This window comes from Onychostruthus taczanowskii, unplaced genomic scaffold (assembly GCF_017590055.1).
Source record: "Onychostruthus taczanowskii isolate IOZ18803 unplaced genomic scaffold, ASM1759005v1 scaffold217, whole genome shotgun sequence".
NCBI classification, from domain to species: Eukaryota; Metazoa; Chordata; class Aves; order Passeriformes; family Passeridae; genus Onychostruthus; species Onychostruthus taczanowskii.
The window spans coordinates 9,946-115,651 of NW_024499429.1; the positions used below are offsets into that span (position 1 = coordinate 9,946).

At 58.3% G+C, this 105,706-nt stretch overlaps 6 protein-coding genes across 11 annotated transcripts in view; 3 read left to right on the plus strand and 3 right to left on the minus strand.

The window, feature by feature from the left end:
- The first annotated feature begins 18,261 nt into the window (after positions 1-18,261).
- KANSL3 (KAT8 regulatory NSL complex subunit 3) lies at positions 18,262-38,471 on the plus strand. 6 transcript variants are annotated; one of them, XM_041404627.1, is made up of 21 exons: positions 18,262-18,535; positions 19,599-19,769; positions 20,601-20,691; positions 21,183-21,368; positions 21,478-21,609; positions 22,220-22,336; positions 22,621-22,722; positions 22,841-22,912; positions 23,964-24,038; positions 24,659-24,816; positions 25,282-25,345; positions 25,779-25,979; positions 26,391-26,547; positions 28,132-28,209; positions 30,935-31,120; positions 32,752-32,830; positions 33,743-33,891; positions 34,306-34,418; positions 35,062-35,281; positions 35,458-35,582; positions 38,200-38,471. In XM_041404627.1, the coding sequence occupies exons 1-21, from the start codon at positions 18,303-18,305 to the stop codon at positions 38,200-38,202; spliced, it is 2,712 nt and encodes a 903-aa protein (XP_041260561.1). In that variant the 5' UTR covers positions 18,262-18,302; the 3' UTR covers positions 38,203-38,471. The 6 variants fall into 6 exon arrangements, with proteins under 6 accessions (XP_041260561.1, XP_041260562.1, XP_041260566.1 ...); XM_041404628.1 differs by having other exon boundaries at positions 26,394-26,547; XM_041404632.1 differs by lacking the exon at positions 30,935-31,120.
- A 1,124-nt stretch (positions 38,472-39,595) lies between these two features.
- ARID5A (AT-rich interaction domain 5A) lies at positions 39,596-43,847 on the minus strand. The gene is made up of 7 exons (XM_041404634.1): positions 43,703-43,847; positions 43,374-43,472; positions 42,021-42,204; positions 41,862-41,914; positions 41,336-41,433; positions 41,109-41,244; positions 39,596-40,965 (listed from the first exon to the last, which is right to left on the minus strand). The coding sequence occupies exons 2-7, from the start codon at positions 43,434-43,436 to the stop codon at positions 39,757-39,759; spliced, it is 1,743 nt and encodes a 580-aa protein (XP_041260568.1). The 5' UTR covers positions 43,437-43,472; positions 43,703-43,847; the 3' UTR covers positions 39,596-39,756.
- A 4,448-nt stretch (positions 43,848-48,295) lies between these two features.
- On the minus strand, positions 48,296-57,001 carry NCAPH (non-SMC condensin I complex subunit H). The gene is made up of 17 exons (XM_041404637.1): positions 56,806-57,001; positions 55,944-56,034; positions 55,698-55,790; positions 54,393-54,531; positions 53,855-53,973; positions 53,165-53,354; positions 52,452-52,543; positions 52,163-52,335; positions 51,797-51,945; positions 51,508-51,614; positions 51,174-51,296; positions 50,893-51,000; positions 50,432-50,590; positions 49,957-50,055; positions 49,660-49,742; positions 49,187-49,262; positions 48,296-48,678 (listed from the first exon to the last, which is right to left on the minus strand). Exons 3-17 carry the CDS (start codon positions 55,743-55,745, stop codon positions 48,619-48,621), a joined length of 1,725 nt encoding a protein of 574 aa, XP_041260571.1. The 5' UTR covers positions 55,746-55,790; positions 55,944-56,034; positions 56,806-57,001; the 3' UTR covers positions 48,296-48,618.
- A 7,820-nt stretch (positions 57,002-64,821) lies between these two features.
- LOC121336008 (substance-P receptor-like) lies at positions 64,822-72,289 on the minus strand. The gene is given in 5 exon segments (XM_041404644.1): positions 64,822-65,122; positions 65,124-65,369; positions 67,719-67,913; positions 70,799-71,219; positions 72,185-72,289. Coding segments are annotated over 4 exon segments (1,134 nt in total). The 5' UTR covers positions 71,191-71,219; positions 72,185-72,289.
- Positions 72,290-73,583: 1,294 nt separating this feature from the next.
- Positions 73,584-95,018, plus strand: LOC121336010 (tetraspanin-15-like). Its single transcript, XM_041404646.1, has 11 exons — positions 73,584-73,687; positions 75,868-76,053; positions 78,588-78,662; positions 78,908-79,003; positions 80,332-80,445; positions 82,833-82,886; positions 83,444-83,560; positions 87,607-87,793; positions 93,489-93,581; positions 93,844-94,032; positions 95,002-95,018. The coding sequence occupies exons 1-11, from the start codon at positions 73,607-73,609 to the stop codon at positions 95,016-95,018; spliced, it is 1,209 nt and encodes a 402-aa protein (XP_041260580.1). The 5' UTR covers positions 73,584-73,606.
- A 4,332-nt stretch (positions 95,019-99,350) lies between these two features.
- The window catches only part of SLC4A5 (solute carrier family 4 member 5), a 24,326-nt gene continuing 17,970 nt past the window's right edge, over positions 99,351-105,706 (plus strand). Inside the window, exons 1-3 of the mRNA XM_041404643.1 lie at positions 99,351-99,418; positions 102,096-102,256; positions 103,459-103,614. Coding sequence (XP_041260577.1) covers positions 99,366-99,418; positions 102,096-102,256; positions 103,459-103,614 — 370 coding nt within the window. The 5' untranslated portion in view covers positions 99,351-99,365. The remainder of the gene's footprint in view (positions 99,419-102,095; positions 102,257-103,458; positions 103,615-105,706) is intronic.

The following is a 105,706-nucleotide window of genomic DNA, read 5'->3' on the forward strand; positions in this document are numbered from 1 at the left end:
CCCCCATGTCCCTCCCCAGCCCCCCGTGCCCCCGTGTCCCCCCGTGCTCCATGTCCCCTCCTGTGTCCCCTCCCGGTGTCCCCGTGCCACGCACGTGTGGTACAGGCTGGGCAGCCCGCAGTGGGCACGGCAGTGGGACAGCAGCCTGTCCTCCAGGTCGATGGTGGTGCTGCCGATCTCCTGGTCCGGCGGCACCTTGTCGTGGTCCATGATTGTCACCCGCAGGTCCTTCTCCAGAGGGATGGTGGCCGTCAGCTCGAACATCCTGGTGACAGCAGTGCCATCAGCCCGGGGCTGGCATGGGGACAGGGGGAGCTGGGGGCATGGGACATGGCAGGACAGGGAGTGGGACAGGGAGGGACACAGGGAATGGGACAGGTGGTGGCACAGGGAATGGGACAGCTGGGGACACAGGGACACAGCAGGACAGGGAATGGCACCGGTGGTGACACAGGTAATGGCACAGGGATCTGGTGGCACAACAGCACAGGGAATGGCGACCTGGTGAGCGCCCCAGTGGCCCCCGGAGGTGACAGTGCCAGGGCCACCGGTCCCGAGGGTGACAGTGCCAGGGCCACCCGGGCGCACCTGCCAAAGACGGGCTCCAGGGTGTTGGGCACGTACTGGTCCCGCTGTCCCAGCGTCTTCTTGCCCAGCGCCACCCGCACGTAGGGATCGCTCTGGGGCACGGAGGGGACACGGCGGTGACACCGCGGCCGCCCCGCCCCGGCCCGCCCGGCCCCGCGGGGGTCCCCGCCGTCCTCACCAGCCCGGTGACATCGCGGGGGGACAGGTCGAAGGCTCGCACCACGTAGACGCGCACCAGGCACTGCTGCGGCTGGCGGGGCGGCAGCCGCTGGAAGCAGCGCGGAGCCGGGGCCGCTCCGGCCTCCTCGGGCACGGGGTAGATGCGGAACAGCCCCTGAGAGACCCCTCGGTGCCATCCGGGGGTCCCCCGGGTGCTGTCGGGGTCCCACGGGGGGGGGTTCACCCACCTTGAAGCTGCCCACGGGCTCGGCGGCACGGCCGGGTTTGGAGAGGGGGAAGGTCTGGCAGAAATCCTGCAGCCCCTCGAACTCGGGCACCGCCTCCAGCTCGCAGCCGTAGATCTGCGGGGCAGGGCCGGCCTCGGGTCAGCCCCCGGCCCGGCCCCGTCTGGGGCTGCTCCCCACCGCGGGCCCGGCCCCTTCTTCCTCCTTGTCCCCATTCCCTCCTCATCCTCATCCCTGTCCCTTTCACGGCTTCGTCATCCCTGTCCCTCCCAGCTCCATCCCCGTCCTTGTCCCACTCAGCTTCATCCCCACCTTTGTCCCCTCCCCAGATTCATCATCATCATTGTCCCCACCTTCATCATTATCCCTGTCCCCTCCCCAGCTTCATCCCCGTCCTTGTCCCACTCAGCTTCATCCCCATCTTTGTCCCCTCCCCAGCTTCATTCCTGTCCCCATTTCCTCCTCATCCATGTCCCTCCCCAGCATCATCATCCTTGTCCCCCTCAGCTTCATCCCCAGCTGTCCCTGTCCCCAGCTGTCCCCAGCCCTGTCCCAGTGCATGTCCCAGGCTCTGGCTCACCTTCAGTCTGTCCCCGTTGGTTTTCCATGGGGATTTGGGGTCCTTGTCCTCCATGGACGCATAGAATTTGCTCCACCAGTCCCTCTCCTCTTCCTCTTCCTCCTCCTCGTCCTCGTCCTCGTCCTCATCCTCATCCTCGTCCTCCTCCTCATCTTCCTCCTCCTCTTCCTCCTCCTCATCTTCCTCGTCCTGGTGGGGAGCAGAAGCAGGTGGGCACAGGTGGCCCTGGTGGCCCTGGTGGCCGCCCCATTCCTGTGCCCACCTCGTCCTCAGCCCGCTTGTTCCTGAGGTAGCCGAGCAGGTCCTGCAGGGAACAAAGGGCTCTTGGGGAAACTGAGGCACAGGGCCGGGCGGTGCCAGCGCCCAGCGGTGCCAGGGCTGGTGCCAGGTGACCAGGGGGCCTCACCTGAGCCATCCTGGCCGGGGCTGTGGCCAGGAACAGGGACCACCAGCGTCTGCAGGGGCTGCAGGAGACCCGCACGGAAAGGAGCTGCTCTGAGGGACACAGGGACAGCAGGGATGAGGGAGGGGACAGCAGGGACGGGCTGGGGACAGCTGGGACGGGCTGGGGACACTGAGAACGGGGCTGGGGACACCTGGCATGGGCAGGGATGGGACAGGTGGCACCAGGGACGGGCAGGGATGGGCCGGGCAGTACCTGGCACTGACACAGCCGTGTGACAGCCTTTGCCGGGCCCGCCGGAGCCCAGCAGCTGCTCCTGTTGGGGCGGGGGGCAGCGGTACCGGCCCAGCTCCCTGACGCTGGCCTGGCCCAGCAGCAGCCGCCGCTCGGTGCCCGCGCCGTGCCAGAGCCGCAGGCGGATGGGCGGCACGAAGCGCTGCTCCTCGGGCAGCGCCTGCGGGGACAGCGGGGACAGCGCGGTCACCCGCGGCCGCACCCGCGGGCCGCTGCCCTCCCCGTCCCGCCCTCACCAGCGTGAGCAGGAAGGCGTTGCTGGGGAAGTTGGGGTTGGTGGCCATGTCCTCGATCGGGGGGGTCCACAGGCTCTGCTCCCCCCACTGCAGCTCCAGCCGCGGCTCCCGCACGGCCCCGCGCAGCCCCCGCAGCCCCCAGGCCAGCACCTGGCGGGACACGCGGCTCCTGTCACCCGCGGGGCTGCTCCCGGTGGCAGCCTGGAGGTCCTTGTCCCCATCCGTGTCCCTGTCCCCACCCCTGTGCTGGCTTTGCCTCTGCCCCCTGTGCCCGCGCTCATCTTCGCTCCTCTTCTTGTCCCTGCCCTGTCGCCATCCCCTGTCCCTGTCCCCATCCCCAGGAGCTTCAGCTCTGCCCACAGCCCGTGCCGCGCCCAGGCTCCATCTCCAGTCTTGTCGCCATCCCACCTTTGTCCCTGTCCCATCCCTGTCCCCATCCCTGTCCCCATCCCACCTTTGTCCCTGTCCCCATCGCTGTCCCCAATTCTCCTTTATCCCTGTCTCCATCCCTGTCCCCATCCCAGCCCCGCCTCCATCCCATTCCTTGCTCCCCCCATGTCCCCACGCTGTCCCCGCGCTGTCCCCTCCCCGCAGGTGGCTCCCACCTCCAGTGCCACCCTCTGCAGGCGCGGCCGCAGCTCCGGGGGGATGCCGAACCCGAGCCCGTCCTTCCTCAGGGGCGGGGGGCCGAGCGGAGCCGGGGACCCGTCCTGCCGTGGGGGGGACACTGCGACAATGCCACCCCGGCCCTGGGTGCCCTCTGTGACACCCCTGTGTCGCCCCTGTCACCGCCTCACCTCGGGCTCGTGCAGGAGCTCGAAGGCCGCCAGCAGCTCCCCGGCCGGGCCCCGCGGCCCCCGCAGCGGGTGGGGCTGGAGCCGGGGCGGCTCCCGGAGCGCCGCGTCCAGCCAGACCCGCGGGGTGCACACGCACCGGCCCAGCAGCGCCGCCGAGCCCTGCGGGGACAGCCTGAGCACCGGCTGGCCCAGCCGGGGGTGTTCCTGCCCCTCCATCCCTGCCCCTGCTGTGCTTCCATCCCTGACACCCTGTCCTTCCATCTCTGATCCCGTCCTTCCATCCCTGATCCCTGCCCCTCCATCCCTGCCCCTGCTGTGCTTCCATCCCTGACACCCTCATCCTTCCATCCCTGATCCCTGTCTCTCCATCTCTGATCCCTGTCCCTCCATCCCTGACACCCTCATCCTTTCATCTCTGACCCCGTCCTTCCATTCCTGCCCCTGCTGTGCTTCCATCCCTGACACCCTCATCCTTCCATCCCTGATCCCTGTCTCTCCATCTCTGATCCCTGTCCCTCCATCCCTGACCCTGCTGTCCTTCCATCCCTGACACCCTCATCCTTCCATCCCTGATCCCTGTCCCTCCATCCCTGAGCCTGCTGTGCTTCCATCCCTGACACCCCCATCCGTCCATCTCTGACCCCGTCCTTCCATCCCTGAGCCCTTTCCCTCCATCCCTCCTGCCAGCCCTCCATCCCTGTCCCATCCATCCATCCATCCATCCATCCATCCATCCATCCATCCATCCATCCATCCATCCATCCATCCATCCATCCATCCATCCATCCATCCATCCATCCATCCATCCATCCATCCATCCATCCATCCATCCATCCATCCATCCATCCATCCATCCATCCATCCATCCATCCATCCATCCATCCATCCATCCATCCTCCCTCCTTTCCCTCCCTCCCGCCGTGCCCGGTGTGTCCCGCACCTGTCCCTGCTGCTCGCACACCTCCACCACCACGGCGGGGGGGTCCTCCGGGACGCCTCGGGGGTCGCCGAACAGCGGCACCCGGCTGAAGAGCAGCGTCTGCTCCCACTGCGGGTCCAGCGCCCCGCGCACCGCCCGCGTGCGCTGGCTCAGGGACACGAACGACACCTGCGCGGTGGCATCTGGGGACAGCGACACGGTCAGCGCCCCGGGCTGCCGGCGGGGCGGCGCTCGGGGGGCGGGGGGGTCCCACCTATGGAGATCCTGGAGCCGCCGGGCGCCAGATCCAGCGCCTGGAAGATGTAACAGCGGAGCTGGAAGCGGCCGGGCCCTGGGGACAGACGGGGGTCAGGAGGGGCTGGGAGCCCCCGGCCCCTCCCCACACCTCCCGCTCCCTCCCGGCCCCTCCCCGTCCCTCCCGGTCCCTCCCAGACCACTCCCGGTCCCTCCCGGTCCCTCCCAGACCACTCCCGGTCCCTCCCGGTCCCTCCCAGACCACTCCCGGTCCCTCCCGGTCCCTCCCAGAGCACTCCCGGTCCCTCCCGGTCCCTCCCAGAGCACTCCCGGTCCCTCCCGGTCCCTCCCAGACCACTCCCGGTCCCTCCCGGTCCCCGCCGGCCCCCGGGCTCACGCTGGAAGGTGCAGAGGATGAAGGGGGGCGGCTGCTGCAGGGCCACCGCTGCACTGTCCTGGCCCGGCTCCTCGGTGCCCTGGGAGGGGACAGGGCTGGGCTGGGGGGACGCTGCTGTCCCCCTGTCCTGTGTCCCATCATGGCCTCGCTCCACAGGGCTCCATCCCTCGCTCTTCCCTCCCTTCCATCTCCCCTCCCTCTCCACACCTCCCGTCCCCCCGGTCCCTCCGGTTCCCCCGGCCCCGCTCCTACCGGGGCTCCCTGGAGCAGGAAGAGCGGTGCCACGGCCGCGGGCTCGGCGGGCACCAGGCTGCGCTGCCAGCGCCGCCGGCGGCACCGGGGACCCGCCGGGACCTTGGGCTGGAAGGTGCAGCCCCAGAAGCACTCGGGCTGCCAGGCCTCGTCCTCCCACAGCTCCTCGGGGTCCTGGAGGGGCACGGCGTGGGGACAGCGTGACACGGGGACTGCCACCCTCATCCCCATCACCCCCTTCCCCGTCATCATCGCCCCATCACCCCAACCCACCAACCCCATCCCTGCCACCCCATCCTTGTCACCCCCATCCTGCCACCTCCACCCCCACCGCCCCGTCCCTGTCCCCGCGTGTGTCACCAGGGTGCTGCGGGTGTCCGTGTCCTGCTCCTGTGTCCAGCTGTCGCTGTCCCTGTGGCGGACCCGGAGCCAGCGCCGGCGCCGCAGGGTGTGGCACTGCTGTCCCTTGCTGTGCCACGCTGCCGGGGGGCTGCCATCCTCCGTGCCCACCCCGTACTGCCAACCTGCATGCACGGGTCAGCTCCTTCCCTGCCACCCTGTCCCTGTCACCCCGTCCCTGCCACGCCATCTCTGCCGCCCCCATCCTGCCACACTCACCTCTGTCACCCCCGTCCCTGTCCCCACCGTCCCCCCCATCCTGCTGTGCCCACCGGGGTCCCCCCACTCACCGTCCTCATCCTCGGTCCCCTCCATGTCCACGTGCCAGTCACTGGTGACACGCCAGCCCTGGGGACACGCCACCTCCTCCTTCGGCGGCACCGCCACTCCTTTCTGCAAAACCGGGCGGGCGCTGAGCCGCGACACTCCGGTGCCACCCGCGCTGTCCCCGCGCTGTCCCCCACTCACGGCGTCCGTGCTGGCCGTGCCGGCCCAGCCCCCGCTGGGGTCGCGGCTCTGGTTCTCGTAGAGCTCCTCCAGCACCGCGCTCCCCGCGCCCCGCACCGGCACCCTGGGGACAGCGGGGACACGGCTGGTGTCACCGCGCTCCCCGCACCGCCACCCTGGGGACAGCGGGGACACGGCTGGTGTCACCGCGCTCCCCGCACCGCCACCCTGGGGACAGCGGGGACACGGCTGGTGTCACCGCGCTCCCCGCAGGGACAGGGCTGCCTGGCTGTCCCCTCGGCTCACCGCCGCGGCCGCTCCACGCTCCAGGGCCCGTCCCAGCGCCAGCCCTTGGGGGGTCGCATCTCGTCCGGGGGGGGCGCGGCCCGGCCGGAGCTGTCGGAGAACTCGGGGCGCCCCAAAAGCCTCCGGGGCCCCCATTTCCCCAAGAGCCGCGTCTGGTTCTCGTACTGCCGGGACAGAGGGGCCAGCCTTAGGGGACACTGTGGGGTGCTGTCCCCTCCCGATGCTGTCCCATCCTGGTGCTGTCCTCTCCCGCTGTCCTGTACCAGGCACTGTCCCCTCCCCGCCGCCCCCTGTGCTGTCCCCACTGTCCCCTCGCTGTCCCCTGTGTTGTCCCCGTGCTGTCCCCACCGTCTCGCTGTAGAAGCGCAGGCTCCCCCCGAGCAGCGGGGCCAGCTCGCCGCTCTCGGCCACTCGCCCCAGCCACAGCCGGACCCGCACCTGCGCCTGGGTGTCCCCTGGGCAGCCCTGTGTGGCACAGAGTGCGGCACAGTGTCACCGAGGGGCGGGGACACGCGGGGGACAGAGAGGGGACACGGGAGGACACAGAGCAGGGACTTGGAGGAGATGAGGTGGGAATAGAGAGGGGACAGGGAGCAGGGACAGAGGGGACATAGAGCAGTGAGGAAGGGGACATGGATGGGCATGGAGGGACACAAAGGGCTGTGGGGACACCAAGGGGACACGGAGGGACACCAGGGGACACCAAGGGGACACGGAGGGACAGCAGGGGAGCTCCCACCAGGAACAGGGTGAGGATCCTCCCGCAGAGGCGGCCGCAGGCGCCGGGGCCGCGCGGGGAGTGCAGGACATCGGTGGCGGCGACACGGGCCGAGGCCACCCGGAGCTGGCCCCGCAGCAGCCACAGCTGCACGTCGGGGACACCGACCTGGGGCTGCGGGGACACGGGGACAGGGGACAGAGGTGAGAGCGGCACGGGAACGGGGACGGGAACTGCCTCAAAGGGACACTCCCAGCCTCAGCATTGTGGGGTCTGGATTTGTCCCGTTTTGGGGTTTTGGGTGTCACCTCTACGGCCAGCGCGGCCACCTGCCGCAGCCAGCCCTGGGCCACTGTCGCCAGGGTGTCCCCGTGCCCGGCGTCGCCGCCGCCACCGGCCCCGGCCTCGTTCCGCAGCCGCCGCAGGAGGCGGCGCCGGCAGCTCCGGAGCTGCTGGTCCAGGGCGGTCAGAGCGGGCTGCGCCTCCAGGCACTGCAGGGCGGCCCTGCAGCGCCCAAAACAGCCCAAAATCACCCCAAAACCATCCCGGAATCACCCCAAAAACACCCCAGTCCAGGGCGGCCCTGCAGCGCCCAAAACAGCCCAAAATCACCCCAAAACCATCCCGGAATCACCCCAAAAGCTCTTCCCTCCCTTCCATCTCCCCTCCCTCTCCACACCTCCCGTCCCCCCGGTCCCTCCGGTTCCCCCGGCCCCGCTCCTACCGGGGCTCCCTGGAGCAGGAAGAGCGGTGCCACGGCCGCGGGCTCGGCGGGCACCAGGCTGCGCTGCCAGCGCCGCCGGCGGCACCGGGGACCCGCCGGGACCTTGGGCTGGAAGGTGCAGCCCCAGAAGCACTCGGGCTGCCAGGCCTCGTCCTCCCACAGCTCCTCGGGGTCCTGGAGGGGCACGGCGTGGGGACAGCGTGACACGGGGACTGCCACCCTCATCCCCATCACCCCCTTCCCCGTCATCATCGCCCCATCACCCCAACCCACCAACCCCATCCCTGCCACCCCATCCTTGTCACCCCCATCCTGCCACCTCCACCCCCACCGCCCCGTCCCTGTCCCCGCGTGTGTCACCAGGGTGCTGCGGGTGTCCGTGTCCTGCTCCTGTGTCCAGCTGTCGCTGTCCCTGTGGCGGACCCGGAGCCAGCGCCGGCGCCGCAGGGTGTGGCACTGCTGTCCCTTGCTGTGCCACGCTGCCGGGGGGCTGCCATCCTCCGTGCCCACCCCGTACTGCCAACCTGCATGCACGGGTCAGCTCCTTCCCTGCCACCCTGTCCCTGTCACCCCGTCCCTGCCACGCCATCTCTGCCGCCCCCATCCTGCCACACTCACCTCTGTCACCCCCGTCCCTGTCCCCACCGTCCCCCCCATCCTGCTGTGCCCACCGGGGTCCCCCCACTCACCGTCCTCATCCTCGGTCCCCTCCATGTCCACGTGCCAGTCACTGGTGACACGCCAGCCCTGGGGACACGCCACCTCCTCCTTCGGCGGCACCGCCACTCCTTTCTGCAAAACCGGGCGGGCGCTGAGCCGCGACACTCCGGTGCCACCCGCGCTGTCCCCGCGCTGTCCCCCACTCACGGCGTCCGTGCTGGCCGTGCCGGCCCAGCCCCCGCTGGGGTCGCGGCTCTGGTTCTCGTAGAGCTCCTCCAGCACCGCGCTCCCCGCGCCCCGCACCGGCACCCTGGGGACAGCGGGGACACGGCTGGTGTCACCGCGCTCCCCGCAGGGACAGGGCTGCCTGGCTGTCCCCTCGGCTCACCGCCGCGGCCGCTCCACGCTCCAGGGCCCGTCCCAGCGCCAGCCCTTGGGGGGTCGCATCTCGTCCGGGGGGGGCGCGGCCCGGCCGGAGCTGTCGGAGAACTCGGGGCGCCCCAAAAGCCTCCGGGGCCCCCATTTCCCCAAGAGCCGCGTCTGGTTCTCGTACTGCCGGGACAGAGGGGCCAGCCTTAGGGGACACTGTGGGGTGCTGTCCCCTCCCGATGCTGTCCCATCCTGGTGCTGTCCTCTCCCGCTGTCCTGTACCAGGCACTGTCCCCTCCCCGCCGCCCCCTGTGCTGTCCCCACTGTCCCCTCGCTGTCCCCTGTGTTGTCCCCGTGCTGTCCCCACCGTCTCGCTGTAGAAGCGCAGGCTCCCCCCGAGCAGCGGGGCCAGCTCGCCGCTCTCGGCCACTCGCCCCAGCCACAGCCGGACCCGCACCTGCGCCTGGGTGTCCCCTGGGCAGCCCTGTGTGGCACAGAGTGCGGCACAGTGTCACCGAGGGGCGGGGACACGCGGGGGACAGAGAGGGGACACGGGAGGACACAGAGCAGGGACTTGGAGGAGATGAGGTGGGAATAGAGAGGGGACAGGGAGCAGGGACAGAGGGGACATAGAGCAGTGAGGAAGGGCATGGAGGGACACAAAGGGCTGTTGGGACACCAAGGGGACACGGAGGGACACCAGGGGACACCAAGAGGACACGGAGGGACAGCAGGGGAGCTCCCACCAGGAACAGGGTGAGGATCCTCCCGCAGAGGCGGCCGCAGGCGCCGGGGCCGCGCGGGGAGTGCAGGACATCGGTGGCGGCGACACGGGCCGAGGCCACCCGGAGCTGGCCCCGCAGCAGCCACAGCTGCACGTCGGGGACACCGACCTGGGGCTGCGGGGACACGGGGACAGGGGACAGAGGTGAGAGCGGCACGGGAACGGGGACGGGAACTGCCTCAAAGGGACACTCCCAGCCTCAGCATTGTGGGGTCTGGATTTGTCCCGTTTTGGGGTTTTGGGTGTCACCTCTACGGCCAGCGCGGCCACCTGCCGCAGCCAGCCCTGGGCCACTGTCGCCAGGGTGTCCCCGTGCCCGGCGTCGCCGCCGCCACCGGCCCCGGCCTCGTTCCGCAGCCGCCGCAGGAGGCGGCGCCGGCAGCTCCGGAGCTGCTGGTCCAGGGCGGTCAGAGCGGGCTGCGCCTCCAGGCACTGCAGGGCGGCCCTGCAGCGCCCAAAACAGCCCAAAATCACCCCAAAACCATCCCGGAATCACCCCAAAACCATCCCGGAATCACCCCAAAAACACCCCAGTCCAGGGCGGCCCTGCAGCGCCCAAAACAGCCCAAAATCACCCCAAAAACATCCCAGAATCACCCCAAAAACATCCCAGTCCAGGGCGGCCCTGCAGCGCCCAAAACAGCCCAAAATCACCCCAAAAACATCCCAGAATCACCCCAAAAACATCCCAGTCCAGGGCGGCCCTACAGCGCCCAAAACAGCCCAAAATCACCCCAAAACCATCCCAGAATCACCCCAAAACCATCCCGGAATCACCCCAAAACCATCCCAGTCCAGGGCGGCCCTGCAGCACCCAAAACAGCCCAAAATCACCCCAAAACCATCCCGGAATCACCCCAAAACCATCCCAGGCCAGGGCGGCCCCGCAGCACCCAAAACAGCCCAAAATCACCCCAAAACCATCCCAGAATCACCCCAAAACCATCCCGGAATCACCCCAAAAACACCCCAGTCCAGGGCGGCCCTGCAGCGCCCAAAACAGCCCAAAATCACCCCAAAACCATCCCGGAATCACCCCAAAACCATCCCAGAATCACCCCAAAAACATCCCAGTCCAGGGCGGCCCTGCAGCGCCCAAAACAGCCCAAAATCACCCCAAAACCATCCCGGAATCACCACGAAGCAATCCTAAAATCACCCCAGCCCAGGGCATCCCTGCAGTGCCTCAAACACCCCAAAACCTTCAGGATTCCCCCAAAATCCCCAGTTTCACCCCTAAAATTCTTTGCCCCAACAATTCCTCGGTTTTTTCCCAAACGCTCCATCCTCCCACCAAAAACCCCAAAATCCCCACATCCTCCTCATCCCATTTCCACCCCCAATTCCCCTCCTGAATGTCCCTTGTCCCCCAAAATGACCCAAACCCCCAAACCCCCACTGCCAGCCCCGTTTTCCCCCCAGATTCGGGATCCCCTGGCCCCAAACCCCAATTTTGGGATTTGGGATCGCTCACTCGCAGTCCTGCTCCAGCTCCTGCAGCAGCTTTGTCCCGATGTCCCTGGCGGTGTCCCCAGGGTGTCCCCGCAGCTCGGCCAGGTTCCTCTCCTGGGAACGGCCCCAAAATGTCCCCACATGGATTTGGGGTCAATCCCACCCCAAACCGTTCCCACATGGGTTTGGGATCAATCCCAGCCAGATTTGGGATCATTCCCACCCGAATTTGGGGTCAGTCCCGCCCAGATTTGGGATAAATCCCACCTGGATTTGGGGTCAGCCCCACACAGATTTGGGATCATTCCCACCCAGATTTGGGGTCAGTCCCGCCCAGATTTGGGATAAATCCCACCTGGATTTGGGATCAGTCCCACACCGGATTTGGGGTCGTTCCCAGGCGGATTTGGGGACATTCCCACCCAGATTTGGGGTCAGTCCCGCCCGGATTTGGGGTCGTTCCCAGGCGGATTTGGGGTCATTCCCACCCAGATTTGGGGACATTCCCAGGCGGATTTGGGGTCAGTCCCACCCAGATTTGGGATCAGTCCCCACCTGGATTTGGGGACATTCCCGCCCAGATTTGGGGTCAGTCCCGCCCAGATTTGGGGTCAGTCCCGCCCGGATTTGGGGTCTCACCAGGCGCTGGCACAGGGCTCGCAGGAGGTTCAGGCTGTCCCAGCGGTGCCCGGCGTCCTCCCACAGCGAGGTGACAGCCACCACTGGTTTGTCCCTGAACCACGGCAGGTGGTGGTAGAGGTTCCCTAAATCCGGGAAAATCGGGAAAATCGGGAAAATCGGGGTCAGGACGGACCCGGCCGCGCTGCTGAGGGGCAGCTGGGGCTTCCCGGGAGGTGTCACAGGATTACCAGGGATTCCCAAAGTGTCCCCTGATCCGCAGGTGACATCACGAGGGTGACACCCAATCCATGTCCCCGACACCCCAAAAACGCCCCAAAGCCGCCCCAGGGCGTCCTTTTAGCACCCCAAAATCACCCCAAAATCACCCCAAAAGCACCCCAAGATCCCCTCAACCCAGGGCGTCCTGGCAGTGCCCCAAAACACCCCAAAGTAAACCAGAATCACCCCCAAAATCACCTCAAAATAACCCCAAAACCACCCTGCAATCAGCTCAAAACACCCTAAAACCCCCCCCAAACACCCCAAAACCACCCCCAAATAACCCCAAACCTCCCAATCCCTCCCGCACACGCGGATCAAACACTTCCATAACCACCCTAATCAAGCATTCCCAACAATGAATCACTCCCCCGCTGTCCCAGCGCCCCTTCCCACTCCCCAGGCGCCCGGGAGGTGACAATGCCACCCCGGGCGCTGTCCCCGCTCACCGTCGAAGGCGGGCGGGGCGGGCGCGGTGGCGGCCGCGGCTCGGCCGATGCCCAGCTCCAGGCTCAGCGCCTCGGGGCCGCCTGGCACCATGGTGGCCGAGTAAAAAACCCCGCAGAGCCCCAGCTGGCAGCGGGGCAGGCGGCTCTGCGGCGAGGAGAAACCCCAAAAGGGCTCAGCTGGCCCCGCGGGGCGCAGGTGGCACCGGCCCGCCGTGTCCCCCGTGTCCCCCGTGTCCCCACCTGCGCCCGCTCGGCGTCCACCGGGGCCACGGAGTCGCGGTGGCGCCCGGGGGGGGTCCCCAGGTGGGTGCAGAGCTCCAGCAGCAGGCGGCCCCGGTAGACCGGCCCCGAGTCCTGGGAAACGAGCCCCGGGGTGTGGGGTGGCCATGGGACACCCCAAATGTCCCCTTGTCCCCTAAAGTCCTGCCCCAATATTGCCGGTTTTCCCTCAAATGCCCCGTTCTCTGTTTCCTCCATCCCATTTCCACCGCATTCCCCCATCACATTTTCACCCCAGAAGTTTCACTGTCTCCTAAAGTTCTGCATTTGCCTCAACAATTAACCATTTTTCCTTCAAATGCCCCGTTCTCCATCTCCCCCACCCCATTTCCACCCCCTTCTCCATCTCCCCCACCCCATTTCCACCCCCTTCTCCATCTCCCCCCCCCCATTTCCACCCCATTCTCCGTTTCCCCCACCCCATTTCACCTCACAAGTCCCACTGCCCTTGAAAACATCCCAAATTCCCTTTCCCATTCCCCAAACCCTCTGACAAGCCCCACATTTCCTCCCGCATTGCCCCGTTCTCACCCCAAACATCCCACGGCCCTCAGAAATCCTTCCTTTGCCCCAACAACTCCTGATTTTCCCCAAAAATCCCCCATTGCCCCTCCAAAAACCCCACTGCCCCCAAAACCTGCTCTGTACCCTGGCAGCATCCGCCCGGGGGCCGTAGAAGGGCAGGAAGCTGGGCCCGAAGGAGGGGAAAAACCCGGGGGTCCCCTCTGGGGGAAGAGAAAAGGGGGTTCAGGGTGGCCTCTGGCTAATGGGGACCCCAAAACGGGACAGCCCCGCTCACCCTCGAGCTCGTCGGGGTCCCGGGAGATTTGGGACAGCCTCAGGGTGGCCCTGCCCACGGCTTTGCTCCGGCACGACCTGGAGGGAGCACGGTCAGGGGTCCTCCGAACGCGGGGAGGGGTCCCCAAACCCGCGGGGTGTCCCCCAAACCCTCGGGGTGTCCCCTGCTCACCCTCGCAGGATTTCCAGCAGGATTTCGTCACAGATGGGGGGCAGCTGCGGGGACAGAACAGCGCCGAGTGTGGCTGTGGAAATGGGGGCGTCCCCCTTTTTGGGGTGCCCCTGTTTAGGGCCGGGGGCTCTCCTCACCCGCAGGGGGAAGAACAAAACCTCGTTCCACTCGGGGCTGCCATCGGCGGGCACCCAGCTGGTGCAGAGCTGCGGCGGGGACACCCGTGAGCCCCCGAAAGGATCGGGCACCCCCAGAGCCCCCGGGCACCCCAAATTCCCCTCCCGGTGCTCACCGTCCTGCCCGCAAAGCCGACCCGCACCGACACCTTCGGCGAGCCCGCGGTGCCGCCCAGGCACGGCCGCGCCGGCTCCGCTGCGCGGGGATGGCGAGCAGCGACATTTTGGGGGGTCCCCAGATCCTTCCCCACCCCGAATCACCCCCGGTTCCCGCTCTCTGGTGAGCAGGGGGGTCCCCAAAGCCACCCTTTGCCCCAAATTCCCAGTGTTCCCACTCTGTGGTGAGCAGGGGGGTCCACAAATCCACCCTTTGCCCCAAATTCCCCCATGCCCACCTTGGGATGAGAAGGGGGGTCCCCAAACCCACCCCCACCCCAAATCCCCGGTGTCCCCGCCCTGTGGTGAGCAGGCGGTTCCCCAAATCTGGCCCCCCTCCAAACCCCCGTGTCCCCATCCCAAACCCCGGTGTCCCAAAGCCACACCCCGCTGTTCCCACCCCAATTACGATGTCCCCACCCCAATCCCGACGTTCCCACCCCAATCCCCGGTGTTCCCACCCCAATCCCGGTGTTCCCACCCCAATTCCCGATGTCCCCACCCCAATTCCCGATGTCCCTACCCCAATCCCTGGTGTTCCCACCCCAATCCCGGTATCCCCACGCCAATTCCCGATGTTCCCATCCCAATCCCCGGTGTTCCCACCCCAAACCCTTGTGTCCCCACGCCAATTCCCAGTGTCCCCATAAACCCCAGTGTCCGCACTCCAATTCCCACGTGTCCCCACGCCACACCCCGACGTTCCCACCCCAGTTCCCGTCGTCCCCACCCCAATCCCGGTGTCCCCATGGCACATCCCGACGTTCCCACCCCAATCCCCGGTGTCCCCACCCCAATCCCGGTGTTCCCACCCCAATCCCGACGTTCCTACCCCAATTCCCGATGTCCCCACCCCAATCCCCAGTGTTCCCACCCCAATTCCCGATGTTCCCACCCCAATTCCCTTGGTCCCCACCCCAATCCCGATGTTCCCACCCCAATCCCCGGTGTCCCCACCCCAATCCCCGATGTCCCCACGCCACACCGCGGTGTCCCCACCCCGCGGCAGGTGCTCGGCGCGGAACACGCGGATCTGCAGCGTGGTGGCGCAGGGCGGTGGCCGCAGCAGGTTGGCCTCCACATCCTCGTCCCCCGCCGGCACCTCCTGCTCCTGGGGCGCAGGGATGGAGGTGACAGCTCGGGGACCGCCCCCAGCAGGGATTTTGGGGCGCGGGGGAGGGCGGGGCGCTCACCTGGGCGCGCTCGCCGGCGCGGCGCACCACGAGGCTGACCTGCAGCAAGCCCTGCGAGCGGCCGTCGGGGTGCCGCGGGTGCTGCAGGCTCAGCCACTTGCCGCTCAGGCTGCGCCCTGCCCCGCCGGCGACACCGCGGGTCACCTCCTCGGTGGCACCCGGAGGCACGCCTGAAAGCTCCCCAAAACGCACGGGGCTCCCCCAAAATGAGGCTTCACCCCTGGCTGGTGCTGGTGTGAAATAGCGCTCAAAATGTGGCAGCCCAGTGGCACCACAGGGCGTGCCTAAACCGCCCCCCAAAATGCACGGTGTGCACCCCAAATTAAGTTTTACCCCTGGCCAGGGCCTGCCAGAAACACCCCACAAAAGGTGGCGCCCCAAAATGTGTCACCCAGTGTCACCCCAACCCTGTCATTACCTGGGGCAGAGTAGACGGTGCCGATGTCGAGCTGTGGGAACGGCAAAGGAGGTGAGAGTGCTCTGACAGCCCATTCCCAGCGCCCTGTACCCAAAATCCCAACCCCAAACCCCATTCCCAAACCCCAATCCCAATCCCCCATTCCCAAACCTCTTTCCCATTCCCAAACCCCAATCCCAATCCCCCATTCCCAAACCTCTTTCCCATTCCCAAACCCCGTTCCCAAAATCCCAATCCTAAACCCCATTCCCAAACCCCAATCCCAATCCCCCATTCCCAAACCTCTTTCCCATTCCCAAACCCCGTTCCCAAAATCCCAATCCTAAACCCCATTCCCAAACCCCAATCCCAATCCCCCATTCCCAAAAGAGTGCTCTGACAGCCCATTCCCAGCGCCCTGTACCCAAAATCCCAACCCCAAACCCCATTCCCAAACCCCAATCCCAATCCCCCATTCCCAAACCCCAATCCCAAAACCCCATTCCCAAACCTCTTTCCCAAACCCCAATCCCAATCCCCCATTCCCAAACCCCATTCCCAAACCCCGTTCCCAATCTCCCAATCCCAAACCCCATTCCCAAACCCCAATCCCCCTCCTCACCTCGAAGATGCCGATGACAGGTTTGGTGCAGATGTTTGGTGAACGGAGCACCTGGGACAGGGAAGGGGACACGGCTGTCCCTGTGTCCTTCTGTCCCTGTGTCCTTCTGTCCCTGTGTCCCTGTCCCCCCGGTGCCACCTCTCCCCCCACCTGGATCTGGATGGGCTGTGCCACCAGCTGCTCCGGCGTCAGGCGGAAATTCTGACAAAACACCTGAAACGCCGGGAAGGGAGAGTGAGGGCGGCCCGAGGGACAGTGGCGGTGCCCGTGTCCCCTGGGGTTGTGTCACCTCGTCGAAGTAGGGGTTGTTCCCGCTGCGGCTGCGGCTGCGGAAGGTCTGCTTGCCGATCTGCACCCTCACCACGGGTTTGATGTCATTGCCCGGCAGCTGGCGGCCCTTGATGACCCTCACCCGGACCTGCGGGGTGGCGCGGGCGTGGTGGCCTCGTGGGGACGCCACCCCCCGGGTGCCACCGTGCCCGTGGGTGCCGTACCTGGAAATCCTCTTTCCTGCCCGCGGGTGCCACCCCGGCTGGCTCCAGGGCCACCTGGTCCTGCTCGGTGGTGACAGGGACGTCCCCGGCGGCGCCGCGCGGGTCGTGGTAGCAGCAGAGGGTGGCGGTGCACTGCAAAGGGACAGCGACACGGGGACAGTGCCACCCCGGGCTGCTGCGGGGCGCTGCGGGGCAGGGCTCACCCCCGTGGGCCGCTCGCGGTGGTCCAGCAGCGGGATGTCCCTGACGGCCATCGGCAGGCTGGGGTTGGCCACCAGCTCGCCCAGCGACAGCGTGGTGGCACCCAGGTCCCTGTGGGAGCCGGGGACACGGTGAGGGTGGCCGCGGTGAGGGGGTGGCCGCAGGGTGTCCCCTCAGGGCTGGCACTCACCCCTGGGGCAGCAGGCAGTCCCCACGCTGCAGGCGCAGGGCCAGCGTGTCGGTGGCGCTCAGGGGACACGCGTCCAGCGGCCACACCAGCTCCTGAGGGGGGGTGACACGGCTCAGGGGGGTGGCCCGACGTCCCTGTGCCACCACGGGTCACCCCGGGGCCGCCTCACCTCATTCCAGGTGAGGCTGCGCTCCTCGGGCACCACCTGGGTTCTCCTGGGGACACCTGTGTGCGACAGGAGGGGTGGTGGCACCTCGGGATGGGGACATGGGGCACTGGACACTGCACGGGCAGCATGCCGGTGCCACCCGGTGCCACGGGGACAGCCCCTGCGGTGTCCCCAAGCCCTCGGTACCTCGGAAGCAGACGGACAGCAGGACACCGGGACCGAAGCCGGTGGCCCCGGGAATGTGGACGGCGACGACGTGGCACCGCAGCATGGCCACGGAGCGGGGACACAACTGTCACCAGGGGGTGCCACCAGCGGGCCACCCCCGAGGTTCGGACACCGGCGGCGGGTTTGTCACCTCGGGGGTGCCACCAGCGGGCCACCCCCGAGGTGCTGTCACCAGGGGGTGCCGCGGCAGTGCCGGCCCCAGGTGCCACCAGCCCCGTGGCCGGCAGCGCGGCCGTTGGCTCGCCGTGTCCGAGTGCCAACGGCGGCTGTCGCGGGCGGCGCCGTCACCGCCACCCGCGTCCCCGTGTCCCCACGCGGGACGCTGCGCGACCCCGCGGGAGCGCGCAGTGTCCTGCGCGGGGGCTGCTTGAGCCTGGGGTGTCCCTTCCCGCGGGGACATCCCTGGGGACATCCCAGGGACGTTCCCGGGTCCCTCCCCGCGAGGACATCCCTGGGGACATCCCAGCGACATTCCCGGGTCCCGCGGGTCCCTTCCCGCGGGGATATTCCTGAGGACATCCCAGAGACATTCCCGGGTCCCCGCGGGTCCCTCCGCACGGGGACATCCCTGGGGACATCTCAGAGACATTCCCGGGTCCCCGCGGGGACATTCCTGGGGACATCCCAGCGACATTCCCGGGTCCCTCCCCGCGAGGACATTCCTGGGGACATCCCAGGGACATTCCCTGGTCCCCGCGGGTCCCTTCCCACGGGGACATTCCGCTGTCCCGCGGGAGCGCGCCCGGCGCACGAACGCTGAGGGGAAGCGGGAGCGCGCCCCGCGCACGCGCGCTGAGGGGAGGCCGGAGAGGGCGGGAGCGCGCCCCGCGCACGCGCGCTGGGGGGCGGGCGGCGGCGCCGTGAGGGCAGGGCGAAGGGGGCGGGGCTCCCGCCATGTCGCAGCGGGCCGGCGACCGCGACCGGGACCGGGAGCGCGAGTTGCAGTGGTCGGCCCGCAGGATGGGCACCTCGCTGCTGCTGCAGCTGTCGGCGCACGAGCGGGAGCTGGACCTGGTGTGCCTCGACCACAGCTACGCCAAGCCCTGGAGCGCGCACCCCGACGCCAGCGCCGCCCGGCCCGCCCGGCTCCTCTTCCTCACGCCGCGGAGGCACCTCGGCAGCGCCCCGTGAGAGCCCCGAGGGGCGGAGGGGACGGCAGGGGCTCGGAGGGGGAAACTGGGGGGGTCCTGTGGGGCTGTGAGGGGAAAGGAGAGGGTCCTGTGGAGCTGAGGGGGAAGCTGGGGGGGTCCTGTGGGGCTGTGAGGGGAAAGGAGAGGGTCCTGTGGAGCTGAGGGGGAAGCTGGGGGGGGTCCTGTGGGGCTGAGGTGCCTGTGAGGGGAAAGGAGCAGGTCCTGTGGGGTTGTGAGGGAACCTTGTGTAGCTGAAGGGGAAATTGGGGGGGGTCCTGTGGGGCTGAGGTGCCTGTGAAGGGATAGGAGGGGGTCTTGTGAGGCTGAGGAAGAAATTTGGGGTCTCCTGTAGGGCTGAGGGGCTTTAAGGTGAAAGGAAGAGCTCCTGTGGGGTTGGGGGGAGCCGTTTGGGGTCTGCAGGGTCCTGAGGGGTGGGGAGGGGCAGGGCAGGGCTGTGAAGGAGGAGTTGGGAGGTTCTCTGGGGCTGGGGGTGGTCATAAACTGGGGGCCAGGGGCGTTCTGATGGGTTAGGGGGCGGTGAGGAGTCTCGATTTGGGGTGTCCAGGGGGGTCCAGGCACCATGGTTTGGGGGTCCATCATTTGTGGGCTCCAGCAGTCTCAGTCTGGGGCTCCAGGGGGTCTCTGTTTTGGGGCTCTAGGTTTGATGGTTCAGGATGCTTGGCTTGGGGCTTCAGGGAGATCGGTTTGGGGGTGCAGGATAGGTTTGGTTTGGGGGCCCAGAGGTCTCAGTTTGGGGTGTCCAAGGTGCTTGGTTTGGTGCTCCAGGGGCTGCCAGCTGGTGGCCCAGGAGTACCGAGATCCCTGGGTCAATCCCACCCTGTGTATCCCTGGGACCACTGCCCAAACCCCCTGGAACCCCAAACCTCCCTGGAGCTCCAAACCCCCCGGATCCCCCAAACCTCCCTGGAGCTCCAAACCCCCCGGATCCCCCAAACCTCCCTGGAGCTCCAAACCCCCCGAATCCCCCAAATCTCCCATCCCCAAGCGCGGCGGACCCCGGGGTGCCCCATCCTTGCCCTGACCCCCGTGTGGGTGGCAGGGAGGCCGACGTCCCCATCGACGTGGAGACGGTGACGCCCACGCCGGTGCCGCTGTACGACAACCAGAAGGCTCGGAGCGTGATGAACGAGTGCGAGCGGCACGTCATGTTCGCCCGCACCGACGCCGACGCGCCCCCGCCGCCCGACGACTGGGAGGAGCACGTCAACAGGTGGGGATAGGGGCTGGGAGTGGGAATGTGGGCTGGGAATGGCAGGGGATACGGGCTGGGAGTGGGAATGTGGGCTGGGAGTGGGAATGTGGGCTGGGAGTGGGAATGTGGGCTGGGAGTGGGAATGTGGGCTGGGAGTGGGAATGTGGGCTGGGAGTGGGAATGTGGGCTGGGAATGGGAATGTGGGCTGGGAGGGGCAGGGGATATGGGCTGGGAATGGGAATGTGGGCTGGGAATGGCAGGGGATATGGGCTGGGAATGGGAATGTGGGCTGGGAATGGGAATGTGGGCTGGGAATGGCAGGGGATATGGGCTGGGAGTGGGAATTTGGGCTGGGAGTGGGAATGTGGGCTGGGAGTGGCAGGGGATACGGGCTGGAAATGGGAATGTGGGCTGGGAGAAGCACATCAACAGGTGGGAATATAGGCTGGGAATGGGAATGTGGGCTGGGAGTGGGAATGTGGGCTGGGAGTGGGAATGTGGGCTGGGAGTGTCAGGGGATACGGGCTGGGAATGGGAATATAGGCTGGGAATGGCAGGGGATATGGGCTGGGAGTGGGAATATGAGCTGGGAGGAGCACATCAACAGGTGGGAACGCCAGGGAATTGGGCTGGCAATGGCAGGGAAGGCCAGGGAATCCAGGCTGGAAGTGCCAGGGAATGGGAATATGGGCTGGGAATTCCAGAGAAAGGGGATCCAAGCTGGGAATTCCAGGGAATGGGAGTCCAGGCTAGGCGGAGCACGTCAAGGGGGGGGTGGCAGTTGCAGAGCAGAGGGAGCAGGGATGGGTTGGTGGTTCTGTGGGTGACCCGTGTGTCTGTCCCCGCAGGACGGGCTGGACCATGGCCCAGAACAAGCTGTTCAACAAGATCCACAAGGCGCTGCAGTCGGACAGGCTGGCCCGCCTGGCCAACGAAGGGGTGAGAGGGGCTCCAGCCTTGCCACAAATCCTGGCGTGGTCAGCAGGGGAATTGTGGCCCTGGGGTAGCCTTGAGGAGCAGCTCCGGGCTCCCCTGGGCTGTGGTTTTTATGGGATTATAGGCAGGACCTACATGGATCATCAGGGCAATCCCTGGGAGCCCTGCAGAGACACCCCAAAATCCAAGGGCTCCTGGAGCTCCAGCAGCCTTGGGGCTGTGCCCATTCCCTGGGCAGTGCCCACACCCTCTGGGGCAGAACCTTTCCCAAAACCCAGCCTGAACCTGCCCTGGCCCAGCTCCAGCCATTCCCTGGGTCCTGTCACTGTCCCAGGGATCTGAGGGCTCCCCTCAGCCTCGTCCTCCTCAGACAGATGTTGTCCTCACTCCAGGTGTTTGGGCAGCCCACGCTGGCATTTCCCTAGGGATGGGGCTGCAGTGCCATGCTCCGTCTTCCTTCCCCTGAACTGTTTTTTGGGAATTCCTGCTTCCAGGCCTGCAACGAGCCCGTGCTGAGGAGGATCGCTGTGGATAAATGTGCCCGCAGGGTGCGCCAGGCCCTGGCCAGCGTCAACTGGGACACCAAACTCATCCAGTGGCTCCACACCACGCTGGTGGAGACCCTGAGCCTGCCCGTGCTGGCTGCATACCTGGATGCCCTGCAGACCCTGAAGGGAAAGGTGATGAAAGCAGAGGGAAGCTTGGCTGTCACAGCTGGCAGAGGGGAGAGGCTGAGATTGTCCCGTGGTTGGGGTGCTTTTCTCAGTCCCCCCTGGCCTGTGCTTGCAGATCCCCGCGCTGATCGACAGGATGCTGCTCTCCTCCACAGCCAAGACGGGAGCAGCAGGGGCTGAGGCGCTGTCCCTGCTGCTCAAGAGACCCTGGGACCCAGCAGTGGGTGTCCTGTCCCATAATAAACCAGTGAGTGCCCCAGGGCGTGTGGGGGTCCCATGGCAGCTTCAGTCTTCCCATGCTCTGCGTTTGTCCCCTCCCTGGGGTCTTCTACCCCTGATTTAGACCTGCTCCTTGAATGGAAGGGACTCACCAGGATCATCAGTCCAATCCCCAAGACACCTCAAAATCCCACCCTGCACAGACATCTCAAAAATCCCACCCTGGGCATCCCTAGGAGTTCTGCACAGACACCCCAAAATCCCCTCCTGGGAGCCCTGCAGAGACACCCCAAAATCCAAGGGCTCCTGGAGCTCCAGCAGCCTTGGGGCTGTGCCCATTCCCTGGGCAGTGCCCACACCCTCTGGGGCAGAACCTTTCCCAAAACCCAGCCTGAGCCTGCCCTGGCCCAGTTCCAGCCATTCTCTGGGTCCTGTCCCTGTCCCAGGGAGCAGAGGCCAGATCTGTCCCTCAGAAAGGACAGCTTCTGTTGGGGAAATTCTCTGGGTGTCCTGAGGGAGCTTTGGCTTGGGAAAACAGTTAAAGAGCTGTGCAAGATCCTTCCCTCTTCCCCGTGGGGCAGGGAGGCCTTTCCTGGGAACACTGCTGTCCCTGACACGGCTCCTGTTGGACCTTGCAGAGCAAACTGCCCGGATCCCCCCTGATCCTCATCGCTTCCTCCGGCCCCGCCAACTCCCTGTTCCCCACGTCCCGACGGCACCGCTTCTGGCAGTCCCAGCTCTCCTGCCTGGGAAAGGTCTGTGGGGCTGCCTCTGTGGGGCTGGATCTGTGGGGTTCCTCTGTGGGGCTGCCTCTGTGGGGTTCTTCTTTGGGGCCACCTCTGTGGGGTTGCCTCTGTGGTGCTGGATTTGTGGGGCTGGCTCTGTGGGGTTCCCAACGCTGTCCCCAGCCCTGCTGGCTGGTCCTGACGCTGTCCCCAGCCCTGCTGGCTGGTCCTGACGCTGTCCCCAGCCCTGCTGGCTGTTGCTGGTGTTGTCCCCAGCCCTGCTGGCTGTCCCTGATGTCCCCTTTCCCTCGCAGGTGATCCCCATCTCCACGTCCCTGCTGAACAATGGCAGCGGAGTGGGGGTGCTGCAGTGCCTGGAGCACATGATCGGTGCTGTCAGGGGCAAGGTGGCTGAGGTGAGGGACAGCAGGAGGTCCCCTGTGCCCCCTGCCCCATGCCCAGGGGAGCTGTGCCACCCTGGGCATTGTCCCAGTGTCTGTCCCAGTGCCTCCAGCTTTGTTTTGTGTCCCACAGATCCACAACCACTTCTCTCACAAGCAGATCATCCTGATCGGGTGGAACACGGGTGCCTTGGTGGCCTGTCACGTGAGTGTCCCAGTGCTCTGTGTCCTCAGGGGGCACAGGAAGGGTGTGGGTCTGTTAGAGCAGGGCCAGAGGAGGCCACGGAGCTGCTCCAGGGCTGGAGCCTCTGGAGCTGGGCTGGGAGAGCTGGGAATGTTCCCTTGGAGAAGGGAAGGATCCAGGGAGAGCTTCCAGCACATTCCAGGCCCTGAAGGGGCTCCAGGAGAGCTGGAAAGGGATTGGGGGCAGGGGATGGAGGGACAGGACACAGAGAATGGCTTCCCACTGGGAAAGGGGAGATGTAAGTAGGATATTGGGTAGGAATTCCTGGCTGGGAGGGGCTGGGCTGGAATTCCCAGAGGAGCTGTGACTGGAAGTGTCCCAGGCCAGGCTGGAGCAGCCTGGGACAGTGGAAGGGGTGGGATGGGCTCCAAGGTCCTTCCCAAACCATTCCAGGGTTCTGTGATTCTCCCAGAGCCCCTTGGCAGCCTCAGCTCAGAGCTGGATTTCAGTGACTCCTGGGGTTCTCTGTGTCCCTGTGCTCATTCCAGGGCCTGGCTTTGACCTCTGTATCGTGGGCCCTTTGCAATTTGAGTCATTCAATCACTGTGTTAATTACCAAGGTGTTGCTATTAAGGTCTTTCTGTGCCTGGCAGGAGCCTGGCAAAGCAGCCTTCATTCCTGGGATGTGCTGGGCTCTGGGAATTCTGACTTATGGGATATGTCCCTGCTGACTCTGGGAATTCTGACTGATGGGATGGTGTCCCTGCTGGCTCTGGGAATTCTGACTGATGGGATGGTGTCCCTGCTGACTCTGGGAATTCTGACTGATGGGATGGGTCCTGCTGGGCTCTGGGAATTCTGACTGATGGGATATGTCCCTGCTGGCTCTGGGAATTCTGACTGATGGGATGTGTCCCTGCTGGCTCTGGGAATTCTGACTGATGGGATGTGTCCCTACTGGCTCTGGGAATTCTGACTGATGGGATGGTGTCCCTGCTGGCTCTGGGAATTCTGACTGATGGGATGTGTCCCTCCTGACTCTGGGAATGCTGACTGCTGTCTCCCTGCCCAGGTTTCTGTGATGGAATATGTCACTGCTGTCGTGTGCCTTGGCTTCCCACTGCTCACCGTGGACGGCCCCAGGGGGGTAAGGACCAGATGGAGCTGCTTAAAGAGCTCTGCTTGTCTTTAAACCTCCTTGGGTTGTTTTGTGGAATGGTTCTTGGATAATTGGCTGATTTTTTGGGGGAATGTGGGTGTGACTGTTGTTTGGAGGAGCTCTTGCTCTCAAGGGAGGGTCTGTGGCAGCCCTGGTGGGATTCTTGATCTGTGGCTGGTGTGAGGAGTGCTCTTGGCTTGTCTCTGCTATGGTGTGGTTTTGGAGCTCCTTCCAGGGGGCCTGGATCCATCATTATCCATGGCCTGGATCTATCATTATCCCTGTCCTGAGTCCCTCCTTATCCCTGTCTTGACTCCCTTATCCATGTCCCATGTCCCTCATTTTCTGTGTCATTTCCATGGAGCCCAGATTTGTCCCCTTTGGGTGTCACTGGATAGGGACTGGTGATGGACACAGCCACGCTGGGAAGTGGCTCCTTCCAGGGGCAGTGGAATTCCATTGGAAAAGCATCTCCTGCTCCATTTTCTGGAGCACGCTGCAGCTCAAGCAGAATTTCCCTCTGGCCTCAGTAAATCCCGTTGGGCCTCACCCCTGGGAGCTCCTCAGCCCCATCCCGGGCTTGCAGCTCCATCCCAGCCCTGTTGCAGGATGTGGATGATCCCCTCCTGGAGATGAAGACCCCGGTGCTCTTCGTCATCGGGCAGAACTCCCTGCAGTGCAACGTGGAAGCCATGGAGGATTTCCGGGAGAAGATCCGGGCGGACAACAGCTTGGTGGTGGTGGGAGGAGCAGATGACAACCTCAGGTGAGGCTCTGCCAGCTGGCTCTCTCCTCCTGGGAATTCTGAGCAGCACCTGAGCGTGCTGGGGATGCCAACCCCAAATTGGTGTTGGAACAACGTGGGAATTGCATGGAAATACAGCAGGCTTGTGTGTGTTGGGAATAACTGCAGGAAAAACCTGTATGGGAATGGGCCTGACTTAGGGCTGAGCTGGGCTTGATTTCTGGCTGCACCCTGCAGCAAGACAGAGGTTTTGGAGCATCACAGGAGTCAGGAATCTCTAGCAGTGAAAATCCATAAAGGAGATGAAAGAGAAACCTTAAACTGACGCTGGGTGTGGAGGCAGAGCTCTGAAATGTCAGGTTGACTTTGCAAGATGCTTTGGGGAGTTGCAAAAAGGATCTTTGTCCTCATCAGGTGAAGAATGACGGGAGTGTGCTCATGGAAAAGTGTGGATTTCCACCTGTTGTGGTTCTTCTTTTCCCCTAGGATAAGCAAAGCCAAAAAGAAGTCAGAAGGCCTGACCCAGAGCATGGTGGACAGGTGCATCCAGGTATCCACAGGGATCAGGAAAAGGAAGGAGTCTGTGCTGGAGTGTCCCAGGTTACAGCAGGGATGGGTTGGTTTGGAGGGAATCTTCTCCTGAGGGGGGTTTGGAAGGGAGGGGTGAGATCCCTGGGGATGCCCCTTAACCTGAGCAGTTTTCTGAGTGTCCCAACACATCTGTTTTGGGGGCACAGCAGCATTTTGGGAGAAAACACTGTGATTTTTCCCCACAAGTCCTAAATCAGTGCTTTGTGAGCTTCACTGAGAAATCTGCATTCTCTCTGTGAGGTTTTGAGGATTTCCTGCAGATTACCAAACCCACAGAGCCTTGCCCGTGTATCCCCTTGGGAATGCTTCATTCCCTTGCTTCGAGCTGTGGAGATCCATTGCTCAGAGACCTGCTCAGCACTGAATCCCACTGTTTCTCCCAAAATTGCCAGGATGAGATTGCAGACTTCCTGACAGGGGTGCTGACCCGGGCCGAGAGCCACTCGGGCTCCGAGCCCCGCGACCTGGACGCCGAGAGGAAGAAGAAGCCCCGTGAGTGCAGCAGGAGGGATCTGTCCTTCGAGCTGCCCGAGAGGAGCAGCAGACCCACCTCCCCTGCAGCCAAAGTGCCAGCCTCACCCTCAGGCTCCGAGGTGGGGGCTCTTCCCAGCCTAATTCCAGCTGGGGGTGTGCAAAGAGGGGGTTTTGTGCCACCAAAATCTCCCAAATCTGTGCTGAGTGTTGGGAGAGGGAGGTGAGAGGGTACCCGGGGGGATGTGGCCTCAGGGGAGGTTTAGATGAGAGATTTGGGACAGTTGTCTCATGGGAAGGGTTGTAAGGCTTTGGAGCAGGCTTGTGGAGTCACCACCCCTGGAATGTTCAAAACACAGCTGGATGTGGCACTGGGGGACAGGGGCTGGTGGTGACCCTGCTGTTGACAATGGCGTTTGATCCTGAAGCTCTTTCCAGCCTTAAAAATCCCAGGATTCTCCCGGTGAGCAGAATGAGTGCTCAGGGCCAGGGCTGCCCCAGGCAGACGTGGGCTGAGTGTCCCTCTGTCCCAGCAGGACCTGTCCAGCGTGTCCAGCAGCCCCACGTCCAGCCCCAAGACCAAGGTGGCCGCCCTGGCCCTGCCCAAGCCCAGCCAGGTGGGCCCCACGCAGCTGCAGAGGAGGCAGGTGCCCAGGCCCGACGCTGTCCTGACCCACAAACAGGCACAAGGTAATTCCCTGCAGCTTCCCCACCCTTCCAGCAGCTGCAGTTTTGTGGTTTCTTTCTCTCTAGGTTTTTCTTTCCCCTGTCCTGTGTTGAATTTCAAGCTCCCTGTGGCAGCTTTCTCTGCAGCTCAGCGCCTGTCACTGCTTTGGAGGGTTGGAATTGGGTTGGAAATGGTGTTTCTGCAGCTTGTGGAGCCTTGCTGCTTTGGGACTGGGAAGGATTCACTCTCTAGCTGACCAAACCCCCTGGAGCCATGCTCTGATCCTTTTGGGACACCCTGGGCTGGTGTCTCCTTCAGGGCTGCCTGGGGAGGCCCTGAAGCTGCTCAGGAGATGGTTGAGGCTGTTGAGTTGAGGTGGAAACCGTGGGATTTGGGGAATTCCAGAACCATCCTGTGGAAAACTTGCTGTGGAGAAGGAGCCAGCTTGAGCTGTGGGGTTTTGTGTCCTATTAGAGGCTGGTTAAAAGCCTTCAGTCTTTGGGTGAACCTGGGGAGTTCAGGGAGTGCTTTTGTGGCTGAAGATCCCTCCTGGCAAATTCCAGCAGCACCTGGGGGTGGCTCTGCATCCTCCCTTCTCTCCTTGCTCAGGACAGACCTGGACAGGCTGGTGGGTGTCACCTGCAGCAGTGACCCTGCAGGTCCATCAGTGTCACCTGCAGCAGTGACCCTGCACACCCATCCTGGGATGGGCTCCAGGGAAAGCTGGAGCCTGGATCTGCCTTCATTCCTCAGCCCAGGGACTGAAGGGTTTTGTTCCTGAGGGAGGCAGGAGGAGGCTCTGTGGTGGAGCTGTGTCCTGGTGCCTGGTTTTGTTGGGAATGCTGAGGTGATTCCCAGTGCCTGGTTCTGTCAGGAACGCTGGGATTGATTCCCAGTGCCTGGTTCTGTCAGGAGTGTTGTGGTGATTCAGGAATGCTGTGGTGATTCCTGGTGCCTGGTTCTGTCAGGAATGCTGGGGTTAATTCCCAGTGCCTGGTTCTGTTGGAAATGCTGTCGTTATTCCCAGTGCCTGCTTTTCTCAGGAATGCTGAGGTGAATCCCAGTGCCTGCTTTTCTCAGGAATGCTGAGGTGAATCCCAGTGCCAGGTTCTGTCAGGAATGCTGAGGTGAATCCCAGTGCCAGGTTCTGTCAGGAATGCTGAGGTGAATCCCAGTGCCAGGTTCTGTCAGGAATGCTCAGGTGAATCCCAGTGCCAGGTTCTGTCAGGAATGCTGAGGTGATTCCCAGATGGAGGTGCTCAGGGCACTGCTGGCTCCCATCTCCCAGCTGCTCTCAGGCCCTTGGTCCAGCCCAGCTGAGCCCAGCCCAGCTGACCCCAGCCCAGCCCAGCTGAGCCCAGCCCAGCTGACCCCAGCCCAGCCCAGCTCAGCTCAGCCCTGCTCTCCTCCCAGCGCTGTCCCACTGGCTGTGGCAGGCTCTTTGTTGGGAATGAGCCATGCCAGGTTGTGCTTCCATGGCTGGATCTGTCCTGTCCAGAGCTCTGCCTGCTCCAAGGTCCCCTCTCAGTGTCACAGCGGTGTCCCCAGAGCCCCTGTCCCCTGCAGAGCCAGGCTGTGATTCTGTGATTCTCTCTGATTCATTTCAGCTCAGTTTGCTGCTTTTCTGAAACAAAACATGCTGGTGAGGAAAGCTCTTCCTCCTGGCACCTCCTCATGTCTCTTTGGTGAGTATCTCCTCACTCCTCGCTGGCTCTGCCTGTCTCCTCCTTCTCTCTGTCTCTGCTGCCTTCCTCCATCATCCTCCTCTTCCCCTTCCTCTGGGGCTGTGGCCCAGCGTGTCCCCAGTGTGTCCCCTTGTCCCCTGCTTTGTGCTACTCTGCTCTTTGGAGCTCCAGCCCAGGGCCCTCTTTGCCAGCAGAGATCTCAGGCTTAGCTGAGCTCCTCCTGCTCCCCATGGATAAATCTCAGGCTTTACTAAGCTCCTCCTGCCCCTCATGGATAAATCTCAGCTTTGCTGAGCTCCTCCTGCTCCCCATGGATAAATCTCAGCTTTGCTGAGCTCCTCCTGCTCCCCATGGATAAATCTCAGCTTAGCTGAGCTCCTCCTGCCCCTCGTGGATAAATCTCAGCTTTGCTGAGCTCCTCCTGCTCCCCATGGATAAATCTCAGCTTTGCTGAGCTGCTCCCCATGGATAAATCTCAGCTTTACTGAGCTCCTCCTGCCCCTCGTGGATAAATCTCAGCTTTGCTGAGCTCCTCCTGCTCCCCATGGATAAATCTCAGCTTAGCTGAGCTCCTCCTGCCCCTCGTGGATAAATCTCAGCTTTGCTGAGCTCCTCCTGCTCCCCATGGATAAATCTCAGCTTAGCTGAGCTCCTCCTGCTCCCCATGGATAAAAGCTGGAGTCTGGATTGCTCTGAGGGACTGGAGCTTGGTGTTTAACCCTTTCCTGTGCTGGGGGTGTGGGACACCAGTGTGACACACCTGGGGACGTGTGGGACAGCCAGGGGTGGACACAGAGCAGCATGGCTTGGCCTGAGGGATTAAAGAAGAGGAGAGAGGTCAGGGACAGGGATGGCCTTGGGAAGGTTGTGATGGATCAGGGATGGCTTTGGGAAGGTTGTGATGGATCAGGGATGGATTTGGGAAGGCCCTGATGGATCAGGGATGGCTGTGGGAAGGCCCTGATGGGTCAGGGATGGATTTGGGAAGGCCCTGATGGATCAGGGATGGATTTGGGAAGGTTCTGATGGATCAGGGACACGGGACAGTGATGGATCAGGGACACTGTGTGCACCAGGGGACACACAGGTGACAGCCTGAGCAGCCAGAGGTGACTGAGTGTGCCGTGCTCTGGGGGATGGAGGGAGCCCAGGCTGTGCCAGGACGTGTTTGCCACCCTCAGTGCCAGTGCCAGTGGCTCTGGGGTCAGCAGAGGGAGAAATTGATTTGGGAAGGTTCTGATGGATCAGAGACACGGGACAGTGATGGATCAGGGACACTGTGTGCACCAGGGGACACACAGGTGACAGCCTGAGCAGCCAGAGCTGACTGAGTGTGCCGTGCTCTGGGGGATGGAGGGAGCCCAGGCTGTGCCAGGACGTGTTTGCCACCCTCAGTGCCAGTGCCAGTGGCTCTGGGGTCAGCAGAGGGAGCAGAGTGGAGACCCGAGGCTCTGGGAGGCTGCAGGTGTCACTGGAGCTGTTGGTGTCACTTCTCCTCCGGGGTGGCCCCAGGGCTGAGGTGCCCCTGGGCACCCTGAATGTTCTCCTGAGCCTGGCACTGCCCCCAGCTGCTGCTTTTGGGGCTTCTTTTCTTCTCCAGGCTGATTGAAATATCCCTTGTTCCCTGGAGCCTCCTGTGAGCCTCCCCTGTGCCACCAGGACAGGGACACACCTGGAGGAGAGCCTGGCCCCAGCCTGGCCTGCCTGCTTGTGGCATCAAGGGCTAATTAAGAGCTCTGGGTTCATTAGTGCTGCCTGGGCTGTGAGACAGGACCTGGGTGGAGTCTCTGATTTGGGAATAGGATGGGAACACAGAGGGACACAGCTGTGCCCCAGGGGACACAGAGGGACACAGCTGTGCCCCAGGGGACACAGAGGGACACAGCTGTGCCCCAGGGGACACAGAGGGACCCAGCTGTGCCCCAGGGGACACAGAGGGGACACAGCTGGGTCTCAGGGGACACAGCTGTGCCCCAGGGGACACAGAGGGACACAGCTGGGTCCCTGCCTGCCCGTGCTCTGGGGGTCACCTGGTGCCTGTGCATGTGCCACTCGCTCCTGCCTGGCTGCTGGCCCTGGGCTGGGGCTGTGGGGCCTGCAGGGCTCCCCTGAATGCTCTGGATGGAACCTGGGAATGTTGGGAATTCTCAGTATTCCAGCCTGGGGCAGGGGGCTGTACCCCAGTGGTGGCAGATGTGGCTTGGCAGGGTATGTCTAGGGACTGCACTTGTGGGTCCTCTGTGCTTTTTGGGGTCACCCTGGCCTGGGAGCTTGTGTTTGGGTCAGGGAACTCTCAGCTCTGGGGTTTCTGCCCCAGTCCCTTGCAGTGTGGGGTTTTGGGGGCTTGGCTTTGCTGCAGCACCTCCTCTGCTTTGCTTGGTGCCTCTCAGAGCCTGCCCTGCTCCTGAAGGGAGCTGGGGGATCCTGTGCCTGTGCTGCAGCAGCAGCTGGGCTGAGCTCTGACCCTCTGTCCCTGCAAGCCCTCACCTTGTCCCCTCACCTGGCCAGCAGGGCTGCTGGAGGGGCTGACCCCAGGATTTTGGGGTGAAAATGCCCCTGTGGAGCTGTGGCAGCCGTGGAGAGCCAGGGCAGCCCTGGCAGCCCGTCCAGCTCTGGGGTCTCAGGGGGTTCCTGAGCACGGGAGCTGCGCAGGCTGGCACGGAGGGAGCTGTGCGTGGGCACGCTCCCCTTTGGGCCCTCCAAAAGCCCCTTCTGTGTCCCCCAGTTCCAGTGGCCTCCGAGCACTCGGAGGGGGCTGACAAAGATGATGTGAGAGTGCAGCTGAAGAGGCAGCAGAGCCCCAGCCCGACCCCGTGCACCAAAGCCTCCAAACGAGCCAAAATCAAGGTGACCATTGTCTCCCACGGAGATGCCACGGGCACCGGAGCAGCCCTCAGCACCCAGGCTGAAAGTGAGTTGGGACCTGGCTGTGGCACCTGGCAGGGCCTGGAGGGGAGGGAGCTGTGCTTCCTTAGGCCTGGCTTCCTTAGTCCTGGCTTCCTTAGTCCTGCTTTTTCCTTAGTCCTGCTTTTTGGAGGATTTAGCTGCAGGGAAAGGTGGAGACACACAGTGTGAGTGGCTGGAGGGGCTTAGCAGGAGCCATTTTTCCACGGCTTTGGAATTCCGCACTCCTGAGAAGCAGCCTGGAGCTGGGAGGGGATCCTGCACCTCCCTCTGGTCAGGCACCTTCCTCTGGAGGCCTGGAGCTGCTGCTGGGAGCAGGATGGACACTGGTGCTGCTGGGAGCAGGATGGACACTGGTGCTGCTGGGAGCAGGGTGCTGGTGCTACTGGTGCTGCTGGGAGTAGGATGGATGCTGGTCCTGGTAGGAGCAGGATGGATACTGGTGCTGCTGGGAGTAGGGTGCTGGTGGGCCTGCTGGTGCTACTGGGAGCAGGGTGCTTGTCCTGCTGGGAGCAGGGTTCTCAGGGTTGTGGTCCTGCTGGGAGCAGGGTGCTGGTGCTGCTGGGAGCAGGGTTCTCAGCAGGGTTCTGGTGCTCCTGGGCCTGCTGGGAGCAGGGTTCTGGTGCTGCTGGTCCTGCTGGGAGCAGGGTTCTGGTCCTGCTGGTCCTGCTGGGAGCAGGGTTCTGGTGCTGCTGGGAGCAGGGTTCTGGTCCTGCTGGGAGCAGGGTTCTGGTGCTACTGGTGCTGCTGGGAGCAGGGTTCTCAGCAGGGTTCTGGTCCTGCTGGTGCTGCTGGACCCCTCTCTCCACGTTCCTCCTGCCTGGACCCCGCTGCTCCTTGAGGGATCATGGTGAAGTTGCTCCCTCTGGAAGAGTTCTGTGCCCTCCAGATGCCCCACCCAGCCGAGCTGCCCGCTCTGCTGATCCCCCTGGGGCTGGAGTGTGCCAGGCACCCCTGGGATTCACATCCCAGCAAATCCCAGCTCCCATCCTGCCTCTGCACCTGGAAAATGCCCAGGAAGAGCTGGTGGGCTCCATCTTCCTGCCACAAGACACAAATCCATTTCCTTCTGGAAGGTTTCACTTGATCTTCTGGCAGCTTTGAAAACCTCTGCTTTCCAGAAGCATTTTTTTTTAATTATTATTTTTAATTTTCCAAACTTCTTTCCACAGAAAGGAAATGAGTTGCAGAAGTAAACATGAACCCAAACGAGAATTGCCTCTGTGCCAGGAGGAATGCACGAGGAAGGAATGCAGTTGTATCCCCCAGTGCTGCAATAAACAAATTCCGTGACCTGTCGCATCCCTGTGTATTTTGTAAAGTGTCTTGAAGCAAGAATCCTTACAAAGTCACCCAGATCCCAGCAATCCATCCATGGAACAGGAGGGGATCTCCCCTTTAGGAGAGAGATTTGCATTTGGTGGCAGGGGCCTGAGGTTCCTCTGGGGAATTTCGGGAGGATTCCCTCCCTCCTGCCTCTGTAATCCCATATTTTGTGTGTTCTAACTGGATTTTGCTCCTCCCAGTCTGGGATTCCTGCAGAAGATGCTCTGGGAGCTGGATGGGTGCTTGGAAAAAGGGGGATCCCAGAGGGTTTGTGGGGGACAGGAGCTGAGTGTTCTCCTTTTTGTTTTGCAGTTGTCTCCGGGAAGCCGCTGCCCCTGGGCCAGGCCGTGTCCAGCACCAAGGAGCTCTCAGGGCTGCTCTCCACCCCCAAGTGAGTGGGAATTTGGGAATTTTGGGGGTCTTTCCCTCCTGCACTTGGAGCTTTGCTTCCCCACTGGAGTTTTCTGGCGTGGGGGAGGCTCTGGGGCTCCTGGAAACTCCAGTGGGGCCTGGGAGTGGCAGGAGTGGAGGTGCTGTGGCTGTGTCTGCTGTGGTTTCCCAACCTCAGGTTTGTTTCTCTCTGTCTTTGTGGTGGCTTTGGCAGAAATTTTGTGTTTAATCCTTCCCTTCTGGCACCTTTGCAGTAAAAAGAACATTTTTGTTGCAGACAGGGTAAAGGGGCCTCAAATCAGCTCATAAAGGGTATGAACTGTGCACTGTTGAGGAGTAAATCTCACATTGACACTTTTTTTTTCATCCTAAAATGGAAACAGTTTCAAGATTTGGGGAACTGGGCTCTGACTGATCCCGTTCCCAGAGCAGCCATGGAGGTGTTGGACAGGGCTCAGAGTGACCTGGGACAGGGGGAGGTGTCCCTGCTGGTGGCACTGGGTGGGCTTTAAGGCCCTTTCCAACCCAAACCATCCCAGGATTCTGTAATAGGAGAGGAAGAAGAGCTTGTTTTAAAGAAATAAATAAAATTATTTTCTTTATAAAATTAAATTTTATATTTTAAATAAATCAAAAGTGGGGTTTAGGCAGGGACAGTGCCCTGCAGGCTCGGTGCCTTTGGGGCAGGGTGACCTGGGAGCTGAACACAGCCACCAAGCTCTCCCAGTTTGAAAATCCTTGGATTTGGCTGCTGCCCTGGAATCTTCTCTTGGAATTGATGATTTTTAGAGCTTTTCCCAGCCTTTCCAGCCCTGCTGTGCTTGCTCAGCTCCCTCCTCCCTCAACCCCGGCTGTGGAGGCAGTGCCAGCTCTCTGTCCCAGCCCTCATCGGGGTCTCTCCCTTCCCTTTTAGGCTGAGCTCAAGCGCGGAGGCCTCGCTGAGCCCGGCTCAGCCTGGGATCCCCAGCAGCTCCGCTCCCAGCGCGTTCCACGCCCTGCAGAGCCGGCTGGTGGCCAGCAGTGGCCACGGCCTGCCAGCCCCGCCGGGCCCCGCGCTGCCAGGTACCGGGGCAGAGCTCACGGGGCTTGGCTGAGCCGGGGCTGGGCGGGATTGTGGCGTTTGTGTGTCAAAGAGCAAAACCCCAAACGCTGCTGTGCTCCGCAGCCACCCCTCTGTGGCTGCAGCAGGGGATGGAGCCTGGCATGGGGGTTTGGGAAAGGGTCTGTCCCCAGAGGGGAGGAGGTCTGGGGTGGCATCTGGGAAAGTTTGGGGTGTCTGTGCAGGGTCCCAGGGCTGGATTGGATGATCCCAGTGGGTCCCTTCCCGCTCAGGACATTCCCAGATCCCATAAAGGAGCTGTGGGAGGACCCCCAGTGCCCTCAGGTTGGAGAACAGCTCTGCAGCCCCAGGCCAGCTCCAGAATTTGGTGCTGGTGACCCCTCCCAGGCTGACCTTGTCCTTCCCTGGGTTTTCAGGAGCAGCCTCTGCCAGCAGCCTGCTCCAGGGGCTGAGCTTCAGCCTGCAGGACATGGGCACCAAGGCCTCCAGCCTGGCCCCCAGCGCGGCCGCCGCCGGCTCACCTGTGCAGGTGAGCAGCCCCTGGAGACCCCACGGGGCAGGGGAGGCTTTGGGGGGCAGAGGGAGCCTGGGTGGGAGATCAGGGGTGCTCCTGAAAGGGCTCTGTGAGGAGCTGTGTCTGTGCAGGCAGCCCCCAGACTGCTGAGCTGGGAGGGATCAGTGGGAAAAGCCACACTGGCACCTCTCAGGGTCCCACATTGTCCCCCTCAGAGTTCCAGGAGGGATCAGTGATCATTCCCTGGGAAAAGCCACACTGACACCTCTCAGGGTCCCACATTGTCCCCCTCAGAGTTCCAGGAGGGATCAGTGATCATTCCCTGGGAAAAGCCACACTGGCAGCTCTCAGGGTCCCACTTTGTCCCCCTCAGAGTTCCAGGCTGGGAGGGACAAATCCACCAGGACCAGCCCTGCCCATGGCCAGGGAGAAGTGTGGAAACCCCAAAGGTTCTGCTGGAGAGGGGAGTGGCCATCCCGGCCTGGCCCGGCCCTGCAGGGCTGCCCCTGTCCTTGCAGAGCTCGGCTTAGCTCAGCGCTGCCCTGTCCTTGCAGAGCTCGGCTTAGCCCGGCCCTGCAGGAGCTCAGCACTGCTCTGTCCTTGCAGAGCTCGGCTTAGCCCGGCCCTGCAGGAGCTCAGCGCTGCCCTGTCCTTGCAGAGCTCGGCGCTGAAGGCCCCCGGGGCGCTGCAGAGCCTGGCTGCCATCAGCACGGACGCGGGCGCCGTGGTGCGCACCATCCCCGTGGCCACCTCGCTGGCCCTGGGGGCCTCGGCCAGCGGCAAGCCCACGGCCATCCACCAGCTGCTGAGCAACGGGGGGCTGGCCAAGCTGGCCAGCAGCCTGCCCGGGCTGGCCCACATCTCCAACCAGGCTGCAGGTGAGCAGGAGGGAGGCAGCCAGGGAGGGAGGGAGGTGCTGCCGGTGCCTGGAGCATTTTTCCCAAAGCTCCTCCTGCTCTGTGGGCTGCTGCTTCCCAAGAGGTCACTCTGAGCCCAGTTTGGAGGTGGCCTCCACCATCCCTGTGTCTCAGGGACATTTCTGTGTGCTCTGCAGGCCTCAAGGCTCCGGCCACCATCACGGTGACGCTGCGGGGACAGCCCGGCCGCGTGGGCACCCTGAGCCAGGCAGGGCTGGGCACAGCTCAGCCCCAGCTGGAGGAGCAGCCCCAGGGCCCTCAGGTAAGGGGGACACCTCTCCTTGCTCACCTGGGCAGCTCCTGGCCCTGCCAGGTGTGGCTGTTCCATGTCTGGGGTGTGAGGAGGGGGTGACAGGAGCCAGGGCATTGTCACTGTGTCTGTCCAGGTCTGATTGTCCTTGATCCCACGGAATCGTGGGATGGTTTGGGCTCAGAGGGACCTCAAATCCCACCCAGTGTCACCCCCACCACGGCAGGGACACCTCCCACTGTCCCAGGCTGGTTTGGCTCCTGCTGCCCCAGGCCTGACCCTGCACCCATCGTGTCCAGGAGTTTCCAGGCAGAGTCTCAGCTGAATCTCAGGATTTTGGGATTTTCTTCCCTTGAACTTTCATGGGTTTCTTGCACTCACTGAGCTCAGAGCTTGCATCCCAGAGCTGGTGCCCCTCAGGTCAGTGGGGAAAGGTCTGAAATTCTGTGTCAGAGGCAGCTTTGGTGCTTTTCAATGCCCCAAGAGCTGCTGTGCTGCCTTTGGTGTCCCTGTCACCTCGACACCCAGGAGCAGGGCTGGACCTGGTCTCCAGGCTGAGGCCATCCAGGAAGGGGTTAATTTTTTGGTTACAACGCTGAGCTTGTGTGTTCAAGGCAGGGCTCAAACCGTGCCAGGGCTGCTCCAAAGCAAACTGAAAGCAGCTCTGACAGGAAATGAGGTTTGTTCCTAATTTTAGCCCTGACATCAGTGGGGTTACGTAACCTTCCCCAAAGGCCTCAGCAGCAGCCAGAGCTGAGGTTCCCCTTGCAGTTCCAGCTGAGGGCTCTGCAGCAAGCTGGGGTTTCAATTTGGGGCTGAGCTGTGCTTTGGGGTGGGCACTTCCCTTTCCTTCCCCCTGGGCATCACAGGGATCTCCCCTGGGAGGAGTGTGAGGAGAAACCTGAGGGTTTGTGTGGCTGGGAGGTGAGAATCAAAGTAAAACTGGGTTTATCTTCTCACTAAACTTGGACCTTGTGGGGTGTCTGTCCCCTGCAGCGTGGGGACAGCCACCTCTGTGGTTCCCCTGGAGCTGGGGTTTGAGTGAGGATGGTGTGAGAAGAGTTCCCAGCCCTTGGAGGCAGGAATTCCTGTCCCATCCTGAACTCTCCCCTGCCAGGGACACAGATTTTAGTCACAGCCTGTGCAGTTAGGGCAGGCCTGAGCTGTGGGGTCTGTCCTTGCTGGTCTCAGCATCCTGGAAGGGACTTTGGAGCCCACCCAGTCCCACCATGGCAGGGACACCTTCCCCTGGTGTGCCCAGGGTGCTCCAAGCCCTGTCCAGCCTGGCCTTGGGCACTGCCAGGGAACCTCCAGGGCTGCCCTGAGGGGCCTGGCTGGGCAGGAACCCCGGGGCATGCTGCCCCAGGGAGGGACAAACTGCAGGGAGAGAGGAACTCCTGGAGCAGGGAAATGCTTCCTGGGGATCTGGGGGTGGAGCTGTGCCAGTGTGGGTGCTGGATCCTGGGGATCTGAGCAGGGAAATGCTGCCTGGGGATCTGGGAGTGGAGCTGTGCCAGTGTGGGTGCTGGATCCTGGGGATCTGAGCAGGGAAATGCTGCCTGGGGATCTGGGAGTGGAGCTGTGCCAGTGTGGGTGCTGGATCCTGGGGATCTGAGCAGGGAAATGCTGCCTGGGGATCTGGGAGTGGAGCTGTGCCAGTGTGGGTGCTGGATCCTGGGGATCTGAGCAGGGAAATGCTGCCTGGGGATCTGGGAGTGGAGCTGTGCCAGTGTGGGTGCTGGATCCTGGGGATCTGAGCAGGGAAATGCTGCCTGGGGATCTGGGAGTGGAGCTGTGCCAGTGTGGGTGCTGGATCCTGGGGATCTGAGCAGGGAAATGCTGCCTGGGGATCTGGGAGTGGAGCTGTGCCAGTGTGGGTGCTGGATCCTGGGGATCTGAGCAGGGAAATGCTGCCTGGGGATCTGGGAGTGGAGCTGTGCCAGTGTGGGTGCTGGATCCTGGGGATCTGAGCAGGGAAATGCTGCCTGGGGATCTGGGAGTGGAGCTGTGCCAGTGTGGGTGCTGGATCCTGGGGATCTGAGCAGGGAAATGCTGCCTGGGGATCTGGGAGTGGAGCTGTGCCAGTGTGGGTGCTGGATCCTGGGGATCTGAGCAGGGAAATGCTGCCTGGGGATCTGGGAGTGGAGCTGTGCCAGTGTGGGTGCTGGATCCTGGGGATCTGAGCAGGGAAATGCTGCCTGGGGATCTGGGAGTGGAGCTGTGCCAGTGTGGGTGCTGGATCCTGGGGATCTGAGCAGGGAAATGCTGCCTGGGGATCTGGGAGTGGAGCTGTGCCAGTGTGGGTGCTGGATCCTGGGGATCTGAGCAGGGAAATGCTGCCTGGGGATCTGGGAGTGGAGCTGTGCCAGTGTGGGTGCTGGATCCTGGGGATCTGAGCAGGGAAATGCTGCCTGGGGATCTGGGAGTGGAGCTGTGCCAGTGTGGGTGCTGGATCTGGGTGCCCTGGGCATGGAGCAGTCCCAGTTTGGGTGCTCTGGGAATGGAGCAGTCCCAGTTTGGGTGTTGTGCTTGCCCTCCTGGGCTGTGCCAGTGCTGGGGATGAACCAGGCTCAGGGGGGGAGTTGTGCAGGATGTCCCCAGAGCACTGACCCTGTCCCCTTGTCCACAGTGAGCACCACGGAGCCCCTGTGGTGTGGGAGGCCAGGCTGGCAGCACTGGCCTGGTGTGGCATTGCTGAGGATGCCCTGTGCCAGCCTGGGCACCCCAAGGTGGCACCTGTCCTGCAAGGCACCTCCAGGACACTTTGGGGACACTGTGGGGCTGGCCAGCAGCAACCACGCTGTCCTGGGGGCTGTGGGGACCCCCAGAATTCCTGGACGGTGGGAAAGGGGACGTGTTTTTCTGGGTTTGTTGCTGTTTAATAAAAAAATGCATTTTTTTAAATATTTTTTTTTAATTTGGTTGTGCTTTTGGGCTGAGTTTGTGGCTGTGGCCACTCCAGGGGTGGCTTTTGTTGAGGGTGGATTTTGTGAGCAGTGGAGGGATGGAGGGACAGAGGATCCAGAGGGGGCAGCTCCCTGAAATAATCAGAGAATCCTGGAATCTCCTGAGTGGCAAGGGACCCACTGGGATCATCAATCCAGCCCCTGGCCCTGCACAGACACCCCAAAATCTGAGCTTGGGCAGCCTCAGGGCCGTGCCCATTCCCTGGGCAGTGCCCAGCACGCTCTGAGGAACAACCTTTCCCAAAATCCAGCTTCCTCTCAATTTCTGTCCCCAAACTTGGCCTTTCCATGGATTCTGTGATCCTTCCACGCCGACTCACAGCTCCTGCTCCCCCCGAAGCTGTCACAGCCCTGGGGACAAGGAGGTGCCACTGTCCCCGTGCTGTCGCTGCGGGTGGGGAGCAGCTGCCAGGGGCAGAGCGAGGCCTGGAGCTCCCCCAGAGCCTTGGCATGGTCTGGAACGGCTCAGGTGGAGCTGCTGGGGGCAAAAAGCACCTGGAGGGAAAAAGGATTCTGGAGGCAAAAAGGGACCTGAGGGCAAAAAGCACCTGGAGGGAAAAAGGGACCTGAGGGCAAAAAGGACTTGGAGGCAAAAAAGGACCTGGAGGCAAAAAAGGACCAGAAGACAAAAAGGACCTGGACCTGGAGGCAAAAAAGGACCTGGGGGCAAAAAAGGACCTGGAGGCAAAAAAGGACCTGAGGGCAAAAAGGACCAGAAGACAAAAAGGACCTGGAGGCAAAAAAGGACCTGGAGCTGCTGCTGGGCTGGTTCCCAGCTGGACATGGGGCTGCTCCCTGGAATTGCTGAGATTCCCCCAAAAGTGAGGTGGAAAAGCTCCTCCTTCCCTCCCCACAGACGAGCTCTCAGCCCCACGGCTCTGGCTTCGGGGAGAGGATCCCCCCAAGCCCTGCCCTGGTCCCAGGAATCCAGGACCCCCCAAACTGCCAGCTGGGGAGCAGCCAGGCCCGTTTGTTCCCTTTCCACCCCTGATGGAGTGACCCAAACCCCAAATCCGGGTGTGGGGGCCCAGGGATGGGAACAGAGACCTCCAGCAGCGCTGTTGCTCCCTTTTTTATAGATTTGTGTGTGGATATATAGAAAACAGAGAGAACCCTGCCGCGGTCACCGCCGGCTACCAACACCTCTGAGCTGGGCAATGCAAACGGCCCAGTGCGGGTTGTCCCCTCGCTGTCCCCTCGCTGCCCCCGCCGTGGCAGCGCTAGGGCCTGGCGCGGTGCGGGAAGGCCGGGACGTGCGGGGAGCCGCAGGAGCGCTGCCCGTGCCACGGAGCCGCCGGGAACAGCCGGGGCCGCGGCGAGCTGCCGAAGGACGCGGGCAAGCGGCCGGCGCCGGTGGCCAGCGGGCGGCACAGCTCGGAGGCCACCACCAAAGGGCTGGGGAAGGCCGGGATCACCAAGGGGCTCACGGAGAGCGCCGGGGCCACCGGCACGCCCTGCGTTCTCAGGTGCTCCAGGGGGCTCCCGAAGCCGCCCGGGAAGTGCAGCGCGGCTCCGTTGAAAGCGTCCGGCGGCAGCGGCGCGCTGAAAGCCGGGGTGGCCACCACGGCCTTGGGTTTGGCCAGCACTTGGTGGCCACCCGGCGAGCGGCTCCGCCTGTCCCTGCCCTCCTTGGCCAAGGGGGACACGGCGCGTGACTTGGCACTGGGGCCGAAGGGCTCCTCGTCCTCCTCCTCCTCATCATCATCATCATCTTCCTCCTCCTCGTGGCGGCCGTGGGCGGCCCGGGACGCGGCGGGGCCGAAGGTGGCCCCGGGGGGCACCCAGCAAGCCTGGACAGCGGCGGCCCGGCCCTCCCACGGCCGCTCGGGCTCCTCGGGCCGCGCCGGGAAGGCGGAGGGCGGCTCCAAAAAATCCTTCAGGTTGGAGAAGTATCCCCAGAGCGGGGCACAGCCGCCGGGCTGCGGGCCCTCGCTGCGGTAGGCGTGGAAGTAGCCGGTGAAGACGGCGGGGGCCGCGCTCCCGTCCTGCGGGCAGCCCTGGATGTCTCTGCCCGCCGGGGATGCGCTGCGGGCCGGGCTCGCCACGCTCGGAGCTCTGTCCGGAGCTCCCCACGGCTCCGGGCTCCTCTGCTCAGCCGGCCCGGGCAGCCCGGGCGGCTCGGGGCCGCTGTCGCTCGGTGCCCGGCGGCTCTCGGGGCAGTGGCGCTTGTGGCAGTGCAAGGACTCGGCCTTGCTCACCTGCGCCAGCAGCTTCTTCTTGGCCAGCGGGGACATGATGGGGTGGTTCCCTTTGGAGTAGAAGCTGGAGAAGAGGCGCTTGTAGGTCTCGCTGTGGCTCCTGCAGGGGCTGGGACACCTCCCCGAGGGGCTGGGGGCCGGCACGGCCGGGCTGGTGCGTCCGTCTGTCCCCCGGCCCCGCTCCGCCGCGTCCTCCGCGCCCGCCTCCGGCCGCGCCTTGTCCGGAGCCACCTGCGAGCGGAGGGCTCGGGCTGTGGGCGCCGCACCCCGGCCCGGGGTCTCGGCTCCCACCCCCCGCTCTCATTCCCGGCCCATCCCTCTCTGCCCTGCCCGTCCCCGGGGCTGCTCCCGTCCCCTCCGGAGGGGCCGCGCACCTGCTCGCGGCCCTTCTCCTTCCTGGCCCTCTTGCTCTTGTCGTCCTTGGAGACCTTGTACTGCCGGCGGGGTTTGCTGGGGGGCAGCGGTTTGTCCTCCTCGCCCTTGAGGTGCCGCACGTAGGGAAGGACGAGCCTGCGGAGCGAGCGGGGAGCGCCGTGAGCGCCGCGCTGGGGGAAACTGAGGCACGCGGCGGGACAGCGCCCCGGCCCCGGCCCGGTCCCACCTCTCGTAGTGGCGCCGGGTGCAGGTGGCCGCGCTGGTGCTGCCGGGGCTGCCCCCGAGCTCGTCGTAGACGTTCTTCCAGAGCCGGCGGCCTGTCACCTGTGGCGGGAGGGAAGGACAGAGGGAGGGGTGAGCCCTGGCACCCCGGGGACATCCGGACACCCCGGGGACACCCTGGAACCCAGGGAACGTCCGAGCACCCCAGGGGACACCCTGGAACCCAGGGGTCACACTGGTGTCCAGAGGACTTCCCGGTACCCAGGGGACATCCTGGCACCCAGGGGACACCCCAGCACCTGTGGGACACCCTGGTGTCCAGCCCTGATGTCCAGGGGACATCTGGGCATGTAGGGGACACTGGGATGCCCAAGGGACACCCTGGCACTCAGGGGACACTGGGATGCCCAGGGGACACCCTGGTGCCCAGGGGACTCTGGGATGCCCAGGGCACACCCTGGTGCCCAGGGGACACTGGGATGCCCAGGGGACACCCTGGTGCCCACCCCAGCTCCACGGCCACCACTCACCAGCTCGTAGGCTCCCAATTTTTCCACGGCCTTGTAGATCTTCCAGAGGTTAACTGGGAATAATGAGAGGGGAGATGCTGAGGCTCAGGAGGACACGGGACCTGGGCACGGCCACCCCCTGTCCCTGTCCCTGTCCCTGTCCCGGGTGGGGGGACGTACTCTGCTTGAAGCCGAGGTGCGGGATCCTCTCGATGGGCGTGTGCCGCTCCTTCATGAACTTGTAGAGGCTGACGAGGAAAGCCTCCTCCTCCTCCTTCTCCTTGTCCTCCTCGTCCTTGTCCTTGTCCCCACCTTCTCCCACCGCCTTGTCCCTCTCGGCGCCATCCCCGGCCCCCGGCGCGTCCTGCGGGACACGGGGCTGAGTTTTGGGGGAGCTGCGGCCCCTCCACCCGCACCCCCGTTCCCCGGGAGAGCTCCGGGCTCGTTCCCCGGGGAGCTCCGGGGAATCTCCAGACCCGTTCTCCGGGGAGCTCGGGGCCGTTCCCCGCAGCCCCGGGGAGCTCCGTGCCCGTTCCCCGCAGCCCCGGCCCCGTTCCCCGGCAGCCCGAGGAGCTCGGGGCCGTTCCCCGGCAGCCCCGGCCCCGTTCCCCGCAGCCCGAGGAGCTCGGGGCCGTTCCCCGGCAGCCCCGGGCCCGCGGCCAAGTTGGTCAAAGCGCTGGATGCGGGTGAGAACACGAGGAGCGGCTTCCAGGAAAACAGACGGGCAGAAATTCCGAAATTCAGCCCCCCCGCGCCGCCGCCGCCGCCTTTCTCAGCTAAAAATGTTCCTCGTTTGTTTGTTCTACATTTTCCGGAGTTATAAAACTTGTTGCTATTTTTGGGCAAAGAAGCTGCTCGGCTCCCAAGTCCGTCCTTTTCTATTTTTTTTTTTTTTGCAGTCTTTTATTTTTTTCTCCTTTTTTTTTTTTTTTTTTTGTTCTTGCGTTTTTTTTTTTTTTTCCCTTTTTTTTTTTTTTTTTTTTTTGTTCTTTCTATTCATTTCACGGCTTGTGACAGACACCGGATTTAACGGCTGAAAGAGTTCAAAGCTTTCTTTTTTTTTTTTTTTTTTTTTTTAGGTTTTTTTTTTTTTTTCCTTTTTTTTTTTTTTTTTTTTTGTTCTTTCTATTCATTTCACGGCTTGTGACAGACATCGGATTTAACGGCTGAAAGAGTTCAAAGCTTTCTTTTTTTTTTTTCTTTTTTCTTTTTTGTGTGTGTGTGTGAAATAAAAAGCTGCTGGGGGGGAGGGAAAAGCTCCAGCGCCACAAAATCCAAACCCCTTTTCCTCACGAGGATAAAAAATAATTACAAAAACGATCCTATTCCTATGGGACCGCTCACTTCTGCCCCCAAAAATGCCATTTTTGGTCCATTCCCCCCCTCGCCCCCCACCCAAAGCTGGAATTTCACATTTCTCTGCCTCGTCCTCACTTCCACCGGCGGCCAAAGCGCTGCTCGCCCTCCTCCCTCCCTCCCTCCCCCGAATTTTGGGCCGTTCAGCACCCCCAAAACCGCCCGGGGTGCACTCACGGCGGGCTGGGCGGGGCTGGGGGGGTCCCGGGGGTCTCCTTGCGGCTCCTGGTTCTTCTCCATGGGGGGAAATCGCTGCCTGTGGAGTCGGGACGGGACCTGGGAGGGGAAAAAAGGGGGGAGGGTGAGACCCCGAATTTCTGCTGCTCTCCTAAAATGACGGTGCAATCGCGGGGATTTGGGGGTGCCCGTCGGGCACCGGAACCGCCCGAGGCTGCTCCGTCCGTGCCTCCCCCCCTGCGCCCCCGTTCCGGGCTCGCCGCCCCCGAATCCCCCCCAGGTTTTTGAGGAAAAACCCCGGGAAAAGGGCGAAAAGCGGCGGTGCCAACCTGGGGAAGGAGCGGGGCGGGCAGAGGGGGTCCCGAGGGGGTCCCGAGGGGGTCCCCGGGTGCTCCCCACGCCCCCCGGTCCCGCCCGAGCCCCTCCGGTGCCCCCGGTCCCGCTCGCGCTCACCGGCCACGCCCGCGCCACGTGACCGCGGGGCGCGCCCGAGGGGCGGGGCCGCCACGCCCCCATCGCTTCTCATTGGCCGGCGACAACACGCCCCTTCTCTTATTGGGTAGTCGCTCTGCCTGTCTCCGCCCCCCGCGAGGGGCACGCCGGGAGCTGTAGTCCTGAAGCGGCAGCGCGCGCGCGGCTGTGGGTGAGCGCACCTGAGCGCAGGTGTGCGCGGGGGGGTCTGCGCGCATGTGGGGGGCACGGAGGCGCCAGGTGTGCGCAGGTGAGCACGGCCAGGTGCCTGCGCCCGTGTGCGCGTCCAGGTGTGCAGCAGGTACAGGTGGCACACACAGGTGTGCAGGTACAGTGTCACACACACCTGTGTGTGCAGGTACAGGTGTCACACACACACACACACAGGTACAGTGTCACATACACACCTGTGTGTGCAGGTACAGGTGTCACACACACACACACACAGGTACAGTGTCACATACACACCTGTGTGTGCAGGTACAGGTGTCACACACACACACACACAGGTACAGTGTCACATACACACCTGTGTGTGCAGGTACAGGTGTCACACACACACACACACAGGTACAGTGTCACATACACACCTGTGTGTGCAGGTACAGGTGTCACACACACACACACACAGGTACAGTGTCACATACACACCTGTGTGTGCAGGTACAGGTGTCACACACACACACACACACAGGTGTCCCGCACACACCTGCGTGTGCAGGTACAGGTGTCCCGCACACACACACACAGGTACAGGTGTCACACACACCTGCGTGTGCAGGTACAGGTGTCACACACACAGAGGTACAGTGTCACACACACCTGCGTGTGCAGGTACAGGTGTCACACACACACACACACAGAGGTACAGGTGTCACACACACACACACAGGTACAGGTGTCACACACACCTGTGTGTGCAGGTACAGGTGTCACACACACACACACACACACACACACAGGTACAGGTGTCCCGCACACACCTGTGTGTGCAGGTACAGGTGTCACACACGCACACACAGGTGCAGTGTCACACACACACACACAGGTACAGGTGCCACACACACACACAGAGGTACAGTGTCACACACTCCTGTGTGTGCAGGTACAGGTGTCACACACACACACACACAGGTACAGGTGTCCCGCACACACCTTTGTGTGCAGGTACAGGTGTTACACACACACACAGGTACAGGTGTCGCACACACCTGCGTGTGCAGGTGCCGCTGCCACACCCCCAGGTGTTTATCAGGTGCCGGTGTCCCTGTCCCCGGTGTCCCCCCCGGTTCGGTTCCCGGCACCGCTGACGCGGTTTCCTCCCTTCCCGGCGGCGCTCCGAGCGCAGGAAACCGCCGCGGCTTTTGGGGCAAAACGCGGCCGGTTCGGGGCTGAGCGAGCCCCGCCGGGACCAACAACCCCCGCAAGCCCCGAGCCGCCGGTACCGGGGCTGGGGGCGGCACCGGGCTCTAATTACACCCTTAATGAGCTAACAATCATTACCACAACACTAATTCCGGGCGCTTCGGCGGCGGCGCTTTCCGAACTCATCCCGCATGGCGCCCCGGGGCCGCTCCTCCTCCCCGGAGCACCCAAACCCCGCCGGTTTAGGCCCAAACTGGCGGGGCTGGAGCGTCACGGCCCGGAATAGCGCGGGAGCGCTGCCAGGCCGTGACGGCGGCTGAGTAATGGGCTGAAGTCATCCTCCCTTCCCCATCCCGCGCCGCCGGTTTGGCCAAACCCCCCCCGACGTGCCCGGGGGGCTGCGGAGGGGCCGGGGACCCCCGGGGGCGGCCGCGGCTCCGGGACCCCCGCGGGGCTCCCGGTGCGTTCGGCGTTTCGGGGTTCCCGGCCGGTCCCGCTCGGGACGCGCGGCTCGGGGCGGGCCCCGGGACCCCCCAGCCCCCCGGGACCCCCGGACTCACCGGCGGAGGCTCGGGCCGGGCTCCGGGGCGGCCGGAGCGGAGCGCGGGTGTCGCGGAGCGGGACCGAGCCCGGGATGAGTCAGCCCCGCTCGGGGAAGTGGCGTGTGCGAGCGGGAGCGGGGCGAGCCGCAGCCATTGACTCTTTCCTTACCGGAACGGACGCGTTTTGGGGCTTCTCCCCCCGCGCCCCGAATGACTGGGCCGGACTTTCCCGGCCCCGAAGCGCCGCTCGCCGCCGCGGAGCCGCCCCGAGGGCGGGGGCACGGCGGGATGCTCCGCGGCCGCGGTCCCGCTCCCTTCCCGGGGGTCCCCAGCGTTCCAGGAATGCTGTCCCTTGTCCCGGCATTGCCAATCCCCGTCCCGCGGCACCGGAGCCGCTCACACGCCGGGGACAGTCGGGGCTCAGCCCCCCGAGAATCCCCCCCCGCCCCGCTTCGACTCGTGAGAGAGTCCCGAAAAATGAGAGAAAAAGAAAAAAAAAATCCCCCGGTGACTCATTTTGGGCCAAAAAACCGAGAAAGCAGCAGCGGGGGGAAGTCGGGAGGGGCACCGGGTCAAGGAGCCGCGGGTGCCCCCGAACCCGTCCCCGCCCTCCCGCGATAAATGCGGGATTTAGCGAGAATGGGTGAAAAAAAAAAAAAAACAGCAAAAAGCCCCGCTCGGGGTTTTATTCCCGGTTTTTGTCCGAGCTGGGATGTCCGGAGCTGAGGGAAGCGGGGGCCCTGCCTCAGTTTCCCCTCGCTCCCGGTCCAGCCCTCCCAGCTCCATCGGCGCTGGGATGGAAGGGATTTCGGGAGTAAATAAAGGGATTTCAGGAACAGCTCGGGTTTCAAGAATAAACGGGATTTTTAGGAACAGATCGGATTTCAGGAATAAATAAAGGGATTTTGGGAACAGCTCGGGTTTCGGGAATAAATAAAGGGATTTTAGGAACAACTCGGGTTTCAGGAATAAATAAAGGGATTTTAGGAACAACTCGGGTTTCAGGAATAAATAAAGGGATTTTAGGAACAGCTCGGGTTTCGGGAATAAATAAAGGGATTTTAGGAACAGCTCGGGTTTCAGGAATAAATAAAGGGATTTTAGGAACAGCTCGGGTTCCGGGGTCCCGGGGCCAGCTGAGCACCCCTGGGTGAGGCCGCTGGTGGGAACCGTCCCGACCCCGCAGCTCCGAGGGTGGAAAATCCCAAAATCCTTCCAAGATTTCCTGAGGAGGTGCCCGGAGAGGAGCCCCGAGGGGCGCCACGGGAGCTGCTGCAGGTGGGAGCGCCCAGAGCCCCCTCCCCATTACCGGGACCCCTCCCCATTACCGGGACCCCTCCCCATTACCGGGACCTCACCCGTTCGTGGCCGGGTCCGGAGGAGGAGGAGGGTGAAGAGGAAGGTCCGGTGCCTTCGATCCGGGGCTGCGGGATCGCTCCAGCCCTGCCCGAAGCTCCCGGAGCCGCAGCTCTGCCCTCGCATCCCCCCCAGCCCGGGCGGGAGCACCGCCAGTCCTCCGGGAATATCAACCCCTGGAATACCAACCCTTGGAACAACAATTCCTGGAGCGGCACATTACCGGGACCCCTCCCCATTACCGGGACCAGTCCCTGGTGCTGCCCCCTCACCCGTTCGTGGCCGGGTCCGGAGGAGGAGGAGGGTGAAGAGGAAGGTCCGGTGCCTTCGATCCGGGGCTGCGGGATCGCTCCAGCCCTGCCCGAAGCTCCCGGAGCCGCAGCTCTGCCCTCGCATCCCCCCCAGCCCGGGCGGGAGCACCGCCAGTCCTCCGGGAATATCAACCCCTGGAATACCAACCCTTGGAACAATTCCTGGAGCGGCAGCTCCTAGAACATCAATGCCTGGAGCATCAATTCCTGGAAAATCATCCCCCGGAGCAGCAGCAGCCTCTGGCATTCCCATCCCCCGGGAGCGGCTCGGCATTCCCGGAGCAGAGGAGAGGGAGATCCCGGCGGAATTCCCGAGCCCCGGGAGGCGGCGCCGGCCGCTCCTTGGAGCGGAGAAATCCCGGGAAGAGCGAGGGAGAGGCGCGGGCAGAGCCCGGCGGGTCGGGAACTGCGGCTCTGGGTCTTGCCCCAGCCCCAGGAAAAGCAGGGGTCTCAGGAGGAGGAGACCCCCTCCTTTGGGAATCCTTATCCCAGGAAAGGCAGGAGAGGAGGAGACCCCTCCCCTGGGGACCCCCAGCTCCCCCTGGAGCTGCGGGAAGAGCCCAAAGAGGAAAATCCAGGAGGAAAATCCAGGTTCTGACACGGCCCCAAATCCCACTGAGCAGGCACCAGCCCCAAAAGCACCGGGAAGGACCCGGGATCCCCATCCCAGAGCTGATCCCAGAGCTGATCCCATCCAGGGTTTTGGCTCCTGGACCCCGTTCCCAGCTGCTGCTCCAGGCTCTGATCTCTGCATTCCCATTTTTTAGGGATTTGTCCTCATTTGCTGCCCCCACTCCAGGGTTATTCCTTCCAGGCCCCTCTCCAAAGTGTGCAAAATTTATTAACCTTAGAAACAGTCAAAAAAGGGAACGGGGGCCAAGAGTAACAGTCCAAAAACTGGGAATTACAGACTGGGAAGGACACAGGGAGGGAATTCTGGGACAGACAGAGGGAATTTTGGGATAGACAAAGGGAATTTTGGAACACAGAGAGAGGAATTTTTGAGACAGACAACTTTGGGACACAAGAAATTTTGGGACACAGAGCAGCCCAGGTTCACAGTCAAGTGCAGAATTCCCAATTCCAGGGAAAAGCTGCTGGATCTGTCCAGCCAGGACATCCCTAAATCCCAACCTTCCCAGGGATTTGGGATTTTGGGAATTCTCAGCATTCCCTGCTGGATCTGGAGTGGCTCCAGGGTCAGTCCCCTGCTGTCACCCGGATATCTGACAGGTCCTCGGTGCTCTCCAGCCTCAGATTCTGGGAATGGGAAGGAAAAGCTTTGGAATGAAATCCCCTGGGAATGGGGACAGAGCAGGAATTTCCTCACGGGAAGGAGCCCCCGGGGGGGGTTTGGAGTCTCCATCCCTGCAGGAATTCCAAGGAACTCCTGGATGAGGAAGGAATCCAGGTGGGGATTGGGAACGTTGTGACCTTGGAGAGCTTTTCCAGCCTCAGGAATTCTGGGATTTTGGGATTCTGTTCCCTTATCCAGAGTCTGGAATGCTTGGGACGGCTCTGAGGGACAAACCCTGCACAAGCTGGGAATGTTTCCATTCCCTGGAAAAACTGGGAATGAGCTGCATTCCACAGAATAACTGGGATTGAGATTCCATGGGATCCCCAGGATTGTTGGGAATGAGCTGCATTCCATGGAAAAACTGGGATGGATGGGACGAGTTGCATTCCCTGGAATTCCCGGGATAGGTGGGATGAGCTGCATTCCCTGGAATTCCCGGGATAGGTGGGAATGGCTCCCTGCTCTCACCTTCTCGTTGGCCAGGTGCAGGAGGCACACGAAGGCCAAGGGCACCGACAGGTTGGTGGCCATGGTAGGAGGGAGCCTGTGGAAAAGCGGGATCGGGATCAGAGCCCGGGAATGCCGGAGCAGCCAGGAGTGCCCAGGAGCAGGGACTGGGCACAGCTCTGCCCTTCCCTGGGAACACCCACAGGGGTTTGCCCTGTCCCAGTCCCAGCCCAACATCCAGAGGAATTTTCCCATTCCCATTCAGGATTTTCCCTGCCCTATTCCCATGAGGGATTTTCCCATTCCCTGTCCCATTCCCATGAGGGATTTTCATTGTCTCCTTCCCATTCAGATTTTCCCTGCCCCATTCCAATTCCCATGAGGGATTTTCCCTGTCCCATTCCCATTCCCATGCCAACACCTGGAGAGATTTTCCCTTTCCCATTCCCATTCAGGATTTTCTCATTCCCATTCCCATTATTCCCATTCCCAACCTGTGCAGCAGATCCTTGGTGAGGTCACTCAGGATTTTCTCTCTGGCCACTTCTGCATCCGTCCCTTCCCTGGCCTCCTCCCCCTGCTTGGGAAAATCCAGGAATGCAGAGCCCCGAAATTCCAAGGAAAACCCCTGGGAGCCTCGGCCCGTCCTGGCCAATGGGAAACTTGGGGCTGATCCCATGGGATTGGGTTTATCCCCATGGGATTGGGGTTTATCCCCTGGGATTGGGGCTGATCCCTGGAGCTGGGCAGGAACCCCTGCAGAATTCCCAGCAGGAATTTCCCTTCCCGACCTCTCCTTGCTCCGTCAGCAGCTCCCACATGTTCCTCTTCAGCCTCCTCATGTCCATCCTCTTGGCCGTCCTGGCGTACTGGATGGGGATCTTATGGATCTGAGGGAGGAATCCAGGATTGTCCGGGATCACCACCGGGATCATCACCGGGATCACCACCGGGATCACAGCCATCGGCATTCCCGATTTCCCGTGGGAATAACAGCCCGTGCAGCCTCACTGCCAATCCCAGTGTTTAGTCTGGGAATTGTTCCTCTGGGAATGTCAGTCCTGGCAATCCCTGGAATCACTGGGTTGTCCTGGGATTTTTAACCCTGGAGGTGCTGAAAGGTTTTTGCTCCAGCCCAGCCCAGGGAAGAATTCCCAGTTCTAATGAGGAATTCCCAGTGCCAGGGAGGAATCTCCAGCCCAGTGCTCCCCGTCCCTCCCGCCATTCCCAGTCCCCATTCCCAGTGCTCCCAGTGCTCCCAGTGACCTTGTGGGGCTCGGCGATCAGCTCCAGCTCCCCGCAGCCCGGGCCGCTCCCGCCGTTGATCCCGGAGATCTCCGGAGCCTCGGGATGAGCCGGGAGCGGGAACGGCCCCGCCTGGCCCGGGAATTCTGCGGGATCGGGATCGTCATCGCTGTCAGGGACCTGCCAGGGACACGGGGGGACAGCAGAGTCACCTGGGAGGAGCCAGAGGCAGAAGGAGGGTGGGAATTCCTGCCTGGCTTCCCCATGGAATTTGGGCTCATCCCCATGGGATTTGGGCTCATCCCATGGAATTGAGGCAAGGCTAAAGCCAAGGCAGCTGCTGGGAGCACAAATCCCAAAGTTTTCCCAGCCCTGGGAATGTCCAGGCCAGGCAGGACGCCAGCAGAGCCCTGCAGCTCCCCTCAGGAATTCTCTGGCCATGGATTTTATCCCAGCAGGAATTCCCCAGTCCCAGGCTGTACCTGCAGGGCGGGGCAGAAGTTGGAGGTGTCGTTGGGGTTGTTGTAGTCGTAATCCTCAATTCCAGCCTCGCTGTCCAAGGCTCCCACTGGATCCGGGCTCGGGCTGAGCTGGGGAAAAACATTCCAAAATATTCCTGGGAAAAGGCTGGGCCTTGGCCCTTCATTCCTGTTTTTGCCATTCCAGGAGGGTTTGTGGTGAGAGCAGCCCTGGGGAACGTCCAGAACATTCCCAGGGTTTGGTGCTGGGAATGATTCCGTGGAATTCTTTAGGGAATTCTCACCTTGAGCAGGGGTTTGAGGAAGAGCTGCCCCAGGGTCTGGGGGTCGTAGTTGAAGTCTGCAGGGAGCGTGGTGCTCCGGCTGTTCTGGTTTTCCAGGATGGATTTGGCCAAAGTTATGGATGCCTGGGAATGGGATTGGACAGCTCCATGGAAAAACAGGAAGCTCCACCAGTTTTCCATGGAAAAATGGGAAGCTCCACCAGCTTTCCGTGGAAAACAAGGAGTGTTTTGTCTGGGAAGGGGCAGGGTGGGAGGTGCCCCCCAGGACACGCAGCTGGAGCTGCCCAAATCCCGGGAATTCCAGGCTGCTGTGGGAAAAGGGCTCCGTGGGCACCTTGGTCTTCTGGAAATGGGCCTGGAAGTCGATGTCCTCCTGGAAATCCAGCTCGAAAACCTTCCTGGGAATCCTCTGCCGGGAATCCTTCTCCGGGCCTGGGGCTGCTGAGGGACAGCAGGGAAAGGGGGGAAAGGGAAAGCTTGGAATTCCAGAATTGAGCCCTTCCCAGCCTGGAACTCCAGGATTGAGCCCTCCCCAGCCCGGAATTCCAGGATTGAGCCCTTCCTAGCCCGGAATTCCAGGATTCCAGCCCAGAATTCCAGGATTCCCTGCCCTGGGCACTCACGGGGCTGGCGGGGCCGGAAGCGCCAGTGCTCGGGGCCGGCCCACATGGAGAGCACACGGGGGCTGAAGTAGGAATATTCCCCGGGATTCAGGGACACGTGCAGGCTCAGCGTGCCAATGTCCCCCTCTCCCAGGGGGGCTCCAGTGCTCCTGGAAAAAGAAAGGCAGCTGCTCAGAATTCCATCAGCATTCCTGAGGGATTTGTTATCCCTGCTCAGAATTCCTTCAGCATTCTCAGGATTTGTTATCCCTTTTCAGAATTCCCTTGGCATTCCCAGGATTCCCTCCCAGGTACTGGGAATTCCTCCCAGGTACTGGGAATTCCCCTGGAATCCAGCCCAGCCCCCATCCCTGGATCCAGCCCCACCTCTTGCTGTGGCCCAGGGAGTCTCTTTTGGGCTGGAATTCCTGGGTCCCATCCCCAGCTGGGGATTCGGGCTGGGAGGGGGCCCAGCCCTCGCCCTCCTCGCTGTCGGGATCCAGGTTGGGATCGAAGGCCTGCTCGCTCTTCCGGAACTTCTCCAGGAGCGCCGACACCGACTGCAACACAGGAGTTCCCAGCCTGGCTCAGGGATCCTGCCTGCATCAGGAATTCCCAGCCTGCATCAGGGATCTGACTCAGGAATTCCCAACCTGGCTCAGGGATTCCCACCCACCTCGTCGTGGGACTCCTCATCCCACTTGGTGAACTGGAATCCGGCCAGGGAGGAGCAGATCCGGCGTTTTTCCAGGCACGGGGCCAGCAGGGCTGCGGAGAGGTGGGATACAGGTGAATTCCTGGGATTCCAGCAGGAACTCCCATCTGGATCAGGAATCCCCACCTGGTTCAGGAATCCCCAACCTGGATCAGGAATTCCTAATCTGCCTCAGGAATCCCTGATCTGGCTCTGGACCTCAAACCTCCAAAATTCCTGCACAAGATCCCAGATTCAGGAATTCCCACCTGGCTCTGGAATTCCCATCTGCCTCAGGACCCCAAACCTCCCACATTCCCAGTTTTCCAGCAGTTTTCCAGATCCCAGCGAAGCAAGCAGCGAACAAACACACGGGAAAAGGAGCTGGATAAGGGCAGGAAAAGCAGGGAAAAGGCTGTTTCCTGATCTGGCTCTGGACCTCAAACCTCCAAAATTCCTGCACAAGATCCCAGATTCAGGAATTCCCACCTGGCTCTGGAATCTCTAATCTGGCTCAGGAATTCCCACCTGGCTCTGGAATTCCCATCTGCCTCAGGACCCCAAACCTCCCACATTCCCAGTTTTCCAGCAGTTTTCCAGATCCCAGCGAAGCAAGCAGCGAACAAACACACGGGAAAAGGAGCTGGATAAGGGCAGGAAAAGCAGGGAAAAGGCTGGGAAAGGCTGGGATTCACCTTTTAGAGCTGGCACGGTGAGGGGATGGGAGCTGGGCAGGGCCAGGCTCTCCGAGGAGGGCAGAGGGACAATTTCAGAGTGGAAAAGGAGCCGGCTCTGGAAGTCCTGGGAGCGCAGCCCCGTCAGGAAAATGCCGGCAGAGCTGCACTCGTCGAAGGAGGCGGCTGCTCTCTGGAACATGGGATCCACCTGGGAATGAACAGGGGAATTAGGGAATGGGGATGGGAATAGGAACCCAGGAATGGAGGGGGGGAATCAGGAATGGGGATGGGAGTCAGGGAATGGACGGGGGAATTAGGGAATGGGGATGGGAACCCAGGAATGGAGGGGGGAATTAGGAATGGGGGTCAGGGAATGGACAGGGGAATTAGGGAATGGGGATGGGAACCCAGCAATGGAGGGGGGAATTAGGAATGGGGGCCAGGGAATGGACAGGGGAATTAGGGAATGGGGATGGGGGAGTGGAGAGGGGAATTGGGTAATGGGGATGGGGGAGTGGAGAGAGGAATGGGAGTTAGGGAACGGAGAGGGGAATCAGGGAATGGAGGTGGAAATCAGGAAGGGAAAAGCAGGACAGGGGGCAGGGAGGAGGAGGATGAGGAGCAGGACAGCGAGGAGGAGGAGCAGGACAGTGAGGATGAGGAGCAGGGCAGCGAGGATGAGGAGGAGGAGGAGCAGCCCAGCCCCACCTCGGCCCTGCGGCTGCCCTCGGGCATGTTGATGTTGCTCAGGTTCTGCTCGATGGTTTTGAAGCTTTGCTTCTTCTTTGGCTGAGCCTTCCTGGCAGCCTCGGGGGCTGGGCTGGAGTCTGGAATGGGAAAAGGGATAAATTCCACCTCAGGAGGGCTGGGATATCCCAAAGGAGGGAGAAAACCTGGAATTTGTGCAGCAAACTACAGCAGGCGTTGAAATTCCTCAGGATCCGCTGGCATGAGCAACGCTCCGCTGGCTTTTTATGGAGTCTGTTTGGCAAAAAACTGCCCCTATCTGATCCCAAAGTGCCCCTGTTTGGCCCCAAACTGAAATCTAAAATCACTGAGCGACAGATCCAGCTCCTCCCTGCTCCAGCATTCCAGCAGAACCAATCTGGGACCTCCCAGCCCTTGGAAAACCCCATTAATCCCAAACCTCTCCAGAACTCCCAAAGAGCGCCGAGGCTCCCCCCGATCCCAGCTGGGAAACGGTGGAACCCCAGGGATTTTTGGGAGGAAAAGAGGGAATTCCCACCTTCCTGGGAGCTGCCCGGGTCCCGGGCAGGGGCCGGCTCCTTGCCCAGGTGGCCCAGCACCCTGAAGGCGTCGGCGTGCACGGAATCCACGCGCACGGCGTAGATCTTGGCGCTGGCGTCCAGAGTGCCGGCCGCCACCTGCGGGGAACAGGAGCTGCCAGCGGGACAGGGCAGCCCCCCCTGGGCATCCCAGAGGGACCCCCCGCTGCTCTGCCCCCCAAAACACCGGCAGGAAGGAATAACATCACAGGGAAAGCTGTGCACTCCCCACAGGGCCTCCTCCCCATAGCCCGGGGTTGGTTTTTTTGGGATCGCAGCTAAAAATCCTTCAGGAGTTGTTTAGAAATGCCAGGTTTGTGCAGTGGTTTTGGTTGGCTAATTGGGGATTTTTTTGGTTAATGTATTAATTAGCGTGGTGGGTTTAGTGTTGGTTAATGACTCATATCACATATAATATAGTAATCATTATTTAATATTATATTATACTACATTATATATATATTATATATATTAATTATATATACTATATATACAATTAATATATATAATATATACTATATTATATATATACTATAATATATATTATGTATATTATAGTTAACATTAATATACATTACAACATATGTATATAAAAGATATATTAACATATTAACATATATTAATATAACATATAACTTATGTATTTATTAGAATGTGTTTATTTTTTCGTTGTGAGATAGAATTAGGAGAGGTAAAGAAGGCTTAAAACTTTAAAAGGGTATAAAGAAAAATGTATTAATAATTACACCCAATTTGTTAAAAAACCAGATTTGTAGAAAATTCTCAAAGCCAGAAAGCTCACATAGAGTGCATCTGTATGCAAACCTTGAGATAAGAAATGCTGACTTAGAAATGCCATGGAATGGGACAGGTATTGTTGAGAGAGAAGTAGAAATAAGGTTCAAAGGATGGCCTTGCAAATCAGACTGGATACTTTGGAGAAACAGAACATTGTAGTAAGACCCATAAAGGGTAATTTTAAATGACTGGCATTAAGGCATCTACAGCATGGTGTGGCTAAAGCTGATAGGCCAAGAAATGCATATAATGTAATGTAATAGAAATTAATTATAATGTAGTGTAATTAGGAAACAGTTCTGATTGTGATGGCGTGAATTATAACATCTGTATTGTCTCACCCTCCAAATGAGACTGAAAATGGAGTGGAAGTTTTTAAAACACCTCTCAGTTGCCTCATCTCTGGGTCAGAAAAGGAAATAATCCAACAGAAAGGAAGCAGCAGCAGCAGCAGGGACCCCTCTGACCTGGAAGTTGGTGAGCTCCGAGTTCTTCTGCTTCAGGATGTCGGTCATGTAATCGATCAGGTGCAGCCCAAAGGCGTTCTTGGTGGTGATTTTCTGCAAGAAAGCACAGCTGGGACCCTTCCCCTGGCCAGGGACACCCTGGGGACCGAGGGGACAGCCTGGACACGGGAGTGGCGTGAGAAACGGGCAGAGAATTGTCAGAGATTTTAAACCCCGCAGGGCCCAGACGCGGCTGCCCCGACTCACGTTCTCGTTGGAGAGCTTGATGCAGGTGCTGTAGTGCTCCGAGATCTGCGCGTTGGTCCACTGCGGCAGCGGCGGCTGCCAGCTCTCGGTCCTGCGGGACACAGCGGGGCCGGTGCCCGGGGGTCCCCTCAGCCGGGCCCAACGGGATCAGTGCCCGGGGGTCTCCTCAGCCGGGACACAGAGGGGTCGGTGCCCGGGGGTCCCCTCAGCCGGGCCCAACGGGATCAGTGCCCGGGGGTCTCCTCAGCCGGGACACAGAGGGGTCGGTGCCCGGGGGTCCCCTCAGCCGGGCCCAACGGGATCAGTGCCCGGGGGTCTCCTCAGCCGGGACACAGAGGGGTCGGTGCCCGGGGGTCCCCTCAGCCGGGCCCAACGGGATCAGTGCCCGGGGGTCTCCTCAGCCGGGACACAGAGGGGTCGGTGCCCGGGGGTCCCCTCAGCCGGGCCGGTGCCCGGGGGTCCCCTCAGCCCGGACACAGCGGGGTCGGTGCCCGGGGGTCCCCTCAGCCGGGCCGGTGCCCGGGGGTCCCCTCAGCCCGGACACAGCGGGGTCGGTGCCCGGGGGTCCCCTCAGCCGGGACACAGCGGGGTCGGTGCCCGGGGGTCCCCTCAGCCCGGGACACAGCGGGATCAGTGCCCGGGGGTCCCCTCAGCCGGGCCCAGCGGGGTCGGTGCCCGGGGGTCCCCTCAGCCCGGACACAGCGGGGTCGGTGCCCGGGGGTCCCCTCAGCCCGGAACCAGCGGGGTCAGTGCCCGGGGGTCCCCTCAGCCGGGCCGGTGCCCGGGCTCTCCCCTCAGCCCGGATACAGCGGGGTCGGTGCCCGGGGGTCCCCTCAGCCCGGGCCCCGCGCACCGGCCCTACCTGAGCGATGGGGAGCCAAGGCCCTGCAGCGACGAGTCCACAACCCTGGAGCGGCGGCGCTGGCGCCTCTCGTGCTCATCGTCGTTGCCGGGGCACTCAGCGAGCACGGGGGTGCCGGTGCTGCCGAGAGCCCGCGGGGTCGGGGAGAGGAAGGCGGTGGCGGCGGTGGCGGCAGCGCGGGGACTGCGGGCGGCCATGGCTGCGGCTCCGCGCCGCGCTCAGGGCGCCCCCTCCGCGCCTGCTAGCCAATCAGCGCGCGGGGTGCCTGCCTGACAGCCAATCAGCGCGCGGCGCTCCCGCCCCCGAGGCGGGTTTGAACGGCGGCGCGCGCTCAGTAACGGTCGTGAGGGCGAAGGGGGCGGGGCTGCGCTCTGAGGGAGCCGTGAGGGGCCGGGGAAGGGAAGGGGCGGCCTCGCGATTTCCCCCTTTTCCCCCCCAGTTCTGGGGCCGGAGCGGGGTCAGCAGCCTCCGGTACTGCCCTGGAACCCCCCCGGTAGGAGGAGGAGCCGCCAGAGCCGCTTATCCCGGAATCGCTGAGGTTGGAATCTTTGGGATCACCGAGTCCAAGCTGGGCCCGATCCCCACCTTGTCACTGAGTGTAACGTCCAGGCCTTCCCCTCCAGGTGGGTCCCGATATTCTTTTTGCCCTTCCAGGCGTGTTCCCACATTCCCCGTGACTCTCCAGGTGTATTCGCACACTCCCTGTGACTCTCCAGGTGTATTCCCACATTCCCTGCGATTCCAGGTGTATTCCCACATTCCCTGCGATTCCAGGTGTATTCCCACATTCCCTGCGATTCCAGGTGTATTCCCACATTCCCTGCGATTCCAGGTGTATTCCCACATTCCCTGCGATTCCAGGTGTATTCCCACATTCCCTGCGATTCCAGGTGTATTCCCACATTCCCTGCGATTCCAGGTGTATTCCCACATTCCCTGTGATTCCAGGTGTGTTCCCACAGTCCCTGTCACTCTCCAGGTGTAATGCCCACATTCCCTGCGATTCCAGGTGTGTTCCCGCATTCCCTGTGATTCCAGGTGTGTTCCCACATTCCCTGTCACTCTCCAGGTGTAATGCCCACATTCCCTGTGATTCCAGGTGTGTTCCCACATTCCCTGTGATTCCAGGTGTGTTCCCACATTCCCTGTCATTCTCCAGGTGTAATGCCCATATTCCCTGTGATTCCAGGTGTGTTCCCACATTCCCTGTCACTCTCCAGGTGTAATGCCCACATTCCCTGTGATTCCAGGTGTGTTCCCACATTCTCCATCATTCTCCAGGTGTAATGCCCATATTCCCTGTGATTCCAGGTGTGTTCCCACATTCCCTGTCACTCTCCAGGTGTGTTCCCACATTCCCTGTCACTCTCCAGGTGTGTTCCCCATTCCCCGTGACCCTCTCCTGGCTCCAGGTCCCACATCCCTGGGAAGCACTCCTGGGAGAGCCCCGAGCTCTGTACCTGAGGCAAAGCTCCACCAAGAGGGAAGGAAATCCATGGCTTTTCCTCCTGGAGCATCCCTCGTGCTCTGGGACCTTTAGGAAAAAAATTGGGATGGCCTGGATGTGCCAGATCCGTCCCCAAAGCTTGGGAATCCCATTGCGTTCCAAAGTTAGGGAAGAGGGGTTTGACTCCACCAGAAGCAGGAGCTTTTCTGGCATTCCCAGCCGGAATTTAGGATTTAGGGACGCTGCCGCTGGGTGCCGCCGTTTTTCCCGGCGGGTTTTCCCGGCCGAGCCGCTGGATGGAGCAGGAGGAAAAGCCGTGGATTGATCTCCGCAGGAATGGTTCTCAGGAGGAGGAGCCAAGCACTCACAGAGCCACGGAATTGTTGAGGGTGGAAAACACCTTTGGGATCATCAGATCCGAGCTCCAGCTCGGGATGGAGCCGCGGGATCTCCCTGCGGGGGGATAATCCGGATTTAGGGAACGGTGTCCCTATCCAGGATATTCCAGGCTCCCGGGAAGGGCTGATCCAAGGAAACGCAGCCCAGCCCTGTCCCCAGGACAGGAGTGACAGCTGGGTTTCCATAGAACCCCTTCCAAACACAGCCATCCATCAGCCAAACAAAGAAAATCCCGTTTTTCCCAAGGAATATGTGGATTTAGGGTGATCCTTAACCCCCAAATCCCAGTTTGATTGTGGCTCCATCAATCCCTCCGGAGCTGAGCTTGATCCACACTTGGATTTTTATAGAAATCCACACACAGCCATCCATTAACCAAACAAGGAAAATCCAATTTTTCCTAAGGAATGTGTGGATTTAGAGGTGGTCCTTAACCCCCAAATCCCAGCTGGATTTTGGCTTTATCCGTCCCTCTGGAGCCGGGCTCCATTCCCGCCAGGACGGAGCCGGAGGGATCTCAGCTCTGCCTTCATCCAACCCCAAAAATGGCAAAGGAATCAAGGCTTGGAGCCTGGAATCTCCTTGGAAGAGCAGCCCGGAATCTCCTTGGAAGATTCCAAGCACCCGGGAGGCCCCGGCTGGTTCCCAAACCTGGAGGATCTGAACCCCTTTGGGGTTTTTTTCGTCCCCCTGGTAAGTTGGGGGCTGAGCAATGGGGTCTGTCCCTTCCCTCGGCTGCTCCAGGATATTTGGGAGCGGCTGGAAAATCCCCGGCTGAGTTTGGGATGTGTTTTCCCGGGAGCAGCCCCCGCTTTCCGTGGCTGCTGTAAACAAATCAATCTCTGCAGCTGAGCCCATCCCAGAGGAGACTCCAAGGAATTCTGACGGGTTTTATGCCCAAATAAATCATTCCTGCCCTGGCAACGGCATTGGATTTTCCCCCGGCATCAGCGGGAACGTTCCCTGATGGAAGTGGGAATTGAGGGAATGGATCACTGTGACAGCAGTGCTGCAAAGGGCTGTGATCCCTCCCCAGCTCCAGAAATCCCTGCTAGGGCTTGGAAAAGCTTCAGTTCCCAGCTCCCCACATTCCAGAGGGGTTTGCGTTCCCAAAACCCCGGGAGGATGTGGGGATGCTCCTGGGTGCAGGGAGAGGTTTCCTTCAGGAGCTGCAGGGGCTTTTCCAGCTGAGCTCGGGAAGAGTTTGGGAGAATTTGGGACACTGGGATGTTCCCCAAGCTGTGGGGTGGGAAACTTGGGAAAAGGGGAGGGAACTGGGATTGGAGACCTGGCCTGGAATGGGCAGGGAATGACCACGGAATGGGTAGGGAATGGTCAGGGAATGACCTCAGTATGGGCAGAGAATCCCACCCTGGGACCAACTGACCATTCCCTGCCCATCCATGGATCATTCCCTGGCCATTCCCTGAACGGAAGCCTGGAAAAAGCCTCGGATTTGGGATTTCAGGGCATTCTCCCCTGCTTTCCCCTTCCAGGCCCATGTCCATCCCCTCCACTGTGGCTCCATGGCCACAAGGGAAAGCTCAGGAGAGGGAAAGGGGTTGGATCTTCCCAAGATTTCATTGGGAAGCTCTGTTCTCCCTGGCTGCTGCACGCGTTGCTCGTATCCAGCTGGGATGGATTCTTTTCCCTTTAGTGGGAATGTTCTGGAAGAGGCTGGAGTGTCACAGACCTCGGGGTGGCCCCAATCCCTTTTCCCTGCCCTGAGAATGGCCCCAATCCCTTCTGCTCCTCATTCCCTGGGAATGGCCCCAATCCCTTCTGCCCCTCATATCCTGGGAATGGTCCCAGTCCCTTCTCCTGCCCCTCATTCCCAATGAGCAGTGAGGATCTGACCTTTGGTGCTCTCATTCCCTGTGTTTTATCCCCAATTTTTGTGCCACAAATCCCAGGATTTCTCAGTTTTTTGATGCCCTGTCCAACCTGGCCTTGGACACTCCCAGGGATCCAGGGGCAGCCACAGCTCCTCTGGGAATTCCATCCCAGCCCCTCAGGGAGGAATTTCTTCCTAAAAAATCCTGGCTAGAGCATGGATCCCCCCAGGATTCCTTAAATCCTCCTGTAACCCCTTGGTTGCTCCACTGAGTAATTAATTTCTAATTAAGCCCATCCTTATGCAAGCAGTTCCCTCTCTCCCCTTTTCCCTTCCTTCCCTCTGGAATTCCTGATGCCCAGGAGGTTCCTCAGCCCTGGAACACCAAATCCAATTGAATTCCTTATTTCCCACCCCAAAATTCCCACCCAGCCTGGGTTGGTTCCCAATCTGCTGGCAGCTCCTGCTCAGAGCTCAGTAATTACCAGGGTAATTAATGCTAATTACTGCTGGGAACAAGCTGGAATTCTCCACCCTCCAGGAACCCCAAATCTGCTGGAATATGCCCCAAAAATGAAACTGGGCATTCCTGAAAAAGGTGAATTCACTTCCATCCAGATGTCCTGAATCCAAATCGTTCCTCCCTGAGCTCCGATTTTTGAGGAAGCATCCCAGAGCCCCCGGGTGCCATGGAAACTGCGGGATCCGCCCTGGGAGCCGCCTTGAGTTCCCGGGGTTTTTTATTTTCTGGGATATTTTGGACTCTGCATTAAGCAAACATTTATGCAAAACGCGGGAATGCATCCATGGGAATGAGGCTGAAGCAGAGAGGGAATTCAGCGGGATGGGCTCGCTCAGAGCTGCAGATCCCGCTCGGAAAGCACCAAAAATGACAAAGTTTGGGGTTTTTTTTGTGGTCACCCCTGATTTTGGGGTGTTTCCTGGGAATTGGAGACAGAGGAATGACCCAAAGCCCTGGGAATGTGGAATTCCCTTTCTGTGTGTGGCTGAGGGGGATTTTTGCACCTCATTTTATGGGGTGGGGATGAAATTCCCCATGAGGGACAGCCCTGTTAAAGGGACGGGATGATCCCCATGGATGTGTCGGGATCTGCATCCTGCTGGGAAGGGATGATCCCAATGAAGGAAACGGCTCCGTTGGGATGGATGATCCCCATGGACGTGTTGGGATCTGAATCCTGCTGGGAAGGGATGATCCCAATGAAGGAAACGGCTCCGTTGGGATCTGAATCCTGCTGGGAAGGGATGATCCCCATGAAGGAAACGGCTCCGTTGGGATCTGAATCCTGCTGGGAAGGGATGATCCCAATGAAGGAAACGGCTCCGTTGGGATCTGAATCCTGCTGGGAAGGGATGATCCCAATGAAGGAAACGGCGGGATCCAGCCTGGTGTTCACGGGAAGCTCGGCCAGGAACATGTGGATGTTTATCCCTTCCCTCCTTTTTTCTGGATAAAATCACTGATGGAAAACCAACAGCCGGAGTTTACTGGGCTTGTGGGATTGAGCTGAGCCTGGGAACGCCGCTTTAATTAAAATCCAGAATTCCAGCCAGCCAGAACCGCCGGCGGGGGCGGGATGCTCCCGCAATTCCCACCTGGAATGTCCCGCTTGGAAAAACACGGATTGCGTGTTCCTGCCGGAGCAGCGGGATTGGGGAAGCCCAGCCCGGGAAGGGGAGCTGGGATCCATCAGGGACGCTGGAAATGCTGGGAATCGCCTGGAGAACGGAGCGGCCCCGAGCCCTGCCTGCACTCCAGGAGGGATCGGAGCCTTTTCCGTGATTTGGGAATCAGTGCCGCACTCCCAGCCCTGAATTTGAGGAGGAATTTTGGGAATTGTCCCTTTTTCTGTTTCGGTGACATTTCAGGGCGAACCCCTCCCACTGAGAGTGCCCCAAACCCATCATCCATATTTTTTACGGAATTTTAGCTTTTCCACTCTTCCCGCTCCCACCCCTCCTCCCCTCGTTAAGGGATAACGAACCATTCTCCACATCAAAGGAATATTTATCCATCAAAATCCATGCTGGGACAATCCCGAGACACTTTGGGAAGGACGGTTGGGTTCCCTCTCTCTTGGGATGCTCCCATGGGAAGAACTTTCTGGAAAGCTCCTTCCAGCTGCCGCCATCCTGAATTCCCCAGGGGTGTCAGAGTCACAGGAATGGGATTTGGGATGGATATTCCACAGGGATGGGATTTGGGGTGCATATTCCAGCAGGAATGGGATTTGAGGCGGATATTTTGCAGGGATGGGATTTGGGGTGCATATTCCAAGGAAAAGGGGGTTTCCCATGCTAAACTTTGCATTATAATGATTGTGTCCGTTTTTCAGCTGGACACAGGATTTTGGGGCAGGGTTTGGGAGAGGAATAAATCCCAGAATCCCAGAATGGGGAAGGCTGGAAGGGCCCATGGTGGGTCCTAAAGGCTGAGAATTGGAATTTTTCCAGATTGTGGTGATTTTAATGGGAAATAAACCCCGGGAGCTCCCACACTGGGCTCTGTGATCTCACACCAGGGCTCCAGCAAGGACACGGAAATCCCAAAAAACCCAAATCCCATCATTCCCTGGGGGAACGCTCCATAAACAGCGGATCCTGCGCTTCCCTCCTGGAACGCTCGGCCATGAGGAGCCCTCGAGGGACAGAAAATAAAAACAACAATAAAGACAAGGATGGGCGGGGCGGGCCTTGTATCCACGGCAATCCCAGAAAAACGCTCCGAACAATGGGAATGGCTCCCGGATGGATCCTTGGCTGCGGCTTCCAAAGGCGCCGCTGGATCCTTGGCTGCGGCTTCCAAAGGCGCCGCGGTTTTTCTGCCAAACAGACCCAAACCAGGGCCAGGCCTGTTTGAATCCCAAAATCTGCACTGTGGCTCATGACTCCCTGTGGAGCTGGAAAAAGCCTTTTTGGGATTTTGGGATTCAAGATCCCCCTGGATATCCAGCAGGGAGAATGAAATTAAGGATGGGATGAGGGAGGTGTAGGATGGGGTCGTTTTCCATGGGGTGGGATGCACCGAGAGGTCCCTCCTGCCTCGGAGAGAGCACGGAAGCGCTGGAATTCCCAAAATCCATGCTGGGACAATCCCGAGACACTTTGGGAAGGACGGTTGGGTTCCCTCTCTCTTGGGATGCTCCCATGGGAAGAACTTTCTGGAAAGCTCCTTCCAGCTGCCGCCATCCTGAATTCCCCAGGGGTGTCAGAGTCACAGGAATGGGATTTGGGATGGATATTCCACAGGGATGGGATTTGGGGTGCATATTCCAGCAGGAATGGGATTTGAGGCGGATATTTTGCAGGGATGGGATTTGGGGTGCATATTCCAAGGAAAAGGGGGTTTCCCATGCTAAACTTTGCATTATAATGATTGTGTCCATTTTTCAGCTGGACACAGGATTTTGGGGCAGGGTTTGGGAGAGGAATAAATCCCAGAATCCCAGAATGGGGAAGGCTGGAAGGGCCCATGGTGGGTCCTAAAGGCTGAGAATTGGAATTTTTCCAGATTGTGGTGATTTTAATGGGAAATAAACCCCGGGAGCTCCCACACTGGGCTCTGTGATCTCACACCAGGGCTCCAGCAAGGACACGGAAATCCCAAAAAACCCAAATCCCGTCATTCCCTGGGGGAACGCTCCATAAACAGCGGATCCTGCACTTCCCTCCTGGAACGCTCGGCCATGAGGAGCCCTCGAGGGACAGAAAATAAAAACAACAATAAAGACAAGGATGGGCGGGGCGGGCCTTGTATCCACGGCAATCCCAGAAAAACGCTCCGAACAATGGGAATGGCTCCCGGATGGATCCTTGGCTGCGGCTTCCAAAGGCGCCGCTGGATCCTTGGCTGCGGCTTCCAAAGGCGCCGCGGTTTTTCTGCCAAACAGACCCAAACCAGGGCCAGGCCTGTTTGAATCCCAAAATCTGCACTGTGGCTCATGACTCCCTGTGGAGCTGGAAAAAGCCTTTTTGGGATTTTGGGATTCAAGATCCCCCTGGATATCCAGCAGGGAGAATGAAATTAAGGATGGGATGAGGGAGGTGTAGGATGGGGTCGTTTTCCATGGGGTGGGATGCACCGAGAGGTCCCTCCTGCCTCGGAGAGAGCACGGAAGCGCTGGAATTCCGGGGGAAAACCCGGCTCTGTCCCGTTCCTGTATCCCCTCCATCTCCAGCCAGGCAGTGCAAACACTCCTGGTGTCTGGCCCCACAATAGAACTCATCCCAAGGAAAGAGACGGGAGAACAGCACGGGAAACACCAGCATGGCACAAGCAGGGCGGTGACACCGAGGTGGCACGGAGGGGACATCCCTAGCTCAGGGTGTTGGAGTAGAAGCTGAAGCTCTCGGAGACCGTCTTGGAGTCGCTGCGGGAGGAGCCATTGGAGGTCATGTCCAGGGAGAGCCGCTTGGCCCGGCCGGGCTCGTCCAGCTCCTCGTCGGCCGCGCCGAGCACCGAGGCCACGGTGGTGGTGTCCATGCGGCTGAGCTTGGACACGGAGCTGTGTGTGTGCAGGAAGCGCGCCGAGCGCAGCTCCAGCCCCTCGTACTCGCCGGCGCTGACCCATGGGCACCACCGGAACACGTGCTTGAATCCCACTCGGAACCTGGCCACAGGACGGGACAGGCGTGGGATGGACACGGGCATGGACGGGGAGTGGGATGGACATGGCCAAAGACTGGATCCAGCCCCTCCCGGAATTCCTCACCTTCCTCTTGGCCGACACCTGCTCGTGGTAGCGGTCGGAGGAGTCTCCGGGGATGGCGCTGGCCCAGAGCGTGCGGCCGACGGCGGCGTAGGCGCAGCCGATCACCAGCAGCGGCAGCAGGTACAGCAGGACGGTCATGGAAAAGTGGTACCTGGAAAAAACCAGGATAATCCTGAGGATCCAGCAGGATGGACATGGAAAAGTGGTACCTGGAAAAAACCAGGATAATCCTGAGGATCCAGCATTGGGAACGTCGTGGAAGTTTTGGGAATGCCATGGAAGCACTGGGAATGCCATGAGAATTCTGGGAATGCTGTGGATCAGTGAGGACTTCTGTTAGAGAGGAGTTTGGTTTAAATGGAAATCCAATAATTTTGGGTTTAACCACAAGACGGGACGGAGGCTCCAACCCTGCGGAAAATCCTGGAAAATCATCTCTTCCCTAAAAACCGAGTCCACAAATGTGGCTGGTGTTGGCTTGGAAAACTTACCAAATCCTGCCTGGTTAGTGGGAATTTTATTCCCAAGGCTTTGGGGCCCTCTGGGTGGATTTTTGGGCTCCAAAAATTTTTTGGGCTCCCTGCTCCTCTATCTTTCCAAGGACTGGGACTCCATTCCAGGCCCTACTCCCGCTCCTCTTCCCGGGAGCTCGGGTTGAATCCCAGCTCCAGAGGGTGAGGAGCGGCCCCGGGAATTCTCCCGCAGGGAGCGGGGCTGGCCCCGGCCCCGCCACTGCTCGGTACCGCAATCTGATTTTCCCGGCCCTAATTCCATTTGGGATGGCCTTGGCGGGGCTGGGTTTTGTTTGCCTCATTCCAGAGGCGTCTCAGCGGCTCCGCAGGAGGATTTTGTTGCGGTTCCCATGGAATTCCGGATCCTCAGAGCGCTGCAGGAATGTCTGGAGGAGCTGCGGGATAACGTCAGCAGCGCAGAGCCCCGTTCCCAGAGGGGCCTGGGCTCCGAGAGCCTTTCCAGACAGCTCCAGGAATCCTTTTGGGATGCCAGGATGGAAAAGCACTGGGAATTGCTCTGCCTGCAGCATTCCCGGGATCGCAGCACTGCGGGAGATTTGGGGTTTGCAGCTGGAAGGGTTTTAGGATCTGGTGTGGGATGGAGGATCCTGTGGGGATCATGGGATCCCGGAGGATGGAGCTGCCACCTCCCTTTCCCTGGGAATCCCGGGAATGTTGGCATGGAAGGGACAGCCCTGAATTCCCAGGGGATCCAGGGTGGCTTCTCCCTTCCCTCAAAACCCCAGAGGGAATTCCTGAACCCTTTGGGAAGCAGGGATCAACGGCGGGATCGAATCCTGCAGAATTATCATTCCGGCCAAAACCAGGGATGTTTTCTAGGGGAAAATCAGCTCTGGTACCCTCTGCACACCAGGGTTGTGCTCCCCAGAGGTTTCCTGAAGGAATTCCCCCCAGAAGTGTTGGAATTCTCCTGTTTTCCCTGTTTTTCCTCCTGTTTTCCCTGGGAACTGGAAAAGGGACGGAATTTTTTCCTCCTGGCGCCACAAACGGAGCAGCTGCCACCGGAGCGTTCCCAGAATATCCGCTCCGAGGCCGTGGAGCGGGGAAGGGCTGGAATGTCACCTCTGGAATGACCCAACCACCTGTCCCGAGTTATTTAGGGCAGGAAAATCCCATCCCGGGATCTGCTCGCGGGATTCCCGAGGACTGGAGCCGCCGCCGAGCCACGAGTTCCTCTCAATCCCCAAATTCTTTGGGATTTGCCATCCCGAAGCTGCCGGGGATCTCCTTTCCCAGTTTTCTGAGTGTGGGATGTGGATCTCTTGTGGATTTAATGGTGGCGTTGTCCTTTGGGATCAGCCTTTGGAAAAGCCATGGGAATGATCCGTCCCAATCAGCGGCTGCCTCATTCCAGGCTGGGAATCTGGGAATATTCTGGAATGGAAGGGGCCCCCGAGGATGGAACGGTGCCACTCTGGGAATGAGGTGACAAAGGACACGGGGAGGGTTCAGCACTGGCCACTCTTGGATCTGACACCTGGCCCGGAATTCCAGAGCAGAATTCCACAGCTCCAATTCCTCGGGGCTGGAGATCACAAACTCCTTTTTTATTCCCTGTTTTATCCTCTTCTTTATTCCCTTTATTTATTCCCTTCCTTGTTCCCTTTTTAAATTTCCTTTTTAATTTCCTATTTTATTCCTCCCCTCACCTTTTTTTCCTCAACACCTGACATTTAACTCCCCTTGGCAAACCATTCCCAGACCCTTTGGAAATTCCAGAAGCTTCCTTCCCCTTTTCCTCCTCTTTTTCCCCTCTTCTTTTCATCTTTTTTCCATCCACTTTTCCTTTCCCCCTTCTTTCCATATTTCCTCTTTTTTTCCTCTTTTCCTTTTTCTTTCCCCTTTCCCTTTCCCTCCCCCTTTTCCCCCCTGCATTCCCCCTGGATTTCCTCCATTTCCCCCATTTTTCCTCCTCCCCCCACCCCATTTTTCCCCGTTCCCATCCCGTTTTCCCCGTTCCCACTCACGTTTTCCCGGACACGGCTCCGCCGGGCTCCGGCCACTCCACGAGGCAGACGAGGCGTCCCGGGAGCTCGTGGGTGATGGAGAAATATCCCTGGGGAAAGGCCAGCAGGAGGGCCAGCAGCCAGATCAGCCCGATCAGAGCCTTGGTGGCCGCGGCCGAGAGGCGTGGCCGGAGCGGGTGGATGATGGCCATGTACCTGTGTGGGAAAAACGGGAAAATCCCGGGGTTCTGGGGCTGGGAACAGCGGGAATATGGCCAGAAAATCCCGGGGTTCTGGGGCTGGGAACAGCGGGAATATGGCTGGAAAATCCCGGGGTTCTGGGGCTGGGAACAGCGGGAATCAGGGATGGAAAATGCCAGTGTTCCCTTTGGGAAAAGGGGGAATCAGGGATGGAAAATCCCAGTGTTCCCTTTGGGAAAAGGAGGAATCAGGGATGGAAAATCCCAATGTTCCAGCTTTGGGAACAGCAGGAATTAGGGCCAGAAAATCCCAGCGTTCTCCAGCTTTGGGAAGAGTGGGAATGGGAGCTGGGAAATCCCGGTGTTCCCTTTGGGAAAACAAAGGATGGGGTGGGAATTTGGGAGCCGAGGGAGCTGCCAGGCCCTGAATTTTTTGGGATTTTCCTGAGGCACTTCCCGCAGTGCCAGCCCCAATCCCGAATTTCCTGCCATTGTCCCGAGTGTTCAGAACAACTTCCGGCTGTTTTTCTTTCATGCCCAGGGCTGGAGCAGCTCCAGGGGAAGGAGAGGATGGAGAAACTTCCAGCAAAAATCCCGCATGGATCCGTGATGGATCCCACAAAAAATCCCACGGGGGATTTCCGGGGAGCCCTGGGTTCCCCTGGATCCTGGGAAGTGCCCGAGGCCGGGCTGGAGGGGTTTGGGGCAGCCTGGGATAGGGAAGGTGGCACTGGGTGGGATTTGAGGTCCTTCCCCATCCCACCCATTCCAGGACTTTGGGAACATGAGGCTCGTTCTATGCTGCTTCCCTGATTTTTGGTGGGAATCAGGAATTCCAGCCCCATCCTGGCTCTGACTGGAACCCCAACACTGCCCTGCTGCTCCTAATCCTGGCTCTGCCCATCCCAATCCTGGCTCTGCCCATCCCAATCCTGGCTCTGCTCATTCCTAATCCTGGCTCTGCCCATCCCAATCCTGGCTCTGCCCATTCCCAATCCTGGCTCTGCCCATTCCCAATCCTGGCTCTGCCCATCCCAATCCTGGCTCTGCTCATTCCCAATCCTGGCTCTGCCCATCCCAATCCTGGCTCTGCTCATTCCCAATCCTGGCTCTGCCCATCCCAATCCTGGCTGTGCTCATTCCCAATCCCGGCTCTGCCCATCCCAATCCCAGTCCTGGCACTGGCTCTGCCCATTCCCAGTCCTTCCTCTGCCCATTCCCAGTCCTAGTTCCAGCTCTCCCCATTCCCAATCCCAGTTCTCCCCCATTCCCAATCCCAGGTCTCCCCATTCCCAATCCCATTCCCAGCTCTCCCCATTCCCAGCTCTTCCCATTTTCCCAGATCCTCCTGCTGCTGGCCTGGAGCAATTCCTCCCTCCCAGGCTCCTGGTACGAATTTCTGCTTTTCCTGCCTTTCAGCTCCCAGCCACAGGAAAAAGCAATCTTCCCAACGTTTGGAGGGGCTGAGGATGGGATTTGGGGTTTGTTCCCTTCCCCATTCCTGGCTGGAATTTGGGATGCAGTTGGAGCTGCAGCTTCCAGATGGGAGCCTGGATTTCTTTGGAAAACCAAGCCTCTCTTCAGGGTTTGCAGGTGCAGGAAGGTTTTTTGGGAATGCTAATCCTCAAAAAATTCCAGCCCCAGCCTCCCAGACATCCCTGTTTTACTGCAGCTTCCCTGGATTTGCTTTCCTGGATTTCTCAGGGTGGATCAAAGGCTGTAAATTAAATTATTCACCCCAAAAAATAATCTCTGGAATTCATCCCAGCCCAAAGGGGCTTTTCCAGCCAATCCCAAAGATCCTCCTGAGACAACACCATGGGAGAGCAACTGGAAATATCCCGGTTTTTATTGATGATTGCCTCAATTCCCGTGGATTTTAGGGAGAGGATTTGGTGACAAAACCAAACCTGGGGCTGTTTTTAACACCCGGGGAACCTCATCCACCCCCGCCCTGCTTCCCGCAGGGAATCCCGGAGCCAGCAGCTCCAGAGGCGCTGGAAAAGGGCAGGAACAGCGTCCTCCCCCCCGGATCCCTGCCAGAATTCCCTTTATTCCCTGGGAACAGGCACAGGGGGCAGAGCCTGGCTGGCTCCGGGAACGGGGCCTTGGAAAAATCCGAAAGGCTCGGAGGGAGCCACGGACCAGCTCTGGAACCGGGATTTGTCCCGGGGCTCCAGGGGGAAATGTCCCCAAATTCCTGGGAGAGGGAAGGGACCTCCTGGGGCTTTTGGGCTCCCCAGTCCCACTGGGATCTGGCAGAGCTTGGGATCATGGCCCCAGTGGGATCTGGGATCACAGCCCCAGTGGGATCTGGGATCCAGCTGATTTGGGGTCACAGCTCCAGTGCAATCTGGGATCACGGCCCCAGTGGGATCTGGGATCCAGCTGAGCTTGGGATCATGGCTCCAGTGGGCTCCGGGATCATGGCCCCAGTGGGATCTGGGATCACAGCCCCAGTGGGATCTGGGATCCAGCTGAGCTTGGGATCATGGCTCCAGTGGGATCTGGGATCCAGCTGAGCTTGGGATCATGGCTCCAGTGGGATCTGGGATCATGGCCCCAGTGGGATCTGGGATCCAGCTGAGCTTGGGATCACGGCCCCAGTGGGATCTGGGATCCAGCTGAGCTTGGGATCACGGCCCCAGTGGGATCTGGGATCCAGCTGAGTTGGGGTCACAGCTCCAGTGCAATCTGGGATCCAGCTGAGCTTGGGATCAGGGCTCCAGTGGGATCTGGCAGGAACTGGGCAGGGAAAACCCAACCCTGGTCACTGACCTGTCCCCGTTCTCCAGCCAGGACTGACCCCTCACTGACCTGTCCCCAGCTCCGGCCAGGGACGGATGACCCCTCACTGACCTGTCCCCAGCTCCGGCCAGGGACGGATGACCCCTCACTGACCTGTCCAGCGCGATGGCCGTCATGGAGTAGATGCTGGCGAAGACGGCGGCGATGGGGAAGAAGTTGTGGAAGCGGCAGTAGGCGGGCCCGAAGTACCACTCGTTGTGCACGGCGTAGCTGAAGTTGACCACGGTGTTGAGCGCGGCCATGGAGGCCTCGGCGAAGGCCAGGTTCACCAGGAAGTAGTTGGTGACGGTGCGCATCCGCTTGTGCGCCAGGATGATCCACATGACCACGGCGTTGCCCACCACGGCCACCACCACGATGAGCGCGTAGGCCACGGCCCACAGGGCCACCTGCCACGGCGGCTGCACGAACGGGTTGCTCCAGGACTCGTTCAGGGAGGCGTTGAGGGGCTCCAGCTCGGCCACCAGCGGCGGGGACTCATCCATGGCCACGGGAGATTGGGGTGAGGGACCTCCTGATCAGCAAAACTGGGGTGAAGCACCTTCTGGATCAGCGAACTTGGGGTGCAGGAACCTCTTGGATCAGCCAATTTGGGGTGAGGGACCTCCTGATCAGCAAAACGGGTGAGGGACCTCCTGATCAGCCAATTTGGGGTGCAGGAACCTCCTGATCAGCAAAACTGGGGTGAGGGACCTCCTGATCAGCAGAATTGGGGTGAGGGACCTCCTGATCAGCAAAACGGGTGAGGGACCTCCTGATCAGCCAATTTGGGGTGCAGGAACCTCCTGATCAGCAAAACTGGGGTGAAGCACCTTCTGGATCAGCGAACTTGGGGTGCAGGGACCTTCTGGATCAGTCAGTTTGATGGCACAGGAACTGAGATCAGCCAATTTGTGGTGCAGGGACCTGGATCAGCCAAATTGGGTGCAGATCTCTGCTGGTTTAGGGTGCAGTAGGATCAGTGCACAGCCAGTTTTGGGGTGCAGATCCCTGCTGATTTAGGGTGCAGTAGGATCAGCGCACAGCCAGTTTTGGGGTGCAGATCCCTGCTGATTTAGGGTGCAGTAGGATCAGCGCACAGCCAGTTTTGGGGTGCAGATCTCTGCTGGGTTAGGGTGCAGTAGGATCAGTGCACAGCCACTTTTGGGGTGCAGTGCCCTGCTGGCTCAGCCAGTTTTGGGGTGCGTGGCTGCTTCAGGGCATGAGCACCTCCCAGTTTGGGGTGCAGAACCCGTCTGGGTCAGGGTGCAGCAGGTTTGGGGTGCAGAGCCTGTCTGGGTCAGGGTGCAGCAGCAGCTTTGGGGTTCCGGTCCCTCCGGTGCCTGGGGGCAGCTGGAGCCGGGAGCGCGGCCATGGCACGGCTGGCCCGGGGCGCGGGTCCCGCCCGGCTCGGGCACGGCTGGCCCGGGGCGCGGGGCTGGCTCAGGGTCCGGGTCCCTCCGGGCTCGGCTGCGGCTTCCCCACGGTTCGGATTCCTACCGGTTCGGGGTGCGGGTCCTGCCCGGTTCGGCACCGGACTGCGATGCAGGTGCAGCCGAGCAGGTGCGGATCCCTCGCGGTTCGGGATTCAGTCGGTCACCGGGAAGCAGCCGGTTCAGGATGCAGATGCTCCTGTCGGTACCTGCTGCAGCCGGTTCGGGATGCAGGCTCCCGCTGGGTTCGGGATGCAGCCGGTTCCGGATGCGGATCCCTGCTCGGTTCCGGATGCGGATTCCCCGGCTGGGGCTGCGGATCCCCGCTCGGTGCCCGGTTCCGCCCGGCCCAGCGGCGGGCTCGGGGCGCAGCCGGTGCCGCGGACCCGACTGCGGCGGGCGAGGCAGGAGCGGGGCTTTTATGGGCGGCGCGGGCGGTGCCAGAGCGGGGTGGGCCGAGCCGGCCGGGGACAGCCCCCCCGGGCCCCCCTGCCCCCCCCCCCTTCCTCACCGTCCCCCGGTCCCCTGTGCCCTCCCCCGGTGCCCCCCGGTGCCGCTCCCGGGGGCTCCGCAGGCCCCGCCGCCGCCGCTGCCGTTCCGAGCTCCGCTGCCAGCGGCTCCTCCGCCTTTCCAGGCACCCCCACCCCAAATTTCCCTCCCACATCCCCTCTCCCACCTCTTTCCCCCCCAAATTTCCCCGAGCATGTTTGGGGCCCGACTCCAAAATCAGCGGGAATTGAAAGATCCCGGTAACGGCAAAGCTCTGGGGTTTTATCGATGATTTTATCGATTATTGATTGGTTTTATCTTTATTTATCCCTAACGTTTTCAGCCCCCCCCAAAAAAGGGCTGGAAAATCCCTCTCCATAAAAATCCCTGTCCATGAAATTCCCTCTCCCTGAAATTCCGTCTTCTCCCTAATTAATTTAATTAATCTGAGATCCCTTCCCGCAGCCCGGGTTCGTATCCAGGGATTTGAACCCCGCCGCTGCCAGATCGATCCCGGCCCTGCTGCTCCAGCCGGGAATTCTGCCAGGAATGCTGCCGGGAATTCTGCCAGGAGCGCCCCTCGCTTTTCCCTCGGGAATTCTGCTCCTCCCTCGGGATGCGCCGCCGCTTTTCCTCCCGGGAAAGCCGCTCCGCTGTGGCCGCGGGCGATCCCAAATCCCGGATTTTGGGGAGAGGAGCCGCTCCCAGGTAAACCCCGCAGGAATTCGGTCTGGGAGCTGCGCGTGGGGAGGGAGGAGCCGCTGGAATTCTTCTCTCGGAGCGCAGGTGATTCCTGAGGTGCTCCCGGGATTATCCCTGCTGGAAAATCCCTTCCCCCGCAGCGCGGAGCCTTTAAAGGGTTAACGCGGCCGCGCTCGGCCCCTGCGGGCGGAAATCGGCCCCAAGTTCAAATTCCCCGCAGGAATTGCAGCCGGGAAGGAGCCGGGAAGAGCCGGGAGTTGAAATTCCCCGCAGGAATTGCAGCCGGGAAGAGCCGGGCATGGCCCGGTCCTGCCGCGAGTCCCATTTTTATTACTACGGCATCAAATTCGCGCTCTCCGCCTACGCCACGCTCTTCTCGGTACGTTCTTTTCCAATTTTCCCCATTTTCCCTACGTTTTTCCCGTTTTTTTGCCAATCGGAATTGGCTTTCCCAGCCCCTTTCGCTTCTCTGTGTCCCAATTTCCCATTCCCAAACCCCAAATCCTTTAGGAAAACCCGCGGTGCCTCCAAACCCCCGGGGCCGGCTCCAAACTGGGCGATTTAGGGCGATTTTGGGCTCCAAACTGGGCGATTTTGGGCTCTGATCGTGCCGATTTTGGGCTCCAAACGTGCCGATTTTGGGGTGAACCCGCGGGTTTTGGATTTTTTTTTCCAAGCACATCCTCCTCCGTGATTCCTTTGTGTCCGCGAGTCCCGTTTGGACCAGGAAAAAACCGGGAAAATCCCATTTTTTTCACCCCCCAGGTGCCCCCTGCAGACATCGAGGGGGTTTCAGCCGCGTTTTTGTCGGAAAAATCCCAAATAAATGGATTTTTAGGCGGTTTTGGACTCTGCTCGGGGCGGGATTTCCCCACACCTGGGAGGTGCAAACACCTGCGGGAGAGGGGAGGGGAAAACCGGGAATTCCGCCCGTTTTGGGGTCTCTTTTTGGGGTTTATTTTGGGTAATTCTGACTTTATTTCAGAATATTTCCTCCCCGGGGTTAAATAATCCCGGGGTGGGGCTGTTTTATTCAGGTGTGAGCGTGAAATTCCTCTGCAGGTGCCCGGAAATGATTTTAATTTCGGTTTTTATTGATTCTTGACCTGTGAATGAGCTCGGCCAAGGCAAAAAATCACCAAAATTCGGGTTTTTTTAGGATTATCTCCCAGATTTTCCAGGCTCTGTCAGGTGGGAAAACTCCAAGGGGTCAGACCTCTGTGATATTCCCATAAACCCCAAAAATTCCAGATTTCTGGCTCAGGGTGGGATTTTGGTTGGGATTTGTGCAATATTCCAAAGAAGTCCGGGATAAATCCTAAGATTTGGGTTCCCAGAGGTTTTTGGGGTGTTGAAGGAATTGTGGGATTTTCCTCCCAGTTCCACTGTGGGAATCGTGGATGAACCCTGGGACAATTCCCGGATTTTTGGGGGAATTTTGGGAGAGCTCCATGGAGAATCCACCGGTGAGAAGCTCGGATTGGTCCAAAAAATGGGAAAACAACCCCCAAAAAAACCTGTTTGGATGTTCCCAGGCGGGAATTCTGCTCCAGGGAATCCAGAGCCTTTCAGCTTGACCTAATTCCAGCCTCATTTGCATAATCGCAGCCCAATTAATTCCAAAAACCCTCCGAGGCTCATTAACCCCATGGGCCGGGATGTTTTTCCCAATAAAATCAGGATTTTGTAGGAATTCCCTTTGGGAATTTGGCTCCTTGGAATAAAATCCCACAGGATGAGGGTTGGGTTGGTCTCCACTGAGGTTTGGGGTTGATGATTCCTGGTTTTCCAGCTCAGGGTTGTCCCAACGTGTGCGTGAAAAAAAGAAAACCCCAAAAAGAAAACCCCAAAACTCCCTGGGATGAGCCAGAGTGCGGCTTTAAACTGGGAATTGGGGTTTGCTTTAATCTGGAGGAGCAAAGATTTGGGATTTTCCTCTCCCTCAAAAAACTCTCCTTCCCTTTCTTTGGAAAATCCAAAAATATAAGAAACATGGAAAAAAAATTCTTTTCCCACAAAATGGAGAGCGGGTGTTTCCACTGACCCTGCTAACCCTGAGAATCCTGAAATTCCTGAAAATCCTGAAAACCCTGAAAATATTGAAAACCCCAAAAATCCTGAGAACTCTGAAAGCCCCAAAAATCCTAAATTCCATGGATTCGGAGTCACCTCCACGTCTGAGGGATCCTGGAGAGGGAATTCCATGGATACCTCCACCATGCCTGGAGGGTCTTAAGGAGGGAATTCCATGGATCCATGGTTTGAGGATCCCAGGGAGGGAATTCCATGGATCCAGGGTCATCTCCATGGTCTGAGGATCCCAGGGAGGGAATTCCATGGATTTGGAGTTGCCTCCACGGTTTGGGGATCCCTTGGAGGGAATTCCATGGATTCAGAGTCCAAACCAGGTCTGGGAGGTCTTGGAGGAACTCCATGAATCCAGGGTCATCTCCAGTGTTTGGGCGAGCCCGGGGAGGGAATTCCATGGATCTGAAAAACCCCAAAATACCCCCGTAAATCCCACAAATCCCGGAGTAAATCCCAAATATCCCTCTGCAGCTGCTGGGGCTGCTGCTGCTGGCCGTGGGGATCTACGCCGAGGCGGAGCGGCAGCGGCACCGGACGCTGGAGGGGATTTTCCTGGCGCCGGCCGTGCTGCTGCTCCTGCTGGGATCCGGCGTCTTCCTGGTGTCCTTCGTGGGCATGGTGGGCAGCCTCCGCGACAACCGCGCCCTGCTGCGCACGGTGAGGAGGGGCACGGGTCCGGGAGGGCATTCCAGGGATTTGGGCTCGTCTCCGTGGAGTTCCATGGATCTGGGGTCATCTCCATGGAGAATCATGTCCAGGGATCCAAAGTCATCTCCATGGAGTTCCATGGATCCGGCGTCTTCTTCGTGGATCCACGGTCATCTCCATGGAGTATCATGTCCAGGGATCCAAAGTCATCTCCATGGAGTTCCATGGATCCGGCGTCTTCTTCATGGATCCACGGTCATCTCCATGGAGTTCCATGGATCTGCGGTCATCTCCATGGAGCTCCATGGATCCGGCGTCTTCTTCATGGATCCACAGTCATCTCCATGGAGTTCCATGGATCCGGCGTCTTCTTCATGGATCCAGGGTCATCTCCATGGAGTTCCATGGGTCTGGGGTCATCTCCATGGAGTATCATGTCCAGGGATCCACGGTCATCTCCATGGAGTTCCATGGATCCGGCGTCTTCTTCATGGATCCAGGGTCATCTCCATGGAGTTCCATGGGTCTGGGGTCATCTGCGTGGAATTCCATGGATCCAGGGTAATTTCCATAGCTTGGGAATTCCATGGATCCAGGGTCACCTCCATGGAGTTCCGTGGATCTAGGGTAATTTCCATGGCTTGGGAATTCCATGCATCTGGGGTCATCTCCATGGTTTGGGAATTCCATGAGTCCAGGGTCATCTCCATGGAATTCCATGGGTCCCGAGTCACCTCCGTGGTTTGGGAGGTCTTAAGGAGGAATTCCATAGATTCTGAGTTATCTCCCTGGAGGGAATTCCATGGATGCAGGATCACCTCCATGGTTTGGGAGTTCCATGGAGCCGGAGTCATCTCCATGGTTTGGGGATCCGTGGAGGAAATTCCATGGTATTTTCCCTCCCGAGGTCCATCCCGGGATGTGAATTCCCAAGGAAAATCGAATTCCCAGGAGCAGCACCTCCCGCTCCGCGCCCAGCCGGGTTTTGTGGGAATGGGGCCGTGAAAAGCCGGGAATCGCCGGGGACAGGAAGGAGCAATCAGAGCCCTTGTGGGATCGGGAATTGTCCCTTCCAGGAGAATTCCCAGAACAAAAGCAATCAGGGAGAGAGGCCCTGGAGGAGCTCTTGGAGCTGAGCTGGGCCTGGCAGCTGCAGCTTTTGGGTTTTTTATGGAAAAACGGGGAATTTGTGTTTTAAAGGATCCAGATTTGTGTTTTAAAGGCTCCGGGGTTGTGTTTTAAAGGATCCAGATTTGTGCTTTAAAGGCTCCAGGGTTGTGTTTAAAAGGATCTGGGATTTGTGTTTTAAAGGATCTGGGATTTGTGTGTAAAAGGATCTGGGATTTGTGTGTAAAAGGATCTGGGATTTGTGTTTTAAAGGATCTGGGATTTGTGTTTTAAAGGATCTGGGGTTGTGTTTAAACCTGGATTTGTGTGTAAAAGGATCTGGGATTTGTGTTTGGAAGGATCCAGATTCATTCATAAAAGGATTTGGGATCATGCTTAAAAGGATCCAGGATTTCTGCTCAGAGGATCCAGGGTTGTGTTTAAACCTGGATTTGTGTTTAAAAGGATTGGGAATCTTGTTCCAAAGGATCTGGGATTTTTGTTTAAACCTGGATTTGTGTTTTAGAGGATCCGGGGCTGGTGTTCAGTAGGAGCCGGGCTGGCTTCTCCCGTGGTTTGTCCTGTGGAATTCCCGCTGGAATTTGGCTGATTTGTGCCCCTGGGTGCAATTCCCTCTGGAATTCCAGCTGACAGCTCCATCCATCTCCCGCCTCCGCGGCCGCTCCGCTCCCGTTCATCCGCCGGGAACGCGCCGGTCCCGACAGCCCCAAATCCCCGGGATCGATGGCCTGGAAACCCCAACCCCCACCCACGGGATTTGGGCTCCGGAGGGGGAGGGATTAACCCCAGATTTGCTCCGGAGAGACAGGAGTTAAACCCGAATTTGATCCAGAGGGAGAGGAATTAACCCCAGATTTGCTCCGGAGGGACAGGAGTTAAACCGCCCGAATTTGGTGTCTTGGGGCTGGAATGTCCGGATTTGGGAATAATTAACGAGGAACAAAGCCTCGGAGATCGTTAAGGGAGGGAAGGAGCAGCTCCCAGAAGGATTCATCAATTCCCGAGGTTGCTGCGGGAATTGGGATTGATGAGCTCGTTAGCGGCCGCGTTAATTGAATCGGAATCGAGCAGCTCTTCCTGACTCAGCATCCAGGGCCGGAGAAAGATTTCCTCGGGAAGTTTCTCCAAGAAATCCAGAATTTGTTTGGAGCTTTGTTGGGGGGACACCCTCGGGATCCTTCCCAGTCCATTCTCCATCCCTCCTCATCCCTCCCAACCTTTCCTGGTCCTTCCCAATCTCCTTCCCAATCTCCTTCCCAGTCCCTCCCAATCCCCTCTCCGGGATGGACGGTGACACATGGGGACACCAAGGCGGAATTTTGGCCAAAATTCCAGGAAAAACCGGAATTCCGGTGGCCAATTCCTCATTTCCCACGGGGTCAGATCCGGGGTCACCCGTCCTCTCCTCCTTCCAGTTCTTCTGGGTGCTGCTGCTGATCTTCCTGACGGAGCTGCTGCTGATCCTGGTGGAGATCATCTTCGAGAGCAAGGTGGGAATTAATTTCAATATGCAAATCAGCTTTGTTGAGATGCAAATGAGGAACAGGAAAAATCAGGTGGATAGAAGTTCCTTGGCTTGGACATGCCGGGAATGGATTCAGACAGCTCCAAAATTGTGGATTTTATCCCAAAAAATCACCCTGGGATGGGGTGAATCCCTCCTCTGGGATGAAAACCGTGGAATTTTGGGCTGTTATCCAAGAATTTTCCCAACTTTTGGGTTTCTCCATCCCAGATGAATGAGGTTTTCCACTCCAACATCCAGGAGGGAATCCGGCACTACTACGACGACCTGGACTTCAAAAATATCCTGGATTTTGTGCAGGAAAAGGTTTGGATGGGAAAAGGGGGGAGTTTCCCAAGGAATGCTTAATCCCATCCCTGTTCCCCCTGGATTTTTAGGATTTTTCCCTGGATTTTCAGGATTTTTCCCTGGATTTTCCATTTTTATTCCCATCCCTGGGGCGTTTTCCTTGGATATCTTCACTCGGTTTGGGGTTTTTTCCTTTTGCCTCCCTGAGTTCAGCCCAGAGGGATTTTTTGGGAATTATCCTGGGATTTGTGAAAAATGAAGAATGAAAATCCCAATATTTGAGGAGGGAATTCTTGGACTGGGGAGCAGGGCCTGGTTTTGAGCATTTCCAAACGAGAAAAAAAATGGAAAATCCCAAAATTTGAGGAGGGAACTCTGAGAATCCAGGAAAATCCTAAAATCTGTGCCTGGGATGGAGCAGAGCAGGAAGATCCAAAGAATTTTCATTGCTTTTCATTGGAAAATGGAGGCAGAGGGAAAAATCTCTCCCAAAATCTGCTCCTGGATGAATTTGGTGCTTAAAAAATGGGAAAAATCCAGACCAGGCTCGTTTTCATTCCGTGGAGGACTCGGAGTGACTTTGATTGGAATTTTTTTTATCTTCGCTGCGGGAAAAAAAGAGATTTTTATTTGAATTTTTCCCTTTGTAGCTGCAGGATTTGATCCCAATTTATCCTGACAGGAAGAGAAATCCCTGAGGGGCTGGTGGGGATTTTATGGGATGGCTGAGAGCCCCCAAATCCATCCCTGCCTCGGGAAAAAATGGATTTGTCGCTTGGAATTAAAGCGTGGAAGTGGGGATGGATCCGAGCCATGCCCAAATCCCTCTAAAATGGGAATAAATGGGAAAAATTCCCTTTTTTTCCTACCCTTCAGCTTCTCCAGGAGTAGGGAAAAATTGGGAAGTGGAGATGCAGGGAATGGGATTGGAATTCTGGAATGGATGGGATCCTAAAATTCCCCTTCCCCATCCCAGGGTGTTTCAGCCTGGCTTTGGACACTCCCAAAGGATCCAAAATTCCCTGGGAATTCCATCCCTGCCCTTTCCAACCCTCTCAAGGAGGAATTCCCATTATCCCAATTAATGATTATCCAAATTAATTATCCCTGTGCCCACGGGAATCCGTTCCCTGTTCTCCCAGGGCTGATCCCCAACCCCTTCTCCAGGATTTTTAAGGAATTTCCAGGACTGGAAAATTCCCTGGGAATTCCATCCCCGCCCTCCGAGGGAGGGATTTCCCCCCAAAATCCCAACCCCAAATCCCTTTGGAGTGGGAATCCCTTCCCGTTTCCCCTGGAATTTTGGGGTTTTCCAGCCCTTCCCTCTCTCTGTGTTTTTCCTGCAGTTTTCCTGCTGTGGAGGGGACGAATTCCGGGATTGGGAAGTGAACCAGTACCACCAGTGCAACGGCAGCGGGGCCCTGGCCTGCGGGGTGCCCCACTCCTGCTGCGTCAGAGGGGTGAGTGGGAAAACGTCCCAAAATTCCTGGGAGAAATCCCAAAATTCCCAGGAAAAAATCCCAAAATTCCTGGGAGAAATCCCAAAATTCCCGGGAAAAAAAATCCCAAAATTCACAGGAAAAAATCCCAAAATTCCTAGGAGAAATCCCCTCATTCCCCTCTGCCCCACTCCTGCTGCATCAGAGGGGTGAGTGGGAAAACGTCCCAGAATTCCTGGGAGAAATCCCAGAATTCCTGGGAAATAATCCCAAAATTCCTGTGAAAAAATCCCAAAATTCCTAGGAGAAATCCCCTCGTTCCCCTCTGCCCCACTCCTGCTGCGTTAGAGGGGTGAGTGGGAAAACGTCCCAGAATTCCTGGGAGAAATCACAAAATTCCTGGGAAAAAAAAATCCCAAAATTCCCAGGAAAAAATCCCAAAATTCCTGGGGAAAAAATCCCAAAATTCCCAGGAAAAAATCCCAAAATTCCTGGTAAAAATCCCAGAATTCCCAGGAAATCCCCTCATTCCCCTCTGCCGCCCCACTCCTGCTGCGTCACAGGGGTGAGTGGGAAAAAAGTCCCAAAATTCCTGGGAGAAATCCCCTCTGCCCCATTCCTGCTACGTCACAGGGGTGAGTGGGAAAACATCCCAAAATTCCTGGTAAAAATTCCAGAATTCCAGGGAAATCCCCTCTGCCCCATTCCTGCTACGTCACAGGGGTGAGTGGGAAAAAAATCCCAAAATTCCTGGGAAAAATCCCAAAATTCCAGGGAAATCCCCTCTGCCCCATTCCTGCTGCTTCAGAGGGATGAACAGGGAGAAATATCCCAGAATTCCAGGGAAAAATCCCAAAATTCCTGGGAAAAATCCCAAAATTCCCAGGAAATCCCCTCCAAAATTTTGTGAAGCAACCCCAATATTTTATTCAAAATTTGTTAATCCAACCCCAAAATTTTATTAAGATTTGGTTTCATCCAGCCCTGCTCCTGCAGGGATTCCATCCCAGGATGAAACCTCAGGATCCTGAAAATCCTGAGCGAGGCCGGGAAAGTTTGGGAGAGCTCCCAAAAAGCAGAATTCCTCATCAATCCCTCATTGTTTTTCATGGAAAAAGAAGGAAATGTGAAGGGGTTTAATTAGGCTGATATGCAAATGAGATGCAGATTTGAGCTCCTGTCTAATCAAGGCCTTGATTAAGGATCCTGAGGCTCCTGGAGATGGAATCAGGGGTTCCTGCAGGGAGCCCAAGGAGCTTTTTTGGGGATTTTTCCACTCCCGTGGCTTTTTTTGGGACAATTTGGTAAAAATAAAAGCTGAATGGGTTTGAGGGAAAAATCCCCTTAATCCAGAGGGGGAGAATTTGGGGACCTTTTTTTGGGAATGCTGAAGGAGCAGCCTGGGATTTTGGGGTTTTGTCCCCGATGTGGGATGGGATTCACGGCCCCTTCCCACCCAAACCACTCCAGGATTCCCCGAGCTGTGCTCCAGGAGGAAAACACATGGAATTTCCATGAATCCATGGAATTTCCATGTTTTTTCCAAGAGAGAAAGCCCCTGGCTGTGGCTCTGAGGGTTTTTGGGAAGTGAGACCTCCCCAAAGGCTCTGGAACCTGGGAAGCACCAAAACCTTGGGATGGATTTGGCCTCGTTCCTTAAGGAGCCAGAATTCCAGGAAAAGAACCAGGAGAGCCAAATCCCTTGGGAATTTCCTGGCCTTCAATCCCATCCAGGGCCACCCATGGGGACAATTCCCACTGTCCCAGGTGGCTCCAGCCTGGCCTGGGACATTCCCAGGGATCCAGGGGCAGCCCCAGCTCCTCTGGGAATTCCATCCCAGCCCTCCCCACCCTCATTCCATCCCAAAATCCCGTTTCATTTTCCCACTTTGAAGCCATTCCCAGTATCCTGTCCCTCTACCCCTTATCCCAAATCCTTCCCCAGCTCTCCTGGAGGCCCTGCAGGCCCTGGAATGTTCTGGAAGCTCTCCCTGGAATTTCCCTTCTCCAGGGGAACATTCCCAGCTCTCCCAGCCCAGCTCCAGAATCCTGGAATGGTTTGGGTTGGGATTTGCCCTGAAGACCCCTCAGTCCCAGGGACACCCCAAATTCCGAGGGTTGTCCCGTGCTGGGCCCCTCTGGAATTCCTGATTTCCTTTGGATTTCTGGGGTGTTTTCCCAGGGTAAACCCGTGCCCTTTCCCAGGACAGACCCTTCCCCTTTCCTGGAATAAACCCCTCCCCTTTCCCAGGATAGACCCCTCCCCAATCCCGGGATAGCCCCTCCGCTCTCCCGGGATAGCCCCTCCCCTCTCCCGGGATAACCCCTCCCCAATCCCGGGATAACCCCTCCCCAATCCCGGGATAACCCCTCCCCAATCCCGGGATAACCCTGCCCGTTCTCCGCAGGCTCCCGGAGCAGTGGTGAACACCCTGTGCGGGTACCGCGCCCTGGACAAGGAGGTGACCTTGGAATTTCTGGGAATTCTTTGCTCCTCTTTCCCCCAATCCCAAAAATCAAACTCTCCCTGCGGGAATTCCCCTTCCCCAGCTGCTCCCAGCTCGGCTTTGGGGATTTTCCCTGGAATTTTGGGGCACTTTAGATGCCCTGGGGTTCTCACCTGGGAATGGCCTCAACCCTTCCCAGCGGGAGGAGGATGGAGGGACCAGCCCAGGATCCCCTCAGGGATCCTCCAAGTGCAGAAATGTGGGAATTCCCAGCAGAATTCCCAGCAGAAATGTGGGAACAGAAATTCCTTACAGGAATTCCCAGCTCGGGCAGGCCCCAGCTGAGGGAATTTGGTGCTCCAGGATCTCTCCCAGGGCCCCAAAAGTTGGGATTTAATCCCATCTCAGCTCCAAGACTTCCTTTGGAAGCACAAGAACAAAAATCCCTCCCCTGGGGTGCTGATCTGAGTCCAAAAACCCCAACCCGATGCTGTTCCTGCCAAAATTCCTGGGAAAGCCGTGGAAAAGTCCCCAAATTCCCGGGAATTTGGGATCCCCTCTCTGCCCCCCAGCGCCTGGAGCTGCTCGGCACCATCCACGTCCGGGGCTGCATCCACGCCGTGGGGCTCTGGCTCAAGGACAACTTCCAGACCACCCTGGCCATCGTCTGCTCCCTGCTGCTGCCTCAGGTACGGCTGCAATTCCCAAATTCCCCAGCTCCCAGCTGGAAGGAGCCGCCAGGATCAGGGCGACCCCGCGGTTTTGGGATTCTCAGCTCCTTTCCCCTGCTGGAGGGTGGGAAAATCCTTTGGGGTCCCAGTTCCATCTGGGATTTGTGGTTGGGGCAGGGAAAGTCATCCTAATCCATTAACAGCCGGCTGCTAATTGGGAATGCTAATGGGGTTGCTAATTGTGAATGCCGATGGGGAGAAATCCGCGGGAATTCCAGCCCTGATGGGTCTGGAGTGGAGCCGTTAATGGGCAGTGCTGGGGGCATTAATTGGGAATGCTGATGGATCTGGAGTGGTGCTGTTAATTGGGAATGCTGGGGACAAATCCCTGGAGTGCTGATGGAGCTGGAGTTCCTCCCATGGCCGGGAGAATCCAGGATCCCCCAAACCCAGGAGCATCCTGGCCCTTTTGAAGGGAAAACCCCAATCCCACGGGAGAGGCTGTGTTCCTTTTTCCATTTGGAGCCAGGCACGAACTCCACCTCCATCCACCCTTGGAATTCTCTTTGTTTCCATTCCACGCTCTGTGCCTTCCATCCCCCACATTCCTGTCACTCCCAAGGACCTTCTCATCCCAAAATCCCGCCGTGGCCCGGGGCTGGCTGTGTTTCATCTCGGAGCAGCCCCGGGTTTCCAGCTCATCCATCCTTTCCCTGCCTCCAGTGGCTCCTCCAGGGGCTGGGGACGTGCTCGGGGTGGGAATGAGCCTCAAAAACTCAGCCTTGTTCTGCCAGGCTCCAGCTCGTTCCTTCCTGAGCCTTTCCAGGGATTTTTTTAATGGATGTTGTTGCAGAGAATCCTGGAATGGTTTGGGTTGGGAAGGAGCTTCAGGGTCCCATCCCACCCCTGCCACGTGCAGGGACAATTCCCACTGTCCCAGGTGGCTCCAGCCTGGCCTTGGGCACTGCCAGGGATGTGGGACACTTCCCACCTGCTCTGGGAATTCCATCCCAGCTCCTCCCCACCCTCATTCCATCCCTCCCTGGGATCACTCCCTGCCCCTCTCAGCCACCGCAGTAAAACAGAAACAGCAGCAGCAAAACCTCTGCAATCCTTGTTTTTCCCCTTAAAAACCGGGATTTTTTTCCCACCCCCAAGAAGCCGAAAAACGAGAGGATCCTGCAGATCCCTGCTGAGGGCTCCATCCATCCATCCCAGAGAATTATTTCTCCCTGTGTCCCATCCATCTCGGTGTGGGGGCGGCCGTTCCCTCCCCGGAGCGTCAGTCCCGGAGATGGACGATGCCATTCCACGAAAAACGTGGAATTTTCCTCCAGCCGGGCGTTTTCCAGGCCGGCACCTTCATCTCCCTGTGACAGGGATGGAAAATCTCAGCGTTTCCTTGGAAGATTGATTTGGGATTTGTTCATTCTCCAATCTCCCCCACGGCTCCGGGGGTTCTCTGAGCGTTGTCGGGGTGGGAAAAGGGAGTGAAGGGGATTTTTCCATCTGAAATCCCAATTTAGGGAATGGAAAGCCAAAAAAGGAGGGGAAAAAACCCCAATTTGGGCTTTGTTAACTCTGGGGAAGTTCAGCATTCCGGGTGAGCAGGATCCAGCCAGAACTGGGGGATGTTCCCAAATTTCCATGGATTTCTGCAGGGAATTTTCCTTGCTGGAGTCAGGCACAGCCCATCCCTAAGGCAAAACCTCCATGGACTTCCTTTTTCCATTGGAAAATGGGGCAAAAATGGAAATTTGAGCCTTTTCCTTCATTCCTGAGCCCTTTTTCCAGAGAAGGAGGAGGAGAGGATCTGGGACCATTCCCAGGAGGATTTGGGACCATTCCAGCCCCAATTCCCAGTGGAAAACTGATCCAAAGGAACCAACAGAGACCCCACGAGCTAAGCTGGGATTTGGGATTGAGCTGAGCCTTGGAATTCTCCATGGGAGACAGGAGTCAGGTCTAGAGGAACCACGGAATGCTTTGGGTTGGGAGGGACCTCAGGACCGTCCCAGTCCATGGAATTCCCAGATTCCCACTGGAAATTTTATGGATTCCCAAAGCTCCTGGGATTTATTTCCCCCTGGGGGAGCAGCTTTTCCATGGATTTGCACCCCCTGGGCACTCAAATCCCACAACAAAAAACCTGGGAAGGGCAGAATTCCACCCAGCAAGAACCAACACTTCCAGTGGCAACAATTCCTGGATCCCAATCCCAGAAAAAATTCCGTTTTTTCCTTTTCCCAGCCTCAGCCCTGCCCCGTTCTGCTCCCCTGGGCTGGCTCCCCCGAGCTCGGCGGTGCCGTAACCGCGCGGAGCCAAAATTGGCACATCCATAATTCCTGACAGCTCCCTGGTTCCTGGTTGTATTCCCTTTGATTTCCCCTTTTCTCTGGGTTTGGATCCTTTCATTCCCTTTTCTTCCCTGTTTTCTCTGGAATTTGGGATCCTCACTGAGCGGTTTGGATCCTTTTATTCCCTTTTATTCTCCGTTTTCCTTGGGATTTGGGATCTTGAATGGTTTTGTTCCCTTTAATTCCCTGTTTTCTCTGGGGTTTGGATCCTTTTATTCCCTTTTATTCCCCATTTTCTCTGAGGTTTGGATCCTTTTATTCCCTTCCAGAATCCCCATTTTTTCTGGGATTTGGAATCCCAACTGAGGGGTTTGGATGCTTTTATTCCCTTTTATTCCCCATTTTCTCTGAGGTTTGGATCCTTTTATTCCCTTTTATTCCCCATTTTCTCTGGGATTTGGGATCCTGACTGAGGCCTTTGGATGCTTTTATTCCCTTCCACAATTTCCATTTTCTCTGGGATTTAGGATCCCCACTGAGGCCTTTGGATGCTTTTATTCCCTTCCACAATTTCCATTTTCTCTGGGATTTAGGATCCCCACTGAGGCCTTTGGATGCTTTTATTCCCTTCCAGAATTCCCCATTTTTTCTGGGATTCCTCAGCAGGAGGAGCAGGAGCCATCCCTGCCTCAGACCTGGCTCTGTTTCCATGGAATGCAAACACAAATCCTTCCAGGAGGCAAAAAATGACAAATTTGCCCCAAATCCCACATTTCAAAGGGATTTTAATGGGACTGGTGACAGTTCCATAATGGGAGCGAGGCTGCAGCTCGACATCCGTGGAAATGGGATTGCAAAACCCAAATTTGCTCTGGGTGGGGATCAGCACAATCCCATTATTATCCCATTATTATCCCGTTATTATCCCATTATTATCCCATTATTATCCCATTATCACAGTGGTGTCCCCTGCTCCCCTGCAGTTCCTGGAATTCCGGAGCCCTTCCCAAAAATCCCACCCAGGATGAGGCAGCCTCATTTCAAGCTGTGGGATAACAGGGAATTCCCAGGGAATTCCAGATTTTCCCTTCAGCCCTGCTGTGCTTTTTCCAATCCTGAATTCCTGGAGCTGGGAAAGCCCTGGGACCGTGCAGCAACCCCAGGACTGGGATCGACCCCATTCCCAGAAATACCAAACTGGGAATCCCTGCCAGGGACTGGGAAAGTGGGAATGGGGCAGGAGCCACTGAGGATGGGCATTCCCAAGGATGGGATTTTCTGCTTTTTCTGGCTTTGGGATCCGTGGAAATCCCCTTGGGATCCACGTCCAGGTGGATCTGGGAAGGAAGAATCAGCACTGAGCCATTCTGTGGGTTCTGTGCAGCCCGTCCTGGAATCCGTGGCTGGTTTGGGTGGGATTTTGGGGAGAAATATTGGAATAGTCCTGGGATCAGCAGGGCTGGGAATTGTGCCTGTCCCCTTTTGGGATGTCCCTGACCCTTTTAGGATGTCCCTGTCCCATTTGAGATATCCCTGATCCTTTTTAGGATATCTCTGGCTCCTTTGGGGTGTCCCTGTCCCCTTTTGGGGTATCCCTGACCCCTTTTAGGATATCTCTGTCCCCTCTGGGATATCCCTGCCCCCTTTGGGGTGTCCCTGTCCCCTTTTGGGGTGCCCCTTTTAGGATCTTCCTGTCCACTTTGGTGTCCCCCTGACCCTCTGGGGTGTCCGTGTCCCTTTTAGGATATCCCTGTCCCCTCTGGGAAGGTGCTGGGGCTGGCCATGGCCTGGCTGCACTGGCAGCAGCTGGACGAGCTCCGTTCCCGGTGCGATTCCGTGGACGCGCGGCCGCTCCCGGCGGCTCCCGGCGCGGCCCCGCCGGATCTGCGCGGCGCCGGCTGCTGCTGGTGCCTGCCCCGGGAGGGCGGCTACGGGGGCGCCGGGGGCACCGGGGGCACCGGGGACACCGGGGACACCGGGGAGGAGGAGGAGGAGGAGGAAGGAGCCGCCTGCCACCGCAAAGCGTGAGGAGCGCTCGGACTCGCACTTGGACTTGGAGCGGAACGTGGGAAAAACGGGAATTTTCTTCTTAGATCCTGGATTTCCTTGGGGAAAAATGGAATTTTTCCTCTCAGGTCCTGGATTTCCTTTGGGAAACTGGAAAAAAATGGGATTTTTCTTCTTAGATCCTGGATTTCCTTGGGAAAAAATGGGATTTTTCCCCTCAGATCCTGGATTTCCTTGGGAAAAAATGGGATTTTTCCCCTCAGATCCTGGATTTCCTTGGGAAAAAATGGGATTTTTTCCCTCTCAGATCCCAAAATTTCTTTGGGAAAATTGGAAAAAAATGGGATTTTTCCCTCTCAGATCCTGGATTTCCTTTGGGAAAAAAATGGGATTTTTCCTCTCAGGTCCTGGATTTCCTTTGGGAAAAAAAATGGGATTTTTCTTCTTAGATCATGGATTTTCCTTGGGAAAAAATGGGATTTTTCTTGTCAAGTCCTGGATTTTTCTTTGGAAAAAATGGGATTTTTCCTCTCAGGTCCTGGATTTCCTTTGGGAAACTGGAAAAAAATGGGATTTTCCCTCTCAGATCCTGGATTTCCTTTGGGGAAAAAATGGGATTTTTCTTCTTAGATCCTGGATTTCCTTTGGGAAAAACGGGAATTTTCTTCTTAGATCCTGGATTTCCTTTGGGAAACTGGAAAAAAATGGGATTTTCCCTCGATTTTCCTTTGGGAAAAAATGGGATTTTTCTTCTTAGATCCTGGGTTTCCTTGGGAAAAAATGGGATTTTTTTCCCTCTCAGATCCCAAAATTTCTTTGGGAAAATTGGAAAAAAATGGGATTTTTCCCTCTCAGATCCTGGATTTCCTTTGGGAAAAAAAATGGGATTTTTCTTCTTAGATCATGGATTTTCCTTGGGAAAAAATGGGATTTTTCTTGTCAGGTCCTGGATTTTTCTTGGGAAAAAATGGGATTTTTCCTCTCAGGTCCTGGATTTTTCTTGGGAAAGAATGGGATTTTTCCTCTCAGGTCCTGCATTTCCTTTGGGAAACTGGAAAAAAATGGGATTTTCCCTCTCAGATCCTGGATTTCCTTTGGGGAAAAAATGGGATTTTTCTTCTCACATCATGGATTTTTCTTGGGAAAAAAATGGGATTTTTCCCTCTCAGATCCTGGATTTTCCTTGGAAAAAAATGGGATTATCCCTCTCAGGTGCTGGATTTCCTTTGGGAAAACTGGGAAAAAATGGGATTTTTATTCTCGTCTCCCATTGGGAAAACTGTAAAGAATGGGGTTTTTATTTTCATCTGGAAAATTGTAAAAAAAAAAAAAGGATTTTTATTTTCAGCTCTTATTGGGAAAATGGAAAAAAAAAAAGATTTTTATTCTCAGGTCCTGAATTTTCCTTGGGGAAAAAATGGGATTTTTCTTCTCAGGTCCTGGATTACCTTTGGGAAAACTGGGGGAAAAAAAAGGGATTTTTATTCTCATCTCCCATTGGGAAAATTGGGAAAAAGTGAAAGGGAAAAGGAAAAAAACTGAAAGGGAAATAGTGAAGGGGAAAGGGAAAAAAAGGGAAAGGAAAAGGGGGAAAGAGAAAGGAAAAAATGAAATTAAAAGGGAAGAGTGAAAGGAAAAGGAAAAAAGGGAAAGGAAAGGGGAAAAGAGAATGGGGGGAAGTGAAATAAAGAAGGGGGAATAGAAGGAAAAAGGGAAAAAAGTGAAAAGAAAAGAGAAAAATGTGGGGGAAACCAAAGTTAGTTTTTCCTAGGAGCAAAGAAAATCCTGTTTTTTTCTGGTTCTTTGGGATATTTGGGGAGCAGCCTTTGGGAAAACTGGGAAAAAATGGGATTTTTATTCTCGTCTCCCATTGGGAAAACTGTAAAGAATGGGGTTTTTATTTTCAACTGGAAAATTGTAAAAAAAAAAAAAAGGATTTTTATTTTCAGCTCTTATTGGGAAAATGGAAAAAAAAAAAGATTTTTATTCTCAGGTCCTGAATTTTCCTTGGGGAAAAAATGGGATTTTTCTTCTCAGGTCCTGGATTACCTTTGGGAAAACTGGGGGAAAAAAAAGGGATTTTTATTCTCATCTCCCATTGGGAAAATTGGGAAGAGTGAAAGGAAAAGGAAAAAAGGGAAAGGAAAGGGGAAAAGAGAATGGGGGGAAGTGAAATAAAGAAGGGGGAATAGAAGGAAAAAGGGAAAAAAGTGAAAAGAAAAGAGAAAAATGTGGGGGAAACCAAAGTTAGTTTTTCCTAGGAGCAAAGAAAATCCTGGTTTTTTCTGGTTCTTTGGGATATTTGGGGAGCAGGGCCTGGATCCTGAGGATTCCCAAACTCCCGGGCTCTGTCTCCCTCTCCCGACCATTTCCAGCTTTCCCTTGATCCCACCCAGCCCAAATCCCAGCCTAAACCAGCCCCGATCCTGGCCTAAACCAGCCGTTATTCCCAGCCTAACCAATCCCAGCCTAACCAATCCCAGCCCAAACCAGCCCCAATCCCAGCCCCAATCCCAGCCCAAACCAGCCCCAATCCCAGCCCCAATCCCAGCCCCAATCCCAGCCCCAGTCCCCTCTGATCCTGGTTGTTCTCTGATGAGGGGCTGGGATTGGGTGGGATTTATTGATGTTCCCATAAAAGGCTGCAGGGGGCCGAGATTCCTGACCCCGAATTCATGGGGTGGAAGGGAAAACGTGGAATTGGGAACAATTCCAGAGGAAATCCTGACCCTAAACCTGCCCAGGCTGGGGGGGGGATCCCCCGGGGCTGAGCCCGGCTCTCCAGGGGGTTTGGGATCATCCCAGGGATGGGGGTTTGGGATCGTCCCATGGATGGGGGTTTGGGATTATCCAGTTCAGGGGATTTGGGATCATCCTAGTGATGGGATTTTGGGATCATCCCATGGAAGGGGATTTGGGATCATCCCATGGAAGGGGGATTTGGGGTCATGCCATGGATGGAGGTTTGTGATTATCCAACTTGAGGGGACTTAGGGTCATCCCAGTGCTGGATTTGGGATCATCCCATGGATGGGGGTTTAAGATCTTCCCAGTTCTGGGGATTTGGGATCATCCCACTGCTGGAACTCCCTGCCATTCCCTAAACTCCAGACACAAAAACCAGAGCAGTTCCCCCCCCAAACCCCTCAAAACCGATCCAAAACCCACAGAAAAAAAAAAATTCCCCCAGGACAGCCCCACAAACCCAAACCCAAGCTTGGGGCGGATTTCCCCCATCCCAGCGATCCCCCCGGACAGCCCATCCCTGTGTGGGGCCGATCCCGTGGGGTCCCCCTCCCTTCTCCCCCTCCCTCCCTCCCTCCCTCCCGTGATCCTGCGCGCTCCGGCCGCGATCGATCGATCGATCGATCGGCGCCTCCCAACCCAGCGGGATCGGGATCGGGATCGGGGCCGGCGCTTTGGGCTCGCTGGGATGTTGGGAAGAGCAGCTCTGACTCCCGGCAGTCCTGACTTCCCCTGACCCCACAGCCCGATCCCAAATCTCTTTTTGGGGAGCTCCAGGTGAGTTTTCCAGGGGAAATCTCATTTTTTGGGGAAATCTTTGTTTTGGGGTTTCGTGGGATCGGTGCCGGCGCTTTGGGGTCGCTGGAAGAGTAGCTCTGACTCCCAGCAGTCCTGACTTCCCCTGACCCCACAGCCCGATCCCAAATCTCTTTTTGGGGAGCTCCAGGTGAGTTTTCCAGGGGAAATCTCATTTTTTGGGGAAATCTCGGTTTTGGGGTTTCGCGGGATCGGGGCCGGCGCTTTGGGGTCGCTGGAAGAGCAGCTCTGACTGCCAGGAATCCCGGCTTCCCCTGACCCCACAGCCCGATCCCAAATCTCTCTTTGGGGAGCTCCAGGTGAGTTTGGAATGGGAAATCTCTTTTTTGGGGAAATCTTGGTTTTGGGGTTCCGCGGGCTTGGCTTTCCTGCCTGGATTTCCCTGGAATTCCAGTTGGGTTTTCCGGCTCTAATTCCTGCTCCCGGTTGGGTTTTAGGGATTTAAGGGGGGAAAAGCTCCCTGTGGGAAAAATCCCCGATTGTCCGACCCCAGAATCGATCGGGAGCTTGCGTTTAACCGTGCCTAACAAAGCCTGGCTCTACCCCAGGGTTCTTTGTGCTTCCCAGCTCATCCTGATTCCCAAAAAATCCCGTTTTTTCCCGGAATTATCCCAGCTGGAAGGGTTTGTACCCCAGTCCATCACCTGGGACCCCCGACCTGCTGGGATTTCCTGGGGGTTGGGATCCTTCATCTTCTAAAAGGTCATTTTAGACTAAAACCATCCCTGGGGGGTGTTTTCCTGCTTTTTCTGCTTTTCCAGCTTCCTAAAATCCTCAGAGTTCACCCCGGCATGTTTTTGGGAAGCCAAGGCTCATGGATGATGTTATCCCTAAACTGCCCAGTTTGGGTTTTCCCTCCTGAGGAAAAACCCTAAATTTGTTTTCCCTTAAATTAAATCAATTCCTGCCAAAATTGTCGGATTGATGGAAAAAAAATCCCAAATCTTGGAAGTCAAATTTAAATCTCAGCCAGGCTGGGACTGGAGTTGGACTGGGATAAACTGGATTTAATTTGGACAGGGATAACCTGGATTTAAGCTGGTTTGGGATGAACTGGATTTGAGTTGGACTGGGATAACCTGGATTTAAACTGGTTTAGGATAACCTGGATTTAATTTGGACCAGGATAAACTGGATTTAATTTGGACCAGGATAAACTGGATTTAATTTGGACCAGGATAAACTGGATTTAATTTGGACTGGGATAAACCAGCTTTTCCCAGCTGAAAAGGGTCAGGAATTCCCGCCCTGCCAGCCCCAGAGGAGGCTCAGGGTGTTCCCATTTCCGAGTTTTTTGGACGGATTTGGGGTTTTTCTCCCCGAAAGAGCTGGAAAATGCAGGAATGCTGCTCGGGATTGCCCTCTGAGTGACTTTGGGAGCATCGACCGGGCCGGGAATGGAAACAGCCGCGCCCGGGCAGCCGAGTGTGAAAGGCAATCGCTGGAGCTCGGCTAATTAGGGAGTCGTTAATTAATTCATCAGCGTCCCTGGCAGATCCCCACCGGGATCAAAGGGGGAAACGGCTGGAAGTGGAAAGGAAATGTGGGATCAGGGATGGGGAAAGGAAAATTTGGGCTGGGAAATCCCTTTGGGATGTGTGGGGTCACCCCGGAGTAATGGGGGGCTCCAGAATCCCAGAAAATTTGTGTTGGGAATTCTGCCAGGCTCTGGAATTTGGGGAAATTTGTGTCCAGGGATTGTGCCAGGCTCTGGAATTTGGGGAAAGTCGTGTCCGGAATTGTGCTGGGAAGTCTCTGGAATGTTCTCCTGGACCCTCTGAGCAGCAGGAATTGGAGGATGGGGGATGGGATCCCAGGGAAATTTTGGGAATACGGGGAGAGGAGAGCAGGGGTGGCACCGGGCAGGGCAGGGGTGGCACAGGAGGTGCCCAAGGGTCCCCACTGATCCCACAGGGAATCCTGCTGGGACGTTCCCGAGTGAAGGATTCCAGAGCAGGGAGCTCCTGGCAGGTGTGCAGAGAGCTTCTTCCCCTCCCAGATCCCATAAAATCCCAGATGCCATAAAATCCCAAATTCCACTCAAATCCCGCACTCAGATCCCGTTCCCAATCCTTCCCCAGCTCCCCCGAGCAGCTGGACCATGCTGGAGGATGAGGATGGGATGAGCGAGCGCGGCCTCGGCGGCTCCCGGAGGAGATTCGAGGATGAGGAAGGTGAGAGAAATCCTGGGAATGTCCCGGAGCAGATTTTTTGGAATTTTTTATTCCAATTATCTCTCCATCCGCATCATTTTCACTAGGAATTTTTCTCCCAGAAAAATGAATTTTTTGCTGAAATTATCACTCCACGTGTAGACCATTTTCACCAGGAATTTTTCTCCCAGAAAAATCAAATTTTCACTCCATTTATCACCCTACCCACATCATTTCCACCCTGAAACCCCAATTTTTTAACCCCTTCCTCCCTCATTCCCAGACTACCACTCCATCTACATCGGGGTGCCGGTGCCGCGCGGCTTCCGCAGGAAACGGCGCCGCCGGCGCTCGCCGGGCTCCAGCCGCGAGCGCAGCGGCAGCGAGCGCCACTTCGGGCCCCGCGAGCCCTCGGACACCGACGAGGGCCAGGGCTGGCCCGAGAGTGGCAACGACAACGCCAGCAGGACCAGTGAGTGCCCAGCGTGCCCCAAAAATCCGGGGAGGGATTCTGGAGTCGCGGTCGGATCGGCTCGGCTTCGCCGTGCGGCGCCGCCGCTCCGCCTGGTCCTGGGTTTGTTGGTCCCGTTGGGATGGGGTTGGAGGGGCTTTCCTGCTGGGATTGGGGGTCCCCACAGCCTTCACACCGTGTTCCCGATGGGTTGAGAGGGGGTTTCCTGCTGGAACTGGGGTTCCAGACAACTTTGGGGAGTCACACCTTGTTCCCAACGGGTTTTTCACATTGAAACGGGATTTGGAGAGGTTTTCCTGGCTGGAATTGGGGTTCCAGAAAACTTTTGGACATCCCACCTTCTTCCCGATGGGTTTTTCCCATTAAAATGGGGTTGGAGGGGCTTTCCTGCTGGGATTGGGGGTCCCCACAGCCTTCACACCGTGTTCCCAATGGGTTGTTCCTGTTGAAATGGGATTTGGAGAGGTTTTCCTGCTGGAATTGGGATTCCAGACAAACTCCTGGAATCACACCTTGTGCCTGATGGGTTTTTCCCATTGAAATGGGATTTGGGTTGGGGTTGGAGGGGGTTTCCTGCTGGAATTGGGGTTCCAGACAACTTTGGGGAATCACACCTTGTTCCCGATGGGTTTTTCCTGTTGAAATGGGATTTGGATGGAGTTTTCCTACTGAAATTTGGGATCCAGACAAGCTCTGGGCATCATACCGTGTTCCCAATGAGTTTTTCTAGTTGAAATGGGATTGGGTTGGGTTTGGAGTGATTTTCCTGCTGGAACTGAGGTTCCAGAAAAATTTTGGACATTGGAATTGGGTTTTCCCCATGGAAATGGGATTGGGATGGAGTTTTCCTGCTGGAATTGGGTTTTCCCCATTGAGATGGGATTGGGATGGAGTTTCCCCACTGGGATTGGGCTCCAGACAACTTTGGGGAATCACGCCGTGTTCCCGCCGGGTTTTGCCGCTCCTTAGGGGGGAAATCTCCTTAGGGGAGATTAACATTTCACAGGGGAGCGCAGCCACCGAGCCCTTCCATGGGCTGGGATTTTTCCACCCCCCTGCTGGAAATTTGCATTCGGGTTCAGGCCCAGCTGAAGTTTTCTGTGGTTTTTTTGCACGGGAAGAGGATTTTTATTCGCTGGCAGCTCCTTTGTGCCCTCGGCGGAGGCGGGAGCGGGGGCATGTCCCCTCCTTCCTTCCTTTTCCCTCCTTTCCCCTCCTTTTCCCTGATTTCCCCCTCATTTTCCCTTTATTTCCTTCTTTCCTCCTCCTCTTCCTTCTTTCACCCTCCTTTTCATTTTTCCCCCCTCCTTTTCCTTTTTTCCCCCTCCTTTTCCTTTATTCTCCCCTCTTTTTCCCTATTTCCCCTATTTTCTCCTCTTTTCCTCTTCTTTCCCCTCCTTTTTCCTTATTCTCCCCTATTTCCCCTCCTTTTCCCCTTTTTTCCCCCTTTTCCCTCCTCCCCACAACCGCCAAATTCCGCTCAGAGATAACTCCAGCCCACTTTGGTGGCTTGGACAAAAAACCCCTCATTTCACAGAGAAAAAAAAAAAAACCCAAACCCCCTCAACCCCACCAAATCTCCCTCCTTCCTCTCCTTTTCCCCCCCTAAAAACCAAACCCTCAATTTTGGGGCGGCCAGGGCGGGAGAACCCCGCGGGGAGCGGCCCCGGGTCGCGGATTTCTGGCGCTTCCCGAGCGCATCCCGGCGCTTTGGCCACTTCCCGTCATGGGAGCCGAGCGGGGAAGGATTTGCTCGCCGTAATCTGCTCCCTAAGCCGCGGAGTTTAGCGAGCTGCAGTGGATAAAGGAGAAGGGAGAAAGGGGAAAGGAGCTCCGGCCCTTGGCGGCGTTTTGGGATCGCGCGGCGAAGCTTTGGGGTTAAACGGGGCAAGAAATGGAAACCACTCCAGGTAGGGCTTGGGGTGTTTTATTTCCCAGCGCTGCGGTGGGAGGGGGGAAAAGATCCTTGGGGGGTTTTTTTTTTCTGGTTTTTCCCTCGGAAAAGCAACTTAGGGGATTGTAAAAGTGCAGAGAGCCAAAGCTCATCCCAAAAATCAAGCAGGGAGTTCCTGCTGCTCCTCGGTGGAAAAGTTGGGTTTTGGAAGGGTCAGAAATACCCCAAACCTGGGGATTTGGAGCAAATTCATCCCATGGGATGTGCATCCTGCTCTCCTGGTTTTGGGACAGCTGGGGCTCATCTGAGGCAGGAAAATCCAGGGAAAAGCTGCGCAAAACCCAGAGGAAAATGCAGGGAAAAGCTGTGGAGAACCCACAGGAAAATGCAGGGAAAAGCTGTGGAGAACCCACAGGAAAATGCAGGGAAAAGCTGTGGAGAACCCACAGGAAAATGCAGGGAAAAGCTGTGGAGAACCCACAGGAAAATGCAGGGAAAAGCTGTGGAGAACCCACAGGAAAATGCAGGGAAAAGCTGTGGAGAACCCACAGGAAAATGCAGGGAAAAACTGTGGAGAACCCAGAGGAAAATGCAGGGAAAAACTGTGGAGAACCCATGGCAGCCCCTGCATAAGGCTGGACCTAAACCCAGGCTTAGTCCTGGCCGGATTGCAGAGCCCCAGCAGGGCTACATTCCCTAATTTCCCAATTTTATCCCAATTTAGTGGGAATTTCAGTTTGGAAAGGATCTCCAGGTGAAGTTTCCTTGTGGGGTCAGGGTTTGGATGTGAGGAAGCAGCTACACGTTGGATAAATGGGATTTAAATCATTCCTGTCCTGTTTCCCGTGGAAATTATCCTAAATATTCCCTGGGAATCCGCAGTGGCTGAAATCCTGGAGTTTTCCCATCCTAAAACCTGGCTCAGGGAGACCTGGATCCCCCCAAGGAGCTGATTTTGGGGTGTTTTATGGGATTTGTGTCACTTTCCCCTTCCCCAACCAACACCTGCTGCCTCCTGGGGTTTTCAGTGCTGGGTGCAATTCCCAGGAATGAAAAACCCCAAAGCAGGAGGAGCTGGGAGCTCTCCCAGCCGTGGAATTGTTCTCCAGGTGAGCAAATCCCAGGAATTTTGGCCACCTCGGGGAGGGAGGGAAGCAAAACTGGGAGCTGCAAGTTGGATTTATTCCCTAAACTGGCAGGATAAGGAAAAGACCAAAAAAAGCTCTTTTTGTAGGAGATTTATTTCAGTTTTTTGGAGTTTCAGGGGTGAAAAACCCTGAGACCCCAAAATGAGGCCCTGGGGGAAGGTGAGGAAGGAAGGATCCGTTTTTAGAGAGGGAATTTGGGCAGAGCTGGGAGCAGCAACCCCAAAATCGAGGGCAGGAATTCCAAATCCCATTTTTCCACCAGAGATCCCACCCAGGACTGGGATTTCCCGCAAAATCCCGATTTTTTTTGTGGCTCAGCTCATTAAATTTGGGGTTTTTTTGGGGAATTTTAAGCTTGGCAGGGGGGGTTGACCAGAATTTCACCCGTCTCATCCCTTTTCCGAGAAAAACCCCAGGCTTAGGGAGCCTGAAACCCTCCAGGCACGGAGCCCAGCCCCAGAATTCCCGGGAATATTCACAATCACAAGAAGGGATTTATGGGAATGGTGGCAGGGCTGGACCTTGGCAGCCTTTGGGCTTGGCTTAGAGGGGCTTAAGTGGTTTAAGCAGGCTCAGCCTAAAGGGACATCCTCTTCTTTTGGGGCCTGGGCTCGTCTGCTTTGTGCAGGAAAAGTGCAAAATTCTCATTTTTCCCTCATTTATCCGCAGCAATTTAATTCCCTGATTTTTTTTAAATGCTGCATTAGCCAACTTTGTTACTCCCAGCTTGGAGAAAAGGAGGATTTTGCCCCAAAAATTCCCATTTTCCAAGCTGGATCATTCCTGCTGAATCAGGAAATACAGAATTCATTCCAAACACCCCATTTCCATGGATTTCAGGGCTTGGATTTCTCTCCAAATCCACCAAAACTGGGAAGTTTTGCTGGAAAAACCCCTGAGGATGGAGAGGGTTAAGAACAAATCCAACTTTTTTCTTTTTTTCCTGGGATTTCTTCACCCTCCCATGGGCACTGGGAATGTGCTGGGATGGAAAAGCCTTGGAGGGCGCCGTGATCCCAAAACCATTCCCAGATTTCTCCCCAGGCCATAAATGCTGCCCTTTCCCAGAAAAAGATGGAATTTTCCCCACAGGAATGACGGATTTGTGTCATTCCCTGTTGGGAAAAAGGGGAAATCCCAAGGTTGGAAGGGTTGGGGTGGGATGGAGCCTGGAAAAATGGGGTCTGTGGGAGGGGAAAGTTGGGATAAAGCTGGGAACTGGGCACAGGGAACTCCTGGAAAGGGAATTCGGTGGGAATTGGTTCCTGGAGCTTCATCCTGCTCCTCATTTCCCCAGCATTCCCCAGGGAATGCGGGATGGGATCACTCAGGGATCCCCCATTCCCTTCAACATTTCCCTCCATTTCCATCCCTTTTTTTGCCATCCCAAACCCCCTTTGGGGCCGTTCCCTGTGGGGCCATCCCGTTTTCCCCTGGAATTCCAGCACAGGGAATTCAGGATGGGATCACTCAGGGTTCCCCCATTCCCATAAACCTTTCCCTCCGTTTTCATCCCTTTTTTTGCCATCCCAAACCCCCTTCGGGGCCGTTCCGTGCGGGATGGAGCAGGATTTTCCATGGAATTCTTGCTCCTTTTCCCCACAGGGAATTTGGGATGGAGATCCCCCATTCCCTTCAACATTTCCCTCTGTTTTCATCCCATTTTTTGCCATCCCAAACCCCCTTCGGGGCCGTTCCCTGCGGGATGGAGCAGGATTTTCCATGGAATTCTTGCTCCTTTTCCCCACAGGGAATTTGGGATGGAGATCCCCCATTCCCTTCAACATTTCCCTCCGTTTTCATCCCTTTTTTTGCCATCCCAAACCCCCTTTGGGGCCGTTCCCTGTGGGCTTGGCACAGGGAACTCCTGGAAAGGGAATTCGGTGGGAATTGGTTCCTGGAGCTTCATCCTGCTCCTCCTTTCCCCAGCATTCCCCAGGGAATGCGGGATGGGATCACTCAGGGATCCCCCATTCCTTTCAACATTTCCCTCCATTTCCATCCCTTTTTTTGCCATCCCAAACCCCCTTCGGGGCCGTTCCCTGCGGGGCCATCCCGTTTCCCCTGGAATTCCAGCACTCAGGGATCCCCCATTCCCTTCAACATTTCCCTCCGTTTTCATCCCTTTTTTTGCCATCCCAAACCCCCTTCGGGGCCGTTCCCTGCGGGGCCATCCCGTTTTCCCCTGGAATTCCAGCGGTTTTTTCCCGGCAGTGTCCCCGGCCGCGGAACGGCTGCGGTACATCCTGGGGGAGGAGGACGAGCCCCCCAACCCCACGCTGTTCACGGAGATGGACACGCTGCAGCGCGACGGCGACGACATGGAGTGGAAGGAATCCGCCAGGTCGGCCGGGATCCGGGAATGGGGCCGGAAAAAATCCCATCCCAAAACGTCCCCGTGGGGCAGCGGGGTCGGGGAATGAGCGTGGGATTTGAGGAGGTTGGAAAAGGGTGTTCCTGAATTGGGGGAATGCTGGGGAAAATGGGATTTTGGGAGGGTTTGAAAATGGAATATCAGGGAATGGGCATCGGGGAAAAAAGGATATTCCTGAACTGGGGAAATGCTGGAAAATGGGATTTGGAAAATGGAATATCAGGGAATGAGCATCGGGGAAAAAAGGGCATTTCTGAATTGGGGAAATGCTGGAAAATGGGATTTGGAAAATGGAATATGAGGGAATGGGCACTGGGAAGAAAGGGCGTTCCTGAACTGGGGAAATGCTGGAAAATGGAATATCAGGGAATGAGCACTGGGAAAAAAGGGCATTTCTGAATTGGGGAAATGCTGGAAAATGGGATTTGGAAAATGGAATATCAAGGAATGGGCACTGGGAAAAAAGGTTATTCCTGAACTGGGGAAATGCTGGAAAATGGGATTTGGAAAATGGAATATCAGGGAATGGGCACTGGGAAGAAAGGGCGTTCCTGAACTGGGGAAATGCTGGAAAATGGGATTTGGAAAATGGAATATCAGGGAATGAGCACTGGGAAAAAAGGGCATTTCTGAATTGGGGAAATGCTGGAAAATGGGATTTGGAAAATGGAATATCAGGGAATGGGCATCGGGGAAAAAAGGATATTCCTGAACTGGGGAAATGCTGGAAAATGGGATTTGGAAAATGGAATATCAAGGAATGGGCACTGGGAAAAAAGGTTATTCCTGAACTGGGGAAATGCTGGAAAATGGGATTTGGAAAATGGAATATCAGGGAATGGGCACTGGGAAGAAAGGGCGTTCCTGAACTGGGGAAATGCTGGAAAATGGGATTTGGAAAATGGAATATCAGGGAATGAGCACTGGGAAAAAAGGGCATTTCTGAATTGGGGAAATGCTGGAAAATGGGATTTGGAAAATGGAATATCAGGGAATGGGCATCGGGGAAAAAAGGATATTCCTGAACTGGGGAAATGCTGGAAAATGGGATTTGGAAAATGGAATATCAGGGAATGGGCATTGTTTATAACAGTATTAAAAAAGGACATTCCCGAATCTGGGAAGTGCTGGAAAAGGGGATTTTGGGAGCGTTTGAAGGATTTGGGAGGATTTCCATCAGGGAGGGCTGGAAGTGGAGATTCCCAAATTTCTCCTGATTTTCCAAGGTTGGGATTCTTTATCCTCAGGGCAGCAGCTCCGTGGTGAGAACACCTAAATCCACAATAAATGGAGAAAGAAAGGGAATTTTTTCTAGGATCACAGAGGTTTTCCAAGTCCCATTTCCTGCTCTCCAGCCAGGCTGGGACTCTTTATCCTCAGGGCACCTAAATCCACAATAAATGGGGAAAAAATGGGAATTCAGGATGTTGGGAGCAGGAGGAATTGGGTGGAACCTCGGTGAAGGAATCCCGGGATGCCGACGGCGGCGCAAAGGCGCCGCTGGAGCAGTGCCCCAATCCCACAGGGATTCGTGCCCCCAATCCCACACTCCATCCCGAGCTCCCTAATGACCCAAATTCCTGGGAAAAGGGGCAGAAGGGAGAGGAAAAGCGACTTAATCGGCTTTGGGGGAGCGGCGCTCGGCGGGAAGCTTGAATTCCGTCCCCGGGAAAGAGGAAGGGCTGGACAAGGGGATTCTCCAGAGGAATCAGGGATGGGAGGTGTGGGGTGGGCACCAGGGCCAGGTGTTGTGGTTTGGGGTTCTCTCAGGGCGTTCCTGGATGATATTTGGGGTTTTTTAGTGGGGACACCTCAGGTTTGCTCCGTGCAGCCGTTGAGGCCATCCTGGCCCTTCCCTGTCCTTCCCCCTCGGAATTCCGGAGCCATTGGCTGTTCCCAGAATCCCTTCTCCTGGCTATTCTCAGAATCCCTTCTCCTGGCTGTTCCCATAATCCTTCTCCTGAGTGTTCCCAAAATCCTTCTCTTGGATGTTCCCAAAATCCCTTCCCCTCCTCTGTCCTTCCCACCGGTGGTGCCTGCTCGGATGGGTCAGAACTCCAAGAAGGAAAATCCATGGAAGAAAAGCAGCCTTTGTCCCAAAAAAAACAAGAGCCCGAGCCCCACTCCCAGGAATTTGGGAGGAATCACCCACCCCTTTCCAGAAGTTTCTCTGGAGTCTTCAATGTAGAAGGAAGGAGGGGAAGGGAAGGAAAGGGAAGGGCTGAATTCTGAGGGTTTGGAAATCCTCCCACGGTGGGGATGGAGTGCCCAGGGTGGGATCTGAGCATTCCTGAGGAATTGGGACATTGAGAATGCTCTGGGACATTGGGAATGCTCTGGGGCATTGGGAGTGCTCTGGCTGCTCCAGGCAGGAGCAAATCCAGGCTCAGGCCAGGTCATCTCCATGGGAAAAGATCCCAAACCTCTCAGGAGCGATTTGAGGATGGGGAAATCCATGGATTTTCCTGGTGGGACTGGGAGCTTTCCTGCCCCTCCACAACCCTGCAAGCAGCACTTTTGGGAACGACTCCACCAGCTCCTCCTTTCCCAGCCCGGATAATGAGTGAGAACTCGGTGAGATTAATTAATCCAGACCTTCCAGGAAGGAAAAGCCATTCCCAGATCCTCACACCCGCTCCTGTTCCAGGTGGATCAAGTTTGAGGAGAAGGTGGAGGAAGGCGGCGAGAGGTGGAGCAAACCCCACGTGTCCACCCTGTCCCTGCACAGCCTCTTTGAGCTGCGGACGTGTCTCCAGACGGGAACGGTGCTCCTGGACCTGGACGGATACTCCTTGCCCCAAATTATTGGTAGGAACCCCTGGAGGTTTTCCCCCCGTGTCGTAAAATGGTGGGATGGATTTAAACTCTTTTTTTTTTCCTGAATTTGTCCAGGAATGAGCAAAGGGAGGAGTTGGGAGCCATCAGATGCTTCCAGAAATGGTTGTGTTGAGGTTCTGGGGGGATCTGGGGGTCACTGCTGAAGCAGCAGATTTTAGTGAGGTTTTGGGAATCATCCCTGGGTCACAGTGGCTGGGTGTTGCAGATGATGTCATCGAGGAGCAGATTGAGGACATTTTGGGCAGGTTTTGGGGGTCACTATGGCCGTGTGTTGCAGATGATGTCATTGAGGAGCAGACCGAGGAGAGGACATTTTGGGGACAGTTTGGGGAGGTTTTGGGGGTCACCATCACCAGATGTTGCAGATAAGGTCTTTGAGGAGCAGATCACGGATGGGACATTTTGGGCATCGCCAGATGTTGCAGATAAGGTCTTTGAGGAGCAGATCACGGATGGGACATTTTGGGGAGGTTTTGGGGGTCACCATGGCTGTGTGTTGCAGATGATGTCATTGAGGAGCAGACCGAGGAGAGGACATTTTGGGGACAGTTTGGGGAGGTTTTGGGGGTCACCATGGCCATGTGCTGCAGATCGAGGACGGGACATTTTGGGGACACTTTGGGGACAGTTTGGGGAGGTTTTGGGCATCACCATGGCTGTGTGTTGCAGATCGAGGATGGGACATTTTGGGGACATTTTGGGGAGGTTTTGGGGGTCACCATGGCCGTGTGTTGCAGATGATGTGATCAAGAAGCAGATCAAGGACAGGACATTTTGAGGACATTTTGGGGAGATTCTGGGAGGGTTTTGAGGGTCACCATGGCCGTGTGCTGCAGATGATGTCATTGAAGAGCAGACCGAGGACAGGACATTTTGGGGACAGTTTGGGGAGGTTTTGGGGGTCACCATGGCTGTGTGTTGCAGATCGAGGACGGGACATTTTGGGGACAGTTTGGGGAGGTTTTGGGGGTCACCATGGCCGTGTGCTGCAGATAGAGGACGGGACATTTTGGGAACATTTTGGGGACAGTTTGGGGAGGGTTTGGGGGTCACCATGGCCGTGTGCTGCAAATAGAGGACGGGACATTTTGGGGACATTTTGGGGACATTTTGAGGACATTTTGGGGAGGTTCTGGGAGGGTTTTGGGGGTCACCATGGCCGTGTGCTGCAGATGATGTCATCGAGAAGCAGATCGAGGACGGGCTGCTGAAGCCGGAGCTGCGGGAGAAGCTCAGCTACGTCCTCCTGCGCAAGCACCGCCACCAGACCAAGAAGCCGATCCACCGCTCCCTGGCCGACATCGGCAAGTCCGTGTCCTCCAACACCGGTGAGCCGCGGGGCCGGCCCGGCCGCGGGCGCCTCGGGACCCGGGAGGCAGGACCCAAGGGCTTGGGACACCCACCCAGGGATTGTGGTGCGGAAGGACCCCAAAATTCCAGCCCGGTGGGTTTAGGGGTGGGGGGTCAGCGGGAGGTGGGGGACAAGGAGGTGTTGGGGACAGGGACAGCGTTGTGTGGGGGACGTGGCTGTGGCAGGGACGATGCCACCGTTTGGTGATGTCATGGAGTGATGACATCGTTGTGTGATGACATCATTGTGTGAGAGAGAATGTCATTGTGTGATTACATCAGCGTGTGATGACATCACCACGTGAGGACAATGGCTCTGTGTGAGGACATGTGGTGACATCATTGTGCGGTGACATCACCACGGGATGACAATGCCATTATGTTATGACATCACCACGTGAGGACAATGGCACTCTGATGACATCATTGTGTGATGACAGTAGCACTGTGTGATGATGTCACAGTGGGGACAATGGCACCATGTAATGACATCACTATGGGGACAATGTCACTGTATGATGACATCACAGTGGGGACAGTGACTGTGTGATGATGTCACTGTGGGGCCAATGACTGTGTGATGATGTCACAATGGGGACAATGGCACTGTGTGATGACATCACAGTGGGGACAGTGACTGTATGATGACATCACAATGGGGACAATGGCACTGTGTGATGACATCACTGTGGGGACAATGACTATGTAATGATGTCACTGTGGGGACAATGACTGTGTGATGATGTCACTGTGGGGACAGTGGCGCCACGTCATGATGACGTCACCGTGTGCTGACGTCACCGCGCGAGGACAATGGCGCAGTGTGGGCTCCGGGCGCGGTGCCGCTTTCCCGGCGCGGCGGCCGCAGACAAATCCGGTCTGGCCGCGGCTGATCCGCCGCTGCCGGCCCTTACAAAAGGGGATTTGGGGCTGCTCCCGGCTGCTCCCGCGGGTTGAGCGGGAGGTCACGGCTGCAGCCGGGGCTGGCCTGGATTGACCTGCGGCAGCTGCTGGGAGCATCCCGGCATTCCCAACGGGATCCTGGGAGCATCCCGGCATTCCCAACGGGATCCTGCCCGGCATTCCCAACGGGATCCTGGGAGCATCCCGGCATTCCCAACGGGATCCTGGGAGCATCCCGGCATTCCCAACAGGATCCTGCCCGGCATTCCCAACGGGATCCTGGGAGCATCCCGGCATTCCCAACGGGATCCTGCCCCGGCATTCCCAACGGGATCCTGCCCGGCATTCCCAATGGGATCCTGCCCCGGCATTCCCCATGGATCCAGCCCCGGCATTCCCAACGGGATTCTGCCCTGGAATTCCCAATGGGATCCTGCTGTGACATTCCCAACGGGATCCTGCCCCGGCATTCCCAATGGGATCCTGCTGTGACATTCCCAATGGGAACCTGCCCCGGCATTCCCAACGGGATCCTGCCCCGGCATTCCCAACGGGATCCTGCTGTGACATTCCCAACGGGATCCTGCCCCGGCATTCCCAATGGGATCCTGCTGTGACATTCCCAATGGGAACCTGCCCCGGCATTCCCAACGGGATCCTGCCCCGGCATTCCCAACGGGATCCTGCTGTGACATTCCCAACGGGATCCTGCCCCGGCATTCCCAATGGGATCCTGCTGTGACATTCCCAATGGGAACCTGCCCCGGCATTCCCAACGGGATCCTGCTGTGACATTCCCAACGGGATCCTGCCCCGGCATTCCCAATGGGATCCTGCTGTGACATTCCCAATGGGAACCTGCCCCGGCATTCCCAACGGGATCCTGCTGTGACATTCCCAACGGGATCCTGCCCCGGCATTCCCAATGGGATCCTGCTGTGACATTCCCAATGGGAACCTGCCCCGGCATTCCCAACGGGATCCTGCTGTGACATTCCCAACGGGATCCTGCCCCGGCATTCCCAATGGGATCCTGCTGTGACATTCCCAATGGGAACCTGCCCCGGCATTCCCAACGGGATCCTGCTGTGACATTCCCAACAGGATCCTGCCCCAACATTCCCAACGGGATCCTGCCCCAACGTTCCCAACGGGATCCTGCCCCAA

What these genes read in the sequence shown, in the direction of transcription:
- KANSL3 (XM_041404627.1), top strand. Translation starts at nt 18,303, where the DNA reads ATGTCGCAGCGGGCCGGCGACCGCGACCGGGACCGGGAGCGCGAGTTG. An exon ending in CCCGCCTGGCCAACGAAGGG is followed by an intron (nt 20,692 to 21,182) that starts GTGAGAGGGGCT and finishes TCCTGCTTCCAG; the next exon opens with GCCTGCAACGAGCCCGTGCT. An exon ending in CACCTCCTCATGTCTCTTTG is followed by an intron (nt 28,210 to 30,934) that starts GTGAGTATCTCC and finishes TGTGTCCCCCAG; the next exon opens with TTCCAGTGGCCTCCGAGCAC.
- ARID5A (XM_041404634.1), bottom strand. Translation starts at nt 43,436, where the DNA reads ATGGAGAAGAACCAGGAGCCGCAAGGAGACCCCCGGGACCCCCCCAGC. An exon ending in GCACCTCGGCTTCAAGCAGA is followed by an intron (nt 41,915 to 42,020) that starts GTACGTCCCCCC and finishes CATTATTCCCAG; the next exon opens with TTAACCTCTGGAAGATCTAC. An exon ending in ACCCGGCGCCACTACGAGAG is followed by an intron (nt 41,245 to 41,335) that starts GTGGGACCGGGC and finishes CTCGCTCCGCAG; the next exon opens with GCTCGTCCTTCCCTACGTGC.
- NCAPH (XM_041404637.1), bottom strand. Translation starts at nt 55,745, where the DNA reads ATGACCGACATCCTGAAGCAGAAGAACTCGGAGCTCACCAACTTCCAG. An exon ending in CTTCCGGCCCCGCCAGCCCC is followed by an intron (nt 51,615 to 51,796) that starts GTGAGTGCCCAG and finishes GCTGTCCCTCAG; the next exon opens with CAGCCCCAGGCCCGGAGAAG. An exon ending in TCCTCAAACCCCTGCTCAAG is followed by an intron (nt 51,001 to 51,173) that starts GTGAGAATTCCC and finishes GTTTTTCCCCAG; the next exon opens with CTCAGCCCGAGCCCGGATCC.
- LOC121336010 (XM_041404646.1), top strand. Translation starts at nt 73,607, where the DNA reads ATGGCCCGGTCCTGCCGCGAGTCCCATTTTTATTACTACGGCATCAAA. An exon ending in TGGATTTTGTGCAGGAAAAG is followed by an intron (nt 79,004 to 80,331) that starts GTTTGGATGGGA and finishes TTTTTCCTGCAG; the next exon opens with TTTTCCTGCTGTGGAGGGGA. An exon ending in ACTCCTGCTGCGTCAGAGGG is followed by an intron (nt 80,446 to 82,832) that starts GTGAGTGGGAAA and finishes CGTTCTCCGCAG; the next exon opens with GCTCCCGGAGCAGTGGTGAA.